This window comes from Budorcas taxicolor, chromosome 6, assembly GCF_023091745.1.
Source record: "Budorcas taxicolor isolate Tak-1 chromosome 6, Takin1.1, whole genome shotgun sequence".
Lineage (NCBI taxonomy): Eukaryota > Metazoa > Chordata > Mammalia > Artiodactyla > Bovidae > Budorcas > Budorcas taxicolor.
Genome location: NC_068915.1, coordinates 70,327,663 through 70,471,841, shown reverse-complemented (window position 1 = coordinate 70,471,841; position 144,179 = coordinate 70,327,663).

Sequence of the window (144,179 nt, the reverse complement as noted above, 5' to 3'; positions counted from 1 at the left end):
CCCAGGAATTTAACCTGTATCTCTTATGTCTCCTACATTGGCAGGCAGGTTCTTTACCACTAGCGCCACCTGGGAAGCCCCTTCATCTGAGATTCAGTTCAGTTCAGTTCAGTTGTTCGGTCATGTCTGACTCCTTGCGACCCCATGGACTGCAGCACGCCAGGCCTCCCTGTCCATCACCAACTCCTGGAGTCTACCCAAACTCATGTCCATCGAGTTGGTGATGCCATCCAACCATATCATCCTCTGTTGTCCCCTTCTCCTCCCACCTACAATCTTTCCCAGCATCAGGGTCTTTTCAAATGAGTGAGCTCTTTGCATCAGATGGCCAAAGTACTGGAGTTTCAGCCTCAACATCAGTCCTTCCAATGAATACCCAGGACTGATCTCCTTTAAGATGGACTGATTGGATCTCCTTGCAGTTCAAGGGACTCTAAAGAGTCTTTTCCAACACTACAGTTCAGCTTAACAGCCCTCTAAAACAGGCTAGAATCATAATGGAAGGTCATAGCTCAGAGGTGGCACAAAGATACCTGGGTAGAGAGAAAAAATGTTAGTTGTGGTTGTTATTATACTGAATTGGCTTAATCCAGTTCTTCCACTTATTATTAGCTCTCTGATGATGTTGGATAAGTCATGATCCCACTCTGAATCTCAGTTTCCTCATTTGTAAAGTGGGGATGATAATAATGACCCATCTCAGAAGGATGCTGTAACAGAAGCAGTTGGTTTTTTGTGTTTAATTTTTGTTTATTTAGCTGTGCCAGGTCTTAGTTGCAGTGTGTGGGATCTTTAGTGCAACGTGCAAACTCTTAGCATGCAGCATGCTGGATCTAGTTCCCTGAAGAGGGATTGAACCCAGGCTCTCTGAATTGGGAGTGTGGAGTCTTAGCCACTGGACTACCAGGGAATTTTCCAAAAGCAGTTTTAATATGTGAAGCATCCACAGAGGGTCTAGCACACAGTAGGTGCTCAAAAAAATTGCTTCCCCAGACCCACTTTATTTGCAATATCCATCTGCATTCATAGTAATACAACATCATCTGCTCACCATTTAAAGGACACAAGCTTTGAACTACAGTGAAAGGGGAATCTCAGGGCATGAATTGCCTGTCATCAGGCCGTAGTTAAACAGGTTTGTGTTTTTCAGTCTGGCCTCCTGAAAGCATTGCTCTGTTTCCTGCAATCCTGAAACAGATGGGCGTTGCTCTTTCTATAATATAGGTATTTGGATTTATTCTCACCCTTTTCTGACCTCATTTCCCTGTTCTGGTATAAGCTGGAAGCAATTTCTTTTAAGCTTTGTGCATTCCTGAAGAAGTGAGTTTTTTTTTTTCCCTCCCCCTAAGTGGTTCCTGGTAGCAGCACTGACCACAGGTGTGTGTGTATATATATATACACACATATATATATATCCTGGGATAGCACAGGTCCCTGGACCCTGACTATACAAGTTCCCTGAGGAAGCCAAGCCTTTCCATTACTCCAAGTAGTCTTAGTCTTCCTCACTTTGAGGTTTTTGTTTTGTTTTTGTTTTGTTTTGTTTTTGCATTTGCTGACCTGTCTTCCTTTCACAGGTTATCAGAGGTCCCTACAGCCCTTCCTTAGGCCAGGCCCTCATGTCTGATCACAGGTGAAATGTCTTTGATTGCTCTGGCCTTGTGTTCAAATCCCACTGGAGTTCCAAATCTGGTCTTCTGAGGTGTTTTGTCTAGAATGCACAACATTCTAAATTTGTTTTAGTTGCTAATGTTTGAAATGTGCAAATTTCACATAAAGTGACAAGCCTTGGGATGCTGAGTCCTTGTGCAGTAAAATCAACAATTGGCCAGAACAGGTGCCCACTCTGTACACCATCCCTTTCTCTCCTTGCTCTGCTTCCTACCTTGGGGAACAAGGTCTCACATGATTAAGCCACTGTCTTTGGTAGGCTTTTGAATCTACAACCCCTGTTATGGCCCCTACTCAGGCCAAGGAGTTTTAAACCAGGGTGTATTTGTAAGCCCTGAACCAAAGGAACCCACAGTCTTATTCTCATGCTCCTCTCTACCCTAACACACCTTTCCTGGCTCCCTCCTCGCCTTCTGCGAGTTCCAGGTCACCCTCCTAGCCCCATCCACCTGCCATAGCCATGTGGTTGACTATGGTTCTAATCACCTCAGAATTCCAGAAATGTTGTCTCATCTTAATACTGAATCTTTTTAGTCCTTACTATTAGTTAGTTGAACCAAGGTGCTTTGAAGACACATTGGGTCTAGAAACACTCATAAAAGACATTAAATGTCTAGATTAGGATTTCAACTCATTTTTATTTATTTGATTCTTTGAGTACAGTAGCAACTGGCATCAATGACAACAAATGTTTGGGGGGATTTAGCAGAAAAGCTTGCATCCTCTCAAAGCCCAGGAAGGTCCTTAAATAGTTGACACTATACCTATGAGAGCTGGACAATAAAAAAGGCTGAGCACCAAAAAATAGATGCCTTCAAACTGTGGTGCTGGTGAAGACTCTTGGACAGAAGGAGACTCTTGGACAGCAAGGAGATCAAACCAGTCAATCCTAAAGAAAATCAACCCTGAATATTCATTGGAAGGACTGATACTAAAGCTGAAGCCTATGTGAAAGTGAAGTCGCTCAGTCATATCCAACTCTTAGCGACCCCATGGACTGCAGCCTACCAGGCTCCTCCCTCCATGGGATTTTCCAGGCAAGAGTACTGGAGTAGGGTGCCATTGCCTTCTCCAATATTTTGGCCACCTAATGCAAAGAGCCAACTCATTAGAAAGGACCCTGATGCTGGGAAAGATTGAAGGCAGGAGAAGGGGATGACAGGGGATGAAATGGTTGGACGGCATCACCTATTCAATGGACATGAGTATGAACAAACTCTGGGAGACAGTGAAGGTCAGGGAGGCCTGCGTGCTGCAGTCCATGGGGTCACAAAGAGTGGGACATGACTGAGCAACTGAACAACAACAACAAATGCTTGTGAAAATCACTCAGTTGTATCCAGCTCTTTGCCACCCCATGGACTGGGGCCTGCCAGACTCCTCTGTCCATGGATTTCTCCAGGCAAGAACACTGGAGTGGGTAGCCGTTCCCTTCTCCAGAGGATCTTCCCAACCCAGGGATCAAACCCAGATCTCCCATAGTACAGGCAGATTCTTACTGTCTGAGCCACCAGGGAAGCCCCAAGACACTATGCCTAGTTTTTGCTAACTCGAATTGTGTTGTGTTGTGAGGTTGGGAAGCATGGGAGGAAGGTAGCTGAGAATTCTAAAATGCTAGAAGGGACTTTAAACTTCATATAATTCAACCCTCTCAATTTATCTAGGAAAAAAGTTCACCTGAGCTTGTGGGGATGTTTTTCCTCTAAAAGAAATTGTGCCTTTATGAACTTCAAGATCAGCCCAGGAGAATGAAGGCTTTAGAAAATTCCCAGCACACCGGCCAGCTTTTGTTGAGGCAGGAGAAGGGGATGCACTGGTACAGGCATGTGCGATGTTCTGGGCTTGGATGGGTGGGTAGGTATGAAGGTGGGATATGAAGGGTGTGTCAGGGGGTGGGCAGGGAATTTAAAGATTGTAAAACAGTTTAAGCAGAAAGGCTTTATTTCTTTAATGCAGTTATAAAGGAAGTGTCTGAAAGAATGTGTTTGTATATTTAGGAATCCCTTAGGAGTAGCCTGTTTAGCTTTGGAGACATCTCTCATCACAAAGGCTTATTCACCTGATAGGCAGCTACCAGCCAGAGAAAACAAAAGCCAGGAGAGGTCTTGTTGATTTTGCCTAGGTAGGGAGTGTGTGCTTTCAGGTTCATAAGTTTTATGCAAATAGGATTCCTGAGCTGGTCGTAAATGATATTTTTGCTGTCGTGCTCCATGCTGGCAGTCTGGGAATCTTGATCTCATTACACTGTGGCTACTTGAAACCATCTATTTGAACACTTCTATTGTGTGGTCTTTGAAATTGCTTGCAGGCAGAACTGCTGCTGGAATAGCAATTTGCATGTTCTCATTTCTGCCTTCCACCCAGGCTTGGAGCAGGGGCCTGCTAGGGTGGCTTTTGGCTTAGGTGGAAAGCACAGAATGCTGCGTCTTAGGCCATGATGTCATCCACTGTGTATTAGTTACTCAGTTGTGTCTGACTCTTTGCAACTCTACGGACTGTAGCCCACCAGGCTCCTCTGTCCACGGGGATTCTCCAGGCAAGAACTCTGGAGTGGGTTGCCATTTCCTTCTCCAGGGTATCTTTCCAATCCAGGAATCGAACCTGTGTCTCCTTCATTGCAGGCAGATTCTTTACCATCTGAGCCACCAAGCAAGCCCTTGTCACCCACTAAACCCCCTTTTTTAGACTTGGGTTGGACAGCTCAGGAGTCCTTAGTAGCATGTTTCTCAAAAGACTCCCTAGAGAAAAGCTTGAGATGTCTTTTCCCTTGTAGAATGTCCCTTTGTCCCCTGGAAGACTCATCTCCCATCTCTCTTCTGCCAACTTCCCCTCTCCTAGAGCCCTTCTCTGACCTCGCCTCCCTGAACCCTCCAGGCAGGACTGGGTACTCCTCTTCCTGTTCTCCCAAACACTCATGATAAATGGTGCTCAATAGCTATCCCTGGACCAGGCATGGTGTTCCCTGTCAGCAATACTTGGCCCTTGCCCTCTGTGGTTCATGGTCTCCTAGAGGTGATAGGCTTGTAAATGACACAAGTACAATCCTAGAAGAACAGTGAGAAAAGCCAAAGGGTCCACAAGAGGGAGTGAGTTAGGAGAGGGAGAGAGAGTCAGGATCAGGGAGATTTGTCCAAGGCCACATAGAAACTGAGTCTCAAAAGATAGACAGACGTTCCCTAGATAGACAAGGGGGCAAGTGCTCCAAACAGAAGGCACAGCACTGTTCTTCCACTGTGTTTTTACTGAGCACTTGCTATGTACCAAGCACTATTCTAGGCTTGATTTCGTTGGAGCTTACATGCTAATGGAGATAATCCCAAATGAAAGAAAGAAATATAGAATAGCATGTGCAAAGGCCCTGAGATAAAAAAACTGTGGTGCATTTGGAAAGAATTGTGGCTGGAGTGTCCTACTCGGGGAAGGTGGGAGAATGGCAAGAAATTTTTTTTTTTTTTTTTTCATTTGTCATTGCATGTACAGCTGTCATGGCTGACACTCATAAATGCTTGCTCTGCTAACCTAAGGCTTCAGAAAATCTGGAAAATAACAGCAGTTTTCTAATTTTGGAACATTTCCCTTCTCAGTTTATTTAAGCTGACTCTGGTTCTCAGTCCCAAACTCAAAGAAAAGATAATCTTGCTTGCACTCTCCTGAAGCCCCATTCCTAAAAATTAATGCAAGATTTAGCCCCACAGGCAGAAGGTAGGTGCGACCAGGAGTCTGTCTGAGTCTGGTTGTCCTGTTTTACCTTTCGTCCCTTATTTGCTGTCTCACTGGGCATCTGAGTGTCTGGGATTTAATACATCAGCCTTCAGTTCTCCTGGGTTCCTACGTTCTCGGTCTGCATGCTAATCCTGACCTCTGCCTTCTAGGTTAACAAGAACAATAGGAAGATTAAAAAGAGCAGAAGAACAAGACCAGATTTGAAGATCATAGCTCCAATGGTAAAGCAGAGGAAGGACTAGGACCTGGGGGCCGAGGGATGGGGTGTGGTTATTAGGATAGAGCAAAGAGACCCCTGGAAGGACACTGAGAAATGCCCAAATGAAGACAATGCCAGCAGAACTGGCAGGAAAATGATAGAACTCATCAATCAATAAGCCTACCCTAGAGATGAGAACTCTTCGGAAGGTAAAATCAGAAGGCCCTTGGAACCATTGGATGCAAGGGCTGAGAAAAGAGGGAAGATGATAGGAAAACTTTTAAGTTTGGCCTTGGAAGATAGTAGGGTGACAAAGTCATTAACCGGATCTGGAAATTAAGGGGAAGGGCAGGTTTGAAGGACAAGGGCTTCAAGGAGGTCACTTTGGGCCATGTCGAGTTTGAAGCTCCTATTGGGTATCCTGTGGGAATTTGAATAGGGACAGAGGGGCAAATGTTTCTGAACACTTCCATGTGTCAAGCAACCAGCTGGGCGCTCTGAATAGATGTTCTCATTTTAAAACCCTAAGAACCAGATATTCCTCAGCTTATTCTAATACCTGAGGAGACTGCAATGCATGGATGTTGAGCAATTTACCCAAGCTCACCAGCTGGAAAGGCAAGGATGGGAAACTCCAACCTAGTATCATAGGATCCTGTAATTCTGGAGTTGATCAATCAATAAGCCTACCCTAGAGATGAGCATTTGAGAGTCACCGGACATCGATGAAAGCCGCACCTTAGAGAAGCAGTCTGGGTATGTGCTTTTTGCACATGAGATAACAAGCTCCTCAAAGCCAAGAATCAGCTCATATTCTCTTTTGCACACTTGAGCAGCAGTGGATAATGAATGGGTGATCCCAGGGCCTCTTCCTTGCCTGATTCTGGCTTTGTTCCTACCCTCATCATCCAGTTGATGTATCCTTTTAGCTGACTATGCTTTGTTTCAATTGAGTTGAGTAATCCCTGCTAGTATTTGCTGAGCTCTTACTCAGTGAACTACATCCCAGGCTTTGTTGCTCTTAAGGCTCTGTATCGATTTCCTCGGGCTGCGGTAACCAATTACTATCAACTTGGCTTGAAACAACAGAAACATACTTTTTCATAGTTCTGGAGGCCAGTAATCAGGTGTCAACAGGGCTGTTTTCTTTTGGAGCCTCAGGGAGAGGTTCCCTTCCACACTTCTCTTCTAGTTCCTAAGTTTGGGCTTGGAAGACAGAAGGGTGACAACATTATTAACTGGATCTGGAAATTAAGGGGAAGGGTATGTTTTGAAGGGCTTCAGGGAGTTCATTTTGGGCCATGTTGAGTTTGAAGCTCCTATTGGGTATCCTGTAGGAATCTGGATAGGGAAAGACAAAGGGTCAAATGTTTCTGAACACTTCCATGTGTCAAGAACCCAGCTGGGTGCGTTGTTCTTATTTAAAAACCCGAGAAGCAGATATTCCTCAGTTTATTTTACTACTGGAGGGAAAATGTACTCTCATAGTTCTGAAGGCTAGTAGTCAGGTGTGTAGTGTCCATTCCCTTTCTTATAGATGCACCGCTCCAATCTCTAACTTTGTCTTCACAGAGCTTTCTCTTTGTCTTTCTGGGTCTCTAATCTCCTCCTTCCTCCTATAGGGTTACTAGCCATTGTGTTTAGGACCTACCTTAAATCTGGATGATCTCATCTCTATATCCTTAACATCTGCAAAGACCATTATTCCAAAAAAGACCACATTCCAAGATTTCAATGGCCATATCTTTTGGGGGCCACATTTCAACCCACTATAGGTGAATAGCAACTTTATAAGTTAGGAAATGCCCCCTCCCCCATCCCTTTTTTTGAGAAATAAAGGCACACAAAGAAGAGTCAGATGCCCAGATCCCTCTAAAGCACAGGACAGCCAGGATTCAAGCCCGTGCAGTCAGTCTCAGGGGCCTTTCTCTAGCCATCTTGTTCCTCCACCTCCACACATGAATCTGAATTTCTTACTGGATTTAGCATAGAACATCCCTATCACATTTTCCCTACTGGCAAAAGTTCATTTAAAGAGTGACATTCAAGAGATGATATCCTTCTTTTATTGTCATAAAGAGCTCAGGAGACTGTGTCCTTTCCAAAGAAAAGGAGAAGGCAAGGTAGCCAGCCCTGGAAGAAAGGAAGTCTGAGAGGGCAGGGAGAGCTAGGGGCTGTCCATGAGTTACGCCAGGCCAGCAGCCCCCGATTAGGCCCGCAGGTCATAGCAGCCCTGCCTCGCACACTCTGGCAGCCACAGACGGCCTCTGCCCAACCTGCAGGGCGCAGGGCCTAATTTGCCAAGACATGAAATCGGCTCCTCGCTGGGAGCCTGTTCTCCTTTTCCACTCAAGGAAATCATTGGATCTCATCAATGACTCCTCTTCCAGCCCCTAAGATCTTTTACTCGTGAGGCTCCTGTGCATGTCCTGTACTAAAAGCTCCAATGTGGAATCTCATACAGCCAAGCGAGCAGCTCACACGCGCTCCTGACAGCTTTGACGGTCCCGGCACAGCAGACAGCTGAGCAGCTCTATGCCTTTCACTCTGGACCACACGAGAGGGCCCTTCCTACTGCTTCTCATCACCTGTTTCCTATCCTCCGCAGCTGGAAGCTGAAAGCAATTACTCTCAGCATCTAAGACTCATCATTATATTAAATTCCTCCCTGCCCTAAGCCTGAACTCAGCAATAATTTTAAAAACTATTTGGGGCTGAGTAGGTAATGCCATGATATTGAATGGTTTGCTTTGGAAATGAACAGAGATCATTCTGTCATTTTTGAGATTCCATCCAAACACTGCATTTCAGACTCTTTTGTTGACCATGATGGCTATTCCATTTCTTCTGAGGGATTCTTGCCCACGGTAGTAGATATAATGGTCATCTGAGTTAAATTCACCCATTCCAGTCCATTTTAGTTCGCTGATTCCTAGAATGTCAACGTTCACTCTTGCCATCTCCTGTTTGACCACTTCCAATTTGCCTTGATTCATGGACCTGACATTCCAGGTTCCTATGCAATATTGCAGGGCTACCCTGGTGGCTCAGAGGTTAAAGCGTCTGCCTGCAATGCAGGAGACCCGGGTTCTATCCCTGGGTCGGGAAGATCCCCTGGAGAAGGAAATGGCAATCTACTCCAGTATTCTTGCCTGGAGAATCCCATGGACAGAGGAGCCTAGTAAGTTACAGTCTACGGGGTCGCAAAGAGTCGGACACGACTGAGCGACTTCACCACTATGCAATATTGCTCTTTACAGCATTGGACCTTGCTTTTTATCACCAGTCACATCCACACTGGGTATTGTTTTTGCTTTGGCTTCATCCCTTCATTCTTTCTGGAGTTATTTCTCCACTGACTCCAGTAGCATATTGGGCACCTACCGACCTGGGGAGTTCCTCTTTCAGTATCCTATCATTTTGCCTTTTCATACTGTTCATGGGGTTCTCAAGGCAGGAATACTGAAGTGGTTTGCCATTCCCTTCTCCAGTGGACCACATTCTGTCAGACCTCTCCACCATGACCCGCCCGTCTTGGGTGGCCCCACATGGCATGGCTTAGTTTCATTGCATTAGACAAGGCTGTGTGGTCCGTGTGATTAGATTGACTAGTTTTCTGTGATTATGGTTTCAGTGTGTCTGCTCTCTGATGCCTCTCGCAACACCTACTGTCTTACCTTGGAGGTGGGGTATCTCTTCACAGCTGCTCCAGCAAAGCGCAGCCACAGCTCCTTACCTTGGACGAGGAGTATCTCCTTATGGCCGCCCCTCCTGACCTTGAATGTGGAGTAGCTCCTCTTGGCCCTCCTGTGCCGGTGCAGCCACCGCTCCTTGGACGTGGTGTTGCTCGACTCAGCCGCCCCCCTGACCTCGGGCATGGGGTAGTCCATTCTAAGAGAGATCAGTCCTGGGTGTTCTTTGGAAGGAATGATGCTAAAGCTGAAACTCCGATACTTTGACCACCTCATGTGAAGAGTTGACTCACTGGAAAAGATTCTGATGCTGGGAGGGATTGGGGGCAGGAGGAGAAGGGGACGACAGAGGATGAGATGGCTGGATGGCATCACTGACTCGATAGACATGAGTTTGAGTGAACTCCGGGAGTTGGTGATGGACAGGGAGGCCTGGCGTGCTGCAATTCATGGGGTCACAAAGAATTGGACACGACTGAGAGTCTGAAGTGAACTGAGGTAATGCTAGCGGTCTGGTGAAGAGAGAATATTTGGCATTTTCTGTCTCGGTTAACCTGCCTTATTCATATCATTCAGTCCCCAGCTTGTTGGATTTTCTTCCCCAATCCTGGAACCTTAGGTTTAGGGCCATTCTTAAGACAAGTGTGATTATTTAGGTATATGGATTTGCAGTTCTGGAAAAACTTTTAAAATGATAACATGAGGAATGGGACTTCCCTGGTGGTCCGGTGGCTAAGACTGCATGCCCCCAATGCCCGAGGCCAGGGTTCGATCCCTGGTCAGGATACTAGATCCCTCATGCTGTAACTATTAATAAAAAAAATCCTGCATGCTGCAATGAAAATTGAAGATCCCACATGCTGCAACTAAGACCCAATGCAGCCGAATAAATAAATAAAAATAAATATTAAAATGGTGTTTGTGAATTCCCTGGTGGCTTAGTGGTTAGGACTCGGAGCTTTCACTGCCATGATTAGGGTTCAATCCTCGGTCAGGCAACTAAGATCCCACAAGCCACATGACATGGCCAAAAAAACTCAAAAAAAAACTGTAAATGCAAATGGTGTTTATAGATTACTATCTTTTGTGTAAGAAAGGGAGGTATTACTACATGTATGTACTTGCTTATATTTTCAAAAAAGAAATAATGGTAGAATAAACAACGAAAACCTGATGGAAATGATAGCTCTCTCTCTGTAAAGGGAGAGAGAGAATAAAATGAAGGAGATTGAGACAGAAACTAGACTTCTCTGGATGTGACTCATCATGGGACTTTGGCTTTGGAAAAATGTTTTATGTTAAAAACAAACAAACAAGAATTCCTCAAAATTGAAAATGACTTGAAACAAATGAACTTAACTCAAAGTCAAATTAGTGGCTAATCACACCAAGTAGAGAATTAGTCCAAGTAGGATGACCAAACCTGTGGCCAGGTTTTAGCATGAATCAGGGGACACCCCACAGTACTGGGCAAAACAAGACTGTTGATGCCCCTAACATGAGATAAAGTCCAATATTTTGACTGTACATGCCTAGGAAAATATATTTTAAGAACAAATAAGAATCTCAAAGAAATCCTGCATTCAGTAGACTTCATGTTTCTAAGACTTAGTGATTTATGGAAGTATTGTTATTCTGAAATCATTATAGTATACTTGTAGTATAAGTGTAATGCTATGTAATATAAAGTAATAATATAAGGTAAATAATTCTGTTGGGTTGTTAGGAACCAGGGTTTTTAGGTATGTAGGAAAAAGGATAAAATCAAAGAAGTTATATAAACCTTGTAAATATCTCATGGATACATATATCTTAGCTCTACCCACTAAAAAAGCAGGGATTAATGACAACCCCATAGCAACAAACACCTGTAGCTCTTATAGTGCCACCTCTAAACACCAGCTCCCTACTAAAAGGTGTCAGTGCTTCTTAGAGAAATGAATGACTTGAGCCGGGCAAGAAATGTCCAAAATGAACCCACAGTATCTTACTGTGCCCAAAGCAAGGAAGCAATCAAAAACTAATAAAATCATGACAAAAAGACATTTGATTAATCTTGAAGGGGATTTTACTGGCCTGAGATGGGAAATTTGAACATCAAAAGGAAAAAATAACTGCATGGATTGAAAACATTAAATGTATAAAAAATTATGAGTTCATCTGAAGCAAACAAATAATCAGAAACAAATTTCCTTGGTTCCCTAAAACCACAAGTAGAACTTTGAAAATGAAGGGACAAAGTCAGGCATTTTTTCTGCTTCTCCTGTATAAATTTCATTTTAGAACATCCAAATAACTGATAAGGATAAGTTCTTCCTTATGGAAAAATTATAGCTAATAAATTTAGGAGAAATAAATGAGTTGGAAAATCATCATTTAGGGGATGTCTAATGAAATAGTGAGTCTAGGCAATAATCTTCAATGGATGCCAAAACATTAAATAAAAATTTAATGGTCAAGAAAATAAGATTATATGCTACAGACCAGGTGAAAATACTTGCAAAATATGTCTAAAAAGGGATTGTTACCCAAAATATACAAAAAACCCTTAAAACTCAACAATAAGAAACAACTGGATTACAAAATGGGCCAAAGACCTGAACAGATACTTCATCGAAGGAGATGTGCAGATGGGAAACATACATATGAAAAGCTCAATATCATTAGGAAATTGTAAATTAAGACAATGTGATTAAACTGTGTACCTATTAAAATAGCCCAAATCTGAAACACTGAGAACATCATCTGCTGGCAAGAATGTGGAGTAATAGCAATTCTCATTGGTTGCCGGTGGGAATGAAAAATGGTACAGCCACTTTGGCACACAGTTGGCCATTTCTTTTAAAACTAAATATAGTCTCACCATATGATCCAACAATTACCCTCTTTGGTATTTATCCAAGTAAACTGAAAACTTAGGTCTACACCAAAACCTGCACATGGATTTTTATTGAGGCTTTACTTGTAATTGCCAAAACTTGAAGCAACAAAGGTGTCCTTCAGTAGATGGATAGATAAATAAACTGTGGCACATCCAGACAATGAAATACTGTTTAGAGCTAAAAAGAAATGAACTCTCAAGCTGTGAAAAGACATGATGGAAGCTTAAATTCATCTTACTAAATGAGAGAAGCCCAGGTTCTGAAAAGGCCACATACTGTATGATTCCAACAACATGACATTCTGGAAAACACAAAACTGTGGAAATACTAAAGTGATTGGGGGTTGTCAGTGGTTATGGGGAAGGGAGGGATAAATAAGCAGAACGCAGAGGATTTTTATAGAACCAAGAATGAACCCTACTGTAAACCGTGGGCTTTGGGTGATAATGATGTATTAATGTAGGTTAATGGATGGTAACGTATATCCCACTCTGATGAAGTATGTTGATAGCTGAGGAGGCTGTGTGCATGTGGAGGCAGGGACTATATGGAAAATCTATACCTTCTGCTTAGTTTTGCTGTGAACTTAAAACTTCTCTAAAAGAGTCTAGTTTAAAAAAAGTTGATGGGGAACTTTTTATTGAATGGATCAGGCTAATATCACTTGAACTGACTGATCAATCTTAAAAAAAAATTGAAACAATCTCAAACACACAGAGAGGTCAGAAGTACAGTATAAAATCCTTGTTTATTTCTTAGTAGTAACTTTCCCACATGGAACTCCATCACCCCTCAATACTTTAGTGTGTATTTCCGACAAACAAGGACATAAGACTATTAAACTCCAGCACAACCATCTAAATCAGGTTATTAACACTGATACATTTGAAGAACTGAAAAGGGATTTCAGTTCTTTGCAAGTCAACCTGTTAGACTGTCACAGTTTAATGGATGCAGGCAAAAGTCATAAGACTTCTGGGTCAGTGACACAAAAGATTTGCTTACTCATTGTGCGGCAAGTGGTATGAATAACATGCTTGTATCAGTTCTTCTTGTGTCGAGGTCCCATGGGGGCAACATGACTAAGCCCAGATCATTGCATTACAGATAGTGGATTGCCTTACAGGAGAGAAACCCTGAGCTTAGGGTTTTAAAATGGGCAGCAAGAATACCTGCTCTCTGCTTTGAAGGGAGGTCACTATCTCTATCTGCCTAGGCTGTTTGCTGTACAATCTTGAAAGTGAAGCTGGAATAAAAGGCAATGAGTGTTCCTGTTTATAAGATAAACATAAACGTAAAAGTGTTTGTTAGTCACTCAGTTGGGTCAAGTCTGACTCTTTGTGACCCCCATGGTCTATAGCCTGCCAGCCAGGCTCCTCTGCCATGGATTTCTATAGGCAAGAATACCAAAGTGGGTAGCCATTCCTTTCTCCAGGCGATGATCTTCCTGACCCAGGAATTGAACCTAAGTCTGCATTGCAGTCAGATTCTAAAACCGTCTGAGCCACCAGGGAAGCCCTGAATATAAATGTAATTTTACCTCAATGAGCCACCAGAAAAGCCCTCACACTACCTATTGACTCAGTGGTAAAGAATCTGCCTACAATGCAGGAGTCATGGGTTCGATCCCTGGGACAGGAAGATCCATAGAGTAAGGAATGTCAACCCACTCCAGTATTCTTGCCTGGTAAATCCCATGAACAGAGGAGCCTGGCAGACTGCAGTCCATGGGCCGTAAAAGAGTTGGACACGACTTAGCAACTAAACAACAACAACAACTATAGCGTTGGTTGCCGTTTTCTTAATTTCAGTCTTCCTGAGAAAGGTCATATCTAATGGGAGCCATAAAATTAGGTAGCCAGTATTTTGGCACAGAAGCTTAGCTAGGCAGGCATGTTGGGGTGGGAGGTATAGGAAGAGAGCATTTCATGCAGAGGAAACAGCAAGGATAAAGAAAAGCCCAGCAGCCATGGAGCACCTAGTGAATATTAGAGTTAAGTCTGGAAATAGGGAACAGGAGAGTGGGGAGGAGAAAGGGGTGCAGCTGAGTCTGGAGATGCAGGCCACCTTGAGTGACCTTGTAGGTCCCAAAATGCTGTTGAACTTGATCCTGAGCCCTTGAAATGGTTTAAGCTGGGGAGTGGCATGATCAAATGTGTGCTTTTAAAAAGGCCACTTGGGCTGCAGCTGCAAGCGGACTGGATTCAGCCCAAGGTTAATTTTTTCCACTTGGTTTCCTGCAATCAGGTTCAGGGAGATGGGGATGTATTGAAATTCTGGCACTTGGTGGTTGGGGCTGTCCTTGAAGATGAACTGATCTAGGGCCAATCTCATGGCCCCTCCCTCAATCCCGCCCCCCAGCATTTTGATCCAGGCGCCTAGAGTTCTGATGAATGTCAAAGGCAGATTTGAAGAGGGAAGAGGAAATGATTCATTAGTCCCTTATACTCCAGGTCAATTCACTGAAGAGCAAATCTCCATTTGATGAGCCAGATTTACAAATAAATTTGCCTTGTTTATCAGTGTACCTTTTTGGTTTTGTTGTTCATAATGTGTATATTTATTTTTTGGATGGAATTATTTTTAGCAGGTTTAAAAGATTTTCATGAAATATCAGTAGATGAGTTTAAAGTTTTACTTTGGTTTACTTTTACCTTAGTTTAGTTTAGCTGTAGCTCTGTGACCAAAGTTCAGTATATTCCAGATTTTTCTATATTTGGGGTCAGTGACTATGGAGAATGGGAACTGGATTGGTATTTCAAGTTAGATTGCACGTATTTGGATGACAAAAGATTTTGTGAATGGTCGAACAGGTTGCTCTATTCCAATACATTTTATTCCAGTTCACTGCCTTTTGTATGTCTCTTAATTCACAGATTTGTAAATCAGCTAGTTCCAATATATATTTTGCCTGTATTTCAAGCATGTGAGATGGGATAAGTGTCTGAAATGTGAGTCAGATACAGAATTGAAATTCAGTTGAGTTGGATTGACAAATCTATTTCTAAACAGTCGGGGTGAACCAACTGTGGCATACCAAAAGCCAAATCCATACTATAGCTTTAACAACAAATTGACTGTTCTAAAAGGCATTTCAAACCACTTTATATACCACAATTTGCCATTAAAATTTGAAAATAAGTTAATTCTATTTTCTTTTTTCCTTGGTCCTTATCTTTTAGTTAATTGAGTTAATCATTCTCCTGTTAAAATATTGTCATCATTGACCCAGGCAAGGCCCTTCTCATGTTGTATTGTATTTTATATATACTCCCTTCACCTCTAATTTTCACTCCCGTTCCCTGCCTCTATAGGGACCAGATCTAATATATTTGCTTTATGTCCTTAAAATGTGTAGACCCTTACTAGTGTTTTGTATGTTTGCTTCTAATGTACATACATAGGATGGTGCTATAAATATCCTACTGTTTCTTACTCTATTTTAAAGATCTATCCATGTTCATCTTTGTATATTCAGTTCATTGCATCCAACTACTGCTTTATATTCCATAGAATGAATCTAGCTCATTACTATCCATATCCATAGTATAGTGGAGCTCTGTACTGTCTCCAGATCCCCTCTACCATAAACAGTTTTAGGATGACATCCTTACATATCTGCCCTTATTGTGGAATGAGACGATACACCTCTGGAGTATACACCAGGAGGCCAACAGCTACCTCACAGGACATATGCACGTGTAAGGTCACTAAGTACTATCAGTTTGCTCCCTTGAATGGCTAACCAGGTTTAAACCACACCAGAAACAGGCCTGGGAGATGGAGGGAAAACTTATGGAAGTGCCCACCAACTTAGCAATAAGATATTTTTAAAATGGAAGTATAGTTGATTTATAGTATTTTTTTGCTTGTTTCAGGTATATAGCAAAGTAATTCAGTTTTTTATGTATATAAATATATATATAATTTTCCAGGTTATTTTCTTTTATTAATTAATTCAGCCGCACGGGGTTTTAGTTGCAGCATTCGGGATCTAGTTCCTTGATCAGAAATGCAACCTGGGCTCCCTGCATTGGGAGGGAAGACTACAAGATCCCCAGGGAAGTCCCTGAAAACAATTTCTATTGATGGGAATTTGGATTGTTTCCATGTCTTTGCTATTACAGTTTCTCCAAATAAGACATACAGATGGGCAACAAACACATGGAAAGATGTTCAACATCGTTAATTACTAGAGAAATGCAAATTAAAACCACAATGAGGTATCACCTCACACAGGTCAGAATGGCAGTCATCAAAAAGTCTACAAGTAATAAAAGCTGGAGAGGGTATGGAGAAAAGGAAACCCTCCTACACTGTTGGTGGGAATGTAAATTGGTACAGCCACTATGGAGAACAGTAGACAGATTCCATAAAAACCTAAAGACAGAGTTACCATATGATCCAGCAATCCTACTTCTGGGCGTATATCTGGAAAAGACAAAGACAATAATTCTAATTCAAAAAGATACATGCTCCCCAATGTTTATAGCAGTACAACTTAAGATAATATCTTAATGCAATATTTTTAACAATCAAAATCAATGTAAGAAATCCATTATGGACCAAATGTTCATATTTAAAAATAAAGACAACATCCAACCCTACTTGCAGGACTCCCAGATCCCTTTTCACGAATGAGGACTTAGTCCTCCGACTATTGGATATAGTGCTGGAAGAGAGTCCTTGGCAATTAGTCCTTTCAGGAATGTTCTCAGCTGGAAAAAACTACCAGTGAGCCATCGTCCAACTGAAGGAATATGAGTCTCTTATGCCTCAGTAGGGTCAACTCTGAGGGGTAAGCCCAGCTTCAGTATTCCCCATGGTGCTGGCTGAAGCTTTCTTTGGGACAGCAATGCATGCAGCTCCCATCTCCTGTCCCCTCCCCACCTCCCTCCACAGATGTTGATCCTACCACCACTTCCCTTAAATGTCTTGCACATTAAGCTTAAGCTGAGAGTTTGTTATTTGGAGATTTCAACTTGTGTCACTTGGTGTTATCTTCCTGTACAGTATTTGTCATCCTAATGTATGTAAAGTGGAATCTCAGTGTTTTGAAAATTTGCATTACTTTGACTATTAGATTCTGCGCATGCATGCGTGGATTCTCAGTCACTCAGTCATATAGAGTTCTTTGACATGTAGAATTCACTGACGATAGCCCACTACTCCTCTGTCCATTGGATTCTCTAGACAAGAATATTAGAGTGAGTTGCCATTTCCTTTTCCAGGGGATCTTTCCAACCCAGGGATCGAACCTGCATCTCTTGCATTGGCAGGAGGATTCTTTACCATTGAGCCATGTAGGCAGTGCCATTAGAGAAACTGGACATCTCTTTATATGCTTTGTAGCCAGTAGGACCTTCCCTTCTGTGAACTGCCTATCCACATACCCTTTGCCCATTTTTCCATTTATACTATTAATATAAACTTCATAACATAGAGCTGTTATGAATTGATGCTTTGGTGAGCTGGATGTTCAATAGCTTAATTTTAGCAATTTGACTTGTAGCAAATTAGTTTTCCATGCATTCCATGAAAACTTGGTGGTTAATAGAAAAATTTGGCAAATTACATGAATTGGTCATTTGTAAACTGAATTTTGGCGAATTGATTTTAAGTGAATTGGCCTTCTCTACTAAGAATTTCTGCGCTACTAACTCTCTTTAACAACTCTTCTTGAGCACTTTCCACAAGACTTGTAGACCCCAATGATGGTGAGAATGAGAATGGAAGACCCTTCCTCTTATGAAAACCCCTACCGTGCTTCTCCTCTTCCCTGTTCTACTTGTACCTGATGACTATGCTCCTCTGCTCAATAACCTCCAGTAATTCCCCTCCTTTCTGAATGCCTTTGCCATGTGACCGTGTCCATCTACTTTTGCTCCTTCTTCCCATCAGCAGTAACACGCTCAATGTCACCCACATTCAGCGGTCTCTACTGTTCCTCAGACCCAACGTGGCTCTCTCCCGTCACAGAAAAACAGCTTCAAAGGATAGACTAGAGCCTTTGTCTGCACTTACTGCTTCATATTCTCTCCTCAGCCTATTCTTGATGGATTCTACTCCCGATGCCCAGCGGAGACTGCTTCTGCAAAGTGCCCAATGAGCTCACGTGGTAGAATTCTGCAGTCTCTTGACCTTTCAGTACTGCACTTTCAGTACAACCGCTTTGTCCTCTGGAAACAGACTTAGCTCATGGCCTCAGTGACACCACACTCTCTCAATTTTTTGTTTGAATTCTCTGATTCTTCTTCCCTTTTGCGGATATCTCCTCTGTTCAATCTCTAAATGGAAGAACTCTCCAGGGCTTGGAGCTGGGCCCCTTCTCCTTTTCCACCTACATTCTCCTGAGAATAGCTTACTGTATGCCACGGTTTTAATTAATGGTGGCTCAGACGGTAAAGCGTCTGCCTACAATGTGGGAGACCTGGGTTCGATCCCTGGGTCGGGAAGATCTCCTGGAGAAGGAAATGGAAACCCACTCTAGTATTCTTGCCTGGAAAATCCCATGGATGGAGGAACCTGGTTAGGCTACAGTCCATGGGGTGGCAAAGAGTTGGACTTTCTCCTCAAGCCAAGCTCATCCCACATTTGAGTGCGTGCATTAGCTGTTTCTCCAGTCTGAACAACCCCTTTCCCAATTGCCTTCCCATCCAGCACCATCTTCGTGTGTCTGGCTCTGTCGTGTCATTCAGCTATGATCTTATTTTTTCAATTTTTAAAATTTTGGCTGTACCCAGTGATATGTGGGATTTTGGTTTCCTGACCAGGAATCGAACATGTCTTCCATGATAGAAAGGCAGACTCTTCACCACTGGACCACTGGGGAAGTCCCTCAGATAGGATTTTAAATGACATCTCCTCAGGGAGGCCCTCTCTGACTATCCAATTTAAAGTGGCTACTCAGTCATTCTTTACCATATCACCACATTTTAACTCTCTACGCACCACTTAAGGTTTTCTGATTTTTTGTTATTTATGTCTTTACCTTTTGTCTACCCCAGAGAGAATATAAATCCCCATGTCAGTACAGACTTTGCCTTGTTAGGCAATCAATAAGTAAATAAATAAATCCACTTTAAAGCATTAGCCTACACAGTTTGGTGTTACGGACATGCCACTTCAGGTAAGCTGTATATAAGTTTACCTCAGGCTATTGGCATTTTCATTGAAAATGCAAAAGTCCCATGAAGACCCAGCAAGCACTCTAATTCATAATTCCATATTCTATACCCTAGAGCAGTGTTGTACAGTAGAAATGTAATGTAAGCTACATACTTAGTATGAACTTTGCTAACAGACACTTTTAAAATGTTAAGAAAGAGATGAAACTAATTTTTAAAATATATTTTGCTTAATATGAAAAGTGAAAGTGATAGTCGCTCAGTCTTGTCTGACACTTTTTGACCTCATGGACTATAGCACATGGGGCCCCTCTGTCCACAAAATTCTCCAGGCAAGAAAATGTAGTGGGTTTCCATTCCCTTCTCCAGGGGATCTTGCCGACCCAGGGACTGACCCCAGGTCTCCTGCATTACAGGCAGATTATTTACGTCTGAGCCACACATATAATATGTCAAAAGGAAATGGGACTTCCCTTAATCATATATATCAGTTCAATTCAGTTTAGTCACTCAGTCATGTCCGACTCTTTGCAACCCCATGAATCGCCGCACACCAGGCCTCCCTGTTCATCACCATCTCCGGGAGTTCACTCAGACTCACGTCCATCGAGTCAGTGATGCCGTCCAGCCAGCTCATCCTCAGTCGTCCCCTTCTCCTCCTGCCCCCAATCCCTCCCAGCATCAGAGATTTTTCCAGTGAGTCAACTCTTCTCATGAGGTGGCCAAAGTACTGGAGTTTCAGCTTTAGCATCATTCCTTCCAAAGAACACCCAGGGCTGATCTCCTTCAGAATGGGCTGGTTGGATCTCCTTGCAGTCCAAGGGACTCTCAAGAGTCTTCTCCAACACCACAGTTCAAAAGCATCAATTCTTCGGTGCCCAGCCTTCTTCACAGTCCAACTCTCACATCCATACATGACCACAGGAAATACCATAGCCTTGACTAGACGGACCTTAGTCGGCAAAGTAATGTCTCTGCTTTTGAATATACTATCTAGGTTGATCATAACTTTTCTTCCAAGGAGTAAGCGTCTTTTAATTTCATGGCTGCAGTCACCATCTGCAGTGATTCTGGAGCCCCAAAAAAAATAAAGTCTGCCACTGTTTCCACTGTTTCCCCATCTATTTCCCATGAAGTGATGGGACCAGATGCCGTGATCTTCGTTTTCTGAATGTTGAGCTTTAAGCCAACTTTTTACCTCTCCTCTTTCACTTTCATCAAGAGGCTTTTTAGCTCCTCTTCACTTTCTGCCATAAGGGTGGTGTCATCTGCATATCTGAGGTTTTTGAGATTTCTCCCGGATATCTTGATTCCAGCTTGTGTATCTTCCAGTCCAGCGTTTCTCATGATGTGCTCTGCATATAAATTGAATAAGCAGGGTGACAATAGATAGCCTTGACGTACTCCTTTTTCCTATTTGGAACCAGTCTGTTGTTCCATGTCCAGTTCTAACTGTTGCTTCCTGACCTGCATACAGATTTCTCAAGAGGCAGGTCAGGTGGTCTGGTATTCCTATCTCTTTCAGAATTTTGCACAGTTTATTGTGATCCACACAGTCAAAGGCTTTGGCATAGTCAAGAAAGCAGAAATAGATGTTTTTCTGGAACTCTCTTGCTTTTTCCATGATCCAGAGGATGTTGGCAATTTGATCTCTGGTTCCTCTGCCTTTTCTAAAACCAGCTTGAACGTCAGGGAGTTCACGGTTCACGTATTGCCTGAAGCCTGGCTTGGAGAATTTTGAGCATTACTTTATTAGCATGTGAGATGAGTGCAATTGTGCAGTAGTTTGAACATTCTTTTGCATTTCCTTTCTTTGGAATTGGAATGAAAACTGACCTTTTCCAGTCCTGTGGCCACTGCTGAATTTTCCAAACTTGCTGGCATATTGAGTGCAGCACTTTCACAGCATCATCTTTCAGGATTGAAACAGCTCAATTGGAATTCCATCACCTCCACTAGCTTTGTTCATAGTGATGCTTTCTAAGGCCCACTTGACTTCACATTCCAAGATGTCTGGTTCTAGATTAGTGATCGTCATCATGACTATCTGGGTCGTGAAGATCTTTTTTGTACAGTTCTTCCATGTATTCTTGCCACCTCTTCTTAATATCTTCTGCTTCTGTTAGGTCCATACCATTTCGTCCTTTATCGAGCCCATCTTTGCATGAAATGTTCCCTTGGTATCTCTAATTTTCTTAAAGAGATCTCTAGTCTCTCCCATTCTGTTGTTTTCCTCTATTTCTTTGCATTGATCGCTGAAGAAGTCTTTCTTATCTCTTCTTGCTATTCTTTGGAACTCTGCATTTAGATGCCTATATCATATATATATATAAATAATATGTCAAAATAATATTATATATATTATGTATGTCAGAATATTACATATGTGTATATGAAATATTATTCTATGTATATAAATATTATTTACATATATAAAAGGAACAGTTAGAACTGGACATGGAACAACACACTGGTTCCAAATAGGAAAAAGAGTACATCAAGGATGTATATTGTCCCCCTGCTTATTTAACCTGTATGCAGAGTACATCATGAGAAACACTGGGCTGGAGGAAGCACAAGCTAGAATCAACATTGCTGGGAGAAATATCAGTAATCTCAGATATGCAGATGACACCACCCTTATGGCAGAAAGTGAAGAACTGAAGAGCCTCTTGATGAAAGTCAAAGAGGAGAGTGAAAAAGTTGGCTTAAAGCTCAACATTCAGAAAACTAAGGTCATGGCATCCGGTCCCATCACTTCACGGCAAATAGACGGGGAAACAGTGGAAACAGTGGCTGACTTTATTTTTCTGGACTCCAAAATCACTGCAGATGGTGATTGTAGCCATGAAATTAAAAGCTGCTTATCCCTTGAAAGGAAAGTTATGACCAACCTAGACAGCATATTAAAAACCAGAGACATTACTTTGCCAACAAAGGTCTGTCTAGTCAAGGCTATGGTTTTTCCAGTGGTCATGTATGGATGTGAGAGTCAGACTATAAAGAAAGCTGAGCACTGAAGAATTGATGCTGTTGAACTGTGGTGTTGGAGAAGACTCTTGAGAGTCCCTTGGACTGCAAGGAGATCCAACCAGTCCATCCTAAAGGAGACCAGTCCTGGGTGTTCATTGGAAGGACTGATGTTGAAGCTGAAACTCCAATACTCTGGCCACCTGATGCAGAGAGCTGACTCATTTGAAAAGACCCTGATGCTGGGAAAGATTGAGGGCAGGAGGAGAAGGGGACAACAGAGGATGAGTTGGCTGGATGGCATCACCGATTCAATGAACGTGGGTTTGGATGGACTCAGGGAGTTGGTGATGAACAAGGAGTCCTGGCATGCTGTGGCTCATGGGGTCGCAGAGTAGGACACAACTGAGCGACTGAACTCAACTGAACTGAACTGAAAATTGTTAATGAACTATTTAATTTTATTCAGTTTATTTGTTGGGCACAATTCATCTCACACTCACAGAATATCTCACTTTGCCCTACCCAAAACACCTGTAGCCACATGTGGCTAGTGGCTGCCATGTTGGACAGTGTGACTCTAGAATTTACCACATTGCTTCTGTTAGCTAAATCCTGGTCAGTACTTGAGGTTGTGCAAAGTAGCATTGTTGATGTCCTGCATTTTCCACTCCCACTGGTGAAACTGATGGCCTCCGAAATAGCAAGACAAATATTTAAAATGAAATTTCATGGTGAAATTGAACGTGGTAAATGTGGAGTGGCCAAAATATTTTAGAGACATTTTTTACTCCAGGATACAGACTATAAGAATTAGGAAACCTGTAGCTTGCATTTATACGAATGGCACTTGACACTGAATTCCTAAATCGTCTCAAGTCCAGTGGTTGGTTTAAGAGGATTTCTAGTTGTCTGATGCCAGATCTAAGACTAACAGAATCCTGCTTCTGGAATGTGGTTCTGTCTAGCTGAACTGAAACTCTCATGCATGGGGTGGTCTCAGCACACAAAGCTCCTCGGACAGAGAGCTACCATTTATTATAAATGAAGGGCAGGAACTGCTTTGTGCTTCTTTGTTAATGAATATTTCCTTATAATTGCTATCTGATTGGCAGATTTTTTTTTTTTCTGATGCTTGCTTTTATGGTAAGACTGGGAAAGTAATGATAGCCTCAGACTTCTTCAGCAGGAATTATTTAGCAAAGTGAATTTGAGAGTTGCCTAAAACCCATTGAGCTTTGGGCAATTCATGGCAATCCTCACTTCTTTTCAGCCATTAATGCTCAGCTGAAGATCCACCTCCTCCCCAGGCAGACTTCAGCCTTCTTCCCTCAGCTCATGCTGCACCTTTCTCAAGGGGCTTCTGTGTTGCAATTATCTTTATGTACGTATGCATATTATATTGTCATTATTTTTATGTGTGTGTCCCTCATCGGATTGTTAACTCCTCCAAGGGTTGGGGTGGGGTGGTGGAGGGTGGGGGGGTCCTATCTTTTATCTGTATATAATTAGCAAACTCAAATCAATGCTTTTCTTTCGATATGCATTTAGTAATCATTTGCTGGATGAATGAACTAATGAACTGCATAATATATTCCATTTAATGCCAGGAATGGAGACACAAGATGTGTCCTGCCTCAGTGCCTTGTAATCGAAGTAACACCATCAATAGACAAGAAGGGGATCAGAGATGGCCTGAGGTGAGAGATATGGCAGAAGTCAGTGGCAGCTTTCTTAATTTCTCTATTAATGAGAGTGGTGGGTACAATTGTTTGCTTTTAAATCCATCATCTGACTTCATTTAGCTAATTCAATCTTTTCTATCTTTGGGTTGACTAACTCAGGATCTCAGCTATGATTGTCTTTATTAGCTTGGTAATGACTTTATTGGGTTTAGGGGTCATTAATCGCTTGTTAATGTGTGCACATTTGACAAACAGATGCAAAATATTCCCCTTCATCCAAAATTTGATCTAAAATTAATTATAGCACGTTTTTTGGCTTCAGGGTTTGTATCAAAAGGTACACTTTATTTTAAATTAAATGATTTTTATAACCTTCCTCTGAAAATTTAAGGACACTTGCTCTTTTAATCTAGGTAATTATATCTCCAGTTTTGAATTAGCTTTTCTTTTTGGATGTGCCGGTTGCCTTCAGCATTTTGTTGTCTCTGTGTCTTCTGAATTTGTCATGATGTCCATGCCTTTTAGCTTTTCATTCCCTCCAAGGACCCAGCTATAAAGCCAGACCTTTTATAAATTTTGTCACATGCTTCCACTTTCAGGAAAGTGCACATTCTGTGTCTTTTTTGAAGTTATTATTTAAAAGAAATTTTTTTACACTGATGTCTATACTCCCTAGAAGAAGTTATTTCTCTTGGTTTCATTCATTCCTGTTACTTTAGTGGCCCACTCAAGAAGGGAAGAATTATGACTTCCCATACTGGGCGGCGGTGGGGGGATGGAGAGAAGACAACACAGCCCATCAGGAGGCTACTGAAAGTACTGGCTTCAAACCTTGAAGCTTTTGATCTGCAATTAGAAGCCCTATGGCAAGGCACCTCGTTTCCATCCTGATATTTTGACTAGTCTTGTAAGTCAAGAGCATATGACTCCTTGAAAAGGAGTTAGATCAAGAAACTGTGAAATCACGTGAATATTTAAAACAAGGAATCCACAAAGCATAGAAAGAGAGAGAGAATGAAAGAGAAAGATGATTGGCAAACTGGAAATAATAATGTTTATTCAATGAGAAGAAAAATGTGAGTTATAATCAATGGTTCCTTTTATTCATCATGGTCTCTACATTGATTGAAATCTGAAATAAAGAGTAGTTGGATTTTGTTCATTGGTTGGAAGACTGGGCTTCAACAAATCTTAGATTTTGCTCTTGGTGCTAATAGAGGACAGAATCTTCATACAGCGATGAACCCTGAATGCTGGGTGGTCATTTAGGTCATCATCAAAATGGGGTCTAAAGGAGGGAAATGCTTCAATGACTCCATAAATGTTTGATTCAAATTTCACTTTTAAAGTATTAGTAAGCATCTAAAAAAGTGAGACTTTAAAAAAACTACAATATCCCTCGAAATATGCAATATGCCAAATTTAACACATTAGAGACCATTGGTACAATAATGTGTATTGTAGGTTAACATAATAATCAGACCTGCAATGTAAGAATAGTTCTTATTTATTATATGAATGTGATGCACTAGAAATAATGCTAACTAGTAGCCAATTGACTAATAACTATTTGACTAACAGTCAAATAAATACTTAACTATTTATTTAATCATGTCATTTAATAATGTCTTCATTACAGCGAGTTTTTTTTTTTTTTTTTTGGCCAAAATAAGTAGTATTTACTATAGGATAAGATTTTTGGTAAATGAACAAATATCTGTGACTCTCTGGTTAGGCTATATTTTGAAAGAACTAATGACAAAATGTAACAGACAAGTGTGGTATTTAACTCAGTACATAAGTGATTGAATAAGCATTTCAATAAGAATCTGGTTTGTGAAAATAAGGGAAAGTATTTAAAACAGTTTTATTTATTATTTAGTTCTATAAATAGGAGTATATCTGTTTATTGACTTAATTATTCACTTCTCAAGAACTTCATTGAGTATATTTTAAACAGAATGAATATACAATAAATGCAAAATATGTCAATAAACTAAACGTGTACCCAGAGTTTATCAATTGTGATGACTATTTTAGAAAAATTATACATGTATACATTGTTGGTAAATCTTGTTATTTTTATTTTTTAATTAATTTATTTTAATTGGAGGCTAATTACTTTACAATATTGTGATGGTTTCTGCCATACATTGACATGAATCAGCCACAAGTGTACATGTATGATGATTAAATGAGAAGATGCACATAAACTATTTGTTATATTACTTGGATTATAGTAAGCATTCAATATATGTTCAGTTCAGTTCAGTTCTGTTCAGTCACTCAGTCGTGTCCAACTCTTGTGACCCCATGAATCACAGCACGTCAGGCCTCCCTGTCCATCACCAACTCCCAGAGTTCACTCAGACTCACATCCATCAAGTCAGTGATGCCATCCAGCCATCTCATCCTCTGTCGTCCCCTTCTCCTCCTGCCCTCAATCCCTCCCAGCATCAGAGTCTTTTCCAATGAGTCAACTCTTTGCATGAGGTGGCCAAATTATTAGAGTTTCATCCTCAGCATCAGTCCTTCCAAAGAACACCCAGGACTGATCTCCTTTAGAATGGACTGGTTGGATCTCCTTGCAGTCCAAGGGACTCTCAAGAGTCTTCTCCAGCACCATAGTTCAAAAGCATCAATTCTTCGCGCTCAGCCTTCTTCACAGTCCAACTCTCACATTTCATACATGACCATTGAAAAAACCACAGCCTTGACTAGATGGACCTTTGTTGGCAAAGTAGTGTCTCTGCTTTTTAATATGCTATCTAGGTTGGTCATAACTTTCAGCTATTATTAATTCTCACAAACATTTCTGTGGGGTTTTTTTTTTTTTACCACCGTTTTATTATCTGTCATTCACTTTAAAATTCTTTAATGCAGTGTGTATTAAACTTTAATAATAATAATCCAGGGGGTTAGTTAGCATTTTAAAGACACTAATCCAAAACTCAGACTCTACCATCATTATTTCTGATCAATACCAGAAGGTTTTCTAATTAGAATAGTGAATGTTAGAAATGACATTTCATTGGAGAAATGAATAGTTTTCAAGAGTGATTGAATTGGTTAGAAATAATGAATAGGTGCTCCTGCCCTTGAACGAGTAGGAAATAAGAACCTATCTAGCCCAGTTGCCTACACCCTTCGAAGAGTAACCTGTGTTTAGCCTTCTGATTTCTTCTGAGTATAGCATTTAATGAAGATCGTGTCACCTGACTTAACCAGACTGATGGCTGAGCAAATCTGTGGGAACACTGCTGTACCTACCCGAAGTGAAACTTCCATGTGAGGTGCTTTCAAAGTGTCTGAAAGGACAGAGTTAGCACTTCCCTGACCTTTCATAAATTAAGATTGAATGGCTATTTCACTAGAGCTTGTATGTTGCAGAGGCTGTTCATTGTAACATACTTTCTGTGTCCAAGATGTCTTGGGAGAAACTTGCTTCTCCCCGTTGGAGTCTGTCTTCTTGAAAGAACTCTATGATTGTATGAACAACCAAATTGGCTTGGTCAGTTCTTTTTTTTAAAAAAAGAATTATGTTCATTTATTTATTTATATTTGCGCTGGGTCTTTGTTGCTATGCACGGGCCTTCTCTAGCTGTGGCGAGCTGGGGCCACGCTTAGCTGTGGTGCACAGTGTTCCCATTGCACTGGTGTCTTATGATCCAGAGCACAGGCTGTAGGCACTCAGGCTTCAGTAGGAGGGGTGCATGGGCTCAGTAGTTGCAGTTCCTGGGCTCTAGAGTGCAGGCTCTGTAGCTGTGGTACACGGGCTTACTTGTCCTAGCCATGTGGCATCTCCCTGGACCAGGTATTGAACCCATGTCCCCTGCATTGGCAGGTGAATTCTTTACCACTGAGCCACCAGGGAGGCTCTTGGTTAGCTCTTGACAATCCTCATTTGCAAAACTGAGGCTGAATGAGCTTAAGAATCTTGGCTTGGGTCTTAGTGGCAGTGGTGCTGGGCTGCTTCACATCAAAGCTTATGCTCCTAACCAGTGTGTCACTGCCTCTCAGAGAATTTGTGAGTAACTGCCATGTGATGATTATATCATTATCATAGATTATTTTAACAGTTTCTGCGAGCTTCGTGTATTTCTAGTCTGGCTTCTGTACCGTGATAAGGCAGGCATGCGGTTGTTAGATACTGTTCATGATTCAGACTTCAAACAAAATGTCCTGATCTTCTCTCCAAATTCTGAGTTAGTCCAACTGAAATATATCTAGAGATATCGAAGAGGACAGTAAAAATACCACACCATTTATGATTCTATGCACCAAAAACAAAATAAAAATGTAACTTGAATGCTAAAGCTGGTATTAGATGGTATCTGTCATTCACCACTTCAGATGTCAATTTTATATCTTTGAAATACAGCCTCGTTGTTCTCAGGGATGACCTTATAACAAGTAGATATTACTGATAAAATAAGAGCATACTTCTGCATTCAAATCCCAGTGTTAATTATTCAAGCTGTGAGAGATTTGTTAAATAATTTAATTTTTCTGAACTTTGGTAAGTGCAAAAGGCCTGTGTGTGCTCAGTCGCATCTGACTCTTTGAGACCCCCATGGACTGTAGCCAGCCAAGCTCCTCTGTCCTTGGAATTTTCCAGGCTAGAATACTGGAGTGGGTTGTGATTTTCTACTCTAGGGGATCTTCCCGACCCAGGTTATCAAACACACATCTCCTGTGTCTGCTGCATTGGCAGGTGGATTCTTTACCATTGTGCCACCTGGGAATTCCTAAAAGGGCTACTACTATAAAATTGTAACAATAACTATAAGAATTCAATAAACTCAAATGTGTGAAGTATCTGTCACTTCAATTATGAAAGCACTGATTTTTATTACTATTCTTATCTTTATTACTCAGTCCATGTTCAGTCTAAAGCAAGAATATTCTCTCCACCAATCTTGTAATTACTAAGCTTCCTAGAAGGCTTCCCTGATGGTTCAGTGGGTAAAGAATCTGCCTACAATGCAGAAGATATGAGAGACATGGGTTCAATTCCTGGGTTGGGAAGATCCACTGGAGTAGGAAATGGAAACCCACCCCAGTATTCTTGCCTGGAAAATTCCATGGGCAGAAGAGACTGGTGGGCTACATACAGTCCATGGGTCACAAAGAGTGGGATGTAACTGAGCACTTAGCACCCTCCCCTCCCTTGAATGCTTCTAGTGACAGGGGGATCACAACTTTACATTTCATTGAGGTCATATCTATGCTGTGAAAATTCCTACCTGCTGGTTCTAGTTCTGCCCTTACATCCACAAAGCAACCCTTTAGCTATTTAAAATGACATATTCACATGACATAGAAGGGTTAGCCAAAAAGAACAACCTGAGTTTGATATGTCCTATCTGATTACATAAAGCAGGTTACTTGCCTGTGTATGGTTACCAGGATATAAGGGTGGGGCGGGGGAGGGATAAATTGAGAGACTGGGACAAATGAACTTATTTACAAAACAGAAGTAGAATCATGGAGGTAGAGAACTTGCCTGGGGCATAAAACAGACTCCAAGCCAGCCAAGTTGAGTGATTTTATACCAACAATAAGAGTTCTCAAAATATGTAGACTCTAAGAAAGGTGGTGAGAGGCTTACCAGGGAGAGCAATGTGAAAATTCAGGGCAGTTCTTTCTGTTGTGACTTGGAGGCTATTTGTTCTCAGGAGCCTCAAGTAAATGCTAATCCCCCTGAATAATTAGCATTTTAATAAATGATTGCTATACTTTATGGTCTTTTATGGTCTAGGCACACAGATGCCCATTACTCCCACCTCATAAACCAGGAGCTGAGACTTAGAGGTGAAGTATTAATAGCACAAATACATACATGTGGTGATGGAGCTGCACTTCCAATCCAGGCTTGCTAAATCCAAAACCCACGTTCTTATCTCCTCAGCAGTTGTGAGTCACTTGAAGAGTCTTAGTGATGTTTCCTGGTGGCTAATTTCAGCATGAAAAAGTAGAAAACCGCCTCAGAGTTGTTATTGTCCAAATATACCAAATATTAATGTTTTAGGAACTAAATTTAGCTGAGGTTTTCGTAGATATTTTTAATTTTAAAATGTAGTAGAGGAATTGTATGAATATTATTTCTTCCTTGGAGGCTCAGAAACCAAACTTCCATTTGGGGTGAAAAAGATAACATGATTTATAGGATATTTTTACAGTTCTGGAGTCGGCGTCCAGGCACGAATTTTCTCAGACTGTAGCACAGTGCCTGAAACTTCTACAGTGGTTGTCGGCTAACACATTCGCCTCTCTGAACATTTGTCTTCACAGTGTTAAAGGGATCAAGGAATGTTGGGCAAAAAAGAAAGAAAGAAAGAAGTGTTGGGGATTGTGCACACGTGTAATAAATAGTCTAATAATTTTTATTTTCAGAAGGAGATGCAGTTGAATATAGTGGTTAAGACCATGGGCTCTGAAACTTCATAGTGAGTTTGATTTTTGGCACTGATCACATCTCAGCAGTGTGAGTTGGAAGGTGTTCCTCCTTCTCTGGGCCTCAGCTTCTTCATCTGTAAAATCAGGATAATCATGGTGGAGTCATTGTGAAGGTCCGATGCATTCAGATCCTGGGCGTGTAATAAGCACTTTATAAGCTTTTGTTCTTCTTTCACTCTAGTAAGTTTTCAGAAATTGAACCGTCTATGTGGTAACATGTAGAATCAACCTATATGTACCAGTACGTTAACTTTTTCCTGCAAATGTGTGTGTGTAGAGGGAGGGAGTGAGGGAAGAGAAAGGGTGGGATGTAACATTTAAAGAAACTAATCAAGAGTCCGCAACTGAGACGTGGCCGTTTAGGCATTTCAAATATCATTAAGAAAATATACACTAGAAGAAAATGTACACCAGAACTGGTACATGGATGTGCCACAGGTTTTTTTTTTTGTATTGGTGACATGAGTGTACTGTAAGATATGAGTTTGGCTTGACAGTTTTAGCAGGTCCCACTGCCCTTTCCTGAAGGAAGAATAAGGACTCTTGTCCTTTCAGACCTTCATCTCCATTCTGAGCTGTTTGCTGTTGTGTCTGCCTCTCTGTTCACAGAGGGCTCTGTCTTGAGATGCACTTGGAAGGTTGGCTAATCCACCAGTTAGAATCCTATGAACAGCCTACAAGGGAGCTTTCCAGGGAAGGTGTAGTCAGAAAGCCTGAGGACAAGGAGTGGGGCTTCTCTGCACTGATGATAACAGGGAGTGTGGCTGATTCTGCACCTGCCTGCCAGAAACATTTATACTTTAATAAGAGGCTGCTCTAGGATACACTTTCATTGCAACAGACCATCTAGTTAGGGGAGATTAGTGAAATAAAGTGAAAGTGAAAGTCACCCAGTCGTGTCTGACTCTTCGTGACCCCATGGACTATGCAGTCCATGGAATTTTGGACTGGAATCCAGAATACTGGAGTGGGTAGCCTTCCCCTTCTCCAGGGGATCTTCCCAACCCAGGGATCGAACCCAGGTTTCCTGCATTGCAGGTAGATTCTTTACCAGCTGAGCCACAAGGGAAGCCCTGGGGGAGATTGGAGGAGAGGAATCAAATCCCTTATGATTATACAGTGGAAGTGAGAAATAGATTTAAGGGCCTAGATCTGATAGATAGAGTGCCTGATGAACTATGGACTGAGGTTCATGACACTGTATAGGAGACAGGGATCAAGACCATCCCCATGGAAAAGAAATGCAAAAAGAGCAAAATGGCTGTCTGAGGAGGCCTTACAAATAGCTGTGAAAAGTAGAGAGGTGAAAAGCAAAGGAGAAAAGGAAAGATATAAGCATCTGAATGCAGAGTTCCAAAGAATAGCAACAAGAGATAAGAAAGCTTTCCTCAGGGATCAATGCAAAGAAATAGAGGAAAAGAACAGAATGGGAAAAACTAGAGATCTCTTCAAGAAAAATAGAGATACCAAGGGAACATTTCATGCAAAAATGGGCTCGATAAAGGACAGAAATGGTATGGACCTAACAGAAGCAGAAGATATTAAGAAGTGGTGGCAAGAATACACAGAAGAACTGTACAAAAAAGATCTTCTCACGCAGATCACTCACCCAAAGCCAGATATCCTGGAATGTAAAGTCAAGTGGGCCTTAGGAAGCAACACTACGAACAAAGCTAGTGGAGGTGATGGAATTCCAGTTGACCTATTTCAAATCTTGAAGGATGATGCTGTGAAAGTGCTGCACTCAATATGCCAGCAAGTTTGGAAAACTCAGCAGTGGCCACAGGACTGGAAAAGGTCAGTTTTCATTCCAATTCCAAAGAAAGGCAATGCCAAAGAATGCTCAAACTACCGCACAATTGCACTCATCTCACATGCTAGTAAAGTAATGCTCAAAATTCTCCAAGCCAGGCTTCAGGCAATACGTGAACCGTGAACTTCCTGATGTTCAAGCTGGTTTTAGAAAAGGCAGAAGAACCAGAGATCAAATTGCCAACATCCGCTGGATCATGGAAAAAGCAAGAGAGTTCCAGAAAAACATCTATTTCTGCTTTCTTGACTATGCCAAAGCCTTTGACTGTGTGGATCACAATAAACTGTGGAAAATTCTGAAAGAGATAGGAATACCAAACCACCTGACCTGCCTCTTGAGACATCTGTATGCAGGTCAGGAAGCAACAGTTAGAACTGGACATGGAACAACAGACTGGTTCCAAACAGGAAAAAGGAGTACGTCAAGACTGTATATTGTCACCCTGCTTATTCAACTTATATGCAGAGTACATCATGAGAAACGCTGGGCTGGAAGAAACACAAGCTGGAATCAAAATTGCCAGGAGAAATATCAATAACCTCAGATATGCAGATGACACCACCCTTATGGCAGAAAGTGAAGAGGAACTAAAAAGCCTCTTGATGAAAGTGAAAGAGGAGAGTGACAAAGTTGGCTTAAAGCTCAACATTCAGAAAACGAAGATCATGGCATCTGGTCCCATCACTTCATGGGAAATAGATGGGGAAACAGTGGAAACAGTGTCAGACTTCATTTTTTTGGGCTCCATAATCACTGTAGATGGTGATTGCAGCCATGAAATTAAAAGACGCTTACTCCTTGGAAGAAAAGTTATGACCAACCTAGATAGTATATTCAAAAACAGAGACATTACTTTGCCAACAAAGATCTGTCTAGTCAAGGCTATGGTTTTTCCAGTAGTCATGTATGGATGTGAGAGTTGGACTGTGAAGAAGGCTGAGCGCCGAAGAATTGATGCTTTCGAACTGTGGTGTTGGAGAAGACTCTTGAGAGTCCCTTGGACTGCAAGGAGATCCAACCAGTCCATTCTGAAGGAGATCAACCCTGGGATTTCTTTGGAAGGAATGATGCTAAAGCTGAAACTCCAGTACTTTGGCCACCTCATGTGAAGAGCTGACTCATGGAAAAGACTCTGATGCTGGGAGGGATTGGGGGCAGGAGGAGAAGGGGATGACAGAGGATGAGATGGCTGGATGGCACCACTGACTCGATGGACGTGAGTCTGAGTGAACTCCGGGAGTTGGTGATGGACAGGGAGGCCTGGCGTGCTGCGATTCATGGGGTAGCAAAGAGCTGGACACGACTGAGCGACTGAACTGAACTGAACTGAACTGAACAACTTCAGTGGCTAGAGGCCACTCGTTCTTATCAGAAAAACCAGTGATTGGCTTAGGCCAGCTGCCAATATTGGGATGTCTTATGTAAAGAGCAACCCACTCCAGTATCCTTGCCTGGAAAATTCCATGGACGAAGGAGCCTGGCTGGCTACAGTCCATGGGGTCTCAAAGAGTCGGAGACGACTGAAGGACTTCCCTTTCACTTTATGTAAAGAGCCCAGCACGTACTTAGTACAGTCCTTCTCATTTCCTGAGTACTGCCATTCCTACCAGAGAGCAAGAAGGCAGACCTGCAAACAATTCTTTTGTTTCTCTAACAAATATTTAGAGTGCATGCTCTCAACCAGGCTCTGTGTTAGTTGCTGGAGTGTGTGCAGTCATGTGCAAGACAGACAGCAAACCTGCCTGCATGGGCTGACATTTGGGTGAGCAAAGACAATGAGCAAAGGAAATAAGAGGCAGCCCTGCCTCTCACCTTCCCGATTCTGCATCAGAATCAGAGAGCAAGATGGAGGCAGGCTGGCCTCATAGTGGGGAGACAGGGCCAATATCCAGGAATCTAGTTCCTTATGGGCAGTCACAGGGTCCAGGAAATGGTTTGTCCCTATGCTTCAGAATGGTTTCCCAACATACACTAGCAGTAAACACACAGGAAACAAACCAAGCATCTGTCTTTAAAAACAAAGCAAAAGCAGTCCCTAAGAGCCGACTCCTGTGTGGTGAACTCCTCAGCCATGTTATATTTGTTCTGGGCAGAGACAATGCACAGGGCATTTCACCTCCATGGGACCACAGTGGTTTTCTACATAAAGATGTGTCCTATTTGAGAAGACCTCAAATTCAAGATTCCCTTCCAAGATTCAGACGTAAACAGTGAGCTCAGGCCTAAGCTAGCCCAACTGTCAAATATCTTACCGGTTCCCTCTTATTTCAAGCTTCTTTGGATTCAGGACACTGTTTGGTTTTAGATCTTTCCTTGCCGCTCCTCTCCACTCCTCCCCATCCAGTCTGCCTGCATCCACTGCTTGCTGGGTAACAGGCCTCTTTTCTTCCAAAGGACAGTCTTTCTCTTCCTCTCACTGTCATCCAAAGCTGCTAGGCCTCCATTTGTCCCAATATTCTAGGATTATGCCTTTGTCTTTTATTATCCTGTCTCCTTTTCCCTGTAATAATTGTGTTACCTTCATTCAATAATAAAAATAAAAAGAGAGGGTAATTTAGAATTTATGTGTATGACTCAGGAAAAAGAGTCATTTTGGTGTTAATCCAACCACAGCTGAGGCTTGCCTTAGGAAATATATAATCTAGACTTTTAAATTTAGGAAATAGGTTAATTATACTGTGATTATTCATATCACAAAAATATTGCAGTGTTACTGATGGGAGTATTATATCTATTTTTAAAACTCTAGCAAGGTAAACCATTTTAAATAATAAGCTCCTGGAGAACTTAAAATAGGATTTGATTTACACAAATCTTACTTACAAATTTGGGGGACAATATATTTTTTATGAGAGTCACATCAATATAATATTGAAATATAAAAGCAAAAATCAAAAAATATCTCAACTGTTGGAACCTCTTTGGGATCGTTATGGTCTCACATGATAATTAGCAATGACTTTAGGTATTGAGATTAAGCAGAATCTTCACACTCATTACTTACTTTAATGACTAAATATTTATCTAGCTACCAGCTATTTGGAGGGCAAGGGTATGTTCCCATCCCAAAGTATAGGACTAGGTGCCCATTCTCAAGGTTACTTACAATGTAGCCATGAAGATAAACTCTATGTCTAGAGAAAGCGAATCACGATTTCAAGGATAATGCAGTATGTGCCGCTTGAGAGGTGTGGATGGTAGTGCTGTATCAGTCCTGAGGAAGGCTGATCAGCAGGACTGGTGGATAAGCTTCACTCTGTGTTAGTGTCTGGATCATCTTTTAAAAAAAAATTGAAGTCTAGTTGATATACAAGGTTGTGTTAATTTCTGCTGTACAACAAAGTGATTCGGTTATATATATGTGTATGTTCCTTTTCATCTTCTTTTCATATTAAGGATCATCTGAGATACTGAACTTATGGATCATCTTAATTACAAGTAGTTTTGGCCTCTTTTTGGCTCTTGCTTTGTATGTTTACTCTTTTTAATTTAAGTTGGCAATATAGATGCACGTGGTAACATATCTTGGGCTTCCCTGATAGCTCAGCTGGTAGAGAATCCATCTGCAATACAGGAGACCCCGGTTCAGTCCCTGGGTTGGGAAGATCCACTGCAGAAGGGATAAGCTACCCACTCCAGTATATCTTAATAGTTCAAACGTACACAATGAAGCGAGTCCTTGTGAGCACATACCGGGACCAAGCAGCAACAGTCAAGGTCAGCTGTTCTCCCCAAAAAGTGACCCAGGAAGGATCACCAGGAGGCCGGTAGCTTTTACCTGAAAAGCTATTTATCATTTTACTTCAGTTCCTCAGTCGTGTCTGACTCACTGCGACCCCATGAATCGCAGCACGCCAGGCCTCCCTGTCCATCACCAACTCCTGGAGTTCACTCAGACTCATGTCCATCGAGTCAGTGATACCATCCAGCCATCTCATCCTCTGTCATCCCCTTCTCCTCCTGCCCCCAATCCCTCCCAGCATCAGAGTCTTTTCCAGGGAGTCAGCTCTTCTCATGAGGTGGCCAAAGTACTGGAGTTTCAGCTTTAGCATCACTTCTTCCAAAGAAATCCCAGGGCTGATCTCCTTCAGAATGGACTGGTTGGATCTCCTTGCAGTCCAAGGGACTCGCAAGAGTCTTCTCCAACACCACAGTTCAAAAGCATCAATTCTTCAGTGCTCAGCTTTCTTCACAGTCCAACTCTCACATCCATACATGACCACTGGAAAAACCATAGCCCTGACTAGATGGACCTTTATTGGCACAGTAATGTCTCTGCTTTTGAATATGCTATCTAGGTTGGTCATAACTTTTCTTCCAAGGAGTAAGCGTCTTTTAATTTCATGGCTGCAATCACCATCTACAGTGATTATGGAGCCCAAAAAAATGAAGTCTGACACTGTTTCCACTGTTTCCCCATCTATTTCCCATGAAGTGATGGGACCAGATGCCATGATCTTCGTTTTCTGAATGTTGAGCTTTAAGCCAACTTTGTCACTCTCCTCTTTCACTTTCATCAAGAGGCTTTTTAGTTCCTCTTCACTTTCTGCCATAAGGGTGGTGTCATCTGCATATCTGAGGTTTTTGAGATATCTCCCGGCAATCTTGATTCCAGGTTGTGCTTCTTCCAGTCCAGCGTTTCTCATGATGTACTCTGCATATAAGTTGAATAAGCAGAGTGACAATATACAGCCTTGACGTACTCCTTTTTCCTATTTGGAACCAGTCTGTTGTTCCATGTCCAGTTCTAACTGTTGCTTCCTGACCTGCATACAGATTTCTCAAGAGGCAGGTCAGGTGGTTTGGTATTCCCATCTCTTTCAGAATTTTGCACAGTTTATTGTGATCCACACAGTCAAAGGCTTTGGCATAGTCAAGAAAGCAGAAATAGATGTTTTTCTGGAACTCTCTTGCTTTTTCCATGATCCAGCGGATGTTGGCAATTTGATCTCTGGTTCCTCTGCCTTTTCTAAAACCAGCTTGAACGTCAGGGAGTTCATGATTCACGTATTGCTGAAGCCTGGCTTGGAGAATTTTGAGCATTACTTTACTAGCATGTGAGATGAGTGCAATTGTGTGGTAGTTTGAGCATTCTTTGGCATTACCTTTCTTTGGAATTGGAATGAAAACTGACCTTTTCTAGTCCTGTGGCCACTGCTGAATTTTCCAAATTTGCTGGCATATTGAATGGAGCACTTTCACAGCATCATCTTTCAGGATTTGAAATAGGTCAACTGGAATTCCATCACCTCCACTAGCATTGTTCAGAGTGATGCTTTCCAAGACCCACTTGACTTCACATTCCAGGATGTCTGGCTCTAGGTGAGTGATCACACCATTGTGATTATCTGGGTCGTGAAGATCTTTTTTGTACAGTTCTTCTGTGTATTCTTGCCACCTCTTCTTAATATCTTCTGCTTCTGTTTGGTCCAAACCATTTCTGTCCTTTATCAAGCCCGTTTTTGCATGAAATTTTCCCTTGGTATCTCTATTTTTCTTGAAGAGATCTCTAGTTTTTCCCATTCTGTTCTTTTCCTCTATTTCTTTGCATTGATCCCTGAGGAAGGCTTTCTTATCTCTTCTTGCTATTCTTTGGAACTCTGCATTCAGATGCTTATATCTTTCCTTTTCTCCTTTGCTTTTCGCCTCTCTTCTTTTCACAGCTATTTGTAAAGCCTCCTCAGACAGCCATTTTGCTTTTTTTGCATTTCTTTTCCATGGTGATGGTCTTGATCCCTGTCTCCTGTACAGTGTCACGAACCTCAGTCCATAGTTCATCAGGCACTCTATCTATCAGATCTAGGCCCTTAAATCTATTTCTCACTTCCACTGTATACTCATAAGGGATTTGATTTAGGTCATACCTGAATGGTCTAGCGATTTTCCCTACTTGTTTCAATTTAAGTCTGCATTTGGTAATAAGGAGTTCATGATCTGAGCCACAGTCAGCTCCTGGTCTTGTTTTTGTTGACTGTATAGAGCTCCTCCATCTTTGGCTGCAAAGAATATAATCAATCTGATTTTGGTGTTGATCATCTGGTGATGTCCATGTGTAGAGTCTTCTCTTGTGTTGTTGGAAGAGGGTGATTGCTATGACCAGTGCATTTTCTTGGCAAAACTCTACTAGTCTTTGCCCTGCTTCATTCCACATTCCAAGGCCAAATTTGCCTGTTACTCCAGGTGTTTCTTGACTTCCTACTTTTGTATTCCAGTCCCCTATAATGAAAAGGACATCTTTTTTGGGTGTTAGTTCTATAAGGTCTTGTAGGTCTTCATAGAACCATTCAACTTCAGCTTCTTCAGCGTTACTGGTTGGGACATAGACTTGGATTACGGTGATATTGAATGGTTTGCCTTGGAAACGAACAGAGATCATTCTGTCATTCTTGAGATTGCATCCAAGTACTGCATTTAGGACTCTTTTGTTGATCATGATGGCTACTCCATTTCTTCTAAGGGATTCTTGCCCACAGTAGTAGATATAATGGTCATCTGAGTTAAATTCACCCATTCCAGTCCATTTTAGTTCGCTGATTCCTAGAATGTCGACGTTCACTCTTGCCATCTCTTGTTTGACCACTTCCAATTTGCCTTGATTCATGGACCTGACATTCCAGGTTCCTATGCAATATTGCTCTTTACAGCATTGGACCTTGCTTCTATCACCAGTCACATCCACAGCTGGGTATTGTTTTTGCTTTGGCTCCATCCCTTTATTCTTTCTGGAGTTATTTCTCCACTGATCTCTAGTAGCATATTGGGCACCTACCGACCTGGGGAGTTCCTCTTTCAGTATCCTATCATTTTGCCTTTTCCTACTGTTCATGGGGTTCTCAAGGCAAGAATACTGAAGTGGTTTGCCACAGCCAGAAAATGGGGGAGTACAACTTCCTTCCACCCTGGACACAATAGAAATCAATATTTCTGCGGCAGGGCTGACATGAACATACCCCAACAGACAATGCCGGTGTACCTGTCTTATACCACTCTCCAAGGATCACTGTAACATCCAACAGTGGACTGTATCAGTAATGTAACCCCACATAATTATAATTATACTGTACCTCCAAATAACACATTAATGTTGATTTTTCCATCCAAAGATATGCATGTAGTGAAAAGCTGGTGTCTCCATACCCTGTTACTCCATATACCCACCTTCACCTCCTGCTTCTCTCCCTAGAGGCAACTACTGTTCCTGGTGCCACGTGAGTCCTTCCAGAATTAGTTCTACATGTGTACAAAAATACACAAATGACAATAGATTCCATATGCTAGCCAGATTCTACTTTTATTTCTTGGCCTCACGGCTTGTGGGATTTTACTTCTTCCCCCAGGGACAGAATCTCGGCCCTTGGCACTGAGAGTGGGGAGCCCTGGCCCCTGGGCTGCCAGGGACAATCTTGGAGATCATCTTATTCCAGTGCTGCTAACATCTACCTCATTTTCCTTCAGGCTGCATATTATTCCAGTGTATGTATGTGTCATAATTTGTGTCACCTCTTGATGGCTGTTTAAAGTAATTCCTGAATCTGCACATTCATATTTTATTTTTAATGCTTTTGTTGAAATACCATTAACATCAAGTAAAATGCAGAGATCTTAATTGTTCAGTTCAATGACTTTTGGTGATTGTATTACACCGGTTCACCACAGCCCAAGATAAAACACAAAATATTTCCATCTCTACGGAAAGCTCCTTTGTCTCTCTGCAGTCGATCTCCCCTTCCCCACAACTGCTCTGATTACCATCATCATAAATTAATTTTGTCTGTTCTTGAACTTCAAAGACTGGATTCATACAAAATATACTCTCTTGTGTCAGACTTCTTTCACCCAGCATCATGTTTTTGAGGTCTGGCCATGTTGCTTGCAGGTTCATTTATATAACTAATTTAAATAAATTAGATTTTGTTTGTGCTCTGGTTATTTTAGGGGGTCACAAATGCTAATTAATTGATTAATTCATTCATCTCATCAAGAGAAGATTGAACTTTTGAAATGGTTAAACAAAGATTTGAAAGGAGTCATAGATTGATAATAACCTTCATTGAAAAAGACCCTAGGATTTCAAGTAACTAAAAGCACAGGTGACTCTAACTTGGTATATATCACCTCTTTGATATGTAACAAAAAAGTTGATGTGATTTTCTGGAATTCTATGATTTTCCATCCTCTTTTAAGTGCATTACTTCCTTAATTTCTAATGTGTTTTGAGATTTTTTGCTTGATGACAGTAATAGTCATAACATAATTATATTCAATGTTACTTGGGATGTAAGCATAGAATATTTATTGGAATGAATGCACAATAAACTCCAGATTGAAGGTGGTAAACACGCTCCGTTACCTACAAGAAAGCCATTCCTCCCCTCCCCCATCACCCTAGCTAGTAGAAGCCTGTGTTTGTTCAATTTCTCTTGTTCTGGGGAGTATAGGTCCTGCCCCAACCCCAGAGGCTGGATCAAGCACACCAAGGATGGCATAATCGAAAGAGAAAGAGCATGACACCATTACTGAGTGGTTAAACTTAACTGACGGAAATTTTTTTGTTGGTGGTGATATTTTAAGACATTTTTTAAAGTCAGATTTATTGAGCTATAGTTTACTCTATTGTAAAATTCACACTATTGGTGGTGAATTTCTTAAAATTAAATTCTTAGTATGATCTCTATCATGATTTACTTTTTTTATACCAATAGAAAAAGTATAGAACAGTTTTGGTTCATTTACATTCTGGGTAATACAGAATTAACTATAGCAAGTTGAAGCTTGGAAAGAAACTGAGCTCTAGAGAGCTTGTACCAGTTAGGATGCTTTTGGCTGCAAGTAATAGAAAATATTGATGCAAAATGGACTAAAACAAAAAGGAAAAGTATTATCTTGTAGAACTGGGAGTCTGCAGTTGGACAGGTCTCAGAGGCAGTATGTTCTGAAGCTCCATGGTATCCCAATGACCTATACTCTGAACCTGTTTCCACTGCTATCTTCTGCTTCAGCTTCAGCCTAAGGTGATTTCACTCTTGGTTGCAATTTCATTGCTAGTGGCAATCTGGGGTATTTGTTCTCTTGTTTGGGTGCAGCAGGAGTGAGAGTCAGGGAATAAAATTTTCCTTCTAACTGTTTGGGCCACCATAGGCTTCACAGCTGTCCCTACCTGAATAATAGTCAACAGGAGATTGGCTTAGAATAAATAGGATTATTTGATCAGGTGAATGATCAAAAATTAGGGTCCTGATAGGAAGGAGAAAGAATAGCAAAATTAGATTAAGTTTGTAAAAACAGCATCTACTACAGAGCTGTATGGGATCTCAGGCTGCTTAGGTCTTATTTAATTAGTCATTAGTTTGCAATATTCTGGTGGCCAAAGAGGATTAATATGGCTCCATAAAGTACTCTCTGGAAGTGCTTTTATGCACTGGAAAAAAATCTTCGCACAAACAGTTTTATTATATCCCATGGGTGGAAGTCCAAGTCCTGGCCTCTTCCTGAACTGTTGTTTTGCATAACCACAAGTATAACTTATGATTGCCCAGAAATTTTCAAAAGACGCTCCTAACTTTATTATGACTTGAAAATATATATGAAAAAGTTAATACTAAAAAGCAATGTTAGGAAACTGAAAAGCAAGGGAGGAAATGGGAAAAAATACCACTTCAAGCAATCTGAAGATGCTCATGCTAAACTAATGTGAAAACATAAAAATCACTCTAAGTGGCTTTGAACTAGGCAGAATTGAACTTCTTCAATTAGAGCCTATATCACATTATTATAAAATTCTTTAAAACTTCAAATTCTTTTATGACTTATGTATAAAAGTTATTCTATGTCTAGGGAAAAAAAGCTTGGAAGGAAACATACATAAATGGTGGTATTGTCTCTGATCAGAAGAATTATGAGTGATTATTATATCCTTAAAGTTTTTTGTGTTTTTCACATTTTCTAAAATGAACAGTATGTGTTACTTTTTTCAGTTAGAATGATACACTGTATTATAAACTAGTGTAGAATAATTTATCTTTGTTCCATTGCTAAGAATTTCTAGGTTCCTAAGGCAGCATCAATCTCTGTGACCAAATATTCCATCAAAATGCAATATCCTCCTGGCTGCTTATATTAGAAGCAGTTGCTCCAGGTGGTTTATAACAATTAAAGCGATCCCACTAGATCACTCTTTCTGATTAATCTTATCTTTTCCGAAAGTTAGAGACTCCAATGTCAGTCCTTTGTGACAATGATACTACATTTTGTGAAAAGATAAACTCATACTGTCAAATTCCAAATAGTTAAGCAGTTTGCAAATGAAGACCCAGAAGGTTAAATCTGATTAATATACCTATTGATTTGGCTTGCACAGAGTAATTCCTGGGTTGGGAAGACCCCCTGGAGGAGGGCATGGCAATCCACTCCAGTATTCTTGCTTGGAGAATCCCATGGACAGAGGAGCCTGGTAGGCTACAGTCCATAGGGTTGCAAAGAGTTGAACATGACTGAAATGACTTAGCATGCCTGCACAGAATAATTTAAATTTGAATTAATCAGTAGTCTTATATAAATTAGAAGACTGTATCTAAACATCTGAAATTTTGGATTCTTTGAAAAATTAGAAGACTGGAATTGCCTCAAGGCAACCATCAACTGCAGCAGGGTAGCCCATTGCCTCCCCATCCTACTCCTGCTCCCAGTTAGCAGGTGTTCCCCACACCTGTATTTGCCACAATACATGCGATTCCCTATTGTACTTCAGTCAGCCAGCATCACTCATCTGCATTCTCCCAGAAGCAATAGCTTACAGCTGGCTCTAGAGTCATACTGCCTATTTTATAAGACTGACTCCTTTTCTTAGTGTATGTATTTGGCAAGTTACTTACTTTCTACATGCCTCCATTTCCTCGCTGGTAAGGTGGAATAATAGTGCCCACTTCACAGGGCTGTGGTGAAAATTAAGTGAGCTGATACACGTAAAAGGCTTGGGACAGTGCTCAGTACTTAGGCAGAGCTTGATAAATGTTGGCCATTACTCATGTTACCAGGCAACCTTAAAAAGTATACGAGTTTGATTTTTCTGAAGTCAGGAATTACATCTTGCGGGTGTAGAAGAATCTGGTGGAGCTAGGCACAGAGAGAAAATTTGGGACTTAAGGTGAGTTTGCAGAGACTTGGCTCCTGGGACAGTAGGACAAGAGAGGGGTATAAATATCAATCAGAACTGGAGAGAGGAGAGTGCAATGGTAATCTGAAATCAGATGGGGAAAATGCTTTGCTATGCACCAAAGAGAAGTTTTCTAAACTCTCTAAACATCTGTTTCCTCACCTGTAAAATGGGGATAATGACAGTGCTTACCTGAGGCATGTTCTAGCCAGATTTCCTCCAGGAAGTAAACAAGGGATTTCATGGAAAGAATTTATTTTGGGAATTGATCTCAGGAAATAGGTATAGAGGAATGGAAGTAGTGTCCCAGGAAAATGAAGACAATACAAAAATATGTTATGGAGCCAGACACTACTGTAGGCAGCTGGACCCACTGAGCCCCTCTGAGAACTTGACAGCAAATAAACAATCCAATTCAAAAATGGACAAAGGACTTTAATGGCCATTTCTTTAAAGAAGGCATGCAGGTGGTCAGTAATCATATGAAAAGATGTTCAATGTGATTAGTTATTGAAAGTCTGAAAGTGAAAGTTGCTCAGTTGTGTTCAACTCTTTGTGATGCCATGGACTATACAGTGCATGGGATTCTCCAGGCCAGAATACTGGAGTGGATAGCCTTTCCCTTCTCCAGGGGATCTTCCAACCCAGGGATCAAACCCAGGTCTCCTTCATTGCAGGTGAATTCTTTACTAGCTGAGCCACGAGGGAAGCCCAAGAATACTGGAGTGGGTAGCCTATCCCTTCTCCAGTGGATCTTCCCAACCCAGGAATTGAACCAGGGTCTCCTGCATTGCAGGTGGATTCTTTACCAACTGAGCTATCGTCCTGATTGGTTGTTATGGAAATACAAATCAAAACTACAATGAGATACCACTTCACATCTACTAGGATGCCTACAATAATAATTTTAAAAACGAAAACAAGTGTTAGAGAGAATGTAGAGAAATTGGAACCCTTGTACACCGCTGGTAGGAATGTAAAATGGTTCTGCTCCTATGGAAAATAGTTTGGCCCTCCTCAAAAAGTTAAACAGTGAATCAGTATATGACCCAGCAATTCTACTTCTAGGTATACAGAGCAAAGAAATAAAAACAGGTTCCCAACTATAAGAGGGGCTTCCCAGGTGGCTCCATGGTAAAGAGTCCACCTGCCATGCAGGAGATGCAGGTTCAATCCCTGGGTTGGAAAGATCCCGGGAGGAGGAAATGGCAACCCACTCCAGTATTCTTGCCTGGAAAATTATATGAACAGAGAAGCCCGGTGGGCTTCTCAGTTCATGGAATTGCAAAGAGCTGGATGCAACTGGGTAATTAAGCACACATGCCCTCAAATATATGAGCACACATGTTCATAGCAGCACTATTGACAGTAGCCAAAAGGCAGAAGCGACTGAAATGTCTACTAAAGGATATTCATCCCTTAAAAACAAATCAGTTCAGTTCAGTTCAGTCATTCAGTCATGTCTGACTCTTTGCGACCCCATGGAATGCAGCATACCAGGCTTCCCTGTCCATCACCAGCTCCCAGAGCTTGCTCAAACTCATGTCCGTCAAGTCAGTGATGCCATCCAACCATCTCATCCTCTGTTGTCCCCTTCTCCTCCTCCCTTCAGTATTTCCCAGCTTCAGTGTCTCTTTTCCAGTCAGTCAGTTCTTCACATCAGGTGGCCAAAGGATTGGAGCTTCAGCTCCAGCATCAGTCCTTCCAATGAATATTTAGGACTGATTTCCTTTAGGATGGACTGATTTGATCTCCTTGCAGTCCAAGGGATTCGCAAGAGTCTTCTCCAACACCACATTCAAAAGCATAAAATCTTCGGCACTCAGCTTTCCTTATGGTCTAACTCTCACGTCTGTACACGACTACTGGAAAAACCGTAGCTTTGACTGAATGGACCTTAGTCAGCAAAGTAATGTCTCTGCTTTTTAATATGCTGTCTAGGTTGGTCGTAATTTTTCTTCCAAGGAGCAAGTGTCTTTTAATTTCATGGCTTCAGTCACTATCTGCAGTGATTTTGGAGCCCACAAAAATAAAATCTGACACTGTTTCCACTGTTTCCCCATCTATTTCCCATGAAGTAATGGGACTGGATGCCATGATCTTCGTTTTCTGAATGTTGAGTGTTAAGCCAGCTTTTTCACTCTCCTCTTTCACTTTCATCAAGAAGCTCTTTAGTTCCTCTTCACTTTCTGCCATAAGGGTGGTGTCATCTGCATATCTGAAGTTATTGATATTTCTCTTGGCAATCTTGATTCCAGCTTGTGCTTCATCCAGCCCAGCATTTCACATGGTGTACTCTGCATGGAAGTTAAATAAACAGTATGACAATATACACCCTTGATGTTCTCCTTTCCCAATTTGGAACCAGTCTGTTGTTCCATGTCCAGTTCTAACTGTTGCTTCTTGACCTGCATACAGGTTTCTCAGGAGGCAGGTAAGGTGTTCTGGTATTCCTATGTCTTGAAGAATTTTCCAGTTTGTTGTGATCCACAGAGTCAGTGGCTTTAGCATAGTCAATGAAGCAGAAGTAGATGTTTTTCTGGAGTTCTCTTGCTTTTTCTATGACCCAACGGATGTTGGCAATTTGATCTCTGGTTCCTCTGCCTTTTCTAAATCCATCTTGTACATCTGGAAGTTCTCAGCTCACATAATGTAGAAGTCTCACTTGGAGAATTTTGAGCTTTACTTTGCTAGCTTGTGAGATGAGAGCAATCGTGTGGTAGTTTGAACATTCTTGGCATTGCCTTTCTTTGGGATTGGAATGAAAGCCTTTTCCAGTCCTACGGCCACTGCTGAGCTTTCCAAATGTGTTGGCATATTGAGTGCAGCACATTCACAGCATCATCTTTTAGGACTTGAAATAGTGCAACTGGAATTCCATCCCCTCCACTAGCTTTGTTTGGAATGATGCTTCCTAAGGCCCACTGACTTCACATTCTAGGATGTCTGGCTCTAGATGAGTGATCACACCATCATGGTTATCTGGGTCGTGAAGATCTTTTTTTGTAGAATTCTTCTGCATTTTCTCCCACCTCTTCTTACTATCTTCTGCTTCTGTTAGATCATACTGTTTCTCTCCTTTATGTGTGCCCATCTTTGCATGAAATATTCCTTTGGTATCTCTAATTTTCTGGAAGAGATCCTGTCTTTCCCATTCTATTGTTTTGCTCTATTTCTCTGCATTGATCACTGAGGAAGGCTTTCTTCTTTCTTCTTGCTATTCTTTGGAACTCTGCATTCAAATAGGTATATCTTTCCTTTTCTCCTTTGCCTTTAGCTTCTCTTCTTTTCTCAGCTATTTGTAAGGCCTCTTTAGGTAACTGTTTTGCCTCTTTGCATTTCTTTTTCTTGGGGGTGGTCTTGATCACTGCTTCCTGTGTCATGAACCTCCTTTCATAGTTCTTCAGGCACTCTGTCTATCAGATCTAATCCCTTGAATCTGTCACTTCCATGGTATAATCATAAGGGATTTGATTCAGGTAATACCTGAATGGTCTAGTGGTTTTCCCTACTTTCTTCAATTTAAGTCTGAATTTGGCAATAAGGAGTTCATTATCTGAGCCACAGTCAGCTCCTAGTCTTATTTTTGCTGACTGTATAGAGCTTCTCCATCATTGACTGCAAAAAATATAATCAATCTGATTTCAGTATTGTCCGTCTGGTGATGTCCAGCAAATAGGGTACTTGGATACAATGGATAAGCAAAATTTGGTATATGCACACATTAGAATATTATTCATCTGTAAAGAGGAATGAAGTGCTGATACACACTACATCAGTGAATCTCGAAAACATTATGCCAAATAAAAGAAGCAAGACATAAAGGCCACATGTTGTATGATTCCATTTATATGAATTATCCACAAGAGGCAAATCCATGGAGACAGAAAACAGATTGATAAGTGCCAGAAGCTTGGGGAAGAGGATAAGTTGAAATGATGGCTTCACAGGTGCATGATTTCCTTTGAGGTCATGAAAATGTTTGGAACTAGACAGGGGTGGTGATTGCACGATGTTGTGAACACACTAAACGTCACTGAATGGTCTTGTTAGGATGGTTAATTTTATGTCGTATGAATTTTTCCTCAATTTAAAAAAAGCTTTTAATAGCTTGGAAATTCTATGAATGTGACCAAAGTAATAAAGCCATGAATACTTTGCGAGATAAGGATAGGAAATGCGTAGAATGGGGGTTATCACCCCAAACTAACAATAGCACAACTCTGCAAAAACTGGGGACCCCTTAGCCCAGATCATGAATTTCAGCAGTGAGAAATCTGTTTGAATCAGGGTCTTAATGCTTATATGCTCAATGGAACAATTTGGCTAATTTTTTTCAGGCAACACGTGAAGGCAAGAAGTAGAGTGTTTACGTCTGTAATAGTCTGTATATCACATGCAATGCAGAAACTTAAAAATAACCCACCATTTTTCATGGCTGCCTATCTAGATAGGCATGGGAAACAAAATGCTGCATTCAAGGCATGAACGAAATGTCATCAAAAGTGTGTAAATGACCCTAGGTTTGTTAATTTTTTCAAGGCTATTCATGGTGTTAGCAGAGTAGGCCTTTATTGTTTGTGACAAGCCCTCAGGGCAGATGCCATGGTCCTGATGCTTTAGTATGCTTGTTATTTCTTTCTTGTGTCCTAAATTTCAAGAAGATGGAAATGGAAGTTTAGAAGCTAATAATAGTGTCATCTCATTGGCAGGAGCTGGAAGGAAGCATGCCCATGGAAAAACCATAACACTAGGTGCCTTAAGGCATCCAGAAGGGAATTAGGGAGAGAAATGAGACAGAAGGGCCACGGGGATCAGTAGCATAGGAGGGCAGGGACAATGACAGCATGTGAGCCTCAAATCCAGCAGAAGATAAAAATATATACTATGCTTAAAAATGAGAATCAGACACAGAACCTGTTTGTCATGAGAGAAAGTGGGCTATCAAAAACTCACTGGGAATTTAGCAGTATTCAAACCATTTAACTTGGTATCTTTACCTCTGGGAATCTATCTTATGCAAATGATCCTATTGAGAAAATGTCTTTTTATTTGAAAAAATCTAACTTCAACAGTGCAGGGAGGAATAATTAAGTGAAAGATTGAGAGCACCCTTTTGACCAAAGAGCCATTAGAAACAGTATGGTTACAGAGTTCATAAGGATTCAGGGAATTGTTACATTATAGCTGTGCAATAGTGTCCATCTTCTTTGTTCAAAAGTGAAATATATTCATTTGGAGAATACAAATAATGACAACATTACAAATGAAATGAATTACAATCCCACATCTAGAGATAACGATAGTTGTACGTTGGATTAGTTCCTTCCAGTCTTTTTAATTCAAGTATGCATATATATGGGCTTCTCTGGTAGCTCAGCTGGTAAAGAGTCCAGCTGCAATGCAGGAGACCTGGGTTTGATCCCCGGGTTGGGAAGATCCCCTGGAGAAGGAAATGGGAATTCACTCCAATTTTCTTGCCTGGAGAATCCCCCTGGACAGAGGAGCCTGGCAGGCTACAGTCCATGGGGTCACAAAGAGTAGGACACAACTGAGCTACTAAAACACAATGCGTGTATAAATATATCGCTTCCAGGTGGCTCAGTAGGTAAAGAATCTGCCTGCAATGCAGGAGACATGGGTGCTATCCCTGACTCAAGAAGATCCCCTGGAGGAGAAAATGGCAACCCACTCCAGTATTCTTGCCTGGAGAATCCCCCTGGACAGAGGAGCCTGGTGGGTTACAGCCCATGGGGTCACAAAGAGTCTGTCATGACTGAAGCGACTGAGCACAGCATAACAACACAGCACATGCGCACACAGACACATTTTTAAAAATGGATTTCATACAGTGCAGCTCAGTTAATTCAACTTAATTAAAATAGGTGAAAAAACTGAAAAATCATAGACATACCTGCTATATGAATGTGTTTGTATGGTGGACTGGGAAAGGTTTCTCCTCTCTTATTCCTCAGCAGTTTTGATACTTGTCTGCTTCCTTAATGGAGTTGATTCCTGGTTCTCTAAGGTTGGAAATGATGGGAGAATTGGGAAAGACTTTTGGGAAGGGAGATGGCTGACTTCTATGCCGAGAGTCTCTATTTAATGCCACGTGGTAAGATGGAGGCTTGACGTTTTTACAGTGCTGGCAGCTTCCTCATTCCCAATAGCTGGAGCTGAATCCATGCAGGAGGGCATCTCTGCAGGGGTCCCAGGTTGAAGATCAGGAAACAAAGCCTTTGCAAACATGAATTGTGTGTAAGTCAAGTGTCAAGATGAAAAAGTTCCAAGATCTTAGTGAAGAGTCATTGTTTTGAGAGTTTTAGAAATAATTTCATTTGTTTTTATTTTTGGCTGAGCTGTTGCCTCTAGGCTTTCTGTAGTTGTGGTGAGTGGGATCTACTTTCTAGGTGCAATGTGCAGGCTGCTCATAGCAGTTTGGGGAGCAAGGGCTCTAGGGCTCGTGGGCTCCAGTAGTCAAAGCACATGGGCTCAGCGGTTGTGGCTCCTGGGAGCTAGAGGCTGAATAGTTGTGGCACGTGGGCTTAGTTGTTCCGCAGGATGTGAGAGGGATATTTCCAGATCAGGGATCAATCCTGTGTCTCCTGCATTGCCAGGTGGATTACTTACCACTGAGCCACCAGGGAAGCCCACCTCGGAAGTATCATTTTAACTTCCGAGCTACTCCTCTGACACCCAATTGTACTTACCACCTCCCTATCTCACACATACACACACACACACACACACACACACACACACACACACAGAGTTTTCCTTCCATTGACAACCATGAAGATCTAAACTTGCTTTTATTTGGGAAGCAACTAGTTTCCTTAGAAATTGTATATTATTTTTACAATGGGCAAATAAATAAAGTTTTAAAAAATAGATAATTAAACCTGGTTGCAGGGTGGGTAGAATATTTCTTAGGCTTACACTGAAGTTTTTACTAATGCTGTTGGTCATTTATACTGTCCAGAAAGCACTGCACCCCCTCCCAGCCTCCACATTCACCCTAGGTTCCCAGCCCCTGCCAAGGACATGTGACCAAGAGGCAGGCCAGGCAGTCCTCCTGTGACAGCCTTACCACTCGACTCCTTCCTCTTGCTGAATTCTGTCTTCTTTGCTAACAAGTCCACACAGAGAGAGCAGCTGGGCCCCAAGTGGTTATTTTATCAGAGAAGAATTAGCCCTGTTCTCAGACACCAGAATGAGTGTGTTTGAGGATCACTGTTACTCTGCTCCTTGACCCTCTGTCCTTCAGTCTAAATAATCCCAGTTCTTTCAAGTTTTTTTTCCCCCCGTAAGCTTTATTGTTTCCTACCCTTTAATATCCTCACAATTCTTCTCAGAACCTCTCCCAGCCCTCCTCTTCCCTCTTTAATTACAGGGCTCAAACACAATATTCTAGGAAGCGCTTGAGCAGTGCTCAGTAAAATGGAAAGCTTATCTCAAGATTCCTACATGCTGGGGTTTATGCAGGCTTCCTAAGGTCACGCGATGCTGTCTTTAATTTTAAGTAACTGCTTAAAAATGTCACATGAACTATTTATTATCTGCTGGGAGCAGCAGCTTGCAGAGGTGGGCATGGGGCAAGTCCCTCTGGGTGGTACAGCATACCAACTGTGCTGGCAACCAGCACCTATGGCCACAGAGGAGGGCAAACCTGGGGGCCTGTGTCCCTCTTTGAGAATATCTCCCTCTTCAGAAGCATCCTCTCCCACTAATAGACTATCCTATGATTTTACAAAATAAGACTCCAATCTCATTATTTGTAGTTTTCCTACAGTTCTGTTATGCCAATGTATGTTTCATTCAGGAATTTGCATTTTAAACTTTTTCACTTCTAGTTGCAGAATGAGAGACATTCACTGCTGGGAGCATCTCTAACAATAGCAACTGAATGGACCATATTATCCATCTATCTATCTATTTAGCCATCCATCCATCTATATATCATCTATCCATCATTCTTTCCTTCTTCTTGCCTCTGAGCTTATTAGTCAGACTGCTGCTGCTGGTATAATCCTCTTTTTGTTATGTTGGAATACCTAGGGCAGCTGAGACACACAGGCTACAGACATCTCTCCCCTTCCCGCTCTCCATTCCTGCCTTCTGGTCATTCAATAGAACTCTGTTGGATACCTACACTCCTCCTTTCAGGTTATTGTCAAAATTCTGGGTTTAAAATAACAAAATTTTAAACTCTACCTCTAAAACCCTCCTAATTTGGAATGAAGATCCAAACATATAAAAAAAGAAGTGTAGCAAAAGCATATGGTCACTGCTCTGGATATTGTGTGGCAAAAAGAAGAACTGTCTACCTGGGAGTGGAGAAGACACCAGGAAAGGCGTCTCAGAGGGGCTGCAACTTTTCTTCTACTATGAACCTCCACTCACCATCTTCTGTCCCAAGCCTCCCAACATGCAAGGGGGCAGAATATTTTTCTTCCTTCTGAGCCAATTGTGTTTCTGCTTTCCTGTCCCCCCAGAGCAGCTGGGTCACAATTTTGTAGCCCAGAGGCTTTTGTTTTAATCTCTCAAATGCAGAACTGTGGAAGCCCTCAGTTCTTCATGTATAAAAGCTATATGAGTATATGTGTGTGTGTGTGTGTTATGTGAGTGCTATTTATGTGCCAAAGTACTAAAAATCTCGTTCATTATGACTTGGTAGGAGAGTTGAGAATAGAAAATTGGCCACTGGAAACTAGGATCTCTGTTTCCTCCATGCAGTTTAACAGCAAACAAATTAAATGCATCTTTGCTACTTATCTTGTAGCTACTTATCATATCTTTTTTATTCTTTATGATAATTTATTACAGCAAACCTCAGAGATATTGTGTGTTCAGGTCTAGATCACTGAAATAAAGAACTATCACAGTAAAATGTCACATGAATTCTTTGGTTTCCCAGTGCAGGCAAAAATGGCATTTATACTACACTGTATACTATATTTATACCATACTCACTAAGAGGGTCATATCATCATGTCTATACAAGTACAGACTCTAAAAAATAACACTGATGGAAAAATGGCACCAATAAACTTGCTCAACTCAAGACTGCCACACACCTTCAATTTATAAAAAATGCACTATCTATGAAGTATAAAAAGAAGTATGATAGAATCAGGTATACCTGTATTCTCATGTTTAAGTAAACTGCTATTTCCTCTCGACACCTCTCTTTACACCAATGCTGACCCCATGTGTGGGTCTTTCCACACCAAAAAAAAATTTAGTTAATTTATTTATATTTATTCTTTGGCCATACCACATGGCAAGTGGAACTTCCCTGACCAGGATCGAAACTGCATCCCCTGCAATGGAAGCATGGGATCTTTACCCCTGGACCACCAGGGAGGTCTGGTTCTTGGAGTTTTACGTTTCATTGACGCTCACTACCCAGACTTCACAGGCGAAGCACCAGCCCCACGAGACTTCAGATGCCGACCACAAATCCAGGCGGGCACCTGTGCTTCTGACTTGCCATGTATAAATCCAGGGTTTCCATGACCTTTTCCCTGGGTTTGAGAAGCTGCTAGAATGGCTCTCAGACCTCAGGAAGAAGTTTACTTACTAGATTACCAGTTCATTAGAAAAGGATACAACTCAGGAGCAACCGGATGGGAGAGATGCATGGGACAAGGTGTGGGGAAGGGAAGCAGAGCTTCTAAGCCCTGTCCAGGCCTGCTACCCTCATAGCACTGGCATGTGTTCACCAACCTAGAAGCTCTCTGCCTCTGATGGTTCAGGTGTTTTATAGAGGTTCCATCATGTAGGAAAGCTTGATAAACTCACTGGCCATTGGTGATCTCCAGCCCTTCTCCTTGCCTAGAGGTCAGAGTGGGGCTGAAAGTTCTAACCGTCTAATCACATGGCAACCAGTCCCCACTGTGAGATGGTCCATAAGCCCCCAGGGGCCTGTCATCTTATTAGCATACAGGAAGACACTTATCACATAGGAAATTCCAAGGGTTTAGGAGCTGCCTGCCAGGAAAGCAGCAAGGCAGGCAGAAACCAAATATTAATATATATTTCTTAATATGTCCTAATGGTATTTTTATATTTGAACTTACAGTCAATACTGTAAGTATTGTCCAATACTGTATTACATGCCCGCTTGTAATATTGTAAGTTTTATTTGGTTACCACAGTAAACACTATACCAACCACTGTTTCAGTGCTAGAGTGTTTCCAGCCCAAAGAGGCATCTGGACACATGTGAGGTGTCTTTGGGCTTCCCTGGTGGCTCTGTAGCAAAGAATCCGCCTGCCAATGCAGGAAATACAGCTTCAATCCCTGGGTCGGGAAGATCCCCTGGAGAAGGAAATGGCAACCTGCTCCAGTATTCTTGCCTGGAAAATCCCATGGACAGAGGAGCCTGGTGAGATACAGTTCATGGGTTCACAAAGAGTCCAACACAACTGAGCACGCACACACAGACGAGGTGTCTTTGGCTGTCATTAATGGTGGAGGGAGCACCACGGGCAACGAGCACCCACGCAATTTTACTCCAGACTTACAAGTAGGTGAAAAACCTCTTTCCGCTTATGAATCCCCAAGCTAACTTGGTTGTACCTGTAAGTACAGAGCACTTTTGGCATCATCTTAATATGTACTCACTGTTCCAACAATATAACAATCATGAGGAGAAGTGGGCAACAGAGGATGAGATGGTTGGATGGCATCCTCAACTCAACGGACATGAGTTTGAACAAACTCCGGGAGACAGCAAAGGACAAGGAAGCTGGGCATGCTGTAGTCCATGGGGTCACAAAGAGTTGGACATGACTGAAGTACTGAACAACAGTGATCATGTGAAGCAAGGGGTGGCTGAACGTGGCTGTTTGAGAACTTTAACAAGAATCATTCACCATTTTCAAAAATTAGGTCACCAGTGGTAATACCTTCATGGTCTACAAGCTGCCAGCACAGCTCAGCTGAATTTGTCAGTGTTTGTGATCATGCATTCATAGTGCTTCTTTGTGAAGACATAGCACTTGACTGTCATCATTACATCTAGGTGTGGTCGTACCCAAGCATTTGTGATTGAAATACATGTTACATTATTAGAAATCATTCTTTCACATTTATATTGATTTAAAAAGATTGTGTGTGAGGATGGTATATTAGCCATACATTTTATTTTGTGGTAATAATGGAAAAATTACATGATATTTGTATTAAAAACAGACTTTGGGTCTGCTAGAAACTGAATGTTTGTGCCTGTCCTTCAATGAAAATGCATATGTTGAAAACTAATATGCATTGTGATGGTATTAGGCGGTGCGGGACTTTGAGAGGTGATCAGGTCATGCGGGTGGAACCCACATGAATGGTACTAGTACCCTCATAGAAGAGGTCCCAGAGAGCTCTTCACCATGTGAGCATGCTGAGAGAAGACAGCTGTCCGTGCTCCATGAACCAGGTTCTTCCAGGTGCTTAATCTGCTGCTCCTTGGTCTTGGACATCACAGCCTGCAGATTGTGAGAAATAGATGGCTGTCACCCAGTCGATAGGATTCTGCTACAGCAGACTGAATGGACCAAGAGGCTTGAGAACTATTATTACTCTGCAACACTTTGCTCCTTTTGTACTGGTTTTTCCAGTAGTTAGGTATGGATGTGAGAGTTGGACTATAAAGAAAGCTGAGCACCGAAGAACTGATGCTTTTGAACTGTGGTGTAGGCAAAGACTCTTGAAAGTCCCTTGGACTGCAAGGAGATCCAACCAGTCCATCCTAAAGGAAATCAGTTCTGAATATTCATTGGAAGGACTGATACTGAAGCTGAAACTCCAATAATTTGGCCACCTGATGGGAAGAATGACTCATTTGAAAAGACCCTGATGCTGGGAAAGATCAGAGGTGGGACGAGAAGGAGATGACAGAGGATGAGATGGTTGAATGGCATCACCGACTCAATGGACATAAGTATGGGTGAACTCCGGGAGTTGGTGATGGACAGGGAGGCCTGGCGTGCTGCAGTCCATGGGGTTGCAAAGAGTCGGACACGACTGAGCGACTGAACTGATATATATATATAGCTTGCAACTTTAAAGAATTATTGGGAGATTTGATTATCATTCCCTAGATTCTTGTCCCCTTTACATTTCCTAAGAAATCCTTCCTACCTTCTTCAGGAGCCTTCAGGGGTGCGGTGCTGCCTCTGCAGGTGTCTGCCTTTGGTGGCTCCTAACAAAGCTGCCTTCCTCAGAGCTTAGCCTTTCTTCTTTGTTTGGGGCATTGCTTTTCAGCCAGATGAACAATGAAACCCAAACTCTGGTAATGAAGCCAGGGTTAGCTGGCTTGTGGGAGGAGGTCAGCTCAGACCAGAGAAGTCCTTAGAAAACACTGGTCTATTATCTCAACTCCCGAGAGAAACTTTTAGTCATATCCTGGTTTTTCAATCAAAGGCATGTCAGCATGCGGCAAAGGGTGGCACGTACGGTGTCTTTGTATGAATTAGAAAATGGGGCTACTTTCAAGGCAAACAACTGTTACAAGGCTTCTCCACCCCCAGTTGATACAACTGAACCTTGATTGGAAGCAGGATGGATCTCAGTCCCTGCTCTTTCCTGCAGCCAGGCCAGCCCTGATTTGGGCCTTTTGTGTACAGGGAATGATGATCATCTGGGCCTGGGCTAGGAGACACTTGTGACGACCTGAGGTCTGGGCTCCATAGAATTAATTTCCAAATGTGTCTCTCACAGGCCTCCATTCAGTTAAGACCTTGGATCCTGGGGGGCAGGTTGCCTTATCCAAACTTCGGTTCTATCACTTAGTATCTCTGAACTGTTGGCAAGTTGGGTGAACTTGGAATAGTTGCTTAAACTTTTAATGCCTGTTTTCACATTAAATAGGGATAATGGTAATAGCTATTTCCCCAGTGAAGTTGTTATATGGATTAAATGAATCAATATTCATATATTAATACTAATAAGGTATAGAACAGTACTGGATACATAATAAGAACTACATAAGTTTATTTGTATATAAGTTCCTAACTCTATATATTAACTGATATATAATGTTTAGTTGCTAAGTCGTGTCCAACTCTTTTGTGACCCCAGGGACTGTAGACTACCAGGCTCCTCAGGCAATGGGATTTCCCAGGCAAGAATACTGGAGTGGGTTGCCATTTCCAGAACTAATGTACAAATAAGCTTCAAATAAAGGTCTTTAATGCTACATTTCCCAATTATATTATACTGAATTGTGTTTGCATCTCCTCTACTAAACTGTGATCTCCCATGAAGCCACACCATTTCTTACCCATTTTGAATCTCCCACATAGTAGCAGAGTGGTGGCTCCTCCTGGCTCAGTGAATGGTGTTCATTGACTGACTGAAAGAATGGATGGATGAATGCCTAGTGCAGAGCTATGCCCTCAGGATGTGACCCTCCCAGGTGGAGTTTCACCCCCTAAGCCAAGCAGTGACTGTAGAGGACTTAGCAGGATCAGTGAGGCTTCCTACCCTTCCTGATCCCACTGAGGTTACCAACAGGTGGAGAGACGGCTGCCTACCAACGAATACTGTTAAATGAACAAAGACGTCTGTGGTCTTTCGGCTGCCCGTCTGGCACCTTGCAGGAAAGTGAAACCGAGTGTGAAATACACCTGTTCTCTCTAGCCTTTTAACTGGCAGAGTTTTAATTGTCAAGGGGAGGGAGAGGTGGGAGGTCCAGGCTTTGAAAAAGCCAGGGAATTAATTGTGTGTTAATGGATGGATGTGCAGGGGTTGAAGGGGGGCAACCTGGGCGGGGTAGGGGGTGGGGAGCAATAGAACATTCTGGCCTCTTGGCCTCTTTATTCCTCACTACTGTATGCCTAGTTGAAAGCCAGATGGCCCAGACTAAGAGGAAAACACATTCACTTTGGGAAGAGAAATCTTAGCGCATGCTTCTAGTGAGTAATGATGCTAGGCGGCATCTCCAAACCTGGAGCTGTCCTTTGTTCCTCATATTTCAAATAGTGAATGGTCAGCCCCAGTCAAGGCATTCACGGCTCTTTGGGGTTTGTGGGTTTCAGCCCCCATCCTCTCCTCTGTGTGTCCAAATCTCTTTCTGTCCTTCCAATCTTAGAGCACATTTTGGCCTCTGTACTGTTGCTATTATCTCTGCAAAATGCCATCTTCCTCTTCAGTTGTTTTCCTAGTGGTAAAAAGTCCACCTGCAAATGCAAGAAATGCAGGTTTGATCCCTGGGTTGGGAAGATCCCCTGGAGGAGGAAACGGCAGCCCACTCCAGTATTCTTGCCTGGAAAATCCAACGGACAGAAGAGACTGGTGGGCTATGGTCCATGGGTTTACAGAGTTGGACACAACTGAGCTACTGAGCACTCGTTCTTTTTGTTTGTTTGTTTGTATTTCTGTTGGGCTCTAGAGGAAAGGTTGGGAAATACCTCCGCAAGTTATGCCCCACTAGGGAGACGTCCTTTATAATTTTCCTGGGATAGCTCTCAGAGCTTTTGCTTTTTCTTGGAGCTGCTGCTCTTGCTTGCTGGCGGTGGCCTCTTCAGGTCGCCTGCTGTGTGGCTCCTCCTTGGAAGACAATTTCTTCTTTTTGGGGGGGACCCTTTTGTTCTCTGACTCTTCAGGGTCCTAACTGGTTCCTCTTTGGGGAAAGATTTCTTCCTTTCGGGAAGATTTCCAGTGAGCACTCATTCTTTAGGACTCCCGTTTAAACACATTTCCTTCAAAATATCTCTGAGACCCTTTAACTTGGGCCATTTTAAGACTTTCCCATGTGTTTTTCCACCTCCTTTTGCACTAAAGATATACAAATTTTAAAACATAACTTTGCTTATCAAATTACTTATTCTTTTTAAAATGTTTGATTTATAATTGGCGAAGTTTTTTTGGCAAATAATTGTTTATCCTTGGGAATTCTGGTAAAGTAAGGAAACTTAGCCTATAGATTATTTTCAGTTTGTAATGTCATTTTATAAATATTAAACTTAACTGTCACTGAAGATAAATACTTATAAATTTTGGGTTTATATTTTTCTTTACATATTAGGAAGCCATTACTCTTTTATGGCCCTCAGAAAGCTGGGCTTTTTTTTTGACCACAGGGCTTTCTGAACCTCTGGTGTAATACTGATTTTGATCAAATTCCGCTACCTGCTGGAAATAGAGGTACAGAGAATATGGTTACAATCAACCAAAAAAAAAAAAAAGCCACAATTGTGAACCTGTAGGCACTGAATAATATGCCATGAAAACATAGAAGTCAAACAAGTCACATTATAAGGGGTAATTTACAAACTTATTATAATAACCATAGATTTTTATATATTAGTAGATTAAAGTGTGTGTGTACTCAGACGTGTCTGACTCTTCTCGACCCCTGTGGACTACCGGCCATCAGGGTCCCCTGTGCACAGAATTCTCCAAGGAAGAATTCTGGAATAGGTTGCCATTTCCTACTCCAGGAGATCTTTCAGACCCAGGGATCAACCTGTTTTATTGTTTTATTTTATAATTTTTAATATCTTAATATCCTTTCTTTCTTCTGATCCTCACAATAATACTGAAAGCTGGCGAGGTAGAGATTGCTACCTTCTGTGTGTGCATGTGAGTGTGTGTGTGTGTCTGTGTGCGTGTGCATGCTAAGTCTCTTCAGTCGTGTCCAACTCTTTGCAACTCTGTGGAGTGTAGCACTCCAGACTCCTCTGTCCGTGGGATTCTCCAGGCAAGAATACTGGAGTGGGTTGTCATGCCCTCCTCCAGGGGATCTTCCTGACCCAGGGATTGAATCCGTGTCTCTTATGCCTCCTGCATTGGCAGGTGGGTTCTGTACCATGAGCACCAGCTGGGAAGCACTAGCACCTAGAAAATTAAGAGTATAAGACTTGTAAAAGATACAGAATACTTGAATAAGACAATTACAAGGTTGATGATATAAACACCCACAAAACCTCACACTTAGATGAGACTACACATTGTTCATAAGCAAACACAGAGCAGGGTGCCTAGAAGACATCATACTCTGGTGAGGTTATCCTCAGACCAAGCAGCACAAATGAAAGAAGAACACACTCTGCTGAGTCTGGCAAGAATGGCTGCGGGAGGCTGTCACCAATGGTGTCTGGAAAGGTTTTATAGAGTAGGCTTGAAGGAATTCACTTGTTGAGTTGGTGAGGAAGGGAAGAACATTTCAGTAAGTAGAACTAGTTTATATAGGTAAAAAATTTCCTTCCTGCTAAGGGGAAAGAGCAAGTACTTCTGTGTGGCTAAAGTACAGAGAATTTTGAGAAAAGACATTGGAAACTTAAACAGTGACCAAGGCAGAGAAGGCTTCACAGGACAGATCCAAGTATAGACTTCACCCTGTAGTGTGGCAGTTTCCAAATGGCAGCTCCCCAGATATGACCACCAACTCTAAAATTCAAGTATATGTATTGAAAAAGGAAATTGTATATCACCTCTGTACATGAACAACCATTAACTATGTCATTAACAGAAGTTAATTATTTAAAAGATACAGTGAAAGTACAATAAGATTACTACATTTTAGATATATATGTGGACTATGGTGAGCATCCCATTTTCCCTTTCCCCAGTAAAAGCATAAGCTCTTAATGTGCTCCCACTCATGGGTTATTGTCTGCATTCATGCTCAGCCGCTTCAGTCGTGTTCAGTTCTTTGCGAGCCTATGGACTGTAGCCCTCCCGGCTCTTGTCCACGAGATTCTGTAGGTAAGAATACTAGAGTGGGTTGCCATGCCCTCCTTCAGGGGATCATCCCGACCCAGGAAACAAACCACAGTCTTCTGCATCTCCTGCACTGCAGGCAGATTCTTTACCCACTGATCCACTTGGAAAGCCCTCGTTGGTTATTGTTCACATATAAAAACAAATTAATGCAAAGGAGGAAATATCTAAGAGTGGAATCACAGGACTTTCAGGGTAAGCCATTTACTTGAATCACATAGGTAACCTTCACTTCACCAAATGTTTCTGCACATATTAGGCAAATTACATTTCTATCTCAGTCCACAGCATAAGGTAACAATAAATGCCCTCTTAATTAACAGAGTTATGGCGAGAATTTAATGAGTCTGTATAGCAGTTTGGAGTGTAGTCTGATATTTAGTGAATGCTTATTATAAACAAGGAATTCTGGTAAATGTTTTATATGCATACTTAATCCTCATAGCAGCCCTGTGAGGTAGGTACTGTTACAGTTACTCTCTTACAGACAGTGAAGCAAGACTCAGAGTCTTACATACTATGCCTAAAATTGCACAGCAGGCAAATCAGGGTCAGAACTTGAACTCTAACCTTCACGTTCTTAAGTTCTCAATGTTAGTCCTAACAAATCTTTTATTTGAATAGTTTATTTTCCTCTTCTCAGAGGTTTTTCCTTTTCACCAGATTTTATTTAGATGTAGAGGATTAGTGTTATTAATATTACCAGGTAGAGGAAAAACATATTCAAATCTGATGACAACTAGTTGACTGGATAATTATCTTCATACTTTGCTAAGTTTACAGAGTTGTTAAGCCACACCTAGTCATTCAGTAACAAAGACCATTCAATCAATTCAGGCAAACAAATTTTCACATTTAACCACTGAACAACCTCCTTTGAAGATGATCTGATTTTATTAAAGAGTCTCAAGAAGTATTTGGCTTATCATGTTCTTTTCCTTGCGTTGGATGATAGAAAGCTCAAGGTGAAACTGTAGCCTTCCATGTACAATTGGGTCGTTCACTGACCTTACTCCTAGTCTTCTCTTATTTTCAACATTATTGTCTCTTGTCCTGATTGCCTCATTTATTTATTTGAGATAAATTTCCTTTATTAAAATTTAAACTTAAGGTATATGAAGTATCTTCAAAGTATATGAAAGTATCTTTACAACACTATGGCCCCCCTGGTGGCTCAGCTGGTAAAGAATCCGCCTGCAATGCAGGAGACCCCAGTTCGATGCTGAGATCAGGAAGATCTGCTGGAGAAGGGACAGGCTACCCACTCCAGTGTTCTTGGGCTTCCCTGGTGGTTCAGCTGGTAAAGAATCCACCTGCAATGCGGGAGACCTGGGTTTGATTCCTGGGTTGGGAAGATCCCGTGGAGAAGGGAACAACTACACACTCCATTATTCTGGCCTGGAGAATTCCATGGACTGGATAGTCCATGGGGTTGCAAGGACTTGGACACCACTGAGCAACTTTCACTTTACAACACTATACAATTAAGATTCCAGCGGAAATCTAGACAGTCATGTATGTAAACATGTTCACTTATTGTGGGTTAATTGTTTTCCATTTTCACAAAAGTTTCTGAATCCAGGTTCATGATTCCACGGAAATGTTGGTGATTGTAGTTGGAGCTAAATGCTTTCTTCCGCTGGAAACCCTTCAGTCTTCCTTTTTCTTTGTTTTCATTAAATCTGGGAGTTCAAGGTATTTTACAAGTAATCTATTTACTTCCTTGTTTCAACTATTTTGTTGTATATTTTTCTAAGCTAACTTAAATTCTTTTAAGAAGGTGGAACATAAATATAGCAATTAATTACTCCGTTACCAAAATGAGTAGCCCCGGGTCCATTTACCTGCTCCCTCAATCATTTCCTGGATTGGCTAATCCACGAGGAAATGTGTACAATGCCTGAAAAAAAAAATCTTCATTCTGTTCTTCTGAACCACCAAAATGAATAGTTTGTTACCATTATGAGAAATTTAAAAACCTAATCAAATCTAAGCTATTAATCCATTTTATGCCTCTTGAGGGGTTTCCTGAGATGTTGATTGAACACTTGTTTTATTTCCACTCAAAAAGAGGCCCAGAGGCTCTCCTTGGAAGGGCCGGAGGCAGGATCCGTGAGCAAAGGACCAAAGAGGTTTGCAGGCTCCAACCACCGAGCTGGAAGCAGAGGCCCCTGGCTGGACCAGGATCCCATTTCTGTGTTCAAAAAGTAGAGCCAGGCACCAGACCAGGGCCTGAGGTTATCAGCTGAGAGTTGAGCCTGTCCCTGTACAACCAGGCACCTGGTTTCTGCCTGATCTAAGGAGTCTGCAGAGCTGTATCTCTCCACAGGTGGAAGGGCTCCCCTTTAAATGTGTGAGGTACTCCAGAACTGTTGCTGTTATTATTATTACTTATTTTTTAAACACCAAGTGAGTTAGGGTCTGATTACTAGTGATTGCCAAGGTTGTTAAATTAGAGGTCTGTTGTGTAGGGCTGAGTATTTGCTTGTGTTTCCCAGGAAAGGTGTGTCCCCAAGCCTGTAGGAGAGAAATTCCTTTTCTTCTGGCTAGGCAGTGCAACTTTCCCGAGCAGGCAAGAACTCATCCAGGCACAGAGAGGCCGTTAGCTGGCGCTCTGATGCAGTGTCCTCTCCAACTCCCCAGGAGCCATCAGAAATCGGGCTTTACCAGAGCCCATCTTTTGTGATCCAGGGCACTCTTCTACCTAAAGATTAAAGGGCATGTGATCTGGGCTTGCATTGTAGCCTCTGATTCAAGAAGCTTTTCCCACGGTCTTTTCCTACTTTCCTTTTAAATGCCCTTCTTTAAATCGCTGATGGCGATTAAAGATAAATATTTGGACTTACTAAACATTATTTCTAATGCTGGAGAAAAGCATTAGAAAAGTCTTCTATGCAGAGGTGCTCAAATTTTTTGGCCTCAGAACACCTATACATTCTTAAAAATTATTATAGACATAGAAGAGCTTTGGTTAATATGTACTGATTTGTGTTGATATGTCCAAATCTGCTATTTTAGAAATTTAAATGAAAACCTTACAAGTACTTATTAATCAACTGAGAGATAGTAATAATAAACATGCTATGTATTAACATAAATACAATTTTTATGAAAATAACTAAAGAAGCTTAACAAAAGGTAATGAGAGGGAAAAAAAAGGTAATGAGAAGAGTCATATTGCTCTATAATTTTGCAAATTTCTAATATCTGGCTTGATAGAAGACAGTTGGATTCTCATATTTGCTTCCTCATTCTGTCTATCATGATATCGCAAGTCATGTAGCTTCTAGAAAACTCTACTCATGAGAAAATGAGCATGCAAAAGGCAAAAAACAGCAGTATTATGAAAGTAGCTTGGACTCTGCAGATCCCCTGAAAAGGTCTTGGCACCCACTTCACGGTCCCAGGCTACACTTTGAGAACCAACTGACTAATGTGTCTTGTCTTTTCTCTAATACAAAGGAGATAAAAGAAACAAGCCTTTTGGAATATTTGATTTTATTGAGCCATTCATTTTTAATAATGCAGATCATCCAATTTATCCAAACCCTAGTATTCATTTAGGTCTTTTCATGCGAGACTCATTTTCACCAAGTCCACCTTTTTAACTTTGAAATATCCAATGTGTGCCCTCAGGTTCTCAGAGCCTCCAACACACAAATGACTCTCTCAGTTCTAGCCTTAAACTCTTGGGAAAGAGCTCTCTTGGTTCACCTGAGGCCATTTCACTCTGGTTAAAGATTAGGGTCAGGATTTAGGAATATGATTGCTTTGTTTGAATCAAGACCAAAAGACCATGGCCCAGGTCTTGAGGTGACACTGAGCCACAATTCAATATGTGGAAGTTGTTTGGGATTTGAACCTAAGGCATGTGTATGTGTGTGTGCTTTGCATGAGAGAAGGATTAAGAGAAGTGGGACAAATTTAGATTCTCCTGTTTAATGATTTATTTAAACTGCCCTCAACATCCTCTCTTATTGCCCCCTCTGTTGTCCCACTTTGCTAGACTCAGCAGCAGGAATGCTTCTGTTCCTTTCATTCATTTAAACACTTCAAAGGACATTCACCGACTAATATCCTGTTGATGGCAGCTATTGACTTCCAGGAAAGGAGTTCCTGGAATTCATAAATGCGAGAGTAAAACAAAGCAAGGGGCATAATCTTGAGCAGCCCCCATCCCGCGGGGCTGTTCAAGAGTGTCTAGGGGACTTCGCTGTTATCAGTCAATCTTTCCTCGCCATCTGTGCCTTTTGTTTATAATGCAGTTGATTAAAATCTCCTGTATTTAACCTAGCTATTTCAAGTTCAATAATAAGGGGAAATTAGCTCCAGGATTTCCATGATAGTCATTTAGGTTTAACTTCAAGGGTCAGAACCCAAGCAGAATTTTTCATGCTGTATCTGCTCTGCTGCTTGTTCTATGTTGCTGCTTAAAGCTTATGGACATCTTTATCTGCTGCAAGGGCTTCTGGGAACTGAGTCTGGACTCAAAGATCAAATGCAAACATTATACAGCTTAGAGGGCTAAATTAAGCCAGTTAACCGCTAGCAAAGCTTAACTTGAGCCAGTGAAAGTGAGGAACTAAAATAATGCTTTCATATTAATATAGTGCATATAAATTAATGTCCAGAGACCCTTCTCCTAAACCACTTCATTGATGAGGAAGAGTCATTGTTGACATTTACTGACCTGGCTCTCAGTTGGGATAGAGGAAGTAGGTATTGTCACTATCATTATTCCATGAGGAAACTGAGGCTTAGAAAAGTCAGGAAGTTTGCCCAAACTAATTAATTAGTAAGTCGTGGGTTGAAAACTTGCTTCCAAACTGTCTGGTTCCACTTCTTGACCAGTTAACCGCTGCAGTATATTCTGAAGTAGTTAGGGGGAATGAAAGGCATTCCAAGCAATGATGTTCCACCTAGTTTATGTTACCAACTAGGGAAAGCTTGTCTGTTTTCCCTCCTGGCCCACCTTACCTGTCCCAAGCCCTCCAACTCCGTGAGGACAGGAGCTTTGTCCATCTTTTTCTCTGTAGAAGCCCCAGTGCCTGGACACACAGACATGCTCAGTAAATGCTTACAATGAATGAGTGAGTGAATGGACAAATGAATGAATACATGAACAAATAAATGGAATTGCCACATGGATACTAATTTCTGATTTATTCCCAGGTGGTGCTAGTGGTAAAGAACCTGCCTACCAATGCAGGAGATGCAGGAGACAGGTTCATTCACTGGCTCAGGAAGATCCCCTGGAGGAGGACGTGGCAACCCACTCCAGTACTTTTGCCTGGAGAATTCCCATGGACAGAGTAGCCTGGTGGGCTCAGTCCATGGGATCACAAAGAGTCAGACATGACTGAAGTGACATAGCATGCATGCATGTCTCAGAACAGACAGTAGCTTCTCATATCACTCTTCCCAGAATAAGGCAGGTTTTCATTATTGGAAAAAACTCAAGCTTGGTATCAATGCCACTTTTTTTCCTCTACAAATGAATACATTTTATTTAGTTCCCAAATATTTACTGAGTTCCTGCTGGGTACTGTGCTTGGTGCTGAGGTTATAGAAGTGCACAAGGCTCAGTCCACATTCTCACAGAATACATAGTCCACTGAGGGATGGTGCAGAAGCAAATGGGCAATTATAAATCAATATGACGAGTGTTATGGGTTTCCCTGGTGGTTCAGTTGGTAAAGAGTCTGCCTGCAATGCAGGAGAGTCAGGTTCAATCCCTGGGTGAGGAAGATCCCCTGTTGAAGGAAATGGCCACCCACTCCAGTATTCTCACCTGGAAAATCCCATGGACAGAGGAGCCCAGCGGGCTACGGTTCATGGGGTCGCAAAGAGTTGGACATGACCTAGTGACTAAACCACCGTGATGAGTGTTAGATGGGCAAGTTGTGGTGCTCTGGGAGGTGCATGGAGGAGCGCACTCAACCAGAGGCAAGGGTGATGGAGAGGAGGCAATCTGAGAAAGCTTCCAGAAACTAGTGACCTGAAGACAAATAGGGATTGAGCAGGGAAATTGTCCAATCATGGGTTAAATAAAACAAGGTTTTTAAAACCAAAACTTTTCACCTTTGAAGAATACGTCTCTTCTACATTTCGAGTGCTATCCTGAAAGAACACTCTAGCAATTAAACGGAGTCTCCATCCAACATCAGAATGGAATTGGGAATGAAGACATTCTGATAGTTATGTGTTAAACAATTCTGCTGTAGAACAGGTGTGTAGTGCCTTTTGTTTACAGAGGTGAGGGGTTGGCACAGTCTCACAATGGCCCCATTGTCAGAATGGCTCTTGCATGTGTGATAACCACATCCCGAATGGCTAGACCCTGGGCTCAGGGTGGGGCACAGCACACTGGAAGGGAGAGAGCCCAGAAGCTGACAGATAAGAGGAGGAGGAAACAGAAAGGTCCATGGTGGTGGACAAGCTGCACATGACTGCTTCTGTAGTGAATGATGAATGGAAAGCTGAAAGCCTGCGGGGCCCCGCTTACATAGGCTGGAGTGGATGGGGGCCTGGCTAAGCAGATGGGAGATGAGGTCAGGTGGGAATTGAGGGCATTGACCTTGAACATCAAGAACACTTCTCTTGGAAGGTCTAGGAGAGAGGCTGCCACCTGCCCTACCATATATCATGCTCTGCTTCAAGATGCCTGGACTAGAGGTTCATTGGGGGTTGAAATTCAGCCCCATCTCTTCTCCTTGCTGGGGGCTTGTGGCACTCCATGCACCCAGAGGGGACACCTTCCTCTAATTTGCACAAAGACACCATATGGGCTAGCAGAGTCCCGCAGATGGACCATGCCAGTGACTTACAGAGCACCTCATCTCTTTTTTAAGAAAGAAATCAGGTGCAGCTAAGGATAGGGAAGAAGGAAGAAGGCAAGAACACAGATTTTGGGATCTAAGTACAGAACATTTTTAACAGTTTGGCTCACTAGTTGATCCCCAGCACCTAGAGCAGGTTCTGGCAAAAAGTTTAATAAATATTTGTTGAATGAATGTATGAATATCCAGATGAGCGTTAGGAATGGGGACTAGGAGTGAGGGCGCTCCCAGATGGTGGTGGAGGAGCCCATCTGCCCCAGGCAGAAAGCCAAGTGAGCATTACACTTCCCATCCCTGCAGCCAGGAGAGCTAGACGCAGAGTGGGGCTGGCTCCACAGCTCTGCCCATCAGCCTCAGGCCTCAGGTTGGCCTCAACTGGAGATTTTCACAGCTGGGGGCACTGCAGGACACTGTCACGGTTTACAGAGTACAGGCTTTGAAGTCAGAAATTGCTGATGCCAAACCTAGCTCTCTGCACCAGCTCTCTGCATGGACCACTTAACCTCGCTTAGCCGCGGTTTCCTTATCCATAACATGAGAAAGAAGAAGAATACGACATAATGGTTAAGATCTTCCACTCTTCATTTTAATTGCCTGCATTATAATTTCAACTCCACCACCTACAGCTAAGACTCCCTGCACTTCAGTTCCCTCATTTGTAAAAAACAAATAATAAATGTGCTTCCCTCATAATGTCACTGTGGGCGTTCAGACACAGCATTCAAAACAGTGGGCAACTGTCCCCATCGATGTCATTCCGAATGTGGTTGTGAGTGACTGTGGGGACAATGAACATGTTCAGCACAGTGCCTACCACGCTGTAACTTCCTCCCTCTGCTCCTTTCATCCCCACCGTCATTATCCAACGGCTGTCCCCTGCGAACTCACAGAAGATTCCATGGGACCTTCATGGTTTTCATCCCAAACCATTTCTTCCAAACCATAAGCACTTCATCCAGCCTCGCTGGTAAGGGAAAAGGAGGACTCTCAACCTTGCATTTCCTGTTCTTTCCTGCCTTTTCCTGCTGAAGGGCAGCAGGCCTCGGACAGACCCTGTGCTGAAGGGAAAGTTGAGCTGACTTCAGATATTGCTCTATTTGTCTGCCTCTCTTGAGATTCTGGGATCCCCACAGACAGGTTCTGGCCTCGGTAGCACATCCCTCAGTTCAGTTCAGTTCAGTCGCTCAGTTGTGTCCCACTTTTTGCGACCCCATGAATTGCAGCACGCCAGGCCTCCCTGTCCATCACCATCTCCCGGAGTTCTCTCAAACTCATGTCCATCGAATTGGTGATGCCATCCAGCCATCTCATCCTCTGTCATCCCCTTCTCCTTCTGCCCCCAATCCCTCCCAGCATCAGAGTCTTTTCCAATGAGCCAACTCTTTTCATGAGGTGGCCAAAGTACTGGAGTTTCAGCTTTAGCATCATTCCTTCCAAAGAACACTGAGGGCTGATCTTTAGAATGGACTGGTTGGATCTCCTTGCAGTCCAAGGGACTCTCAAGAGTGTTCTCCAACACCACAGTTCAAAAGCATCAGTTCTTTAGTGCTCAGCTTTCTTCACAGTCCAACTCTCACATCCATACACGACCACTGGAAAAACCATAGCCTTGACTAGACGGACCTTTGTTGCCTCTCACAGAACATGGGTGGCCTAGTCTTATTCTTCCCTATTTTCATGTGGGTATTTATGGTTGTAGATTATGTCACAGCACCAGGCTAGGGAAGCCTCCTGCCCTGCTGGTTACTGTGGCTGTACTGTCCCCTGTGCCTGGCATGTGACAGTCACTCAGACATGTGGCCCAGAACCAAAGGAAGGAATGCAACCAGTCCAAGGTCAGATTTCAAGAGCTCAGCTTTAACCAGCTCTACTCAACCCTACCGTCTCCTTTCCTTACCCTACGCTATATCTTAGACCTCAGCCATCTGAGTTTTGTTTGAGCTTTGGGGTTTTACGCATTTTTACTGTAGTAAGAAACACAATCATGAAATTCACCACCTTAACCATTTTCAAGTGTGTAGTTCAATTGTCTTTAAGTATGTTTGCTTTGTTGTGAAACACAACAATCTGAGTTTTAAAGTTCAATGACATAACACAATTTATGTCTATTTTCTAAGCGCTCATGAACATGTTGAGTTGTTGACATTTTGAATCCCTTCTCAGGGTGGTGGTGTTTACTCTTCTGCTAAAGTTTGTTATCCATTGTGCTAAACAATCAGGCCTGTCTCGTGTATATAAACGTCAAGGAAAAAGCAGAAAGATTTCAGTTCTGTATTTTGGTTTTGCAGGGGCAGAACCATATGTTTACGAAATAGAGTATCTGATTCAAATTTCACTGCCCAGTAGGAACTAAATAGGAACTTTAGCAGAATTTTTCCAAATTCTTCACATCAAGAAAAAATACTCCTCTTTAAATTAGAGACAACAATGTGAACACATTTTAATAGTTTATTTTCTATTTTTAATACTTTTCAAGTGACATAAAGGATTTCCCTTTTTGGGGGGTTTTTAGACAATTTTTATTTGATTACCTGAGAAAAACATGCACATTGCAAAAAAAAAAAGAAAATTCAGCATGTAGCAAATGTGATTAAGAAAGTAAAAGTAATTTTAATTCCAACTGTATTGATGACCATTGTTCACATTCTTCTAGACCTTCCTTGAAAATATTAACACACAATGACACAATCATACTTCAAATATAATTTGGTGCACATTTGTTTAGACTCTTCCCTTAATATTATACAATATCTATTTTACAGTAGTCAGAGATTATATTATATATATTATTTTGCAGCTTGCATCTTTCATCTAAATATCTTGGGCGTCTTTTCATGTCAGAACACACAGATCGTTTTCAAAGGCTAAATAGTATCTCATTGTTTATACCGTAACCCATCTATCAAGTCCTGTACTGAGAGACACTGGGCCATTTCTAGGTTTTGCTGTCTCTGTAACACCACAGTGAGCATGGAGGACACTCCCGTGCCACACCTGTTGGTTCATGGTATGAGACAGAGTCCTTGTACTTTCTTTCCTGGGTTTTCCATTCCCTTCCACTAGCGTGACTCCCTAGGGCACCCTCTGGGTGGCTCTGAGCCTTCTTCCGGGGAGGATAAGTACTCTTTGTCAAATTCTGCCCTCAGGGCTGTTGTGAGGACTCCTGAGATCAGATATACTGAGCACTTTGCATTCCCTCACTAACTGGTGATATATAAATACAAAATGTTTTCAATTCCAACAGGGTTGTGGGATTCCTTTCAGGAAGAAGTGAGGGCCCATTGAGAATGTATGTGTTGGTATAAACACACACAGCTTGTCCTTCCTGTTCTAGGCGATGCCCTGGAGAGTGGAGAGCTCACCCATACTCAGGTCAGGCACGGGTTACTTCCTGGGTGCTGGTGGCTGAAGCACAGGGGGGACACACAGGCCACTAGTAGAGGGGCTGCCTATGGGTATCTCTCATCCAGGATTTTAGATAAAAATGAGCACATTCTGACTTTCTGAGCTCTTTTCAAGCTCCTCTACTCAATACTCAATTACTAAGCAGCCACCCTGAGCCTGAAGAGGAGAGAGAATCCAGCAGTGGATGCAGAGTCCTTGCCTTCAGGAAGCTTACGGTCTAATATATAACCCGGATGGCAGCTATGGCCTCCATATCCTTTGAGATATAGAAGAGTTGGGTTCAAATTCCCAAATCCATGCCCCACAGAAGCCCAGAGCCTTCCAAGTTGTGTGCAAACTCACTGTCAGCCCTGACCCCCTCTCCTCGAGATCCTTGCTTCCATGTGGGCACCCTCTGTCTGTGCATCAGGGACCCAGGGTGCATGCGAGCCTCTCCTCTTATTCCACAGAGGCCCTCTTCTCCCTAAGCATTCATGAGTTTAACCAACTTCACTAAATATTTTTGAGGTATATGGTAGGAATATATCACAGAAATTCAAATGATAACAACTAACACTTAAGTGGCGCGTACTCTATGCCAAGCTCTGATGGAAGCACTTTACCTGATAACTCATATAAACCTCCCAATAATCCTATGAGGTGGATATTATCATTGTCCCATCATTTCAAAGATAAGAAAACATAGCAGACACTGTGGGATCCTCCCTGTATCCCTGAAGCCCTCACCATTTCAGCACATGTCCGGCCACCATCACTGTTCTGAGAGCTTTCTTCCCCACATGTACTAGGTCAGGTGTTCTGGGGAATTACTGCCCCTGAAAGCAACCCTCAGCCAACGACTGACAGGAGTCTGTGGTTAACTCCCCTGGCTCCCTTGCCCCTTGAGTGTGATAACTCAGAGGCACATGTTCTTCTGTTTCCCAGAAGGGCTTCCACTCCAGCTCTTCACAGTGGTAACTTGCTTAGTAACACACTTACTGGCCTTCTTCCCTTTCCCATCTCATTTCCCCATGTGTATTTCCCAGAATCACCTCCAAATAAACTACGTGCTCTCAGATGGTTATTTTAGGGTCTGCTCCTAGGGGAAGCTACATGGAGATGCTGAATTGTGTACCCAAGGTCACACAACTGCCTGGATTCAAACCCAGGGCATCTCCTTTGGACTCTGATCTTTCTCACTACATCACGCAGCCTCTCCACTTCAAATGGAATGCAAGGCATACCCATTTATAGGCATTTCTGACCAAGATGGTGGGGTAGGAGGCTCCAGCCTCTGTTCCCCACAAAGATCAACAATTATCCAGGTATCTATCAACACAAATAGCTTTGGGAGAGCTCAAGAGTCCACTTAAGAAAGCTCAGCAACACCCCCCAGCAAAACACCTGAGAATAACCGTACAAAAAGGGAAGAAAGCAACTTCATCCCATCTGCATCACCCCATCTCTTAGGCTTGCCCCACTCAACATCAGGAATGAGCTGCCCAGCTAGAAAGAGCTCCTGATGCTGGGCAAGGGAGAGCAGGGTGAATGCCCAGCTCCCCCAGTCTTCCAGGAACCTGTGTAGGGACCCAGTTCAGTCTCACCCTTTTACCCAGAGGCAAGAAGCTGAGATGTATGGAAACGACTAGGAACAAGGAAGAAGAGCAGGCACCATGAGTATTAGCCATGCAGTGGAACCAACCACAGTTTCCAGTGCTGTGCTCTGCAGAAGACCCAAGCAGCTTTGCCACCGAAGAAACTGATGACCAGCACAGCCACAGGATAACTCCTGCAGATCTTGTCCCTGAGGTTTTCCCACGACGAGTTTTTGCATTCATAGATGCCAGCCCCCTGAGTCCTTCTCCAAAGCATACTAGTGGCTCTGGGGGCCCTGGCGGTCAGCATGCTCTTCTCTGGGTGCAGGGTCTTGCTTGGGCACATGCACAGCAATAGAGGCTGGTGACAGGAGGTAAGTCACTTATCTCCCTATCTCCACTGGACCCCAGGATTCACACTGGCTGCCAGCCCCGGCCTCTGTGGCTGGGCAAATCTAAGACAGCAGTGAGACTCCGGCAGTTGACCCCCACTGCTATGCGCACACTCGGGGCTAGTCCCTTCAGTGGTGCACCTGCAGCCACCAACCTGACCACCACCACTGATCTCCGCTGTCAAGCCTGTGCCAGGGTGAGAGCCTGCAACCACAGGAGTGCCGGCTGACAGCCTGTAGGCCTGCATCAGGCCCTGATGTCAGGCACTGGCCTGACAACTGGTCAGTTGTAACACTTGCCCTGGTAGCTCTGCACCTGCGTCCTGCCAGCCCAGCTCCTGTCACTGGGCTCTATTGCCATGCATGTACTCAGGCAAGACCCTGCACCCAGAGAAGGGCTTGTCGACAGCCAGGGCCCCCAAAGCCACTAGGATGCCCACAGTTGGCTCCAGCCCTTGTATCTGGTTGTAGCCCCACTCACTACACGTGTGTTTGCAGCCAGCTCCTACCATTAAACAGGCTTCTGCAGCCGGCCTCCTCAGCTAAGTGTGTGTACACCACCAGCTCTGGCCACTGCCACTGCTGGCCCTGGTCCCTAGCCACTGGACCCAGAGGCACCACTGAGGACCCCAACTTTCTTACAGGCACTATAAAACCCCAGAAGCACTCTCCAAGGACCACACAAGGCAATTTTGCTCTTCAGAAATGAAAGAGAGGTAAAGATTCTCCCAGGCAAACAAAAGCTGAAGGAACTCATCACAACTAGATCTGCTTTACAAGAAATGCTGTAAGGAGTTCTTCAAGCTAAAGTAAAAGGACACTAATTAGTCCATATGAAAATATGAAAGTGAAAGTGTCAGCCGTAGTTGTGTCTGACTCTGCAACCCCATAGACTGTAGCCCACCAGACTCCTCTCTCCGTGGAATTCTCCAGGCCAGAAAACTGGAATGGGTTGCCATTTCCTTCTCCATACACAAAAATATAAAACACACTGCTGGGAGTAAGTATATAGTAAAAACCAGAATACTCTAGTATGTAATATGACAGTCCTCCTTCCATAAGGAGGTGACCTGAGTTTTATAAAGATGAAAAAAAAGTAGAATTGTCCATTGTAGAATAATGAAGACTTTTCCCCTGATTTGTAGCCAGTGCTAGACTGAACCAATTGCCAACATTAAAGAAGCCTTGGGAAGAAGATTTTGAGGAGACCAGATAAGACATCAATCTAAGACAGAGGGACTTGTATGGAAATGCTTAGCCTCTTGCCAGAAGGAAAAGTGAGTGAAGCCCATTGCATTATTATTGTGCTTTTGTCTATAAGTAACAGACTATCTGACCAATAGGTTAGGCTAAATTATAAAGATGCTTAATTATCTCACATTTCAAGAAGCCTGGAGGTAGATGTTCCAGGGCTGTTTGATTGTTCAAAAGATCATAAAGGACCCCAGTCTCTTTCCATCTGTAGCTCTGCCATCCTTAGTGTGTTAGCTTATATTTCCCCTCATGGTTACAAGATGGCTGCCTAAGTGCAAAATATCACATCTTCGTAATACATCAGCCTGAGCAGAAAGAAAGGAAAATTGCTTGTGGGAAAGGGACTCTCCCCTTATGGATCTCTCTCTTATCAGAAAGGAAGACTCTTCAGGAAGTCCCTGTAGATCTTCTTTTTCATCCCCTTTCTGGTTGGATACACACAATTGATCACTGGTAAAGAGGAAGGAGATTCCCATATCTAGCTTGGATCAATGGTGATCAACCCCTGGGGCTGCATGCATTGCCACTTGAACAAAACCAGAGTTCTGTTATCAAGAAAGAGGTATGAAATGACTCTTTCATACCTTAAGAAACCAACAGTGCTTCCCATAACCCAGGAAACATGCCTGGAGAGCCATTCATTCTAGGAGTGCAGGACTGTATTACCTCTCAGGGCTTTCCTTTCACTCTCAGCCAAGAACTCCATTCAAGACAAACTCTCCAACATATCTCCACAATCTACTTGGCACCTTCTTTCATTCCTTCCCCTCATTGGAGGTTTCTCATTTACAACCTGTGTTATGTTGTGCAAGTTACTTAACCTCTTTGAACCTTGATATTTTCATTATAATATCTAGCTTCCAGGATTGTTTCAGGTATGAGGTGATATAACAAACGTGAAGGCCCCTAGCCTGGTACATGGCACATACAAAATGTGAAGTAAATGTTAGTTAAATAGTAGTGATAGGGTTTGTATATGCTGATGACCAGACTCTAAATGCTCATAACTAAGAGCACAATGTATCTGTTGTAGGGGACTTTGTAGAGTCTGTATGCTAAGCTGACCATCTGCCAACTGATATTTATGATGTGAGTTCCCTTTGTCTACAATGTCAGTTAAAATCTCCATGCCTAGTAAGAAGAATCTGCCTGTACTGGTAATTTGGAGCAGTTTGGTAGGGAAGATATAATTGTGGTTGCCTATAAAACAGGTTATCTGGGCTGGAAAGCGGCAACAGAACAGAGTGGGCAATGAAGGAGGAGGGGCTTTCTAACCATCTGGGATGGGTGTTGGTCCATGACTCTATCTCACCGATATTTGGGACCTCGCCTTGAAGTTAGTGCTCCTCAAACTCGCCATCAGAGGACACATTCCTGAGGGGACTTAGAGGTGCCCCTCACCCTGTCCAGGTGAGCCCTGTCTGTGAGCCCAGTTGCACGGCTGGGGCCGGATGGCTCTCACCCACTTTCCTATCTCAACATTAGGGCTTACTGCTGAGAGGGGATTGTGGGCTAAACCCAGCTCTGTGAAGGGGAAGGGGAAGAACACAGGAGGGTGTTTGCTGGTCCAGATTTACTATTGATCAGGTGGTGTTTCAGTTCTTACATACACATCTTCATGTTCTGCCCTTTCCAAAACCAACAGTCTCAAAACACCAACACATAATCTAAACACTCCACTCTGGGTCACTAGTCTAAGTAACCTGTAAAGGCTGTTGGCCCCTGTTCAGCTCAATGGTCTATCCATCTCTGTGCCTTGTCCAGCTCAGTGCCTGTCCAGAAGCCTAGCTGAACTGCTTTGTAGGGTCTTGCTACCCAAAGCAAGGTTCTGGCTCAGGAAACTTAGCATCTTCAGGGAGCTTGTTAGAGATGTAGAATCCCAGGTCCCTCCTCACCCACTGAACTTGAATCTGCAAGTTAAGATGCCCGGGTAACTGATGTGCACCTTAAAGCTGAAGATGTCCCAGTCTCCCTGGCCTGCTGCCTAGTCTCCTTATCACTGATGCTAGACACTGTAGGGCTTTGAGCTGAGAATGTGGCTCTACCAGTAAGCCAGGTTTTTCTAATGTTCACTAGGATCCTTCTTTAACTGGGCTTCCCTGACAGCTCAGTTGGGAAAGAATCCACCTGCAATGCAGGAGACCCTGGTTCAATTCCTGGGTTGGGAAGATCCACTGGAGAAGGGACAGGCTACCCACTCCAGTATTCTTGGGCTTCTGTTGTGGCTCAGCTGGTAAAGAATCTGCCTGCGATGTAGGAGACCTGGGCTCAATTCCTGAGTTGGGAAGATCCCCTGGAAAAGGGAAAGGCTACCCACTCCAATATTCAAAGGCCTAGAGAATTCCATGGACTCTATAGTCCATTGGGTTGCAAAGAGTGGGACATGACTGAGTGACTTTCACTTTCTTCACTTCTTTACTTGACAGTCATCAGAACCTTGTTGTCCATAAAGAGCCACTAATACTACTTGAGTGTTTACCAATTATACACATGTATACATATGATTCATTACATGCTTAAGATCACTCACTCTATGTTATTTTGGAATCTGCCATTTCCACTAAGCAATAAAACATGACTATCCATGGCATTGTGCAGTCTTTTGTTATATTAATTTTACTCCCTGAATGGAAGTCTATTTGTGGAGGTGTGTTGTGTTGAATTTCATCCATTCTCAACTGTTACCCATCACAGTTATTTGCATTTTTATTAAAAATAATGTTTAAGTGAATATCACTGATACTAAATGATTGCTACTACCTCAGAGCCAGACCTATAGATATATGGGGACTTAATATGTAACAAAGATAAAAAGAAATAGGTTTGTTAGGCACCACAGATAAAAAAGAAAAGGTTTGTTAGGTAGATGAAATGCTACTGGGAAAACAGAAAAGAAATTACTAGTATCTCTCTTTTGACTACACTCAAGGTTAAACTCCAGGGATACAATGACCTAAATGTGACATGTAAAATCACACAAGATAAAATCCTGTGTCCTGGACTATGGATGGACTTTGTATGTGAAAATGAAAAAAAAGTATAACCATGAGGTAAAAATGTAATATATTTAATTTATGTTCTTTGAAAGATTTCTATTTAATAGAAGATACCATGAACAAGACACAAACAGACTTGGAGAAGGTACTGGTAATGCCTAAAAACTCACAAATGAGAAAAGACAGTTAATGTCGAGAGTTGGGATAGATGTAAGGCTAAGACCATGCTCTACTGCTGGTGGGAAGATGGGCTGGTGCTGATTCCTTCCACAGTCATCAACCAAGATAAAGCCAAACTAAGTATTCATATACTCCAACAGCCCAGCAATTTCACCCCTGGATAGAGAGCACAAAGAATTTCTTACCCGTGTCCATAAAGAAAGATTCATGAGGTTTTTATCACAGAGTTGTGCAATGACAAGAAATTGGAGGTAACTGGGGTGAACATCCCCAGAGAGTGGAAGGGCAAAATGCGTTGCATATGGAGTTTATGTGAAAGTTAGGAGAAACAGATCTTGTTACATGTAGCTACCCCCTGGATCTTTCAAACAGGGTGGTGGGTAAAAAAAGCAATAAACAGAATAAGTTATGTACAAAGAGTGGTTAAGTAAGTAAACATATATACACCTACAAAACAAGGCACATTTTGCAAGAGAAAGAGCCTGTGCAAACAAAAAGATGCATTTTAAACACAGTAGCCTTGTCAAAGGAAGAGGGGTGAAAGAAGGAGGGGAAATCGAGGAGAACAAAGGAAATCAGAGAGAAGCCTTGAAGGACTCAGAGGCTTATGAATTACTCCACCCTTTGGACCTGAGGCGGGGCAAAAATCTTTATTCATGTTCATAATTATTTTAGAGAATGAATTCCCAGAAGTAAGGTGACTTCACCTCATTTTGAAGTTCTGAAAAAGATGAAAAAGGAGCCCAGTGCCTGGAGAAGGCTCTTGAGCAGAGGGTCCTCACTCTACTTTGAAAGCGAGAGCTTAGGGAGATGTCCCTTTTCTTCTAGGGCATGGGGGAATGTCAGCCCCGGTTTCCTAGCTGGGCCAAAAGATAAGGGGGCAAGGGAGTGAACTCAGCAGCTGCTCTGAGTCTGGTTGCTGATAAACCCTGGGCGAATCTGACCGCGTGTGTGCAGATTATCTCAGGGCAGCATCAGATTAGCCTCGCACGTTAGCATCACAGGATCTTAGACTCAGAGTGGAAGGGGTTTATCCTTCCACACATCGCTGGAGCCCCTATAATAACCTTTTGTCCCTGCTTCACCAGAGGGCTCAGTGGTGTGCGGCAGCGTCCACCCAGCTCCATTCTCCGAGCCGGCAGACCTGCATCCTCCAGTCCTTGATGCGTGCACAGGAGTCCAGACCCCTCACCATCCCAACAGATCCCTTTGGGTGTAGGTCAGCCTCTTTTCCTCTCTATCACCTCTGGTCACTTCGAAGGCAGCCTCACTGGGATCTTACTGCCCCGAGGGCCATATCGAATTGAAGAACCAGACTGAAGCTCTTACCCACTGACTGGAGACCATCGACACCCAGACTGTAAGCCTGGCAGCTTTACCCATACCATTTCAGGTCAAGGAATTGTGCATAGAAGCCAGGCAAATGCAGCCCATGAGCCTAGAGCTAAGGACAATATTCTAAAGCTTGTAAAAGATGAAAAAGAAAAAACGAGAATAGGGCACAGAGAGAGTACCTGACCCACAAAGCCTAAACTGCTTCCTGTCGGGCCCATTAGAGAAAAAGTTTGCGGAGGGCTGCCCTAGAACCTTCCCGACCAGCAGCATTGACCTTGCTTGAAAGCTTCTTACAAATGCAGAATATCTGGCTCATCCCAGACCTCCTGAATCAGAACATGGATTTTTTTGACAAAAGACCTGGGGGATCTGTGAATACACAGAGAGGCCTGGGCAGCCTTGGCCTCGCCAGGGTGCTTCTGGGGTTGGGTCGGGGGCTCTGGAGTTGGACTGCCTGGGTTTACATCCTCCTCCACCACTTCCTTGCTGAATAACTGGGGGAAGTCCTTTCATCTTTATCAAGTCCTGTTTCTGAATCTCTGAAATGGGACCCATCATAGTTATAGTTACCACCTGTAAGGGGTTTTGTGAGGCTTGAACTAGAGGAACAAACCCAGAGTGAACTTTTGATAAATACTGGATTTTATGTCTACTACGTGGTTTCTAGTGTAGGCTTCCCAGGTGGCTCGGTAGGTAAAGAATCCTCCTGTAATGCAGGAGACACAGGCAGATGCAGGTTCGATCCCTGGGTTGCGAAGATCCCCTGGAGAAGGGCATGGCAACCCACTCCGGTATTCTTGCCTGGAGAATCCCCAAGGACAGAGGAGCCCAGCAAGCTGCAGCCCACGGGGTCGCAAAGAGTCAGACACAAGTGACTAAGCACCCACTCACGCTATAGTTTCTGGTGTCACCACACTGGTCCCCTCTGCCTCGGAACAGGGAAATGTACTTTGCATAGATTACCCAGAGCCTATGCTCTGAAGGGCTGGAGTGTTTCCTCAGAAGCCAGCTATGCAAATCCTCCCAGTCAGCAGGTGAGGAGGGCAAGGCAAACAGGCACTCAGCCCCACCTCGTCAGGCTGGTTCTCTCCTGCACAAGCAGGGCGAAACGATCGCTTTGAGACTGTGGACAATCAGTATGTGTGGCCTGAGTTAGAAGCTCTTGTTCCCCTGAGAAACAGGCAGTGCCTGGGTCAAACTAAAACAAGGTTAGAAGACAAGAGCACATCCTGCCCTCCACCCAGAAGCTGCCACAGGCAGGCTGCCTGCCAGGTGACCTGGCCTCCCATGGGCCTGCCTTAGGCCATAAAACTAGGTCGCTTCGCTTTCTGATTTGCATTTAGTATCTGCTTTTCCTGCACAGGGTTCAAATGGAAACTGCCTGGCTGACAGGTGGGAGCAGAAGGTGGAGGGGAAGATGGGCAGATCTTTAAATGAAGAGGGGCTTGGAGAAGCTGTGTGCTTCCAAGATAGGGTGCTGTTTCCGTTTAGATTTGCCAACTGTTGCTCTGAAAGAAGGCCTCAGACAAAGGGAGAGCTCTGTGCTGGGGAGGCCCCCGGGAGGGACAAGTGTTTATTTTATACAACAGCAGGAGCCACGCTTCCTGTTTGACTTTTTGAGGGCTGCTTCTTAGGATTAATGAAGCCCATCCGAATGTTTGCAAGGATACATCTCTGGAAAAGGCATTTGTCCCCATGCACCGTTTACTTAATAACACATACGCAATTCACACTGAGTCACCTTAGCACAAAGCCATTCCCTTATTGTGCATTGTAAATATATATAATGTAAAACCAGCACAAAATTGAGCCTATAACCAGTTAGTTTTAAGACCATTTGGCAAATTGGAAGGAGACTTGACATGGTAAAGATATCACTATGAATTTCTAGCTTGGGCCCTTCCATGACCTAGTGGTGTGGCCTTATATAATACCTTTATCTCTCCATGCGCCTCAGTTCCCTCATCTTAAAATTAAAGTAGTGAATCTCACAGGTGATGCTTTGAGCTCTAAGACTCCCATTGGCAGAGGGGAGCGTTGCCACAGCAGTTGGGTGGAACCACGGTGAAGGGGGTGATATGTGTGTTTGTGTGTTTGTGTGTGTGTGTGTGATGTGTGTGTATCTCTGTGTATCTGTGTGTGTGTATCTGTGTGTGCATATCTGTGTGTGTTGGGTGGATATAGGGGTTCAGCCTTTTCCACTCTCTTCAGCCAGAACAGCTTCCTTTTGTTTTCTCCTGTGTTACATAACAAGCATTGGGAGTATCTGTTTGAAGAAAAGGTCTTCTGGGCTAAGTGAAGACTTAAAGTTGGGTTGTTGTTTAGTCGCTAAGTTTTATCTGACTTTTTGCAACCCCATGGACTGTAGCCCACCAGGCTCCTCTGTCCATGGGATTCCCCAGGCAAGAATATTGGAGTGGGTTACCATTTCCTGCTCTGGGGGATCTTCCCGAGCCAGGGATTGAAACTGCATTACAAGCAGATGCTTTACTGCTGAATTGCAAGGGAAGATGATACATAATTCATCATCCACAGTGGGACATTTTGAGATTGAAAAGGAGAGGCTATTAATAATTACACTGGGGCAACAGACTTAAGTGGGAGTATCCCAGACAAACAGAGATGTATGTTCAGTTGACCACTGAATCCTATCGCAGCAGAGGGCCTTTGCTTCTCTAGCTTAGAATTCTTTGGCTTGATTGTGCTCCTCTTTTTAGCACCAGGCAGAGTTCTGTGAGGAGCCCTGGGGACAGAGGCATCAGGGACAGCCTCTGGCAATGAAGTCATCAGGTGACAGTCTCAGGGACAGCAGACAGTGGGAGATAGCCCCGTGATTGCTCACCAGGACATGCACTGGAAGAAATGCACAAAGCCACCTGCAAATAGATCAAATTGCCAACATCCGCTGGACCATAGAAAAAGCGAGAGAATTCCAGAAAAACATCTACTTCTGCTTTATTGACTACGCCAAGATCTTTGACTATGTGAATCACAACAAACTGTGGAAAATTCTTAAAGAGATGAAAATACCAGACCACCTGACCTGGCTCCTGAGATATCTGTATGCAGGTCAAGAAGCAACAGTTAGAACTGGACATGGAACATCTGACTGGTTCCAGATTAGGAAAGGAGCACGCCAAGGCTGTGTATTGTCACCCTGATTATTTAACTTCTATACAGAGTACATCATGAGAAATGCTGGGCTGGAAGAAGCACAAGCTGGCATCCAGATAGTCAGGAGAAATATCAATAATCTCAGATATGCAGATGACACCACCCTTATGGCAAAGCGAGGAAGAACTCAAGAGCCTCTTGGAGAAAGTGAAGGAGGAAAGTGAAAAAGCTGGTTTAAAACTCAACATTCAAAAACTAAGATCATGGATCCTGTCCCATCACTTCATAGCAAATAGATGGAGAAACAATGGAAACAGTAGCAGACTTTATTTTCTTGGGCACCAAAATTACTGCAGATGGTGACTGCAGCCATGAAATGAAAAGACGCTTGCTCTTTGGAAGAAAAGCTATGACCAACCTAGACAGCATATTAAAAAGCAGAGACATTACTTTGCCAACTAAGTTCCGTAGTCAAAGCTATGGTTTTTCTGTTAGTCATGTATGGATGTATGAGTTGGACCATAAAGAAAGCTGATTACCGAAGAACTGATGCTTTTGAACTGTGGTAGTCTTCTCAATGGAGAAGGAAATGGCAACCCACTCCAGTGTTCTTGCCTGCAGAATCCCAGGGACAGGGCAGCCTGATGGGCTGCTGTCTATGGGGTCGCACAGAGTTGGACACGACTGAAGCAACTTAGCAGCAGCAGCAATAGCAGTCTTCTCAAGAAGACTCTTGAGAGTCCTTTAGACTGCAAGGAGATCAAACCAGTCAATCCTAAATGAAATCAGTCCTGAATATTCATTGGAGGGACTGATGCTGAAGCTGAAACTCCAATACTTTGGCCACCTGATGCGAAGAACTGACTCATTGGAAAAGACCCTGATGCTGGGAAAGATGGAAGGCAGGAGGAGAAGCAAACAACAGAGGATGAGACGGTTGGATGGCATCACTGACTCAATGGACATGAGTTTGAGCAAACTGTGGGAGTTGGTGATGGACAGGGAATCCTGGCATTCTGCAGTCTGTGGGGTCGCAAAGAGTCAGACACAACTGAGTGACTGAACTGAACTGAACTGACTTGCAAATAACAGATGACATGGGTTCAGTCTGGTTCTGGATCAGAATCATGTGAGAATCATAAGTTTTGTGGCAAAAACATCAACGAACCACCCGAAAGTGCCCACAAAGAACTCAGCCCCAGGGATAGGGTGGGGTGTGAAAGGTTATGCAAACTGCCCAAATCACGGGTCATCAGAGTAGAGGAAACTGTCTTTGGAAGAGAAAGTCACGAGGCAGAAAGAAAGTTTCCTTCCCCAGGCAGGTTGTCAGATGGAGCGTTGTGCTAAAGTGGAAGAATCTTGGTGGGATTTCTGCAGAGAAAGAAAATGCAGGGAGTGTGGATCTCTTCCCCAACCTCCCCCACCTGCATAACACAGGGTCTGTAAGGACTCCCTGCCCCATGAAGCTTAGTTCCAGGCACATTCTCCATTCATTTTGTTAAGATTCTCGTCCTTTGCCCAGCCATCAGTGTTTGCGGCTGTGATGTCCTACCTAGTGGTTCTGCTCCAGCAAACTCTTACATTGAAGGAAAGCTCCGAGTCTCACCGAGGGTGAAGTTTATAGCAGAACAGCACAGTGAGGAGAAGACTCATGATGTAATAAGTTATAACAAAGTATATAGAAGCTGCTCATTTACTCTTGATTATTTTTTTCTGGTTGCTTTGTAGCTGGTAAATAGTGGTTAGGAACTTTTTGACTAGGCATAGAACATGGAACACCCTGATCTGAACTTCTCCGCTTGCTAGGTGGGTGACATGGGCTTCATGTCTGAAGCTTGATTTTCTCATCTGTCAAATGGGGATATACAACTTGTCCTGCTTTCTGCACAGGGCTGGTGAATGTCCCCATGTCACCATGACTGCTATCACCATGACATCCCCCATCCCATGCCCAGAAGGGTTCTATAGTTCCCTGGGGATTATTTTCTTAAGGAAAGAAACTTGGTTCTATTCAAACTCTGTGCCCCTTGCATCTCTGTCCTTGGTTCTCCTCTGCTTCCAGTTGTGAAACGCTCCATTTTCCTTACTTTTTGCAGAAAACAGCTCTCTTTCCTCATGTTAATAAGTCAGAACTTGCCGACTTTCAGAAGGACTTCACATCAGAGCCCTGAAAATTAAAAGTTAAGTGTTGGACTTTGATTTCTGTGAATCACCTTGGCTGTTTCTGCCAGTTTAGGACTCTGTGAGTGTGTGTTAAGTCGCTTCAGTCATGTCCGAGTCTTTGCAACCCCATGGACTGTAGCCTGCCAGGCTCCTCTGTCCATGGGATTTTCCAGGCAAGAACACTGGAGTGGTTGCCATTTCCTTCTCCAGGGGATCTTCCCAACCCAGGGATCAGTCTCACATCTCTTATGTTTCCTGCATTGGCAGGCAGGCTCTTTACCACTAGCGCCACAGAATATTATTCTCTCACTGTGATTCACGCGCAGGCCTCTCCTTCTTCTTGGTTCTCAGCAGCGTGGAGACATTGTCTGTTTTGCAGAATAGTTCAGCTCCTCCAGTCCCTATCTCCAAGCTCAAGTCTGACTTCTCTTGTCAGCTCCAAAACTTGGAGCTCACTAACATGCTTGGCTAAACAATACACCACGCTCCATATGGTTTCAAATAAGTTTCTCTTCTTTTATGTAAAGATGATATAGCATCTGACTTAGGAATGGGGTTGGAATCCATGGGCTGGGAGGGCCCCATGTGCTGAGCCCAGGGAGAGACTGCCGGCCAATGAAAACATATCCCCTGCAGCTACTGGCAGACAGAGAGGGGCCTAGCATTGGGAGGGGGCAGGCAGGACCAAGAGGACCAGCAAGCCCTGCCCTGTGCCCTCAGTGAGGCAGGCTGCTGGCTCGGCTGAGAAAGAAACTGAAATCCTCAGCCACCTTGAAGGTAGGGGACACCTCAGTGGAGATACCCAACTTAAGAGGCCACATCACCTGTGGCCTTTGTCTTCTTTTTTTTAAACTTTATTTAACCAAATGTTTTTAAATTCATTCATTAATTTATTATTCATTTATTTATTTGGCTGCGTTGGGTCTTAGTCGTGGCACTTAGGATCTTCAGTCTTCATTGCGGCATGCAGGAGTTTTTTTTTAGTGGCAGCATGAACGATATATATTTTTTTAAGTTGCAGCATGCAGGATGTTTAGTTGTGGCCTGCAAACTCTTAATTGTTGCATGTGGGGTCCTAGGAATCAAACCCAGGGCCCCTGCATTGGGAGCATGCGATCTTAGCCGCTTGACGACCAGGGAATTCCAAGTCCCTTGCCTTCTATTCTTTGATAAACTCCTAACATTAAAGCAGATGGGAGTGGGACACTCTCTCCCTCCTCCTTCTAGCTAGCATCAGACCCCCAAACCCAAACCTTTCCACATGCCTTTCTTTCCGTAGAAATGAGAGGAACCCTTGGTGTGCTGTGGGAGGTAGCACATTAAACTTCTCACTAATCTCCCATTGACTAATTATATCACTGCAAAATGTGTTTGAAAACTCTTTGTAAACTGAAAAATGGATATGAAGGATGAAAGGGTTTAATTCGTCATTATCGTTCAGGTGGGATTGATCTTGGCTTGATGCTAGACCATAGGGCAGGAAGGGCCTGGAGAGCTGCTAGCATTTGATCATGTGTGAAGGGCAAAAAAAAATGAAGCCAGTTATTCACTGTAACTTCACTGTAACTAATCAAAATGAGAAGACCCAGGGCAGTGGGGCACAATATTTTGGTGCTATAGCTAAAGGTCTTATATAAATGCTAACAAGGCAAGAATGGAATTCAGCTGGCTTGACCGAGGAGGTAGGGAGCAGGGTCTGCAGCTCCTATATGCTCCCATGGCAGTGCCATCTCATTGTAATTTGCGGATGTGTGAGGCTCTGGATGCCCACACCTCGGGGGCAGAAGGGAAGCAGGTGCCACCAAATCGGTATAATAGATTAAAGCTGGAATCCACACGGATGACTCCAGTTTCAAAGATGCTGTTATCTGTTTTGTGCCCTCCTGTTTGTTTAGCTTACTCCTTCTTCCTGTAGCTTTTCTCGAAGAGTTTTTATTTCAAGAAGGACTGGGTACTTACAAGAATGGGCCTCAGAGTCAGACAGATCAGGCTTGAGCCCCCAGCTGGGCTAACTTGAGTAAATATATGTAGCTTCTTTGAGCCTCAGTTTCCTTATCTGCAAAACGTAGCTAATGAGAGTGCCCAGGTATCTTTAGGGATTCATTGAAATACATGTGTAAATGCTCAGCTCAGAGCTTGTCAAAGAAAAGGTGCCCAATAAGTGGTAGCTACTATTATTATCATCGTTATTATTTTTTGCTTGCTTATTCATCTGGTCATGCTGAGTAATGAACTTGAACTGGGACTGACCTAGCAGGGCATGTAGGCTAGAGTTGGCTGCACCATCATATGTTTTATTTTCTTCTCCTAGAAAACAAAGCATCCTTTGAAAGAAGGAATTGCTTTCGTTTCCCATGGGAAGTAATTTCTACAACCCACGAGTAAATGCAGCCTAATGGCTAGAATGTGACAGTAGCTATCAAGAATGAAATGTTCCATAAACAGCACTGCCTCCTAAAATTTCTCAAATCTCAGTGCTCTGCTTGAGTCCTCTCTCCCACTCATTCTCTGCTGCTCCTTCTCAACCTCCTTCCACCCCCGATCCCTACAGAGCGTGAGGCTGTCCTGGGATTCCAGATAAAGCTTGAAGGGCTAGCTGTGACTCTGCTCCTAGCAGCCTGGAGAATGGGGCAGGGGGCGGAGGGTCCTGTGGATGACAAAGGCAGTTTGCTAACAGGCAAAGCAGCGGACCATGCCTCAGGCATTTGCAGAGAAACATCATTTCATCTCAAAACATCTGCACCTTATTTTCCCTAGGGTTTTACTCTAAGCCGACAAAAGATGCCGGACACCCCCACAGATCCAGTGACGTATCTTGCTATTGTTGAACAAACATCAGTTAGGTTTCTGCCTTGGAGCCGTGTCAGTCTGAATAGGAAATACTCCAACACTCTTATCATCGCTGACACACTCTGTAACTCACCTGCTGATAGTGTCAGCAACGCCTCTCTCTATGGTGGGGGGCTCTTCTCCCACTTCTTGGAAAGCATTGTTCTCAGGCAGGCCGAATAATGAAGGTGCCTTTGGAGTTTATGTCTACTTTCTCGGAATAAGCAAGAATCTCATGATCAATTCAATGCACCTTGTAGACACACAATAAATGTCAACGAATGCAATACTTTTGGAAACACACCCAGGGCTTATTTTTCATTCTGCCCCCTCAATAATAAGGGGAGCTCTGACTCTAAATGAGCAACAAATGTCATGCCTTCATTTCACAGATAAAGAAACTAAGGCCTGGAGTTTTTAAATTATTTCCCCAAGGCCACGCAGACAATTAGCGGCAAAGCAGAGCCTGGAACCCTGAACTTAGGACTTCCAGGCCAGTGCTCCTCGCATCGTGGCACACTGATTATTGCCATTCATTATATTACTGGTTCCCCAAGTGGTTCTTGTCTCTGTCTTCTAAATTGGAAGCCACATACAGCTTGAGACATCATTTGTTTGACCCCTGAAGTGTAAAAATATTTCCTGATTTAGTTAATTATTATTATTTTTTAGTTGAAGTTTTTCTCAATTATCTACATTTCAGGCTTTCGCTTGAAACGTGGACTATCTGACAACACTGGGTTTGCAGTCTTGTGAGTTGATGGAGCTGGGTGGCTATTGTCCCCTTCTACTGGAACTTGCCCTCTTGCCACAGACTCCACCACTCCCTATTGTCTCACAGCCAGCCTCCTTAACCCTCTACCTGCTTGGCTGCTGGATACATTGGAATGTGATCCTGTGTAGACATCATGACAAACAACTTTGTAGACATTATTGCCCCAACCTAGATGGATGTCAGCTGGGGCCTCCCTATTCCTCATGAGCTGCCTGAAGTTGCCCTGAATCCCCAATTTGATGACCTGAGAAATCTAAGACTTTCCCAGTAACTGTGTGAATGCTCATAGATTAATATTCTCACGGTCTGCTTTGCCTCTAGCACTTATGGTTTTGACTCATGACAGCTTAAAAGGAGCAAGAGTCTTCCTTGGTCTCCTCCCCTTACCCCAAGCAGTTCTGTATTATGAGTGGACTGCAATGATATAGGTTTTTTGGAGTGGGTGGTTTACAGAGTAAAGACTTCAATAGCATCCCTCACAGCACATGTAACTTGAAAATTCATCCTTCATAATTTTTTTTCCTTTGGCCTCTCGTCCATGGAGAGTTCTGTCGTTCTGTCTCCTCCCCTGTTCCCCAGTCCCCAACCTGTTTAAAATTCCCTTCTCCCAATAGCAGAGCAATTCAGCCTTCTCCCAGACATGCTGTTGCAAACCCATCAAGGTGCTCATAGAGCAAAGTTCCTTCTCTGTTAACACTGCCCAGGGCTCTTAGAGAGGTCAGGATTCTAGATACCATATGTTTTCTGGTTGCACTTTCAATGCCATCTACCACTGTGCTTTGGTCTTGAGGAAATAAGTTCCTAGGCTTTTAGTCCTGGTATGAATCAGCCTGATTCCCTGATTTTCCACACATATAAATCATTCAGTCCTAAATATCACAATCCTAGAGATTTATCTGCCTACATGGCTGCCTTCCCTACTGGACTGACTATACACCTCCTGAAGTCAGGGACAGTGTCTTATTTATCTTTAGATTTTCATTAGTTACACAGCAGGGAGGGTAGAGGGTAAAGTTGGTGAGCAGAGAGCACAGAATAGATATTCAGTAAACAATAGATTTACTACTATTTAACAATAGTAAAAGATTTAATAGATTTATTTATTGTTTAAACAATAGATTTACTATTGGGCTGGAGGAAGCACAAGTTGGAATCAAGATTGCCAGGAGAAATATCAATAACCTCAGATATGCAGATGATACCACCCTTATGGCAGAAAGTGAAGAAGAACTAAAGAGCCTCTTGATGAAAGTGAAAGAGGAGAGTGAAAAAGTTGGCTTAAAGCTCAACATTCAGAAAACGAAAATCATGGCATCTGGTCCCATCACTTCATGGCAAATAGATGGGGAAACAGTGGCTGACTTTATTTTTATGGGCTTCAAAATCACTGCAGATGGTGATTGCAACCATGAAATTGAAAGACTCTTACTCCTTGGAAGGAAAGTTATAACCAACCTAGACAACATATTCAAAAGCAGAGACATTACTTTGTCAACAATGGTCCATCTAGTCAAGGCTATGGTTTTCCCAGTGGTCATGTATGGATGTGAGAGTTGGACTATAAAGAAAGCTGAGCGCCGAAGAATTGATGCTTTGAACTGTGGTGTTGGAGAAGACTCTTGAGAGTCCCTTGGACTGCAAGGAGGTACAACCAGTCCATCCTAAAGATCAGTCCTGGGTGTTCATTGGAAGGACTGATGTTGAAGCTGAAACTCCAATACTTTGGCCACCTGATGTGAAGAGCTGACTCATTGGAAAAGACCCTGATGCTGGGAAAGACTGAGGACAGGAGGAGAAGGGGACAACAGAGGATGAGATAGTTGGATGGCATCACTGACTTAATGGATATGAGTTTGGGTGGACTCCGGGAGTTGGTGATGGACAGGGAGGCCTGGCATGCTGTGATTCATGGGGTCGCCAAGAGTTGGACGTGACTGGGTGACTGAACTGAACTGAACTGAAGCAATAGATGAAGAAAAGAGGAAGGAGAAAAGGAAGATTGGCCGCTTGGTATGGTTGCACATGTTGTTCACTGCACAAGGGGCACCAACTGAATGGAGAAAAAGGAGGCTGGAAGCCAGGCCATGCTCGGCACACACAGCCAGAACTCCTGTGTCTGTCACAGGAGTGTGCTCGTCTTCCATTTGCCTGTTTGCTCCTCTTGGTTGCCTTGCTCCAGCACAGGCACTTCTAAATCTCACAAAGGTGCCATGCTGTGCTAAGTCACTTCAGTCTTGTCTGACTCTTTGTGACCCTATGGACTGTAGCCTGCAGGCTCCTCTGTCCTTGGAATCCTCCAAGCAAGAATACTAGAGGGGGTTGTCCTTTCCTTCTCCAGGGGATATATTCCTGACCCAGGGATTAAACCCCCATCTCTTATGTCTCCTGCATTGGCAGGCAGCTCCTTTACCACTAGCGCCACCTGGGAACATGTTAAGGTGCCATATGAGCTGAGGGCTAAATGGGAAATAATTTTGCCTGGGAATTGTGAATTTTTGAACACCTCAATTTGTGTTGAATCCCAAGAAAATTCGCATAGCTGTATCAAGATTTGGACCCTGATAATGAGATCAGATCCTACTCCCCGCAGAATAGAATCTACCAAGTGCAACAGGAATCACTCCCTACCCCAAATCTAAAGAAAATGGAGCATTTGGGATTGGAAATAAGTACAATCCCCGCACTTCTGCTGACCCCCATGCATCAGTGGACCGGTCCTGTGACTGTGTAGTCAGGAAGTGCTGGGCAGTAGTCCCAGGCCTGCACCGTCCAGGCCTTTCTGGGAGAAGCATGCTCAGCTGGCAGCGGCTCAACCTCGCGCTCCAGGTTCCTGCGCTCAGCCTGTCACCTCCCATAACCCAGGCTCCGGCTGGGGAAGAGCATCTGGCACGGAAGTGTCTGCTGGCCCAAGGGGTGAATTTAGGTTGCATTTCCAGGCTGAGCTAAGCACTATTTCAGCCGAGCTCCAGGAAGGCGGGTCCAGCGGCCGCCTGTGAACCCGGCGCGCAGCTGAGCCGGACTCGGAGAAGGTGACGCCCGCAGGCCCCGGGGCTGCTCCCTCGCTGCGGATTCGGCCTGGGAGGAGAGCGGCGGGGAAGCCCTGCGTTCCGCTCCAGGAAGCTGCTGTATGCCAGGAGGTACAAGGCGGAGCAGCCAGGCATCAGCGGTGCATCTGCCCAGGTTAGCCTCTTGGTGAGCCAGAGTCATCTCCCACCCTGGATGAGACGCAGTCTTCGTGCTTCTCTTCGGGATTCAGGTGCCTTTCCGTTCTCAGCAAGCCAAGGTCGTGGCTGAAGACTTCCAGAAAACATAACCACAGGAAAAAATGCCTCTCAGCTATGCTCTTCTCTGGAGTAGTTAGGACCTCAGGACCCCGGCTCTTAACAACTCTGGGTTGGAAGGCTGGCTTCCCTACATGCTAGCTGGTTATTTGATCTCTCTGGGCTTCAGTACCCACTGCTGAAAAATGGGGATTATCTTCAATACAACCTATTGGGAGGGCTCTTTGAAAATTGAGTAAGGAAGACTGTTCCAAGCACTTAGCACAGTGCCCAGCAGGCTCTTAATGTCCACGTGGTGATGGCGATGTATAATGTTGACTCTGAATCAGTGACATACCTATAATCTCTTTCTCTAAAGCCTCAGGTGCTCTAAGTGTGGTCTGTGGACCAGTAGCAAGGGCATCATTTGGGAGCTGGTTAGACATCCAGAATCTTGGACCTTACTCCAGACCTTCTGAATCAGAATCTGCATTTTAACAAGCACGTTGAAGTTTGAGAGGCACTGCTCTAGAACATTACAAGGTTACCCATTCTAACCAAAAATCAGCTAAGGTCAGTGAGAGCACGTAATTCAGAGTGCATTTAGGCACCCCAGGTCTCCTCTCAATGACTTTATTATTTTCTCCAGGGCCTCACTCTAGCAGCAAAGCATCTGTTCAGAGCTGTATTTCCTCCCTTTTCTCTGGATGCCCTTAGAAGAAAGTGTTGAGAAGTGAGCAGGTGGGGCAGATGGAAGGGAGGTGAGTGAAGAGAAGTTGGAAGCCTGGATGACCCACAGTCTGGGTTATCAGCCTCCGTGAGGCCTCCAGGTACCCCTTCCACCCCTTTGTGATTAGTAGGAACCAACATGGTGGGGCTCAGAGAGTCTCAGGCCCGGAATCAGCCTGATTCACTTCTCATTGCATGGAGATTCAGCCCTGGGGGTGCTAGACCTGGATCTTCTTTATAGGCTTCTTAGGCTTCTGGAAACCTGGGCCAAAGCCGACACTGTTCATTCATTCATTCAACAAGTGTTCACGGAGTGTCTACTAGTGATAGGTACTATTCTAGGTAAGACCCAGATTTCTGCCCCCCAGGTCAAGCTCTTGTTAGGCTGTTAGTTAAGCTGTAGTTCTAGGTAAAGTTAGGTGTGTGATGCTAGTGGGATCCTTGGTAAGGGGCCCCTCATTGCCACAGCTGCTGCAAGTATTTGCGGCTAAGAGTTCTCAGCTCTGTACCTCCTTGGGATGTCCTTGACCACTGTCACGTTGCACCCTGGGCAGCCCCAGTTCAGGGTGTGGGGTGCTGGTGGGTGTCTCATGGGTGGGAAAGGGGCATTTGAACCTAATTCAGAAGAATTCCGAAGGACCAGTGTTTACCAGTATGATTGAGGCCAGCATTTGTGACTGCAGGACAGAACCACATGTAACTTTCAGTGTGATTTTGCTTCTGTCATCCCTCACGGGTCTAAGCACAGTCCTCATCAAACAGTTGCCAAGAAATCTCAGTGTCAGAATTTCTTTCCAGGGAATAGACCTAAGAAAATGATTTTTTTTCAAAGTACCTTCTATGCCTAAGGGCTTCAGGCTATGGCAACGAACTACAGGTAACTGACTCAAACTGATACATTTGCTTTTTTTAGAAAAAATTTCCTGGAAACTTTTTCAAGACCTCATAGATTGAAGAGATTCTCAGATGTTTACCTTTTTAAAGAGTATAAAAACAATTCTAATCTATAATAAATATATAAATATGATCTCACTGTAAAAGAAGTAAACAGTATTAAAAAATATACAGTGAAAGGTGAAAGATATTTTCCATTTGTGTCCTTTCTTTTATTCAGCTCTTTTCCTCAAAACTAATCACTGCTTGGGTATATCTAGATAAACTTTTTGCTCAGCATTTGCACACATGTATATGTATATAAACATACTTCTTTTTATAACATAAGTGAGCTTAAATTGCTTAAAGCATTTGCCTTTTAAAATCTTCAAGCTTGAAGATCTTTTTTAATTGCCAGTTTGTCAACACAGGTCTATATAGTCAAAGCTATAGTTTTTGCAGTAGTCATGTATGGATGTGACAGTTGGACCATAGAGAAGGCTGGGTGCCAAAGAACTGATGCTTTTGAACTGTGATGCTGGAGAAAACTCTTGAGAGTATCTTGGACAGAAAGGAGATCAAACCAGTCAATTCTAAAGGAAATCAACCCTAAATATTCTTTGGAAGGACTGATGCTGAAGCTGAAACTCCAATACTTTGGCCACCTGATGTTAAGAGCTGACTCATTGGAAAAGACCCAGATGCTGGGAAATATTGAAGGCAGGAGGACAAGGAGGTGACAGAGGATGAGATGGTTAGATGGCATCACTGACTAAATGGACACAAGTTTCAGCAAACTCCAAGAGACGGTGAAGGACGGGAAGCCTGTTGTGCTGCAGTCCATTGGGTTGCAAGGAGCTGGACACAACTAACTGACTGAACAACGAAGATCCACCTAGTGCTTTTTAATGGCTGCATAATATTCCCCAGCATGGGTATCAACTCCCCCATTGGCTCAGTTGATAAAGAGTCTGCCTGCAATGGGAGAGACCTGGGTTCGATCCCTGGGTTGATCACCCGGAGAAGGGAAAGGCTACCCACTCCAGTATTCTGGCCTGGAGAATTCCATGGACTGCACAGTTCATGGGGTCGCAAAGAGTCAGACGTGACTGAGTGACTTTCACTTTCACTGGATATCCCATTTAGCCACTCCCTGGAATGGAGACTTTTAGTGCTCACCCACATCTAGTTTTGTCTCCTCTGAATGTGTGAAAGGATTACACTTCCTGCTCATTGTAGTTACTTGGAGCCACATGACTAACTCCACTCAAGAGTGAAAATGCCCTGTGTCACTTTTGGGCTAAAGTATTTAATAGCAGGTGTGTGTCCTCCAGCACTCTGTTCCCATGGATGGAGGAGCCTGGCAGACTACAGTCCATGGGGTGGCAAAGAGTCGGACACGACTGAGCAACTAACACTATAGCAAAGTGGTAGAGGGATCCTGTGATATGCATGAGCTGAAGCAATAGAGGGGTGCTATAAACGTGAGATGGGCTTCCGAGGTGGTGCTGGTGGGAAAGAACCCGCTGCCAGTGCATGAGACATAAGAGATGTGGGTTCGATCCTGGAGCCAGGAAGATCTCCAGAAGGAGGGCATATCAACCCACTCCAGTATTCTTGCCTGGAGAAACCCATGAACAGAGGAGCCTGGTAAGCTACAGTCCATAGGGTCACAAAGAATCTGACATGACTGAAGCGACTTAGCATACATTCACACATAAACTCGAGGCGTCACTCTTCCGTTGATATTTATCAATGACAACAAATGTTTTCTGAGTTCTGGATTAGGCCCATGGAGTCATGGAATAACAGATTGTCAGAAACTCATTTTACAGATGAAGAACCTGAGGCCCACAGAAGCAAAGTGACTTGCCCAAGGTCTCCTGACTGCTAATCTAAAGCTGTGCCCATTCTCTCGGATTGTCTGGCTGATGGGCCTTTTCAGCTGTACCAGATGCTCATGAAGACTTCCAGGTTCAGAGTGAGGTAAAGGTGAGTACCTGTACTGGCAGGAAAAAAATTATATAGTCCACATCTTCAGAGGGTTATAAAACCTAGCTACTGCAAATATCTTTCTAAAATACTATTTGTATCATTTGGTTAAAGGCTTATTTTCACAGAAACGAAAGGAAAAATCAGCTTATGCTAAACTTCAGTACATCATACCTAGGTGTTTGAAAATTTCATTAGTGTGGTGATTTTCTTTTGGGGGGCCATGCCAAGTGTCATGTGAGATCTTTCCCAACCAGGAATCAGACGCATGCCCCTTGCATTGGGAGTACAGAGCCTTAACCATTGGACCACCAGGGAAGTCCCTAGGGTGGTGATTGTCTAAAGAAATTTGAAGCTTTCTAGACAGGAAGCTGTTGCTGAATTTTAGAAAGTAGGGTATGTTTCCTTGTATTGACTATTCATTCAGCCATTTCACTTGTATTATTGGGGATAAAAAAATTCCAGTGTCCATCGAGAAACTCCTTGCCGTTATGAATTAGTCTTTCCTTGCAGAACCATTTAAATAGCTCTGAGAATATTAAAGGGCAAAACATATTGAGCCTATTAGCCATATTCCTTAAGCCTCAATCTTTCAAAAGTAAAATGGAGACAATAATATGACCTCATAGGATTGTTGGGAGGCTTGAAGATAAAGCACATGAACAGTTATATCTGCCTCAGAGTCAGTAATGGATAAGTGTTGGCTATTATCTTTCCATTCAGTGCCATGCCCTGTTTCTTATTTATCAACAACCTGGGTGTCTGAGCAGCCATATCTGAGAAAGCAGAACCATAAACCACAGCCATCTGCCTTTGTTTTGAATATTTCAAAAACCGATGAAGCCTGAAGAATAAACGAGGCATTAATCCTTGCATATGAGTCATGGACCGCCGTGCATTGTGTTTCATGACCAAATGTACAGCACTCGTCTCTGCTCTCCGGTGTTACCTGAGATCTGCAGAGATCTCGGCAATTCAGAGCTTTGAAACCGGTCCCACCGCACTCATCCAGCTGCCCACCCTCCATCTTCTTGCTTCTCATTTCTTTTAGACCCTGAATTCTCTTCTGTCTTTATTTAGGCTGGCTCACCTGTTCTACTCTGCAAAGAAGCACAGATTCTCATGGGTAGAAATACAAAAATCCCCCTCGTGCTCAGGCACTCAGGAAAGGATGAATGGGTGGCTGGCTGGCGGGGGTCAGGAGACTCCAGCGTTATCACTGTCTCTTTTATGGATTCAGATTGACCTTAATTTCTCTGGGCCTCAGTTCTCTCCTCTGGAAATGAGGCAGGCAGAGTTGACAGAGTATACCTGCTCCTGGTTGGCCTCCTTGGGCTCTTGTGAGAATGAATGAGATTATGTCTTGCAGGCCATTGGAGTTCCTGGGAGAAGGACACTTTCTAAAATATAGGGCATGAGTTTGTGTCACTCACACAAAGAGGGAGGCTGAGGTTGTCCAGGGCTGTCCCCATCACTGTCATTGCAGTGAGGCTTTAATAATGGAGGCAGATGCTTGCCAGTCAGAAGGGCCAGGTCACAGGTGTGGGTTCTGTTTGAGGACATGTGTGAGCTTTAATAAGCGCCTGGGGGCAGGGAGCAAAGCAGAAGCCAGAAATCCTTCCTTCTTCTTTAAGGATGCTCTCCTTCCCTCTCCCCACACTGGCCCCACTCCCCCCACCCCCAAGTGGGACTCCTGAACAGGCTGCTGTCAGGCACTCAGCAAATGTTTGTGGAATCGAATGGAAGTGAATGTTGACAAAATTATCTTCCTCAGAAGAGCACTGGCCATGCTTTTGACTGTGTTGCATGTTTGCTGACACTTGAAGTGATTATGGATTAAAGGGTGCTCCCTAATGCATTGGGCTGTGTGAGGGGTGGTGGGGCGTGTGCCCTCTTGGTCCCTGCTTCATTGTTGTCACTTCCCCAAGAGGTTGTGGAAGGAGAAGGGACTGTCAGGTGGGCCCAGTGGTCCCACGTTGCTGGGAGACAGAGCTGTGAGGAGCTGAAGGTGGGTAGAGGGCTAGCATCCTCAGAATAATCTGTTTCATATAAGAAAGGAGTTTCTGGGAAGAAGGGCCCAAGACCAGTGGTCAGAAGAGAGATGAGAACAGGATCCCTGGGGTAGAGAACCCAGGAAGATGCATGCACTATCCACTCGCAGCCTCTTCACCCTTTCTTTCCTGAAAACTGAAGCCATTTGACCTTCACTAACGGACCCAGCTTTACTCTGGAGCTCCCGCGTCAAAATCCTCATGTCTTTCATAGAAAAGAGACATGTTTGCCAAGGGGGAAGGATGGATTGGGAGTTAGGATTAGCAGATACAAACTGTTATCTATAGAATGAATAAACAACAAGGTCCTACTCTATAGCACAGGGAACTATATGGAAAGAACATGAAAAAGAACGTAAATATATGTATAATTTTATCACTATGCTTTACAGCAGAAATTAACACATTTATAAATTAACTGTATTTCAACAAAATAGATTTTAAAAACTTTGTGTCTTTGAAATTAAATACAATTGAATTTTTTTTTTTTACAATTGAATTTAGATCCCAATTCTGCTTCTTGGATAAATATTTACATTCTCACTCTTTTTCTATTTTTTGGCCACATGGCATGCAGGATCTTAGTTCCCTGATTAGGGATCAAGTACATGCCCCCTGCAGTGGAAGTGTGGAGTCCTAACCTCTGGATTGCCAGAGAAGTCCCCCATACTTACATTATCTAAGTTCTCTATCTTCATCTGTCAAATAGGAGCAGTAATATCCACCCTTCAGAGTTGTAGGGTGGACGATGGCTATCACAAGTGAAATTCCACAAATAAGGATTAACAGCAGTGGAAGGAAGATAGTAGCTGGATTTTTTGAGATTTGGTCTCATATACAAGATCACTGTGTTATGAGATGTCCGAGGACCTGCCTTGGTATCCTGCCTGATACCCACAAAGACGGCAGTTTCATCTCCCATCCATCCTCCCTGCAGGCATCTCTATTGAGCCCCATTCCTTTGTTTACGGAGCATCACCTGTCTGTCATTCATCCTCTACAGAAATATAAAGGGTAGCTTACATTACAGCGGGAGGAGATAGGCAACAGATAAAATAAACATGTAAAATATGTTAGATGGTAATAAGGTCTTTATGGGTGGGGGGAAGGTTGGAATAATACAGGGAATGCATGATGGGGTTGCACATTTAAAGAAAATGGTCTGGAAAGAAGAGGCCTCACCCAGAAGGGTGCATTTGGACAACAATCCTGAACTGGGAGTCATGTAGAGATGTGAGAATTGGACCATAAAGAAGGCTGGGTACTGAAGAACTGATGCTTTTGAATGATGGTGTTGGAGAAGACCCTTGAGAGTCCCCTGGACAGCAAAGAGATCAAACCAGTGAATCCTAAAGGAAATCAACCCTGAATAATTATTGGAAGGGCTGATGCTGAAGCTGAAGCTCCAATACTTTGGCCATCTGATATGAAGAGTCAACTCATTGGAAAAGACCCTGATGCTGGGAAAGATTGAAGTCAGGAGAAGGGGATGACAGAAGGCGAGATGGTTGGATGGCATCACAGATTCGATGGATATGAGTTTGAGCAAACTCTGGGAGATGGTGACAGACAGGGAAGCCTGGAGTGCTGCAGTCCATGTCACAAAGAGCTGGACACTTCTTAGTGACTGAACAACAACAAAATCTGGGAGTAACTTCTCCAATGCTGCCTGCCTGCTCAAAGACTGTACACTGTCTGGGGCCACACATCTGGATATGCCTTTCATTCTGCAGGGTAGCCTGGCCTTAAAGCCAGCATAAGACCAAGAACCAAATCAGAAAGGATCCTCGTGTTTGACAGGCCTTGGGCAGGAGCAGGAACAGAGGGGCAGATGCACCCTGGTGCAAACACCTGGACAGTCCTGCAGACTGAAAGTGGAGTTAGGTGGGGACTTCTCAGAAATCAGGATCAGGGCTTTAGACTCGCACTTTGCAGAGTGTGGTTGGACCATATCGATGGCATCACAGCTTGTTAGAAATGCTGAATTTCAGGCCCAGCTCAAACTGATTGAAATAAATTCTGCATTTTAACAAGATCTTCAGGTGATTCATATGCACGAAATTTCATCTTTGCAGAACAGAGAATGGTGTGTGTGTCTACCTGACTGGTATAAAGTTTATATGATAAGGTTCCTTTGCTGCACTTCAGGAGAGCTGCGCAGCTGATAGTGCAGTGGTGGTGTATGGGGTGAGAGGAGAAACCACCAGAGAAGGATAGAGTAGCTTCACAATCTTCAAAGAGCAAAGTTCTTTCTACAGTTGCCCTGTTTCCTTCCCTGGATAAGATGACTATCTCAGTTTTCAAGCCACATCTACATTCCAAGCACTGAGATGGGAGAATGGTGAGAGAAGGGCCTTTTCCACTCCTTTTAAGGGCATGACTTTGGTCACATCCCATTGATGGTGATCTAATCATATGGCCACACATGGCTGCAAAGGAGGCTGGGAAATGTAGTCCTTAGCTGGGTGATTAGCTCCCCAACTTCTATTACTTCTAAACCATAGGAAAAAGAATGGATTATGTGGTAGTGATAACAAACCATCTCTGTCACACCAAGGAAAAGAATCACTGGGGCAAGCCATAGCCTAAAGACTCGGTTAGAGTAGGTCTGAAATATAGGTATTCAAGTACCTTGGATCCAGTTCCCATCAAATATCAACCAGAAGAGAGTTCCTACACCAGTGCTGAGAGTCCAAGATGTGCTCACCCAAACTATTTTGAGATAGTATCACTGGTGAACTTATACTGGGTAATGGCTAGTATACCTTCTGCATGATTCATACATTTGCCATGCTGCTGCTGCTGCTAAGTCGCTTCAGTCGTGTCCGACTCTGTGTGACCCCATAGACGGCAGCCCACCAGGCTCCCCCATCCCTGAGATGCTCCAGGCAAGAACACTGGAGTGGGTTGCCATTTCCCTCTCCAATGCATGAAAGTGAAAAGTGAAAGTGAAGTCGCTCAGTCGTGTCCAACTCTCAGCGACCCCATGGACTGCAGCCCACCAGGCTCCTCTGTCCATGGGATTTTCCAGGCAAGAGTACTGGAGTGGGGTGCCACCAGTTGTTAAATATTTTTAATATCACCCTTGCTCTCATCTCTTGCAGTTCTGTGAGGCCAAAATGGAATTTCCTCTCACTCTCGCTGCTTCACTCTCCTGAGAGGCTGAAGAGATGCAGTAGGTAAAAAATTATAATTCCTAGTATGCTTCAGGGCACCTTTTTCTTCTCCCCCCATACAGAATTTTTCTTTAAATTTCAATTTAATTTACAAGTGCACGGATACAATTGTCACAGTCTATTTCCTCTACACCCTCCTCCAAGGCCCTGCTTTCTGTTCATTTAGAGAACTGCAGTCTCTGAAGACGAAGGAGTGGTGTGGGTTGGGGAGAAAATGGTAGTCTGGCGGCCTCCAAAACCAGCATCTAAGTAAACAGGAGATGGCTATGGCGTTTCTGGTGAGGATAGGATTTGTGTTTCTGAATCAAACATGACGGGGAGCTTAGGGGAGGTAGGGATTGTTTATCTATGTTTTTTTTGCAACACGGCTGCTGCATTTAGCCACCTGGCCCAGCATCCTGGTCTTGTAGACTAGGATGAGATGGTGCCCCCTGTGGTGTCTGCAGCCCCTGTACCACAGGGGATCTCTCTCTGCTTCAAGGTGCAGCCTGCCATTGATTTTTTAAATTTTATTTTGGCTGCACTGGGTCTTGGTTGTGGCATGTGGGCTTAATTGCCCCACAACAGGTGGCGTCTTAGTTCCTATGCTGCTGCTGCTAAGTCATGTCAGTCGTGTCCAACTCTGTGTCACCCCATAGACGGCAGCCCACCAGGCTCCTCCGTTCCTGGGATTCTCCAAGCAAGAACCAGGGATCTAACCTGCATCCTCTGCACTGCAAAGTGGATTCTTAACCAGTGGACCCCTAGTGGAAGTCTCTTGCTATTTTTTTTTTTTTCAATCCAGTTCCCTAGGCCTTGTAGATAAGAACTTTGCTTAGATTCCAATAGATTAAATGACAATTCTGATTTAGGGAGTTGTAAGATTTCAACTTTTCCTGCCTCTCTGTGTATGTTTTATTTGAGTTTTAGAAAGACTAAGCTGTTTTACCAAGAAATAGATGCCCCTCCCCTCCAAAAAGTCAGACTGGATGAAGCTATGGTTTTCACTACTTTTATATGGGATGGGAATCAGGGCCATCACGTGAGGTTGTGTAGCTGTGTGCCCTGTTTCTGGGGGCAATAATGTTAAAGATAACACTACTCTGTGAATAAAAAGTTTTGTGATAGTCATTGGCATAAAATTTTCTGAGTGCAGGACTGGAGTTTGTTTTAAAGAGATACATTTTTCATTGTGGTAAAATATACCTAAGAATTTTTATCACTTTAACCATTTAAAAAAAATTATTTATTTTTGGCTGCTCTGTGTCTTCATTGCTGCATACCGGTTGAGCAGGAGCTGCTCTTCGTTGCAAGGTACAGACTTCTCATTGTGGTGGCTTCTCTTGTTGTGGTGCATGGGCTCCAGGTATGTGGGCTTTAACAGTTGCAGCACGTGGGCTTAGCACTTGAGGTACACAAGCTTAGTTGTCTCATGGCATATGGGATCTTCCTGGACCAGGGATTGAACCGGTGTCCCCTGCATTGCAAGGCTGACTCTTAATCACTGAACCCCCAGGGAAGCCCTAAATATTTTTAAGCATACAATTCAGTAGTATTTCATACACTTATAATGTTTATAACCTTTGCCGCTATCTATACCTGAAATTTTTCATCGTCTCCAGTATAAACTCTGTATCCACTAAGCAGGAACTCCCCATCATCACCCTCCCCTCCAGCTCCTGGTAACTTCTATTCTACTTGCTGCCTCTATGAATCTGTCTATTCTAGGTATCTCATATAAACGGAATCACGCAGCATTTCTGTATCTAGCTTAGTTCACTAAGCATCGTGGCTCACCTCATATTGTAGAATATATCAAAATTTCATTCCTTCTCATGGTTGAATAGTATTCCATCGTGTGCATACACCATATTTTGTTTATCCATTCATCTGTCAATGGATGCAGGCTGTTCTCACCTTTGGGCTATTATGAAGAATGCCGCTATGGACAGAGGCATACAAATGTCTGTTTGAGCCTCTGCTTTCAGTTCTTTTGTGTATATCCCTAACAGTAAAATTTCTAGATCATATGGTACTTCTATGTTTAACTTTTAGAGGAATCTCCAAACTGTTTCCCACAGTAACAGCACCATTTTACTTTCCCCACCAACAGTGTACAAAGGTTCTTACTTCTCCGCATAGTCACCAATATTTTTTTTTAATTGTAGGCTCTCTGGTAAATGTGAAGTATTATCTCATTGTAGTAAGACTAGAGTTTTGATTAAAGTGTCAAAATCTTAGGACCAATGCCACTATTTTTAACAGAGCGAGGAAATCCTCACGGCTGCAGGCTCCTGGACAAAGCACAGAAGATAGAATGTCTCCAGGCAAATTTTAAAATGTCTGATGAAGGAAGATGGATGCCTGGATGGGGGATGCTGGAGACATATTATCCTGGGCTACCTGTCCTAGATGCATTTTATAGGCTACACACAGTAGCAGCCTAAGAACCCTGCAATCATGTGATGAAATGGGACGATGCCACATCCTACCACTCAATTTCAGAATTGTGTGCAACCACCCGGGGGTTTAAAAAGAGAGAGAGATTTCCTTGTCTGGAGTCTCCAAGTACATATTAGGGAAGGTCTGAACAGATTACAAGGGATTACAAGCCCACAATGCTAAAATAAGAACAAAAAAGCATGTAATTATTCAAGTGTGTTAGTTGGGATATAGGTTTGGCTGCTCTGAAAAAGGCCCAAATAACAGACATAAGGAATTGGTCTGGGAATCATGTGAATAAACATGCCCTTGAGCTGCAGCTCTGAGAAGGAGATTCAGTATCCAGGTGAATGGGGAGTGGAGCCAAAGACCATCCTTACACCTGGTCCCCATATTCAAAGATGAACCTAAAAGAAATAGGGCATGTAAGGCCTATAAAAATATTACTAAAGAAGAAAATAAAAGATTATCTCTAAAGACTCAGAAGGACAACAAATTTTTGAAAATAATTTATAAGAATCAGAGGAACATTTTGAAAACTCACTGAGCATCCTCAATGGGATGCAAAGAAACCCTACAAAACAAGAGCAGAAATGCATGTGGGAAAAAACACACTAAGACAAAAAGTGACAACTGAAATATCCAGTAGGCCCAACCTATGGGAAATAATGACAAAGCAACTTTTTTTAGCTTCTTACTATCATTTTCCCTCATTTTATTTTTTAACATGAAAAACTTGAAGCATATATAGTAGACAGAATAATGTTATAAACTCACATGTTCCCATCACCCAGCTTTAACAACTTCTAGCTCACAACCAGCTTATCTAAACCTTCACCCTCCTACCCTCCATGGCAGTTCTTTTACTTCCTAGCTCTGCTGTATCCTCCTATTGTAGAAAATACATCAGGAATCAGACCGCTTCTCACCAAATCCTCTGCCACCACCCCAGTCCAAACCATCCTCACCTGCTGCCTGGATAATCTTTGTTTCGACTTTTGTTTTACTATAAAATAAAAAGCACAGACAAGTGCACAAAACAAATAAAGAGATTAGGATTATTAACCTGGTAACCACCACTTAGAATAAGAAATTGAACTTTGTCGCTGATCCCAAAATGCCCCATCTGTGCTCCATTCACCCACAAGCCCCTGTCTCCCTCTGAATTAGTTTGCTAAGGCTGACACAGAATGGGTGCCTTAAACTACACAAATGTATGCCTTCATCATTCTGGAGGCTGGAAGTCCACAATCAAGGTCTGGCAGGGTTGGTTCCTGCTGAGGCCTCTCCTCCTGGCTTGCAGACAGCTGCTTTCTTGCTAGGTCCTCACCCGATCTTTCCTCTGTGCATATGGGTGTCTGTGCTTAAATCTCTTCTCCTTATAAGGACACCAGTCATTAGGGGTTGGGGTCTACCCTAAAGACCTTATTTAACCTTAATTATCTCTTTAAAGACTCTTTCTCCAAATACAGTCACATTCTGAGGTACAAGGGGTCAGAACTTCAGTGTATGCATATGGTGGATGGTGGGTGGCACAATTCAGTCCATAACACCCTCCAAATGCAATCTCCATCCTGACTTTTATAATAATCATTTCCTATGTTTCTTTACGGTCTCATCTCAAGACACTAGAGTTCAGTCTTTCTGATTTTTTAAAACTTGAAATGTCACTAGGTCTTTTTGAATCTGCAAACTTCCTTTCTACTATTTTCTTTCCCTTATAATTTATCTGTGAAGAACCTGGGCTGTGTGGCCTGCCGAGTGTCCCAGAGTCTGCATTGTGTTGACTGCTTACTCATGGTGCGGCTCGTCGTCTGCTTCTCTCCTATGAGTTTCCTAAAAATGGGCAGCTGGATCCAGAGACCTGAACAGACTTGGGTTTGATCCCTTTGGCAAGTGGTGTGGCAGATCAGCTTTCTTGAAGTGCAGATTTCACCCATTCACAGTATACAGTTCAATGAGTGCTGGCCAATGTATACAGTACCCAGCATCACATGTGGATATCCAGCACCATAATATATTGCTCTTGTTCAGCTGCAAAGTTGTGTCTAACTCTTTGAGACCCAATGGACTGCAGCACGCTGGGCCTCTCTGTCCCTCACCATCTCTCAGAGTTTGCTCAAGTTCATGTCCATTGAATCAGTGATGCCATACAACCACAGTATATATGGTGCCCCAAATGTATAGATATATACAGCTCCATGATCAAGTTATAGAATGTTCCTTTCACTGAAAAGACTCTCCTTAGGCCTCTTTGCAATCAATAACTATTTTTCCCTCCCTTTTGGCCTCTAAAAAGATCTGTTTTATGTCACTATTGTTTCCTTCTTGTAGACTTTCATGTAAATATTGTCATGACTATAGTCTTTTCTGTCTGATTTCTTTCACTTAGCAGAATGCATTAAGATTCAGCGATGTTATTGTGTGTATTTGTACTTTATTCATTTTTATTGCTGAGCAGTATTTTGTTATATGGGTATATTACAATTTATTTTCTATTCATCTGATGATTGACATTTAGATTACTTACAGTTTGAGCTATTAGGCATAAAGCTACGGTGACAATTTGCATGCAAATCTCTCTCCAACCCGTGTTTTCATTTCTCTTGAGTTAATACCTGGGAGAGGAACTGCTGGGTCATTTGATAGGTATATATTTTACTTTATAAGAAAAGGCCAATTTACTTCATAAAGAGGCTGTACAGTCTGTGCAGCATAACTGAGACTTCCCATTGCCTGCCATCTTTGCTAACATTCAGTATTGTAGTATTTTTAATTTTAGCTATTCTGGTGGATGTGTGAACTATCACATTATGATTTTAAGTTTTACTTCTCTGATTATGAATGATGTTGAGCATTTTTATGTGTATACTGCTTTTCATATATACATGTATGTGTATATGTGTCTAAATCTTTAGTGATGTATCTGAGTTCTCATCCATCTAAAGCATTTTTACTTATTTATTTGTTTTTAATTATGGTATAGTTGATTTACCGTATTATATAAGTTTCAGGTGTACAACATAGTGATTCACAATTTTAAAAATTATACTCTGTATATAATCATTTCATCCATTTAAATTGTCTTCTTATTGAGTTACATGGTTCTTTATATTAGATACCAATCCTTTATCAGATACATATTGTACAAATAATTTCCCTCAGTCTAGGGCTTGCATTTCCATTTTCTGGTTTTCAAAGGTTCTTTATTTATTTTTGGTGGCACTGGGCTTCACCGCTGCATGGGATTTCTCTAGTTGCAGCGAGCAGGAACTTCTCTTCGTTGTGGTGCGCGGGCTTCTTGTTGCAGTGGCTTCTGTTGTTGCAGAGCGTGGCTCTAGGGCCCTTGGGTTTCCAGTAGTTGCGGCATTTGTGCTCAGCTGTCGTGGCTCGCAGGCTCTAGAACACAGGTTCAGTAGTTGGGGCACAGGGGCTCCTGGTGTCTTCCCAGACCAGGAATCTAACATGTGTTTCCTGTGATGGCAGGTGGATTCTTTACCACGGAGCCACCAGGGAAGACCCTTCATTTTCCTGAAGTGTCAGTGTCTATTGTGGTCCCATTTTTTTTTCCCACTGGTGGAAATGATGGTTCTCTGCCTGGTGTTTCAGTAACTCACCTGAGCACCCTAAGAACATCTTTAAGTAAAATGGGTTCAAAAGTTCCAAGCTCCGGTTTCCAGATCAGAGCCTGTTTGCATGCTGGAGAACTAATGAGAATGTCTCCATCTTTGCCATGATGATCTCTGCTGGCCCACTTGCTGGTCTTGCTGAAATCGCCCATAATTCCCTGCAGCCATAACCCCGAGTCAGCCCTGCCTCCTTGCTAGGTCCCAATTCTTGCAGCTGTTCTTTCAGCGTAAGAGCCCATTGAGGTCCTAGTTCTCAGAAAACTATTAATGCTGCTTTCCGATCATCCTTACTATTTTGTTCCCTCGCGATTTTCTTTCTGTGTTAAGGCAGATTGAGGCTACACATGCAGATTCTCAGTTCACAATGAGTTGCTCTCGTAGTTACTTTTAAATCCCACTTTTGAATGATGGAAAAGTTCCACTGCCGCCCCCCCACCCCCACCCCGGGCTGAGTGTTATCAACATTTATTTGCATATAAGAAAACCTGAAGCAATTGTGAAAGAAAATAGGCAAATGAGAACAGGCTTGTTTACAACAACAGCAGACATGTCTCACATTTACTTTTCCAGAAAAGGCCAGAATGCAGTTTTTGCTTCTGTGTGTAGGTGTAATCTTTGCACAGATCTTTACATTGTAATCAGGCTGAAGGTTATACATTTGGGGAGCTTTCTTTAAGAAAGAGAATGCAAAAATACATTACTTTTGCAAACTTTACCAAAACATGTGAGCTTATGTATAAATTACTAGCCTGTGTCCCACCCCCATCCCATACTCACAGACCCTCAGGGGCTTGGAAGAGGCCTGTGCAAATCAGAGACCCCAAAGCTTAACCCAAAACTTATGTTTTATTAACTTCCTAGTAAATATGCTTCTAATTATAATGAACCACTTAGACATTCACTTGTTTGCTGTTTTTCTCTCTCAGTCAGGGCTGGAACTACAGTATGTGTTCATCACATGTACCTCACATTCCTATCACAGTGCTTGTTTATAGCAGACAGTCAATAAATATTTGACAAATGAAATTGATTACTGGAAGGTAGGAAGGAAAGATGAATGAATATGGTGTTGGACTCAAATGCAATCATGCTCATACAGCATACAGAAAGCTGAGAAAGGTCAAGGTGGTTAACAGATAACCTTGGATGTCCCATTCTGAGGGAGCACAGGTCATCTTGCCCAGGGACTGGATCGTCTCCAACCTCCCTCCTAGGGCCTCTTGTGATAGCTGAGACCTTTCCTCTACCTAGAGTGCTGCAGATGGCCTCCAGTGCTCTTAAAGTCCTTGGCCCAAGACCTGCAGCTGTAGGGCCTTCACATAGGTCCAGGGTTGTGTGACCTTTGGAAAGAACTTCAAGGCTTATTCTTTCTTATAGACTTATCTGCAGAAGACATGATAACCAGTGACCTTTTCCGAGGACACGCTTAGAGTTGTCACTGGGAGAAGGCTTACAGAATTGTGGTTAAAAACCTACCTCCCCTCTGAGCTTAAAATACCTCCTGACATTCCCTCCGGCAGAAGGCTCCCAGGCAGGCAAGTCTGTAAGAGCAGTCATCTCTCAGCAGTGACCTCTGGATAATTCATGATGAGATCACAACATCTCTTTTTAAAAGAAGTGTCATCAGCAGACCCCATCTAGAGAACAGGGTGATGTCTTTGCATGCATCACACAGGGTTTGGTTCTTTGTGGGGGCTCCCAATACATTGCTGAAATGCTAATAATGTATCTGCATTTCTTTGTCTCTGCCTCAGGCAACTTTGCTTTGATGCTTTCAGGATCTGGACATGTGAGCTAGGGTTAGGACCTTAATTATGACATGATATTAGGCATATTTAGAAAAGCCAGAGTTGTAAGAGAAAGGAATGTAATAACAGGGATTTAGAGATTAAAGCAATTTAGGAGACAGAATGCAAACAAAAGTAATAGAAATGAAACTTGACATGGATCTTAAGGGAATACTGCAGTGCAGACCACAAGAACACCAGAAAGGGCTGCTCCATGTTCTAACAGGGCTTGGCTGGAATAATCCAGAGATTAGAGCTAGGCTTTTATAGACTCAATCCCTGAGTTCGAACTCCACCTCTGAGGTTCTTACTACTTGTGTGTTCTTGGGCTTGTTCAGTACCTTGTCTGAATCTGTTTTCTAGATCTGCAAAGAGGGGACTAATAAGAGTACCACCTCATAGGATAGGTGATGTTTCAATGAGACAATGTGTGTACATTGCTTAACATTTTCTGGTCCTTAGCACTCAACAAAGGGTAGTAACTAATCATCATGAGGAAACCACAACACATTTAGAATTATGGTCAAGTCTATCTAGCCACAAAGACGCAATATGCTTTGTAGAGAACGGTTCTGAGCAGTCTGACTTCATTGCTGGTACCAGGTTTTAAAGCAGTCTTTGTAACCTAGCTCCAGCTCTTCACAGCCACATTTTGAAAGTGGTCTTGTGTATACAGGGACACAGAGGGAGATACACCTGTCTGTGACTTCAGAGGTAGGTGAACTAACTGCCAATCTTGACATGGCCCTGTGCTGGCTTCAGCACCTCACAGCCATTGACTGGCAGTGATCTTTCCTGCCCAGGGACCCAGAGGGAGTCACACCTGTCTGTGCCCTTGGAGGTAGGCCTGACAATTTCGACCCTTATCTTGAAACAGCCCTTTAACTTGGCTCCAGCCCTCTTATCCATGCTCCAGGAGCATGGCTACTTGGCAAGGGGCATACCAGTCTGTGCTTCTAGAGGCAAGCCTGAAGACCTCTGTTCCAGCTGTGGATGCTGAAGCATCCCTGGATTGTTTCTAGCCTCTCTCAGCTGTGGTCCAAGGCTGATTCTACCTGCCCAGTGACCTGTCAGGAAGGCATCAGGGGACCCAGCAGAAGCCATACCCACCTGTACTCGGGTAACAGGCCTGCTGTCTGCAGACCCTGAAGTTGACTTTTGTCCCGGTACCAGCCTTCCTTGCCAAGGTCCTAGAGGCCATCTCATCCACATAAATGTCAGATAGAATCCATACCTGCCTGAGCCCTAAAACAGACTCACAAATTGCAGACCTCGCTCTTGACCTAGCAGTAGCCTTGGGACTCAACTCTGATCAACTACAAGTCCAAAGATAATCTCATCAACCTGGGGATCCAACAAGATAAGTCTTCACCTGCAAAATCAGCCTATAAAAACTAGAAGAGGTGTTTGTTCCTTTAAAAGCACAGACATTAATGCAAGGCTTGGATTAAGAAAAATCTGGCAAACCTGACACTACCAAAGGAAGTTAATAAAACTACAGCAATCAACCCCAAAGGAATGGAGGTCTATGAACTGCCTGACATAGAATTCAGAATAATATCAGAATTCAGAATATCTTAAGGAAGCATAATGAGATGAAAAAGAACACAGATAACTAAACAAAATCAGGAAAATAATGCACGAGCAAAATGAGAAGTTTAATAAAGAAATAAAAAACATAAAAAAACAATAAAATAGAAATCTTGGAGCTGAAGACACAACTTAAAAATTCAATAAAGAGCTTCAAAAGTGGACTCAATCATGCGGAAGAAAGATCATCAAATTCAAAGATAGGTCATTTGAAATTAATCAGCTAGAGGAATACAATGGTCTGAGTGTATAGGTTTCAAATTCATATGCTGGAATCCTAACGCCCAATGTAATGGTATATGAGGTGGGGTTTTTCAGAAGTGATTAGGTCATAAAGGTGGGCTTTCACCAATGGGATTATGGGATTAGACTTCTTATAAAAGAGACCTCAAAGAACTCCATAGCACCTTCCATCATGTGAAGACTCTGTGAGAAGAGAGACTTCTGAAACCCAGACGAGCCTTCATTCAACCATGCTGGAACCTTGAGTTCAGACTTTCTCTCTCTAGAACTGTGAGAGAGATATTTCTGTTATTAATACACTATGTCTGTGGTATTTTGTTATAGCAGCCTGAACAGACTAAAGAAGGAATGAAAGCAACAAAAAGAATGAAGAAAGCACACAGAACCTATAGGACACCAACAAGCAAACTAACATATACAGTATATGAATCAAGAAAGAGAAGAGACAGAAAAGGGGGCAGAAGTTTATTTAAAGGAATAATAGCTGAAAACTTCCCGGATTTTAGGAGATATAGCCACCCAGATACAAAAAGCTCAAAGGATCACAAGTAATTGCAACCCAAAACAATATAATTAAATTGTCAAAATCAAAGACAAAGAGAGAATTTTGAAAGCAGCAAAAAGAAAGAAATCAGTTACTTATAAGGAAATACCCATAAAGATATCAGCATATTTCTCAGCAGAAATCTTGCAGATCAGGAGGAAGTGGCGTGATATGTCACCATTATAGTATTCTCAGTTCATTTGCTCAGTCGTATCTGACTCTTTGCAACCCCGTGGACTGAGGCACACCAGGTTTCCCTGTCCATCACCAACTCCTGGAGCTTGCTCAAACTCATGTCCATTGAATTGGTGATGACATCCAACCATCTCATCCTCTGTCGTCCCCTTGTGCTCCTGCCTTCAATCTTTCCCAGCAGCAGGGTCTTTTCCAATGAGTCAGTTCTTCACATCAGGTGGCCAAAGTATTGGAGTTTCAGTTTCAGCATCAGTCCTTCAAATGAATATTCAAGACTGATTTCCTTTAAGATTGATTGGTTTGATCTCCTTGCAGTCCAAGGGACTCTCAAGAGTCTTCTCTAACACCAAAGTTCAGAAGCGCCTATTCTTCAACACTCAGCTTTCTTTATGGTCCAACTCTCACAACCATACATGACCACGGGAAAAACTATACCTTTGACTAGACAGACCTTTGTTGGCAAAGTAATGTCTCTGCTTTTTAATATGCTGTCTAGATTGGTCATAACTTTTCTTCCAAGAAGCAAGCATCTTTTAATTTCATGGCTGAAGTCACTATCTGCAGTGATTTTGGAGCCCAAGAAAATAAAGTCTGTCACTGTTTCTATTGTTTCCTCATCTATTTGTCATGAAGTGATGGGACCAGATGCCATGATCTTCATTTTGAATGTTGAGTTTTAAGCCAGCTTTCTCACCCTCCTCTTTCACTTTCTTCAAGAGGCTATTCAGTTCATCTTTGCTTTCTGCCATAAGGGTGGTGTCATCTGCATATCTGCATATTTCTCCCAGCAATCTTGATTCCCACTTATGGTTCATCCAGTGCAGCATTTTGCATGATGTATTCTGCATATAAGTTAAATAGGTTGAGTGAGAGTATAAAGCCTTGATGTACTCCTTTCCCAATTTGGAACCAGTCCATTGTTCCATCGCTGGTTCTAACTGTTGCTTCTTGACCTGCATAAGGATTTCTCAGGAGACAGGTAAGGTGGTCTGGTATTCCCATCTCTTGAAGAATTTTCCACAGTCTTTTGGGATCCACACAGTCAAAGGCTTTGGTGTAGTCAACAAAGCAGAAGTAGATGTTTTCCTGGAATTCTCTTACCTTTTCTGTGATCAAACAGATGTTGCAATTTGATCTCTGGTTCCGTTGCCTTTTCTAAATCCAGCTTGAACATCTGAAATTCTCAGTTCACGTACTGTTGAAGGCTCATTTGGAGAATTTTGAGCATTACTTTGCTAGCGTGTGAGTTAAGTGCAATTGTGCAGTAGTTTGAACATTCTTTGACATTGCCTTTCTGGAGGATTGGAATGAAAACTGACCTTTCCCAGTCCTATGGCCACTGCTGAGTTTTCCAAATTTTCTGGCATATGTAGTACAGCACTTTAACAATATCATCTTTTAGAACTTGAAATAGCTCAGCTGGAATTCTATCACCTCCATTAGCTTTGTCTTTAGTGATGCTTCCTAAGGCCCACTTGACTTTGGACTCCAGGATGTCTGGCTCTAGGTGAGTGATCACACCATTGTGGTTATCTGGGTCATGAAGTCTTTTTTGTATAGTTCTTCTGTGTATTTTTGCTACCTCTTCTTAATATCTTCTGCTTCTGTTAGGTCCATACTGTTTCTGTCCTTTATTGTGCCCATCTTTGCATGAAATGTTCCCTTGGTATCTCTAATTTTCTTGAAGAGATCTCTAGTTTTAAAAAATAAAAATCTTGGAATTTTTTATTTCAACTTGAAGAAACAGCTGAAAGGAAAAAAGAAACAAAAAATAAAAACTGATAACGAAGAAAACTACATGCAACAAAACTGTCCTTCAAAGACTGAAGAATAAAGACATTCCCTCCAAAAAAGCTGAGGAGGTTTATCACCGTTAGATCTTCCTTACAGGAAATGCTAAGGGGAGTCCTTCAAGTTGAAATAAAAGAATGCTAAGCAAACCATATGAAAACAGTGTTTAAAATCACCTGTAAAGGTAAATACAAACTTAAATTTAGAATATTCTAATCCTGTAATGGTGGTATATGAATCATTTTCAAGTCAATAAAAAAGTTAAAAGACTGTTACAATATTAAAAATAATTGTAACTACAATAATTTGTTAATAGGTAAACAATATAAAAATATGTAAAATGTGCTATCAATAGCATAAAATGTGGTATCAGTTCAGTTCAGTAGCTCAGTCATGTCCAACTCTTTGCAACCCCATGAATTTCAGCACGCTAGGCCTCCCTGTCCATCACCATCTCCTGGAGTTCACTCAAACTCACATCCATCAAGTCAGTGATGCCATCCAGCCATCTCATCCTCTGTCATCCCCTTTTTCTCCTGCCCCCAATCCCTCCCAGCGTCAGAGTTTTTTTTTCCAATGAGTCAACTCTTCGCATGAGGTGGCCAAAGTACTGGAGCTTCAGCTTTAGCATCAGTCCTTCCAGTGAACACCCAGGACTGATCTCCTTTAGAATGGACTGATTGGATCTCCTTGCAGTCCAAGGGACTCTTAAGAGTCTTCTCCAACACCACAGTTCAAAAGCATCAATTTTTCGGTGCTCAGCTTTCCGCACAGCCCAACTCTCGCATCCATACATGACCACTGGAAAAACCATAGCCTTGACTAGACTGACCTTATGGAAGGAATTAAAAGTATACAGTTTGTATATGAGATTGCAATTAGTGATTATCAGCTTAAAATAGCTACATACTATAAGCTGTATTATATAAACCTTACAGTTAACCACAAAGCAGAAAACTTATAAAAGATACAAAAAAGACATAGAGAAAGAAATCAAAGCGTACCACTACAAAAAATCAACAAACCACAAAAAGGTAGCAAAGAGAAAGAAGGGAACAAAGGATTTACAAAACAGAAAATAATTAACAAAATGGTCATAGTAAGTCCTTACCTATCAATAATTACTTTGAATATAAATAGATCAAATTCTCTAATCAAAAGACAAAGAGAGGCTAAATGGATTTTAAAAAGACACTGATGAAAAAATTTGAAGACAAAAATAAATGTAAAGAGATCCTATATTCATTATTGGAAGAATTAATATTGTTAAAATGTCTATACTACCCAAAACAATATACAGATTCAAGGTAACACCTATAAAAATTCCAATGACAATTTTCACAGAAATAGAAAAAAACAATTCTAAAATTCTTCGGGATCCACAAAAGACAAGTAATCCGCAAGTAATCTTGAGAAAGAAGAACAAAGCAAGAGGCACAGTTCCTGGTTTTAAGCTGAATTGCAAAGCTGTAGAAAGCGAAGAGCATGGTACTGAAATAAAAACAGACAGATAAACTAAGTGACTAGAATAAAAGAGTCGGACACGACTGAGCGACTTCACTTTCACTTTTCACTATCATGCATTGGAGAAGGAAATGGCAACCCACTCCAGTGTTCTTGCCTTGAGAATCCCAGGGACGGGGAGCCTGGTGGGCTGCCGTCTATGGGGTCGCACAGAGTCGGACACGACGGAAGCGACTTAGCAGCAGCAGCAGCAAACTAAGTGATTAGAATAAAAAGCCCAGAATAAATTCACACACATATGGTCAAGTGATCTTCAACAAAGGGACCAAGAATATGCAATGGGGAAATAATAGTCTCTTCAATAAATGTTAGGAAAACTCGACATCCATATATAAAAGAGTGATATTGGACCCTTATCTTGCATCACTCACAAAATTTAACTGAAAATTGATTAAAGACTTGAATATAAGACCTGAAATAATAAAACACTTGGAAGAAAACATAAGCGAAAAGCTCCTTGACACTGGTCTTAGCAAGATTTGCATATAACATTAAAAGCAGAAGCCACAAAAGCAAGAATCTACAAGTGGGACTACATCAAACTTAAAAGCTCCTGTACAGCAATGGAAGCAATCTACAGAGTGAAAAGACCACCTTTCAAACGGAGAAAATATTTAAAATCATGTATTAGATAAGCAGTTAATATACAAAGTATATCAGGAACTCGTACAACTCAACAGCTATAAAAGCAACCTGATTACAAAATAGGCAAAGAATCTATATACACGTTTTTCCAAAGAAGACATACAAATGGCCAATAGGCATATATGAAAAGGTGCTCTATATCACTAATCATCAAGGAAATGCAAATCAAAACCACAATGAGATATCACTTCATAGGTAAATGCTTACAATGAGTAAGGAGAAAACAGAATTTTTGCACACTGTTAATAGGAATGTAAATTGGTACAACCATTATGGAAAGTAGTATGGAGTTTCCTCAAAAAATCAAAAACAGATCTACCATATTACTCAGCAATTCCACTTCTGGGCATATATTTTCAAAGAAATAAAAACAGTATACAGAAGAGATATACGTATTTCCATGTTCATTGCAGCAATATTCGTAATAGCCAAGATACGGAAACAACCTAAGTATCCATCAATGGGTGAATGGATAAAAAACGTGGTATATACATACGTTCAGCCACAAAAGAGAAGGAAGTCCTGGCTTTTGCAACAACATGGGAAACTTTGCTAAGTGAAACAAACCAGGCAAAGAAAGACAAATAGTGCACAATCTCACTTACACGTGGAATTTTAAAGAGTTGTACTCAGAACCAGAGTAGAACAATCGTTGTCAGCGCTGGGGTTTGGAAAACTGGGGAGATACTGGTCGAAGAGTACAAATTTCCAGTTAAAAGATGAATAAGTTCTGGGGATCTAATGTACACTATAATGATTATAGTTAATAATACTCTAATGTATACTTAAATTTTGCTAAGAGTGTAGATCCTAAGTGTTGTCACTACATAAACATACACACACACACAAATAGGAACAAACAATTTTTTCTTTACTAATGTTTATATTAAAAAAAAGAAAAATTGAAAAAAAGTGATTCTCATTCCCCCTTTTTTTTAAACCACATTGGTCTGTTAGGTTTTATTCATAGTGGTAATCATGATGAAATCTGAAATGTCCTTGTTTCTTTGTGCATTTGTTTTTGATGACCTCTCCAAGAGCCCCCCCTCAAAGTGTGACTATAATCTTCATAAGAGCATGGTGCATGACTACTTGATTCACAGCTGTATGCTCATAGGTGGAACAATATCTAGCACACAGTAGGCTCTCAAAACACATTTGATAGATAAATGAATAAATGAATGAATGAATGAATGAGCACGAGTTAACCATTTGCGTGAACCATACAGATCATTCTGTCTCCTAATGTATCTTTTTGATACAAGTTTTCTTCCCTGTTAGAATGGGGATAGGGTCTCACAAGCTGTCATGTGAATTTTGCTAAGCAAAACACAGACAAACTGGGGTTGGAGGTGAGTTTTGAATTGTCAGTTAAAGGAAAGAAGCAGTAACCAGGCTGGTAAACATCTCTAGGAGCAAAGCCTTGGGGTTAGTGTTTTGGGACAAAATGGCCAACTATGAATTAGGGAATCTAGGGGTGATGTATTTGACCCAGCACAGGAGGTGCCTGAAGTGATTCGGGGTATATAAGATGAAAAGATTGTTCAGTAGATGCTAAGTAGGAAGAATCTTCATAGGGTGTCTATCCTCAGGGTGGATGTCAATAGGAATGGGAGGCTACACTCAAAGTTATCATCGAGCAGAATATGTATGGTGTTAAGTCATTTGCTGTGGATGCTGCTTTCCTCCTGGGCTCCAGTTTCTTTATTCAAGAGTTGCTAAGCAGAGTCATAACACTTTAACTTTGCTCTTAAAACTGGAAATGGCAAAGAATCATTGTAAACACAAATATGATATGGCCTGTTTTCTTGGAATGAAGTAGATGAATAGTGATTGCAAGTGGAGATTCAAGTCTTCAGAGAGCAAAGCAAACACTTATTGATGGGAACTGCCTATTCAGAGAGTAGCCAGGAGAGAAAGACATAGATAGTGTGGCTAACTGCCCCTGACCTATGCCTTCCTCTCTGCCACCACCTCATTCTAGTTACAAGGCCAGAAACCTGGGACCAAGTACCTTACCATGTGGCCAGGGATTCCACCAAAGGCAAAAAACACTGGCTGTGTGTGCAGAGCTATTTAGTTCAGTCAAAAGGTGACTCATTTCCAAGAAAATATTTTTGTTTCGATTTTTCAATCAAAATTACCTTCAGCCTTTATGTTTATTATTTTAAGTATCAGGAGTGTGAGAAGTGGTAGACCAGTGGTCTTCTGAAAGTTTAGACTTTCTCATTACAAGCTGATTTTCTGATACCAGCTGTGAACCTTGGCTGTATATGTCACATTTTTCCAAAAGGAACCAAAGGCAAGAAGTATGTGCACTTGGACTGAATATATTATTTGAAACAGGATGACTTGGATTTAAATTCAAGATCTGTAATTACACTTTATTGAAACAAGAAGGAAGATATTTTCTTCTGTGGATTGTGGTTATTTTAATATTACTAAGAAAAGACAAGTATTTAGTTGCCTGTTTCTCCTTTTCTTTTGATTTTGATGAAGTGAGTGGCCCTCAAAGTGAAATGAACACTAAAATTTATATCTAAAGTGATTGTAGCAAAGGTCAATGAGAAGTGAGAAGATATTGTTGGGTTGAGGATAATGCAGACCAGCATGCTTTAGTCACTGTTCTCTGAGTGGCGTTACACAATAACATCCCCCTCTCAAATGAGAACAAGATTCAATTCACTTAAGATCAAATTGATGGAAAATAGTACAGCTATATTGATTTACTCAAGATTAAGCACGCTGGAAAGAAATCACTGTAATCTGGAAATTGGAACAGTGGAAAGAAACAGAATGGAATTTAAGGTGCAATTTGGAAGGATGATGTGGTAATCATGTAAACAGAGGCCCAAGTGGAATATTGAGGAAGAAAACACAGGGTGATTTGAAGTGATGTATGATTGCACTCACCTAGCACCAAGTGAGTGAAATGCCCAGTGCTTACTCCCCAAGAAATCTGCATTGCTAGAGAGATGAAGGGTGACTAGAGCAGTGGCCCTACTGACGCATTGTTCTAGGTTGGAGAAAGTTTGGCTGCTTTGACTGATGGATTTGCATGGCATTGCCAAAGAACTCCAAAGACGGGAAGGAAACTGCTCACTATGGACTGAGATACATCAGGTTATGGGACAGGGCTCTTCCCCAAATGTAAAATTGGGTCTGTTCTTTTTACTAGGTAGTTTACAGGAGTTTACAGGAGAAAGACTGTTTAAATTGTGGAGATGACTTGTTGACATTTAGTTTGAGAGACTGAGTTGAGCTGGGATGGACTGTGAGTATAACAGGGTTATAGGGGCAAAGGAAAGAACATAAAAGATCAAAACAAGCCCTTGACCTGTTCACACATGCCTGAAATACTGACTGTGGAAGGAAAGTGAGAAGGAAAAATTGGCCTTATTGAATACCAAGAAACTTGAATATATGATCCCAAATGGTCCCAACAGCCATGATATAATAGGATTATTATCTCCTTTTTACAAAAAGGATAGTAAGACCCAGACAGATTGCAATAGGTAATCACACATCAACTTCAATGTTTGACCAGATATTTGATCAAACATTATTCTGGGATGACATTTTGAATGAGATTAGTGTTTAAATCAGTAGACTGAGTAAAGCAAGATTGCCCTCCCTGTTGTGGGTGGGCCTCATTCAGTCAGTTGAAGTCTTGAATAGAGCAAAAGGGCCAACCTTTCCATGAGTAAAAGAGAATTCTTCCAGCTTGACTGCCTTTGAACTGTGACACAGGCTTTTTTCCTAGCTTCAAAATTGAACTGAAACTCCACACTTCCTGGGTCTTGGGCCTGCTGGCCTTCAGACTGGAGCTACACCATTGGCTGTCCTTGGTCTGCAGGTTCTGACTCACCCTGCCGTTTGGGGACTTCTCAGTCTCTATAGTCACATGAACCAATTCTATGTATATGTGTGTGGGGAGGTGTATATACACATATGCACATATATGCACACACCCACACATATATATGTACATATCCTATTGGTTCTGTTTTTCTGGAGAACCCTGATGGTGGGTAGCAGGGCCAGAATTCCAACCCAGGCCTGTCTATTTCACTTTAAATTCATGTTGAAAAGTAAATGGTGATAACAGATCAATGTAAATGGTGATAAACGGTATCCATCTGAGAGCAATTCTAAGCTTGTAGACAGGGACAGGGAAAAAGCGTAAGTATCAAAACCCTGAGATCTAAAAGGAACAAACGAAAATATAGGAGGAGACTAAAAAATGGAGCAAACTCCTCAAATTTCTCCTGGGTTCATCTTCTCGCATACAAGATGGAGAACAATGCTTTTAATAAGTCCCTCTTATGATCAAAGACTTTCCACACACCTAATGTTTGAAATAACCTTCTGGGATAGTTACTCTTGTTCCAGTTTTGCATATTAATTCATACAATTAGCAAATGGCATAGGCAGGATTCAAACTCAGGTTGCTGGTTCCAGAGCCCACATCCTTCCCATGTGGTCTGACCTGTGCTTTGGGGGCCTGAGCCTGAAGCAAAGTGCTCCCAGCCCATCACCCTTAACGTTTAATCGGTGCTGACGTTCCTTGCAAGAGAAGTAGTTGCCAGACATGTGTAAAAAGACATAAATATGATACTATTTCCTAAACCAAATCCTGGATTAAATTAAGACTAATCATCTAAGCGATCAGTAGGTAAGAAACCTGACTACAGAAAACAGGAAACCAAGAAAGGGAAGAAATTTTATCAAGGCTGAGACATTCACAGCAACTCAAGCTAAACAGGTGCTTGCTAATAATAACTTTGTTCCTGTGAGTTATGAAAGTATATGTTCTGAAAATATAAGATAAAATTTATCCATTTAGAAGTATTGAGCCTTAATAATTACAAAAGAACCATTGTCATGAAGACAAGGAGTCAATAATATTAAGTCTTTTTTTGTATGTGTTGAGAGCTTTGCTATAAACTTCATAAGGAACCAAGGGAATGAGGGGCTGGAGTTCAGAGGGAGAAATTGCCCCTGATTGGGAATAGAATAAAAATAAAAAGCAAACTTTGTGTATATCTAATTTCATGGAATCTAGGATGATTTCAAGTGTGTGATTCAATATTATTTTATGTACTGCAAAGAAAGAAAAATTGCTGGCAAGTATAATTGGAAGACACCATGCATTATAAGACGTTCTGATTTCAGAAATGTTAAAATGCAAAAAAGTGTGTCTCAGGTTCAAGTAAATATCATACTTAGCAGAGAGGGAGAGAGAGAGAACTCATTAATGTTCTTTAAGGCCAAGAGTCAGAACAAGTTTTTTTTTCATTTTGATCTTAATTTTTTTATTGAAGTACAGTTGATTTACAATGTTGTCTTGGTTTCAGGTGTACAGCAAAGCAATTCATATATATATATATTCTTTTCAGATTCTTTTCCATCATAGGTTATCCCAAGGTATTGACTATAGTTCTCTATGCTGTATGCTTGTTTTTCTGTTTTATTTACAGTACTGTATATTTGTTAATCCCAAATTCCCAATTTATCCCAGCAAATATTTAGACAACAATCTCTGAATTCACTTAGTCAAGCTCTAATTTTTATGTATCAACCCCAGATTCATTTTTATGTGTCAACACTAGATTCATTTGGACACAATTCTTAAGTAATAAGAAAATATGGACCCTATTTTTCCCATGAAAATATTTTCAATTGTGTGCAAAAAAGGAATATGTTTTAAACATGAATTTGCTCAAAGTCTGTATTTATGAATTCCTATGAGATTTTTTAAAAAACAGAAATAAAATGAAAACCCACTTGTATGTTTCTTTGATCTGTTTTCTTTTTTGTTTTCATGGTCAACTCATAATTTAAAAGAAAAATTCTCCATCCATTAAAAAAAGTTTTTACCACTTCAGAAAATGTCTTTCTATAGGTCATCCTTGTTCACCACCATCATTCTAATCTTTCATCATAGAACAGAAAGTCTGAAAATGTCAACATTATATGTCAAGAACTTCAAAAGCATAGATTTCTACAGTTTGACACTGCAACTCTGAGACAGAGAAATGGGCTTTGTGAAGGAATATGTTGTATTATAACCCTTGTGCTGTAGGCATCAGTGACTCAGGAGGTTGATTGCCTTCTGGGATCAAGCACTCTTTTCTTCACTCAGACCTCCTCTCTGAAACCTGGAAAATACCCTCCTACTAAATATTCTGCCCTTTTTATTTGCAAGCATTTCAACAAGAAAATATTAGAAAGGAGTTTAGTTAACCTAAAGAAAAAAGAAATGTCCATTATGTTCTCAGTAGAAGACATGGTTACTGAAAGTTTCCACTATGAAAATTGCTCAGAATTTTGCAAGATGTATTTCCCCCCAAAAAGATCTTTCCATTAGGGGATTCTCAGGGATCTGTAGCACCCAGTTCCTTTAGTGAGATTTGCTCGCCCCCCTAACTGGCAGGGCCACCTGGCTGGTGTGAATCTGTGTTTTATCCCATCATCCTTGCATGTCCTGGGCCAGTGGTCCTCAGAATAGCTTTGCTCTCTTTATGACTGTTGTTGGATGATGTTTCCAGGAAAAACATCCTCTTTAGTGTCTTCCCAGATTATTCATTCAGAAAATCCTATTTTCCAGACATGGTTTAAGCACTGCGATTACACAGCATGGACAGAAGCAAAGTCTGCCTTCATGGAGCTTGAAAGTAAAAGTATTAATCACTAAGTCATGTCCAACCATTCGAACAGTAAAGAACCTGCTTGCAATGCAGGAGATCTGGGTTTGATCCCTGGGTTTGGAAGATCCCCTGGAGAAAGGAATGATAACCCACTCCAGTATTCTTGCCTGGAGAATTTCATGGACAGAGCAGCCTGGGGAGTCCATAGGGTTGCAGAGTCAGATGTGACTGAGCAACTAACACTTTAACTTCACTTCCACTTTCCTGGAACTTATTCTAGTTAAAAAAAGACAAAAAAATAAGCAAACATTAAAACAAGTATGGATATAATATGACAAATGGCAGTAAATGCTACAGAGCAAAAGGGAAGGAGAATAAAAGGACCAGGAGAGCAGCTTGCTATTGAAGGTTTTAGTAATAAGAGGACTTCTCAGCAGAAACCTACAGCAAATGATATCATATGGGGGAAGAACACTCCAGAGTATAAAACAAATTCAAAAACCCTGTTGTCACTTTAGAAATTGGAGGCAAAGAGGGAAAATGGGAGTGGAAATATGGGATTTGGACAGAGTATTAATTAAAGCTTTTAAAAAACGTTTAAAAGTAGTAAAAATTTTTTTTTACAAGAGAAAATGAATTTATATGTATGTCTTACATTTTGATCTTCCCTGGTGGCTCAGAAGATAAAGAATCTGCCTGCAATGTGGGGGATCCGGGTTCTATCCCTGGGTCAGGAAAATCCCTGGAGAAGGGAATGCCTATCCACTTCAGTATTCTTGCCTGGAGAATTCCATGGACAGAGAAGCCTGGAAGGCTGCAGTCCATGGGTCACAAAGAGTCTGATGTGACTGATTGAATAGCACTTTCACTTTCATTCCAAAAGTAATATTAATGTAGCAAACAAATATCTACTATTAAAGAACACATAAAAAACAGACCTTGTTATTTCTCATCTAAACAGATCTCTAACATGTAAACACGAATGGAATATTAGAAATTTCACCTGAATCATTATCTCTTTGATATAGTCATAGTAACTGTTATATTTTTACTAACATGTTTATAGAAGGAGTTGGCAAACTACAGCCTGTGGGTCAAATCTGATTCACCATCTGTTTTTGTATGGCCTGCTAGCTAAGAATGGTTTTTACATTTTTTCTTTGATATTTATTTAATTTTTGCATTTATTTATTTGGCTGTGCCAGGCCTTAGTTGCAGCATGCAGGATCTCTGATCTTCACTGCAGTATGCAAGATCTGTAGTTGCAGGATGAGGATCTAATTCCCTGACTAGAGATCGAAATCAGGTCCCCTGTACTGGGAGTGTGGAGTCTTAGCCACTGGATCACCAGGGAAGTCTTGGTTTTTACAGTTTTAAATGGTTGGGGGAAGTGCGGAAATGGGTTTTTACAATTTTAAATGGCTGGGAATCCAGGGAAGAGTAATATTTCAGGACATGTGGAAATTGTATGAAATGTAAATTTCTGTGTCTTCAATAACGTTTTATTGAAACATAGCCATAGCATTCATTTACCCACTGTCTATACCTGTTTTGGAGATTCAGAGTTGAATAGTTGTGACAGAGACTATGTACATGCTAGAGATAAAATATTTATTGTCCAGTCTTTGTCAGAAAAAGTTTGCTGACCTCTGGCTTATAGCACCTTTCTTACTTTCATGTTTTATGGCTGTAGATACCTTGGATTTAGGCAGCTTATTGAGATAAATTATATATGATAAAATGCATCTATTTTAGATGTACAATTTAATGAGTTTTGATAAAGGTAGCAGCCATGTAACTACCACCAAAATAAGTACAGGACATTTTCAATACTCCAAATATTGCCTTACGGCCCTTTAACGTCCATCTCCTTTCCAGCCCCCTAACTCCTGGCAACCACTGATCTATTTTACATGACCCGAATTTTGCTTATCTTACAATATTATATAAATAGAATCATAGAGCATGTAGTGTTTCGTGCTTTTTAAACCCTACATGATGCAGTACTCGATGATGAATCGTGAGTACATTCCTCCTCATTGCTCAATACTATCCCGTTGCGTGGCTATGCCATAATTTGTTTATTCATTCGACAACCCACTCCAGTGCCCTTGCCTGGAAAATTCCACGGACAGAGGAGCCTTGTAGGCTACAGTCCATGGGGTCACAAAGAGTCGGACACGACTGAGCGACTTCACTCACTCACTCACTCATGTGTTGATGGAAACTTGAACTATTTTTGGTTTGGGGATCTTATTAATAAAGCTGAAAAGGCTTTGCATAAATATATATTTTCATGTCTCTTGGGCAAATATGTATTATTATAAATAGAACTGCTAGGTCTTATGGTAATCACTTAGCTCTTGGGAAGTTGCCAACCTTTCTTCAATATGACTATATTATTTTGTATTCCCAACAACAATAAGTGAGATTTCTCTATAGTCTTTTCAACTCAGTTGATATTGTCACTCTCTTAAATTTAGTCATTCTGGTAGATATATGACGATGAAGTGAAAAGTGAAAGTGAAAGTCACTCAGTCATGTCCATGGAATTCTCCAGGCCAGAATACTGGAGTAGGTAGCCTTTTCCTTCTCCAAGGGATCCTCCCAACCCAGGAATCAAACCTTGGTCTCCTTCGTTGCAGGTGGATTCTTTACCAACTGAGCTATAAGGGAAGCCCATATGATGATACATCATTTGGTTTTAAATTGTATTTCCTTAATGGTTAATGGTTTGGGGAATCTTTTCATGTATTTGTTTGCCGTTTTTTTTTGATGAAATATCTGTTCAAATCTGTTGCCAATATTTTATTTGGTAGTTTATGTTCTGTTTGTTGAGTCGAAATAATTTTTTATATATCCTGACTACAAGTCTTTCAGTGTATATGTTTCTGCAAATATATTCTCTCAAAATCTTATTTGCAAATATACTCATTTTACTAATGGTGTCTTTTAAAGAATAACATCTTTAATGAAATAAAATTTAGTATTTTTTTCTTTTATGCTTCCTGCTTTTTGAGCCCTACTTTAAACATTGTTGGGCTCCCCTGGCGGTTTAGATGGTAAAGTGTCTGCCTGCAAGGCAGGAAACCTGGGTTTGATTCCTGGGCCGGGAAGATAGCCTAGAGAAGGAAATGGCAACCCACTCCAGTATTCTTGCTTGGAAATTCTCATGGATGGAGGAGCCTCATGGGCTACAGTCCATGGGGTTGCAAAGAGTTGGACATGACTGAGTGACTTCAGTTCAGTTCAGTTCAGTCACTTAGTTGTGTCTGACTCTTTGCGACCCCATGAATCGCAGCACGCTAGGCCTCCCTGTCCATCACCAACTCCTGGAGTTCACCCAAACTCATGTCCATTGAGCTGGTGATGCCATCCAGCCATCTCATCCTCTGTCGTCCCCTTCTCCTCCTGCCCCCTATCCCTCCAAACATCAGAGTCTTTTCCAATGAGTCAGCTGTTTGCGTGAGGTGGCCAAAGTACTGGAGTTTCAGCTTTAGCATCATTCCTTCCAAGGAAATCCCAGGGTTGATCTCCTTCAGAATGGACTGGTTGGATCTCCTTGCAGTCCAAGGGACTCTCAAGAATCTTCTCCAACACCACAGTTCAAAAGCATCAAGAAAGCACTCAGCTTTCTTCACAGTCCAAATCTCACATCCATACATGACCACTGGAAAAACCATAGCCTTGACTAGATGGACATTTGTTGGCAAAGTAATGTCTCTGCTTTTCAATATGCTATCTAGGGTGGTCATAACTTTTCTTCCAAGGAGTAAGCGTCTTTTAATTTCATGGCTGCAGTCACCATCTGCAGTGATTTTGGAGCCCAAAAAAGTCTGATGCTGTTTCCACTGTTTCCCCATCTATTTCCCATGAAGTGATGGGACCAGATGCCATGATCTTTGTTTTCTGAATGTTGAGCTTTAAGCCAACTTTTTCACTCTCCTCTTTCACTTTCATCAATTCACTTTCACTTTAAAAGTTGTTTGCCTAATTCCAGATAACCAAGTCTTTCTCCTATGTTTTTCTTCCAGAATTTTATAGCGTTATGTTTTACATATAGACCTATATAACATTTTGAGTTAATTTTTGTATACAAGGTTAGATGATGAATGAGATTCCATAATTTTAGAGGGGGCATATGGATAACCAATTGTTCTTGCATCATTTGTTGAAAATATTGCCATTTCCCCTTGAATTTTCTTGACACCTCTGTTAAAAAAATAATCAATTAGCCATATAGGTTTGAGTACTTGTCTACATACTATACCTTCAATTTGTTTATCTATATTTATGTTCAAAGAGTTGGACATGACTGAGCAATAAGCTCACATGTTAATACAACAGTCTTTATTACTGTAGCTTCAAATATGTATGAATCAAGTAGTGTGAGTATTCTAGTATAGGAACTTGGTTCTTTTTTTGTAAAATTGTTTTGGCTACTATGAGTCATCTGTGTTTCCCTATAACTTTCAGAATTTGGCTTGTGAATTTCTGTTTTAAAAGTCTGTTGGGCTTTTGATTAGGATGCATTGAATCTATAGACTAACTTGGAAAAATTTGACATTTTAATGAATTTTAATCTTCTATTAATGTGGCGTATTTCCCCTTTAATTTTCAGGTTACAGATCTTGCATGTGTTTTGTTAACTTCATCCCTACGAATTCATATTTTTTTAATTTTTATTTTTACTTTATTTTGCTTTACTATACTGTATTGGTTTTGCCATACATTGACATGAATCAGCCACGGGTGTACATGAGTTCCCAATCCTGAACCCCCCTCCCACCTCCCACCCCATATCATCTCTCTGGATCATCCCCATGCACCAGCCCCAAGCATCCTGTATCCTGTATCGAACATAGACTGGCGATTTATATTTTACCTGATAGTATACATGTTTCAATGCCATTCTCCCAAATCATCCCACCCTCTCCCTCTCCCACGGAGTCTAAAAGTCCGTTCTATACATCTGTGTCTTACTGCTTTAAATAGTACTGGTTTTAAATTGCAATGTGTTAAACTGAAATGTATTTAAATTGCAATTCATTGCTAGTGTCAAAGAAATACAATTGAAATCTGTATATTGATTTTTATCAAGCAGCCTTACTATAAACTTATAGTTCTAATAGGGTTTTTAAAAATAGATTTCTTAGAATTTTCTATATAGAAGATTATATTGTATGCAAATGAGAATAGCTTTTTTTTCCTCTTTCCAATCTCTATGTCTTTTACTTGTAGTTCTTTCATGATGACCTTGGCTAGGACCTACATAGTACAATGATGAATAGAAGTGGTGAGAGCAGACATTTTCAACTGTTCTCAGCTCCAAAAATGAGCAAGAATGGCTTAATGTAGAAGAGCACAAAAAGCTTAGAAGCATAAATAGTATCATTTGGTTTTGATCTGTGTGTCCTCCTGGTTTTACTTTCCTATATATTAGTCTAATTTTCTTCATATAAAGTTCCTCAGGTCTTCCAGGCACACATCTCGGAGTTTCAGGCTAGTGCAGTGTTTCTCAACTGTGGACAGTTTTGCTCCCCTCTCTACCCAGAGACATATGGCAGTATCAGAGGACATTCTGGGTTATCACAACTGGAGATGGTGGAGTTGCTATTAGCAACTAGTGAGTTCAGGCCAGGGATGCTGTAAAACATCTGACAATGAATAGAAGAGCCCCCCAGGCTTCCCAAGTGGCACAGTGGAAAAGAATCCACCTGCCAATGTAGCAGACACAGTTCAGTTTGTTCAATTCAGTTCAGTTCCTCAGTCATGTCGACTCTTTGTGACCCCATGAATAGTAGCACGCCAGGCTTCCCTGTCCATCATCAACTGCCGGAGTTCACTCAAATTCATGTCCATCGAGTTGGTGATGCCATCCAGCCATCTCATCCTCGGTCGTCCCCTTCTCCTCCTGCCCCCAATCCCTCCCAGCATTAGGGTCTTTTCCAATGAGTCAACTCTTCGCTTGAGGTGGCCAAAGTATTGGAGTTTCAGCTTCAGCATCAGTCCGTCCAATGAACACCCAGGACTGATCTCCTTTAGGATGGACCGGCTGGACCTCCTTGCAGTCCAAGGGACTCTCAGGAGTCTTCTCCAACACCACAGTTCAAAACCATCAATTCTTTGGTGCTCAGCTTTCTTCACAGTCCAACTCTCACATCCATACATGACCACTGGGAAAACCATAGCCTTGACTAGATGGACCTTGGTTGGCAGAGTAATGTCTCTGCTTTTAATATGCTGTCTAGGTTGGTCATAACTTTTCTTGCAAGGAGCAAGCGTCTTTTAATTTCATGGCTGCAATCACCATCTGTAGTGATTTTGGAGCCCCAAAAAATAAACTCTGACACTGTTTCCACTGTTTCCCCATCTATTTCCCATGAAGTGATGGGACCAGATGCCATGATCTTCGTTTTCTGAATGTTGAGCTTTAAGCCAACTTTTTCCACTCTCTTCTTTCACTTTCATCAAGAGGCGTTTTAGTTCCTCTTCACTTTCTGCCATAAGGGTGGTGTCATCTGCATATCTGAGGTTATTGATATTTCTCCCGGCAATCTTGATTCCAGCTTGTGCTTCTTCCAGTCCAGCGTTTCTCACGATGTACTCTGCATATACCTTAAATAAGCAAGGTGACAATATGCAGCCTTAATGGACTCCTTTTCCTATTTGGAACCAGTCTGCTGTTCCATGTCCAGTTCTAACTGTTGCTTCCTGACCTGCATATAGGTTTCTCAAGAGGCAGGTCAGGTAGTCTGCTATTCCCATCTCTTTCAGAATTTTCCACAGTTTATTGTGATCCACATAGTCACAGGCTTTGGCATAATGAGTAAAGCAGAAATAGATGTTTTTCTGGAACTCTCTTGCTTTTCTGATGATCCAGCGGATATTCGCAATTTGATCTCTGGTTCCTCTGCCTTTTCTAAAACCAGCTTGAACATCAGGAAGTTCACAGTTCACGTACTGCTGAAGCCTGGCTTGGAGAATTTTGAGCATTACTTTACTCAGGTGTGAGATGAGTGCAATTGTGTGATAGTTTGAGCATTCTTTGGCATTGCCTTTCTTTGGGATTGGAATGAAAACTGACCTTTTCCAGTCCTGTGGCCACTGCTGAGTTTTCCAAATTTGCTGGCATATTGAGTGCAGCACTTTCACAGCATCATCTTTCAGGATTTGAAATAGCTTCACTGGAATTCCATCACCTCCGCTAGCTTTGTTCATAGCGATGCTTTCTAAGGCCCACTTGACTTCACATTCCAGGATGTCTGGCTCTGGGTGAGTGATCACACCATCATGATTATCTGGGTCATGAAGCTCTTTTTTGTATAGTTCTTCTGTGTATTCTTGCCACCTTTTCTTAATATCTTCCACTTCTGTTAGTTCCATACCATTTCTGTCCTTTCTCGAGCCTGTCTTTTCATGAAATGTTCCCTTGGTATCTCTAATTTTCTTGAAGAGATCTCTAGTCTTTCCCATTCTGTTGTTTTCCTCTATTTCTTTGCATTGATTGCTGAGGAAGGCTTTCTTATCTCTCCTTGCTATTCTTTGGAACTCTGCATTCAGATGCTGATATCTTTCCTTGTCTCCTTTGCTTTTCACCTCTCTTCTTTTCACAGCTATTTGTAAGGCCTCCTCAGACAGCCATTTTGCTTTTTTGCATTTCTTTTCCATGGGGATGGTCTGATCCTTGTCTTCTGTACAATGTCACGAACCTCCATCCATAGTTCATCAGGCACTCTATCAGATCTAGGCCCTTAAATCTATTTCTCACTTCCACTGTGTAATCATAAGGGATTTTATTTAGGTCATACCTGAATGGTCTAGTGGTTTTACCTACTTTCTTCAATTTAAGTCTGAATTTGGCAATAAGGAGTTCATGATCTGAGCCACGGTCAGCTCCCGGTCTTGTTTTTGCTGGCTGTATAGAGCTTCTCCATCTTTGGCTGCAAAGAATATAATCAATCTGATTTCGGTGTTGACAATCTGGTGATGTCCATGTGTAGAGTCTTCTCTTGTGTTGTTGGAAGAGGGTGTTTGCTATAACCAATGCGTTCTCTTGGCAAAACTCTATTAGCCTTTGTCCTGCTTCATTCCGTACTCCAAGGCCAAATTTGCCTGTTACTCCAGGTGCTTCTTGACTTCCTACTTTTGCATTCCAGTCCCCTATAATGAAAAGGACATCTTTTTGGGGTGTTAGTTCTAAAAGGTCTTGTAGGTCTTCATAGAACCATTCAACTTCAGTTTCTTCAGCGTTACTGGTTGGGGCATAGACTTGGATTACTGTGATATTGAATGGTTTGCCTTGGAAACGAACAGAGATCATTCTGTCGCTTTTGAGATTGCATCCAAGTACTGCATTTCAGACTCTTTTGTTGACCATGATGGCTACTCCATTGCTTCTAAGGGATTCCTGCCCACAGTAGGAGATATAATTGTCATCTGCATTAAATTCACCCATTCCAGTCCATTTTAGTTCACTGATTCCTTGGTTCAGACAGTAAAGAGTCTGCCCATGATGCTGGAGACCTGGGTTCGATCCCTGGGTTGGAAGATCCCCTGGAGAAGGCAATGGCAACCCACTCCAGTGTTCTGGCCTGCAGAATCCCCCAGAGAAGGGAATGGCAACCTACTCCAGTGTTCTGGCCTGGAGATTCCCATGGACATAGGAGCCTGGCGGGCTACAGTCCATGGGGTCCCCAAGAGTCAGAAGCGACTTCACTGCAGACACAGTGGATGTGGGTTTTCAATCCCTGGGTCAGGAAGATCCCATGGAATAAGAAATAGCAATCCACTCCAGTGTTCTCGCCTGAAGAATTCCATAGACAGAGAAGCCTGATGGGCCACAGTCCATGGGGTCATGAAGAGTCAGATACAATTGAGCACACACACCACAATAGTTCTCTGGACTAATATCTCAATAAAGTCATGGCTGAGAAATGGTGTAGTAGGAATTCTTCTCCTATCCAACAATGTTAATTCAACTCCAGCACTGATTCTCATTGGACCAACTTGTGTCACATGCTCACTGCTGAACCAATCAGCAGGGCTGAAGCACTAAACACACCAGCTGACTAGGTTTGAGCTGTGTGTTAACTGCCAGGGCTGAGGCTAAGACGTCACACCTACCCAGACCACATGAACTATGAATGGGGAAGGGGATAGCTTACCCAAATTTAAATGAATGTCTGACATCAGAGGAAGGGTAAAAGATGGTATAAAGCCAAGAAAAGCAGATGTTCAAGAGATTACCCTGGGAGACTGGTAAGAATCAGAGTCACGTGGATAGAGGACAATATCCTAACAGGGACTTGGAGGACAATGGAGGCAGGCCAAGCCTCTAACCCACACCTAAAATGTTGACCTGGAACTCCCGGCTACTCACAGGTCCATCAGAGCAAGTTTCATCCCAACCTCATAGGCATAAACTGAAACGAGTAGGGAATGAGGGTAACTGACTCTGCAAGTTAGTTCTGAAACTGGGATGGATTGAGGTGGCCTGTGGAGGGCTTCAGTGACTCCAGATGTAAAGAGACAGGGAGAGAAAAGGGGGATACCGCAGAAATCTCAGAGCATTTCTTGGTCATATTCTAGTGGACAGGTTGTTTTCACTAATGAATCAGATATAACAGTTCTTGTTTAGCTGTCTTCAAAAGTTGGTGATATTGTGATATGTAATGATTATATTTCAAATTTTTTTTCTTTTTCCCCCTCTCTGGAAAGAAAACAGGCAGTGCTTCTCTTCAATGTAAGCAAGATACTTAAATTATTACCTTGTGGAAGGCTATACTTTTCTCTCATTCAGTATTTTCCAACAAAAAGTATTATTTCAGAGAAAGGCTTTGATTAAAGGCCTATAAGGTAATAATATTACCTCCATTCAATGTTTTTCATGTAAAAAGTAAACAAATCATAAAACTATAAAGAAATGTTACTATTAAAAAGGGGAAGAAAAGGTAATGAAATTCCTGGGTGCAGGAGTAGGAAGTGTTTTTTTCTCTTTTTCATCATTAAGGATTAGAGAACTACAATTTTGAGATCCATCTGGATGGAAAATATTGCAGAAATGTGAGATTAACACCAATTCATAATGAATATTTCTGACTGAAAAGTCATCAAAGGACAAACATATTTGTGTAGTGAAGGTTTTGATCTTAATACTATTAAAATGTGCTTTTATCACTATTCATTTTCTTTCTGGTTTCCAAGGGAATTGAGTTTTTGACTAAGGGATAAGCTTGGAATCAATTTATAGGGTGCATGCGAGGACACAGCAAGTGGGGACTGCCCAAGATGATTATTGCACAAAAGAAACCTCAAAAGCAATTTTCCACTTACTTTTCTCTGCAATAGAAAATCAGAGGTTCTGGGACATTTGAAGAGTTAAATAGAGTTAGTGGATTAGTATAGTTCTCTGTTGATTTGTGCAAGTTTATATAGAAAAGTTTTTGAAAAGTATTCATTAGCAAACTCAGAAATCTGGAAGCATCACTGAGTACAACTTTAAGTTCTACTGGGTTTTGTCTGTCCACATTTTAATTTCTATAATTCCCAAGAGGTTAATTCTTAATTTTCAGTCTCTAGCTACTCCTCTCACCAGCCAAGTTCTGAAAAAAAGAGTCAGGAATGCATTATTAACAGAAGGGGGTTTAGGAAACAAAATCAGATTGTTACTCTTTGCTTTTTCTTAGGAAATGTTGCTCTTTTCCTTGACCTCTCCCTCCCCACCCCCCACCACCAGAGATATTTTGGTTTTCGCGTTCTTCAAAAATTGAAAATCCATGTTAAAAACCAAAAACAGGAAACCCTCTAGTTCTTTGGTAGAGAAGCAGGTAGAACCCTGGCAGGACCCTAGTGTCCATAGCCTTGGTAGTGGGATACAGCAGCTTGACTCCCAAAGTCCAAGCAGGGGACATTGTCATTTCTGTCCACTGTCTTCATGTCACAGTGGGTGCAAGGTGAGTAAGCCTAGAGAAGAAAGGGATGCTGCTGGTTTAGCTCCCTATTGGTGTCTTTCAAAAAGAGGTTTCTTGTAGCAAGTTACAAAAACTTGAGCAAAGGGGCAATTGAGCAAAGGGGCAATTTATTGGTGCCACTGAATTGGGTCTTTGAGACAAATGCATTCATAGAGTGCAACCCTGTTGAGACTCTTCCATCTCCATCTCAGCTGCTCAGATGAGCGACTTATTTTCTCAAGTCATGTTTCTCCCAGACTGGCATGTTGGCTGCCCAAACTTCAGGGCCCTTGTCTTTTTGTCACCAGAAAGGAAGCACTGTCTTCCTTTAAATCTCAGTGAAGTCCTCTGGTCTCCCCCACTTGGGTCTCATTCTTTTGTTCTATAGCTGGGGGAGCAGAATCCATGATGGGCAATGCACAGTGGGACCCCCGACATTGAAGGGGAGGAAGAACTTCCTCCCCAAACCCTTTTCTTGAAGAAAAGATGTTCTGAATCTGAGCAGACAATTAACATACTACATTTTACAGATGGTATGATACTTTCTCTCCCCACATTTTAACATCTTTGAAATCACGATCAGTGTCATGTCATATTTAATTGGCAGCATTTCTTCTTTTTTAACATTACCTAAAGTAGTGGTTCATCTTATAATGGATGACATCTTAGAGTCAGTGAAATATGGGCTGGCTGAAGGCATGTGAAGGTCAAAAGGAGAGTAGTAATAATAGCAGACAAAAGCAACAGTAGGCGTGACTGCCTGGATCAGGGAGAAAATGCCAAGGATCAAAACCTCAATACTAAGGGAGGGATACGGAGGTTAACACCGTGAACACTGTCATGGTTTTGTAGCCAGTGAACCTCGGCTTCTGTCACTGACTCAGATGAGTTGCCTGAGGGAAACTGTTCAACTCAAGAGCCTTTGTTTCCGGTTTAGGAGCTGACAGTTCAGAAGCCTGTCTGCTCCTCTGGAAGGCTGTAAGAGTTAAAGAGCAGGCAGCTTTCTGTGTGTGGGTCTCTTACCTACCCTTCTTTCTTATTCAGGACAGTTACTGGGGCAATAGAGATTTTTTTGATCCCCACAGGTGTTCAAGAAACCCCTTTCAGGAGCTAAATATTCCACACATCCAAGATCTATACAGGATGTATACTGATCCTATATCAGTCACATTGGTAACACTTTATCTTCTTTCATCAGTTCTAATTGCCCAGAAAACAGCAAAGGGGCATGGTGGAAGCAAAACCCAAAGGACTTAGCAGAGCCCCCGCTGTGCCCTCCAAGTCTGTTTCGAAGATTTATTTCTACACTGAATTAACTAGAAGGTGGGGGACTAGGAGGAGGAGGGGAAGTACATGCTAATAGCTGCATCGCGTTGCAACAAATTAAGCTCAGTTTCCACAATGACAAAATACACTGGATGCATACTAACCAGGCAGTTTATTGCAGTAACTATTCTGAGGGATGTTTTGTTTCTGTTTCTTAAAGTGTTTCCAGATCCAATGTCTTTGCAGCCTTTTTTTGGACAAATTCAAGTTTGGCTGAGACAAGCGGACTGAGCACATTCTCATTAATGTAAAAAGTTCTATTGTTCTCATGTCCCAGGGAAAACAAAAGGTACTACTGAGAGGGGGGGGTGGGTAATTTGGGGGATTTGGGGTACAGATGCTCCCAAAACACACTATGGGGTGTTAGGTTAGCATGCTGAGAGAGAATATAAAACCAGATTAACAGCAACTGCGTGGTTATTCTGGAATGCCACCCCGTCTCCCACTAGCCCAGTGCCCTGAGTTCCAAGCGGAGCAGGTACCACCACACTGGCCTTCCCCCTCTTGGAGGGGATATGGGGAGCAATGGCAGCAATGCCTAAGGCACATCTCTCTTGTAGACACAGCCCTGTAAGAAACAGAGACACATCAGCCTTCATACCAGGAGGATTGTGGGCAACCAGACTGGAAATCTGCTCTTGTCAGAGCCTGGTGGTCCAGGGCTCGATTCAACCCAGTGATTGACATGCCCTGAACGCCAGCGTTGCAGTGACATATCCAGTCAGTGATGCATGACTCATCTAAAGGACAAGAGATTCTGGTCTCTATTCATCTGTAAGCCCACCCCCCACCCCCCATTTCCTGGCACCCCAGGCATCATGGTCTATATGGACATTTATTCATTTATTTCCTTGCTTATTCAACAAGTGTTTTTTGAGTGTGCCTAGCATGTGCTTGGGCTTCCCAGGTGCTGCTCGTGGTAAAGAACCTGGCTGCCAGTGCAGGAGATGTAAGAGACGTGGGTTCAATCCCTGCCTGGATCAGGAAGATCCACTGGACAGGGACACAGCAGCCCATTCCAGCAGAAAATCCCATGGTCAGAGGAGCCTAGCAGGCTACAATCTATGGGCCCACAAAGAGTTGAACACGACTGAAGTGACCTAACACACACACAGCATGGGCTCAGCCCTGTCTGAAGCCCTGGGGATACAGCAGTAAAGAACACAAATTGAAAACAAGGCAAAAATCAACTCCCCGTCTCGATGAAGCTTACATTCTAGTGGATATCAGGGGCTTGGCCTTTCCAGCATCCCTTCCCATGATGCCAGCCCTTCGGTGTTCCTTTGAGGAGCCATTCTCAAGCTCTGTGATGGAGACGAGGCTGATGAATCCTTGACTAGAGAGGCAGGTGTAAACTCAAGGCCCCACACAATTGGGACATGCAGCCCCTTGAGACCTGCCATTTCAGCTGGTGGGGCAAGGAGTGATTAGCTGGAGAGATGAAAGGCTAGATCTGTAACTGGCCATCTCTGCCACCATACAGGGACAGACTGCTTGACACTGAAGTGGATACAGAGGAGAACTGAGCTAAGGAATGGAGAGAGACTGAGAGAACTCCCGGAATGTTTTCCATGCCCAGTACCCAGCGATTTCCATTTTTACTAGGCCAGTTGAGTTGGGTTTCTGTTATTTGAAACCAGAAGATACCTGAAAAGTAGCATCTCAGTGCCAGTGAAGTTGTAAAGTAAGAGTTGGTTTTCTGTGGCTTCTCTCTCAGATATTCTTGCATACCTTTCCCCAGAGAAACCCAGCACAGTCATGCCAGGGCAGTCTTGGGATATTCCTAGAATGTATTCTATTCCTCTAACCCACTGGACCAAGGTATACGTTTCCCATACTCTTTGACACTCAGGTCCCTACTCCTTCCATGGAGAGGTATCATAGTGCAAGGGGAGCTGCCAGGTGTCAGAGACCAACAAGAGCTGATTTTTGAACCCTATCTCTGCACCGTCCCAGCTATGTGGCCTTGGGCAAGTCACATCCCCCAGGTTCATTTTCAGCATCAGTGAAATAGGAATTCGAACCCCATCCTCACAGCATCGCACATAGGAGGAGCGACAGACACACGAACGGATCTCCTCTCCCTCCACTCTGCCATTTCTCTCTTATCAAAACACTGACCATATTGGATGTCTTATGACAAACTGATCTGGTGACTTAGGAGACATGAGTGAAAAGAAACTTGGCGGCGGAGGGGGCAGGGGTCCCCAAGCAAGGCAAAACTGGTTACAGATCTTTACAAGGGATTTATATTTGGCCCAGGTTGCTGCTGACCTTCTGGGCTGGCTTTTAACCCCCAGCCCTGAAAGTTAATGCATGAAAAGTCTATAGTGACAGCAAAGTGAAGTATGCTTCTTTCCGGGGATATTTACATTTGAAACTGGAACAGTTTCTTGTTGTAAATGGATAACTCTTAATTACAGGCATTAAGTTGGGGCTGAAGGGAGACAGTCTGCACACATCGAGGGTTGGATATACCACAGTGGCATTCATTTGCTCTCTCCATGGATGAAGCCAGGTATGATGGGTGAAACCCCAGCACTGCAGGCTCTGAATTGATCTCTCTCACCTCTCTTCTCTGAAATAAATGTGCGTGGTGTGGCCTGAAGTGTCTGAATCTCCTTCCCCACAGCAGTCATCCTGCCAGCAGCAAGGCCCCTCCCCGCGATAGAGGTTCCAATGCTCTCTCGGCTCTCTCGCTGCCTGAATGTGGTAATGACCTAGGTTCTGTCCATTAGACGCAGCATCTGGGGTTCTCTGACACAAAAGTCAGAGAGTGTGAAGGATTCTTCACGGGGTAGAGCAGGTGGCAATTGTTCCAGGGATGCAAAAAGGGCTGCCCAACACCCCATACCTACAGGGTTAGGGGTCTGAGGGATGACAACAGATGTTCTCTGCCTGGTGCTCCAACTCCCCAGGGACTCTGTGAACTAAAGCTCTCATTTCAGTAAATTAATTTGTACATAAATTAGCCAGAGTAATCTGCTGTTGCCTGGAAAATCAGAATCGCAAATAATACCCACCTGTCCACAAAAGGCATCTATTCCTGACTTCTCATATTTTCTGAACCTCACATCTTGTTTCTCCGTTTGTACCTGCCACTTCCAAATTTACCCAGGATCATTTCTTTCCTGAATGTCAACTCTTCAATGTCACATAATTGTCAGTGGTACCTCCAGTGTCCTGGTCCCTCAATAGTAGTTAGTGACTATGAATCTAAACCTCAGCTCCTTTTTCGTTTGCATCCTGTACCCATTCTGTCCTTCAGAACATCTGCGTAGGCACAGCTATGCATGGCATGCCTACTACAGTGGGGCAGCAGGAGCACTGTGCTGTCCAATCCTCAAAGGGTTGGGCTCCCTTGGGGGAATTCTTTCTCTTTAATAGTTCCCCAGTCCATCACAGATTCTTCCTCTCTGGAAGTGTATCCGTCTTGTCCCTGAATTATTAGCATCACACTCCTCACCTTGGGCTGTTTTCTTCACCCATCTTTGTGATGAGCCGGCCATCCTCTGATGTGTTTGGAATCCCATCACGTCTCTTGTCAGACACCCAAAGTGGTTCATTACAGTGTTGCAAATATAATCACAGCATTAGATAATGAGGTCTCATAGGCCCCTGGCAAGCAAGCACCTCTCTCACCTCTCTGTTGCCTCTTAGTAAGCACTACACCGGGCTTACGTGATCTGCCTCCAACCCCAGGTCCCCCTGAAATGTAATAGGCCATTCCCCACCAGGAGGGCTTCACCCACCCTGTCAGACATCAGAATACTCCTGGGAGGTACATTCACATGAATGCCCTTGGGCTCCAGCTGGTCTAGAAAGTCCAGTGTTCCCTGGGCACATGTACTATTTCCTGATACAGTTTTTGTTGATTGTGTGCTTGACGCAGTTGGGCTTTTTTGGTTTATATTTTGGTGTATACGTGTGTGTGATTTAGAATCTTCAAGACTATAATATCTCAAAAGCATGGACAGTGTCCCATTTCTAAGTCTCCTTGCCTGTAGTTATAATAATAATAATGATATAAATATTTTTGTTTTGCTTGATTGTTTACAAAGTGCTGTCACGAATATTAAAAATGACATTGTGAGGTGGAAATAGAAGTATCACAGCTAAGACATTAGGCTCTGGATCAGGTAGACTGAATTAAATCCTGACTCTGTAACTTGATATGGACTGGTATGTTGGTTTATTAATCTCTGAACAGGGGAAGACAGTAGTTCTGAGTGCATATGGTTGTTGTAAGAATGTTGTAAATGAGTCCAGGTGTGAAAAGTGCCTGGCATATAGAACAGGCCTAATTAAGAGTACTATTGACTCTTGAACAACATGGGTTTGAGCTGTGCCGGTCCACTTATAGATAGATTTTTTTCAATAAATACACGCAGTACTACATGAATCACATTTGGTGAATCCTCTCTGGATGTGGGACTGCAGCTGTGGAGGGCTGACTCGGGACTGGAGCATCGGAGAATTTGGGTATATGCAGGGGGCACCTGGGACCAATCCCCCAAGATAAGGATGATTGTCTTGTTATTGTTGTTGTTTGATGCAGTAACCATTTTCATTTTACAAAGTGGGGAAAGGTGAAGTAATTTGCTTATGGATTTGAGAAAACTAAGAGGCAGAACAGGATATAGAACAGGCTCTAAGCTGCCACAGCTGTGCCATACACAGCATATCATAGGGCCCCTGACGATTCAAAGCGTCTCACTCTACTCACTAGGAGAACAGGATGGGCATTGCCAATGTGTATGCAAGAATCCAAAACACCAAACGCACTGGGGTCTTAAAAAGCAACTATGTAAAGACGCCAGTGTGACATTCTCTGAGCAGATTTGCCTTCTCCCCTATTCACATATACCTTTGAAAAGTTAAAGTGTCCCCTCCTGAGAGATCAGAAGCTGCTGAGGAAATACCTCAGGTGCTGGCTTGCCAACCACTTCAGAGAACTGGAGTCCACTGGGCTCAAGACTTATAGGTACTAAATTAGAGACTTTTAAAATTCCATTTTTCCTCATTGGTGAGGGGAAGGAAGGCAAAGTCTCCAGAGCAACGTTTCTTAGGGAGCCCATCCCCGGGATCAATCACTACGTCACTTTTCTGTTGCCACAGTGTAGAGTAAGGAATGAAATGCCCAATTGGCAAAGATAAACAGTCACATTTTGGAATGGAAAAAACTGTCCACCAGGACATTCCAATGGAGGCACCAATGCGGGACTGTGGAGAGGGCTTCAGGCTTGTTTCAACATGTGCCATGTGACCCTGGACAACCTCCCCAGCCTTGGGGGCTCAGGTTCCTTATCTATGTGATGGGGATAATACCCCCACCACAGGATTACTGTGGGGATTAAATGAGATAATGCCCCCGGATCACTGGGCATTGGGTCTGGTTTACAACAGCGTTCAAGACAGATTTTTAAAATTTTAGGTTCTATTCAAAGTCGGTCTTGGCTCAGTCCATCCAGTGATTTCCACACAGTCCAGCAAACCTGGGTGGGATTGTGTCTGGGAAGGAGTAGAATGTCTGCTCAGCTGCTGATGGCTCCACGTGACTTCAGGTGTTTCTCTGTCTTAGCAGCTTCTCAATACCCACACCGTGAAGAATGTAGCTAATTGTAATTTTACTTTCCTTTTAGAATTTGATGTAATCTTTATACCTTAAGGCCCACAAATCTCAAGTGCACAGCTCAAGGAGGTTTTAGCATGGGTATGGCTGTGTTGTGATGACCCAGATCAAGTGAAAGAATATTTCTATTATCCTTGAAGTTTCCCCCTCCCCACTGCAGACGGTACACCTCCACTCCCAGTCATAACATCTCTTCTTGCTTGCATCCCCTCAGATTTGGTTTGCTTTTTCTCTTAGAACTTGTCTTTAAAAGAGAAATAGAAAAAGCCCTTCCTGCTGTTTAAGTCACCTGCCACCATCCTCAAGAACAATTCTGTTTTAGCCTAAGGTTCTTCTGAGATTGGAGAAAGAAGTGGGAAGAAAAAAACCAGATTGGTGAGGAAGATGAAGTCAAGAGAGGCCAGGCCCTGGGATAGGCTTTGTCCTGTAATGTGAGGACAAATCCTGGGAAAACAACTGATGTAACAGAGGAAGTGTTTACAGACTGAAAGGTTAATCAGTGCCCCTGAGGAGCCCTGAATACTCAGGCTTTCTGTCACTGACAGCATGTGTGCACAGTCAGTCAGTCATGTCTGACTCTTTGTGACCTCATGGACTGTAGCCCACCAGGCTCCTCTGTCCATGGAATTTTTCAGGCAAGAATACTGGAGTGAGTTGCCATTTCCTTCTCCAGGGGATCTTCCCAACCCAAAGATCAAACCCATGTCTCCTGATTCTTTACCACTGCAGCACCTGGGAACCCCCATTCACTGCACAAAGACACTCAAAGACCCAGTCAAAGGCCATCCAAAATGACATCAGAGAGGATGGATTGAAGAAAGCCTTCCAGGTAGAAGGTCAGTTTTGCCAGTTACCGGCAGAGATGAGCACTTGCTTTCCTCAGGCTTGAAAACAAGCCTGGCGCATGAACACCTAGGAGGTGGAGGTGCCCAAACTCCACCCAGAAGTGGGGGGGGGGGGGGGGGCAGACGATTCCAATTCCAGGAGGTGTGCCTATAACTGTTCATGTTCAAACAGCTCATGCAATCCTTGAGCCTCTGGACAATCTTTCCCTTAGTTTATGAGACTGTGAGGGGATTATATTAACTATTCCTGATTCCTCTGCTGATGCTTGGATTAGCTGTGCTGATGGAAGGGCAGGGCAGCCTTTGAGCCTAGGTGGCAGGAGGAGAATGTAATCAGGGACCACACAATACAGGGTTAGGGTCAACCCAGCCAGGTCAGGGAGGCGTTGTGAGAGTCCATCAGAAAACAGGGCTCCCCTTCTGTGTTTTTCTTCGCAAGCTCAACCCTCATTGTGAAGGAGCTGGATACAGTCCATCCATGAGATTGCCCTGGGCCAACTTGTAGTGCATGGGACAGGGATATGGGCTTCCCTGGAGGTTCAGATGGTAAAGGATGCAAGGTTCTGGCATCTAATCTGGTAGCTGAACACAATTAGAAGCAATCTATAGAATGGAGTCACCCTTAATACAGGTAAAGATGTCAGGCTGTGTGTTGACTGATGTCCGCTAGTGCCTTCACCTCCTTCCCACTGGCTGCACTTCTTAAAGCTATAGAGAATGTGGCAGCATGCTTCCAACATTCTTTCCTGACTGTATATCTTGAATAAAGCAAATTTTAAGCACATCCCAATTATGTATGAAAGTATGAAAGTGTTAAGTCACTCAGTCATGTCCGACACTGCGACCCCATGGACTATAGCCCACCAGGCTCCTCTGTCCATGGAATTGTCCAGGCAAGAATAATGGAGTGGGTTGTCATTCCCTTCAGGGAATCTTCCTGACACAGGGATCGAACCTGGGTCTCATGTACTGCAGGCATATTCTTTATGCCTGGGAATAAAGGCAGGGAAACCCCCAATTACACGTATCTGTTTTTAAATTTTATATATGGACTACCCTGCCTGTGTATTCTGTTTAGTAAAAACAAAAACAAAAGGAACGTTTGAAAAAAAGGAGAGAGGAATAATATTCTTACAGATTTTAATTTTAATTTTTAACAGTGCAAAAATATTTTGCTTTTATCGAACAGAATTAATACATTTTAGCAAAAGCAGCAGTTTAGTAAATCTTTGTTTAATTCATTATGATGAAACGGTTTGACCTGGTTCTAAGCTAAGGCAGATGAGTTCAAATCTTGGTTTGCAAGACTGTGAGAACTGAAAAAGTTTCCTTACCAAGGGACACAGTGGCTAAAAGAAGAAATGCCCTCCTGGCTGGAATTAATAAATGATAGGTATTTTTTGTTTGTTTGCTTAGTCTTATTTGTAAATTATGCAAAGGAATTTGGCTAGGAATTTTGTATTCCTTGATGTCTATCAATTGTTCTTACAAAATAGCCTTGCATTGTTCTCATACTGTTAGGATTTTTAACAAATGGCTCAAAAACCACTGAAATTCTTTGTTTGGGAGATCTTCTAACAGGTTAAAAATTATATTTCCAATTTTTAAAAGAGTGTTGACACGTGGCATATTTACACTATTTGTACCAAGAGACGAGACATTCAAATCGTTTCCAAAATGCTCTTCTCATATATAAGTTTCTTTAGAAAGACTTTCTTACTTGTTAAAATGTTACCTTTACCTTGAGGGGACAGATGAAGTGTGTTTATTTTTTCAAAAATATCTGCTTGGTACTATTTGTCATCAGAGTAAAGGTCTGAAATATGAAACACTTCATCCTTATAGAAGAAAAATGGGGAACTCATCTTTAAGTTTGACAGGTCTATTGAGGACTTTTCCAAAGGAGAACTTGTGAAACTCAGGGTGTTTCAAAAATAGTTTCATCCATCTCAATAGAAGAGACTGCTGATTCTACTGTCTAGAATAACATAGCCAGGCATGTATGAACAGCAGTAGCTCTCTATAACTGAAGAGCAAGGAAGAAAGGGGACACCATGGCCAGCCCTCTGCCTTGGAGACCTACTCTCCACCTGCAGGGTGTCTCCCATGCTGTGTGTGACAAGTAAGTATTTGACTTAGGGTGCCAGTGACAACCCACATAATACATTTTCTGTGTTTCTTCTAGATTAAAAATAAACATATAGATAGAGAAGCTTGAGCTGTCCCTGTGGCTCCCATTCCACTATGGAAACTTGTGTTGCTCTTGAGTTAGATTGATTCTGTATTGACTTACTTGGGCAACTGAACAACAACTTCATAATTCTAGTTGTGAGACTTGAGGTGTTTTATGTAGCCTTGCTGTGCACAGCTTTTCTCCAGACTTGAGATACTGGCAGCACTGACCTCATTGTCTTGTTAAGAGGGTCACATGACATGTTGCATGAAATCACTAAGCATGGTGCCTGGTGTGACGGAACTGGCTATACCAATACTTACACATCAGTTTCCACAGATCAAGAAGCATGCTTTAAACAACTCTTGCTCAAAAACCATCCATCTGAGACAGTCTATTCAGTTCAGTTCATTTCAGTCGGTCAGTTGTGTCCGATCTTTGCAACCCCATAGACTGCAGCATGCCAAGCTTCCCGGTCCATCACCAACTCCTGGAGTTTACCCAAACTCATGTCCATTGAGTTGGTGATGCCATCCAACCATCTCATCCTCTGTTGTTCCCCAATCCATTTCCACCTCTATTTCAGGTCTGACTTTGGGAATGGTAGATACGCTTCACTGGGGCTCATATGTTGGATCCAACTCACTGATGGTGGCTTCTTTGAGGACTGTGACATTGAATATAAGTTCAAAGAGAGGAAAAGTGCAGTGAGTGATCAATTATGAAGGTCTGCCATGGATGTAGGGGGAGGGAGTGGTAGCAAGCCTCCGAGACACCACTGATCCTTATCTTATTTCTGTGCACCTTCAGGACCTGGTGAGTGCCTTGATCATCCTTATATCACCAGTCTTTATCACAGTTTCTACAATCACAGTGGTTTGTTGAATAAAGGGAATACATAAACAAATGGCTCTGTCTTGTCATTACCATCACCGCCATTAGCTTGAAGAGAAGTATTGTTTTCTAAAACCAGTCTGATCATAGAGTGCTGCATAGAGGGCTTCAGAGTTGGACCAGCAGGTCCGAGCAGGTATCTCCAGTTGAAGAAGGGACTGTTGAAGGAGGGCTGTGGAGAAAGATGAGTCTGAAGAGCAGAGGAGGAGGAGATGGGGAAAGCCAGTGGTGGGATTTGTGGGACACAAACCAGAGTCTGGCAAACTGCGAGTCACAGCCAACCAAAGTGACTGTACTTAGCTCTCTGAATTATATAAAGGAGTACTTTATGTGCTTTTAAACCAGTATTTTTTTTTTTAATGTTGGGTAGCACAGAGGCAAAAGTATTTCTGTGACTGTAAAAGTCAAGAATTTTAAGGGTAGCTTGCAGTGTTCATTTTTGCCACCTATGAATGTGTGATTCTGCGCTGGATGAAAACAGCTAGTTCGTAAGAAAAACTCACCTCATTTGGTGTGGCCAGAAAGACAACTATGAAATTTAGGCATTTGTAGAAATATAGATGGAAAAGATCTTGAAGATCAGATCAAGGAGTCAAAACTTTCAATTTTGAAAATTAGAAATTATTTCACTCTGATTTTTAGACACGATTTTCATTTTTCTAGTCTATCCCATAATCTCACGACCAATGTGCCACATAGACAAAGTTGTCTTTTTCAAACTGAAATGAACTAACATTCACTGAGTTTTAGAAATTGAAACACTGCCCATGCTCTCTTGAGCTAAGCCACATTCCTTGGGTGTTATAAAACTTGAACTAGGAATGACTGTGAGAGGTATGCATACATATAAAACAAGTATGCTCTGCTACATATGCATGATAATTAATGTATAATTACAATTTAATGTCTGCCATTAACTGCAGAGTAATGTTCCTCACTCGCTGTAAACAGGCAACAGAAAACACCCACTCAAGTTGCTAAGCATGCCTTAGATTCCCGCTTTTATGCCAGACGCAGTAAATTAAATCCTTTAGGGTTCTCCTCTAGAGAAGAGAGATTTTTCTTGCCAGTTATTCTGTAATGAACATTTGCCAATCCTTGACGGCTGTTGGATATGAAGTTGCACATTAGCTGTGTATTAAATAGCACCTGCTGTGTGTACAGAATGCAGTCAGTAGTACAAAGGAAACCTCGGTGGGCACTTGAGAGAGCCCAGTAAGCAATGTTCCTCTTCCACGGTCAACCTCTGAGCCATGTGAAAAGTCAGACAAAAGGATAAGGCGGCCAGGAAACAAAGCCATCTTTTTTCACTGACAAAGCTGATATCGGAGAATGTGGCTTATATGCACAACTGTTAAATGGGGAAACAGTGGAAACAGTGACAGACTTTATTTTCTTGGGCTCCAAAATCACTGCAGATGGTGACTGCAGCCATGAAATTAAAAGATGCTTGTTCCTTGGAAGAAAAGTTATGACCAACCTAGACAGCATACTAAAAAGCAGAGACATTACTTTGCCAACAAAGGTCCATCTAGTCAAGGCTATGGTTTTTCCAGTAGTCATGTATGGATGTGAAAGTTGGACTATAAAGAAAGCTACTGTGATGTTGGAGAAGACCCTTGAGAGTCCTTTGAATGCCAAGGAGATCCAACCAGTCCATTCTAAAGGAAATCAGTCCTGAATATTCATTGGAAGGACCAATGCTGAAGCTGAAACTCCAAAAATTTTGGTCACCTGATGCAAAGAACTGACTCATTGGAAAAGACCCTGATGCTGGGAAAGATTGAAGGTGGGAGGAGAAGGGGACGACAGAGGATGAGATGGTTGGATGGCATCACCGACTCAATGGACATGAGTGAGAGTGAACTCTGGGAGTTGGTGATGGACAGGGAGGCCTGGCATGCTGCAGTCCATGGTGTCACAAAGAGTTGGACATGACTGAGCGACTGAACTGAACTATTGGGTTTTCGACCCAGAATTAGGCAAATCAGCCTACCTAGTCATAGACCAGCCTGGAGGACCACAGATGCAGCCTCTAAAGCTTATAGACATGGGGGTCAGAGAGGCATGTGTATCCCTGCAGAAGAGACGGGAGCTGGGCTCCAGCATCACCTTCCAGACTGACCAATCAAATGAAGTCACTTCTTGAATCTTTTTTCTAGTGTAGCCCCTGATGGCTGTGAAGTTGTGACAAGGGACACTGAGCAGATCCAGATTCAAGAAAAGGACAGCAGAAGGTCATCAAAACACTAAATATAATCAGAACATGCAGGAAATACAACATCCATTTAAATATAGGCTTCAAG